Source organism: Lycorma delicatula, chromosome 6, assembly GCF_047948215.1.
Source record: "Lycorma delicatula isolate Av1 chromosome 6, ASM4794821v1, whole genome shotgun sequence".
In the NCBI taxonomy this organism is placed as follows: Eukaryota; Metazoa; Arthropoda; class Insecta; order Hemiptera; family Fulgoridae; genus Lycorma; species Lycorma delicatula.
In genome coordinates, this window is record NC_134460.1 from 4,749,962 (window position 1) to 4,894,140 (window position 144,179).

The 144,179-nt window shown below is 31.4% G+C and overlaps 1 protein-coding gene across 1 annotated transcript; it reads left to right on the top strand.

Moving 5' to 3' along the window:
• Positions 1 to 19,524: 19,524 nt before the first annotated feature.
• LOC142326540 (protein dachsous-like) lies at positions 19,525 to 120,672 on the top strand. Its single transcript, XM_075369117.1, has 2 exons — positions 19,525 to 19,831; positions 118,889 to 120,672. Exon 2 carries the CDS (start codon positions 118,924 to 118,926, stop codon positions 120,670 to 120,672), a length of 1,749 nt encoding a protein of 582 aa, XP_075225232.1. The 5' UTR covers positions 19,525 to 19,831; positions 118,889 to 118,923.
• The last annotated feature ends 23,507 nt before the right edge of the window (positions 120,673 to 144,179 follow it).

A 144,179-nucleotide genomic window follows, 5' to 3' on the forward strand; every position in this document is an offset into this window, starting at 1 on the left:
CGGAGGCTAAACAGGAAAAAGAAAAGCTTAAAAATATATAAAACCCTTAAACCTCCGATTTACATCGCTTACTATGATTTAATGGTTGCATGTTGCTTAGGTTTTTTTGTCTCACAAATGGTGTGTTTACAATCGGTTCCGATTAAGGAACCGCAAGGGTAAATTGCATTGCAAAAAGCACGCAAAGACTTTTCAAATGTACAACATAAATAAACTACATATACGTAAAAAGTCTATACAAATACTCTTGCGTTAATCGGGACCGCAAAGGTTCAAGAGGTCATAGTAAACTAAAAAGAATCCTCAACATTATTAAACGATAAATACATATAGACAAAATACTGCAGTAGCATAACAAGTTCAAATATATGTCAAAAAAGATAAAGATAGCAATCCAAGAGACGTCCCCGCCTAGGGAGTGGATCCGTTTCAATATGCAAATGAAACTTTCGCAGAAGGATTTGTAATAAATTCAGAATTTATAAAGCTATTAGGTATTGGTCCGTCATCATTTGTTCGCGTCATATCGACTAAGTAAATTTCCCGACTACCTAATCGCTATCTGTTTACGTTACGGAAATTTATTAAAACTATTGTTTCTAATAAACTAATGTCCAGGTAATACCGGTAACAAATTTTGTTGGTTTTTGCCGAAAGAACAGCGTCAGCTGCAATCCGTTGGATAGTTAATCATCCACTCTAAAATGATTCCTTCAGGCCCTTATTTCTTATACGTTATTATAATCGATTACAACATAAGGCCATACACCGCAACTCCATAACGCCATTTTCTTCTGTCAAACACATCATCGTCTATTAGGCCTCTCCTATCTACGGCCTCCCCAATTCCATTCTCGCCTGGGACGTCCCTTCTTCCTTCGTCTAGCTGGAATCCATTTCCAAGGTATTCTACTTTCCTTCGTTCGTCTCGCACCACCGTACTAGATGAGTTGTCGTTTTTCCATTTTGTCGGCTAATATACTTGTTCTGTCCGTCCTCCTCAAGGTATCGTCGTTTCTAATTCGATTCTGGACGGTCAACCGACAACTTATAAATAAACTCCTTTTCACTGCCATCGCTGTACTTTTTAGCGTATACTGGAGTGTGCGTGATGATGTTCCGTAACTGGATGTACTTTCAACAAAGGAACTGAATGTCAACTTCCGTGTTTTATTACATTCAATCGTGCCAGAAAACCGGCTGCAAAATTTTTGTAATCGATTTACCTTTACCGATGTTTTCCGAGATATCATTACCTGAATTCCCAACAAATGACCAAATCGTATCCAAATATTTATATTCTTGAATAGGCATTATCGACCCTTTCTCTGTACTTATTTCCTTCCTCTCGACTCCAATGGATTTTCTTTTCTCGATATTTCTTCTACATACTCTTTCAAAAGAAGCTTACGACAGGACAGGGAGACAAGCGACACGCTTGTCTCCCTCCTATTTACTGAATTAGTTTGCCTTTTTTATTTTCTGTTTTTACGGTTACTTGATCTCGGAACAAATTGTATGTAAGTCGTATTTCTCTATATTTCATTCCAGTTTTCATTACGATTTAAAAATTTTAGTCGTTCTACTTAATTAAATGGTTTTTCCAGATCTACAAATGCCGTATAGGTGAGTTTTTTCATTTGTCTTCTACTATTATTTTGACGAGCAGAATTACCGACCTTGATAAGGAGGTAATTATATACCATCCGATCTGGTGGTATATATTAGTGGGAGTTCCCCCGCTAATTTGCTCCTATTTTTCTTTTTGAGAGAGAAGGATACTTTTTCTAAACGACAGTAATTCTGGTAGTATATTATCTAGTCCTCTTCGGCTTTATTTTTTTTTCACTTCCGTTAAAAGCTTTTTGTGAGCTCTGATCTCAAAATACTTTCTCGTGATATCGTTTAAAACCAATTTGATTTCAATTTTTTTAATACCGCGGACTAAACTCTTTCAAATAATTTGGTCTTAATTAAATAAAATAAGAAAAATTAAACTTTTACGAGTATTTTATATCTTTAAAAAATTACTGGAAACGTAAATAATAATATTTGTAACAATTTTTTTTGTTCTATTAATGTCGTTTTAATGGAGAAACGTGTGGGTTATGTACCGGACGGTAAAATAAAACCACTTTTATTTGTCTTAAAGTTTGTGTAAGCAAAACTAAAATGTAATTTTATTGCATTTTTTAGAGTAAAAATTTGTGAAAATACTAGTAATTATAGAAAAATGTTGCCATTACTTTAGCGATTACGACATTACGAGTTGTTTCAAGTATCTAGTGTGTGATAAAAAAGCTACCGGTATCATTCAAAACCTGTTTTTTTCTGTCTTCTTTCCATAAGATTCGAATTATCCTTCCGTACTTTACTTACGTTGCAAAAATGAGTGAAAGTAAAAAGGAATTGTTAAAGAATTAAACATTTTAATATCGTATAATAACATAGTATTACGCACGGTTTGAAAGAGAGATTATATCGTTACAGTTTGAAAAGGTTTCCGATTGCGTTTGAAAACTTCTTCGCTCAGTTTAAACTTCGGTATATTTGTTGTACGATTTTATAAAAATTAGTAAATAATGCCATAACTATTTTTAAGAAATAACAAGTTTAATTTTAATTGTACCGTCGAGAGCGATGCAAAATATAAAATAAACGTTAAACGATAAAGAATAACGCATTTTTCAGTTCGTTTTCACATTTTGTCTTTTTGAAGTCGTTACCAAATTAAAAGCAACTACCAAACACAAACAAACACGTAATAACAATTTATTTGGTGTTAACGTAATTTTTATTATTACTCGTATTTGTCTTTCTACGTGTTGGGAAGAAAAAATAATAATTGGAGCGTTTTAACAATCCGTTTTTTTATTTTAAGAAATTTAAGGTGGTACAAACTTAGAGACCTAGAGAGAAGCACAAACTGTACGACAAAGCTTCGTCCCCAAAGCAAGAAAACGTTTTTGTAAAGAACATTTGAAATGCGATTATTTTTTTATTTTTGGTAAACGAGGGGTCAAGGAATCGATAACCTTACAAAAAAGTAGTCTTAAAACTCTTTATATCAATATGTTTATACTTTTGTTTGAAGTTATAACGCAATTAGGAAAAAACCGTTTGAAAATTTGTTAGTCGAGTGCTTCCGGATCACAAAAACAAAGGACCACGGCATCGTTTTGGAGATAGTAAATGAGCAGCAGGAAAAACATCTACCGGGGGCAAACGTTCTGATGAACGGGTTGAAGGCTCAGTTACTGGCCGAGCGGAGACCTCAGATATTGGTATATGATCTACTGAGAGCAACAAGGGAAGAGAATCCCGAAATCCTCAAGGCCATACATAGTCAAAATCCTGATTTGGATATGACCCATTGAGAACTTCCTCAAGGGGACCAGGGTGGTCCGACAGTTGGGGCGGAACGAAGCTCCAAAACGTCACCGGGTAATTAGGCCTTGCCTAAGATCCGGAAGGTCTTGGTGGCTGGTGGTCGGTTATTTTTGGGGTGGACCTCATGTAGCGTTGTCGACCATGTGATCGGAAGACTTTGATCTTTTCTCTCCGCGGGTCCAAGACGTTTTTAAGGGTAATTGAGACCTTGCCTAAGATGCGGAAGGTCTTGGTGGCTGGTGGTCGGTTATTTTTGGGGTGGACCTCATGTAGCGTTGTCGACCATGTGATCGGAAGACTTGGATCTTTTCTCTCCGCGGGTCCAAGACGTTTTTAAGGGTAATTGAGACCTTGCCTAAGATCCGGAAGGTCTTGGTGGCTGGTGGTCGGTTATTTTTGGGGTGGACTTCATGTAGCGTTGTCGACCATGTGATCGGAAGACTTGGATCTTTTCTCTCCGCGGGTCCAAGACGTTTTTAAGGGTAATTGAGACCTTGCCTAAGATCCGGAAGGTCTTGGTGGCTGGTGGTCGGTTATTTTTGGGGTGGACTTCATGTAGCGTTGTCGACCATGTGATCGGAAGACTTGGATCTTTTCTCTCCGCGGGTCCAGGACGTTTTTAAGGGTTAGATACCTTTTAGCCGACGAAGGTCGAGGACGAGGTTTAACCGGTACTTCCTTAATAGTATCCCGCTTAATTTTGTTGGCCTCCTTCTGATCTGCCGGCGGGGGATTAACCCGCATAGACCCTGGAGCAGCCGTTACTGCGGCGAAGAAGACAGACCTTTTAGCCTTCTCCTCCATTTCAAAGAGGTTCAAAGAGAATCACGCCAAGGATCTTTCCTGTTGCCGGTTTAAAGTCCCTGACTCCTTCCACAACCTGGTCCACCTTTCCCGATAGTCGAGTCACAACCGTATCGAGGGTTCGATTTGCGCTCTGAAGGTTTTAACATATAAGTGCCAGCTCCGCCACCGTGAAGCTACATTCTGAAAGCTACGAGTCCGCTAACTGGCGGAACTAGATCAAAATGCGCGGCTTTTTTTACAAGAAATTTTAACCCAAGCAGTCCTCATCTCTTCAATCCGCTCCAAATTTCCAGATCCAGAGCAAAACTTCTCCGAAGAGAACCTCACCTCAGGGGCCGCAGGCTTAGGACCGAATACCTCATTTTTATCCTCTAACAACCTCTACTTCGCGAGGGGACTCCCTTCGGTTTTGTTTCGCTCGCCACAATTGTGTTCTCCGTGTGCGGTTCCTACATCCGTTTTCTCCACACACCTCGATACAGAGGCTTTTGCAGGATTAATATGCAAATCCACCTTTTTAAGAGGGGTAGGGGTACTTCCCACGTGACGACCGCAGTATCTCTACCAGTGGCTCGCGACCTCGGCGCAGACCTGTCGATTGACCTTCTCGTTTTGAAGGGGTAAACAGTAACTAGATCTTAAGTTAGTCCCACCAAATCGTTCAGGCCATCCCCTCCGGTTTACTCCATCACGGTCTCCCATTAAGAAATATACCGACTGCACCCCCAGGTACTACGATGGAGCCTGAATGAACTCTAACACCTAACACAAGCCTAAAGTGAGGTCAGCATTAACTCCGAGCAAGGTTTTCTGTTCTTACACAACCTCGCTCGATGTTCAGATTCAAAAACCTCCTAAAACGCGATGATCACCGGCGATTTCAAAGCTAAATCGCTTCTCGAACTCGCCAGAGGATCAAGAAGATAACTGACCTCACCGACATGCAAAAATTGGACACCAGATGACAAAGAAAACTTCCTCGTTTAGCCGACAGCGGCACTACGTCGCTGTCTAGCTATCAACTCTACAGCAACGCAGGTTGACTAACAGTCATTGATCGTTGTACAGCCCCGACGACGGCTACGTAGGAACACTGTTCTTGCAGAAAACTACATAAATAGCTACCGGTAGCTGAAAAGCAAGTTTACGGCACGGGGCCGGAGGCCGAGAACCAAAAATGATGCGTTATAAGTTTCATCTTTTTAATTTAGATGTATTCAGACCGTTTCTCTTTAAGTTTTTTTTTCTGAAACTAGTAAAGACTAAGCAAAATAACTACTCTCTACAATATTTATTACAAGTCTCATTTTAATCCTTCCGTAGAAACCAAGTAATTGTCAGACATGAAAATAAAAATAAAAGCCGGCAAAAGTTTGCGTAGTTTTTCCGGCTTTACCCTTGGCAAATTTTTATTTTATGTGGTAGGCTATATGACATTTCGCCATAGAGTTTTATGACTTAATTATGCGGTATTTAGAGTATAATTGCAAAAATAAAGTAAATTTTTCGTAAAAAAACTTTGTTCTATTTTACACCGCTTGATCAAATGACATTTTATCTTAAAAATTGTACATTGTTCAAGATGTAATTGAAAAATTAAAATTCTTAGTAAAAAGTTTTGGGTCCAGGTTGACCGTCTTGATCAAATGACTTTTTATCACCGTAATACTCTGTGTTTAGAGTGTAATTCGTAAAACAAAAATATCATGGTAAGTTTAATTCTTAAGTCTGGTCCCACGGGACGTTTTAAAAAAAAATGTTCCCTGTTGTCTACATTAATAATAAATATAGTTGGAGTTTAATTCTTGAAAATTATAGTAAAAAAGGTTTCTATCCTAATATGATATCCCAACATTTAGCACCCTTGCTTTTGGCCGCTTAAAATTTTATTTATTGTAGTAATTATTGACTAAAAAAGTTATAAAAATTATAAATTAGAAAAGAGTAAAAAATTATATAAATTCGGGGTCAGAAATCAGACCAAAGCTGATTTACACACACACACACACACACACACACACACACACACACACACAACGACGTAAGCTAATTATCGAGCCGTTTTCGAACAATTTATGCCGTGTCATTTCGAATGTATTAATTGAAAAGCAGTTTAATTCACGTACGTACATATTCAATATAATATAATTAAATGTAAATATCAATAATTTTATCGCGGCCGATTTTATTATACGTTTAATAATAGATTTCAGTAATATAAATACGTTCTGGATATTGCCGCATAATGCGGTAAACATTAATTACATTTTTATAATTTTTAATCCTGAAGAAATAAATTGAGAAAATTATTTCGTAGAATTACTTCATCGCTTTACAGTTTATTTTATATTAATGCCTAAACGATTTTACACTTGCAAATGATGTCGATTAACGTAATAATTTATTTGACAGAAAGGAGGTTAACGTTAAAGAAGAGAAGCTTAGTATGTCAGAAATTTCAGATTATTTTCTAAATGAATTAATTCACGACGTAAGTCGGAAGCTTCTGCGTCGGAGTATGAAAATATTTTGCGTGAAAATTCGTACGACCGGAATTCGACCCGGTGCCTCTGAATGAAAGGGTGAGAGGCTACCACTTCGCCACAGGGATCCGAATATTTGATAATATTCAAAGAATATACAAACTAAGTTAGAATATTGTAAATTAGATAAGGCGTACATGATGCTATCACTAGACATAAAAAACGCGTTCGGGGCTATTGGTTGGGGTCATATTAATGACGCAATTGCGGCTAGGGGCCTCAGCCCGTACCTGCGTAGGCAAATTGAATGTTACTTGTCCAACAGAGGATGTCTGGTGGAAGCACAGGAAGAAACAGTACATTTTCAAATGCACGGTGGAGTTCCGCAGGGCTCTGTTCTGGGACCGTTGTTGTGGCTGGTGATTATAGATGAACTCCTTCAGAAGGAGTTTCCTGTCGGCGTCCAGGTCCTGGCTTATGCAGATGACCTTGCAGTCCTCGTAGAGGGAAGGACGGTCTTGGAGGTGCGGGAGAGGGTGTATGCGGCCATCGACACTATACAGGAGTGGTTGAGGTCCAGGGGTCTGCAACTGTCTTCGGAAAAATGCCGGTGTATTGCCTTTACGGGAAGAAGAGTGCTAGAACCGTTCAATATTTCCCATCAACGGTCATGCTATAGAAGAAGCGAATAACATAAAGTACTTAGGAGTTATCCTCCAGAAAAACGGTAGATACACCGAGCACATAGTCAATGTATGCAACAAGGCAGAGAGGATGATAAAAAGTCTAAACATCATTATGTCATCGCAGAATGCCCCTCGGGCCTCAAAGCGCCGTTTACTGGCGACCACCGTCGTGTCTTCGCTTATGTATGCCGTTCCGGCCTGGTGGCGCTCTATCGCCATCAGGCGCAACGAAGAGAGACTGGCGAGGACGCACAGGTGTGTGCTCCTAAGTGTTGTGTCCGCATACAGGACAGTATCGTATGCCGCCCTGTGCGTGTTATCGGGTACACCTCCTATTGACCTAATCGCAAAAAAGAGGGTGGAGAGGGCACAAGGCAAGCCAGAACAAGAGGTCAGGGATGCAGTTTATAATATCTGGCAGGAAAGATGGTCGCAGGAAGCTGTGGGTCGATGGACGAGAACCCTCATCCCCGACATCAAGCCGTGGTTGTCGAGAAGATTTGGTGAGGTTGATCATCACCTATCGCAGATTTTTACAGGACACGGTTCCTTCAATAAATACCTGCACAAAATAGGCAAGAGAGAAGAGCCGATTTGCAACTACTGCAACGAGATAGATGATGCTGAGCACACCTTTTTTGAGTGCAATAGGTGGGACACACTTAGACATAGTAAGGCACTCACAGGTATAACTCCAGAGACAACAATAGACTACATGCTAAGAAGCGAGTCAAACCGGAATAATTTTGCTAGTTTTGTTAGACAAGTCGTTCTACAGAAATACTCCGATGAGAGAAGACAAGGTGTTGGCTAGAATAGGACCGGGTGGACAGCCTTGCCGGTGAGGTCCAGCATGCTGCGGTGTGTTGGCACTGATGAGCCACCAAGGACTCCACGGGTAACAGTCAGGCAACAGCACACTGAAGGGACCCGGTACCGCGTCCCGGCGAACTGGGTCTGGCGTGGTGTAATAATGTGGTGTATTAGTATTGCCCTTTTGGGTCCCCAAGGGGGCAATATTGATAAAGAACTCTCAAAAAGAGCTAACCGGTAGCCGCCTTGCCGGTATATAGCCGGTAGGTGGGGAGGCTTATTTGAGTTTAAAGACACTCCCCTGGGCGGCGTAATACCAACAAGTCGGTCCGGCCCAGGGGAGCTGAGAGAAAGAAAAAAAAAAAAAAAAAGATAAGGCGTACATTAAAGGTTTCGGGATTAATGATTTTGTGTTAAAAGAAAGTGTAAGAGGTAAAAATAATTTAAAAAAAATCATAATGGATATTTATTTACTGATAATTAAGGAAATAAGAGCTGTCCTTAATATATATTTTTTTAGAAAATAATTGAAAATATAAAACAGTATGAAACTGCATATTTAACTAATCGAACGGTTATTTAAAAAAGAGACCTTTATGAGCTTTACACTAATTTAGGGTAGATCAAATTGCAGATTTTTAAATCGTTTTGAATAATTTTTTAATTTTACGCATTTTACTTTAATCGGGTAAGGTTTACTTAATACTTTGACTTCTTTTTTAGTCGCTGACGTAATAGAGTTCTAAAAAAAAAGATTTATTTAAGAAGGAAAAAATTCTATAGAACAGAACCACAAAACTACAAAAAACCATTTAGTTTATATATACGAGTATATATATTTTTGTACAAAATAAAAAATAAATAAATAAACAAGAAATTTGATTTATATGCATTTAATAAACGATATATTTTTCAGGTTTTATTTTTATTACTTAATAAAAAAACTGTAAAAGTTTTTTTTACAGTTTTTTTGAAATTATAAAATTTATGAGCTATTTTGATATGTATTTAAGTTATAATCAGAGAATAATTACGGTATAATATAATTATAATAGAAATAGTGTTTGTGTGTGTATATATATATATATGTGTGTGTGTATATATATATATATATATATATATATATATATATATATGTGTGTGTGAACACTAGCTTCGTCTGACGCGGCTTTGCCAGCGCTACATGTTTCTGAAAATAGTTTTTCAGTAATAATGTGTGGATAACTCTCAGTTATCACTATTCACAACTTACCTGATAAATGGATTTGTTTGGATGAATAACAACTTGTCAATAAAAATAAAAATTTTCATTAACATGATAAAATAAAAGAACGCCCTGGCGTAGATTCACGTTGTCTACGATCATAAATTCTAGTAGCCTAGACGTATTTCATCATATCTGTGAGCTCACCGACCTTAGCGTTTTGAAAATAATACCAAATTGAATGTCAAATTTATTTCAATTATGCATATGACTTATCCTGACGGAATTCCTAATTCAGAGTATAAAAATCTAGAGTTCTACTTCTTTTGCGCGAGGATGATTTCTCGCGGCTAGCCGCCAGGTTAGACAACGACATTAAATTTATTAAAACATATAATACCTTTCTGAAGCGGCCGATACTGATATCGAAATTTATATTTCTCAAACCGTCAAATTTTTTTTAAATGTGTGACTAACTAGGCGTCGTTCCCTTTCATTTTATTATCAAACCGATTTGGTTTTACGTATATTATGATAATAATAAAAATTGATCTTTTACAGACGATGAAATTTGATTTAGTAAAAGTAATTTTAGGTTATTCAATTATACTCTTTTTTAACTATCATTTAAATAGAAGTAAGATCGGTGAGGTTTTAACCGAGGTAAACATTTCGGCAAACATGCGATAAAGCTAAAGTTAAAAGTTTGTAATTATCGGTTCAGTAGTTTTCGCGGTTATCGGGAACAAATGTAAACGACGTCTGTTTATGTAGCATAGATATACGGGTATTTATATATGTTGTGTGTATATTACCTAAGAATATCATAGGTCTCTTTAATTATGTCTTATAATGAAAAGTTATGATACTCTGCAAAAATGAAAAAATTATATTTTTAATTTTATTAAGCATTATATTAAGTACTTTATTAAGGAATACAGCAATTAAAACGTTTTTTTTTTCAAATAACGAAAATAGGGAGCTTAAAATAATTAAAGGGAAAAAATATTTAAGTAAACAATCTAAAGTTATCAGAGAATTTATTATCAATAATAATAATAATAAATAATATAAACAGATGGTATAATAAAAAACATTTTAAAGTAATCGACTTAAAAAAGTGTTAATAGAAAGTAAAAATAATCGTGGTTGGATCTTTAACAATTGTTAAATTAAAAATTGTTCGTCAATGACAAATAATCAACTACCAATAAATTTGACGTCAATTTAAAAAATTCTAACTTTAAAAATGGATTTAGTAAACGTTTTAAAATTTGTAATGCCTTTTATCAGTCTTTTTTATTTTTAATGATTTTAAAACAAGAAGAGATTTCTCATTTAATATATACTCGTGTATATATATATATATTTTTTTTAAATTTATTTAAAATATAAAAGGTTAAAAAAAAATTTTTTTGTAAACAAAAGATACTGTTTAGTATTGATATATCGGCGTCTTCATTAAAATAAGAAAAAGAATGAAAATAAATGACGGGATGTATCCGCTAGTGACGTAAGATAAAGCTTTCTTAAATGTGAGAATAAGTATTCGTTTTTACCGTAAAATTTTAAACGAATTTTCATTCGAAAATTCTTTGAATTACAGCACGATAGACCATATCGATTTATCATTACGATGTAATAATTCATTATTAAACAGGTACGGCAGTAAAAATTGAAAAAATCTTTACATTTTTTATTCAGAAAATGTAACTTTTGGTTTAGCAAATCTTCCGGTTGTATTAACCGGAATAATTTATTACCGGATCACAGAAGCGTATAAGTCGAAATACTTCCGTATATTAAAAAAAAATATTAATATTTTATATATTTTCGTATGGATATAACGGAAGTCTTCAGATATCCCGAGCATCTTTCTGGATTCGGAGCGCGTAGGCAGTCGCGTCCCGTGTTCGTGACGTTTGAGTGAGGTGTAGTCTTGTACAGACTCAGGCCGACCCACCGAGTTGATCTAGTGGGAAACCCGTCTTCGCAAATCAGCCGATTTCGAAATCGAGAGTTCCAACGTTCAAACCCTAGTATCCGTATAAAAGTAAAAGTACGGATTTGAATACTAAATCGCGGATATCGGTGTACTTTGGTGGTCGGGTTTCATCAACCACACAGCTCGAACGGTCGACCTGAGACTGTACAAGACTACACTTCACTTACATTCATATATATCATCCTCATTCATCCTCTGAAGTAATATCTGACAGTGATTCCCGGAGGCTAAACAGTAAAAAAAACAAAAAGACTCAGATCGACCGTACCTGTGGAGAGGTGCGGTTAATTAAAACCCAACCGCTGAAGAATACAGGTATTCACGATCTAATATTTAGACCTGAATAACGGCAACAACCTTTATCGGGATTCGAACCTGAGGACTTGACTTTGAAATCGGCTGATTTACGACAACGAGTTGCTGCTATTAGACCGACCGGCGGGTGAAGAATAAGAGAACAAAATGACCAAACGAGAATACTACTCTATAATGAAATGCTGGAAATTAATTTGTAACACGAAATTGCTCGACTAATTTTTTTGAATTTTTATATCATTATTACGCTAAAATAATCCCACACTAAGCGATTATAACAAAAATAAATAAGAATGAAGTATTTGGTAGACAGGAAAAATTTTTTATTTAAAATATTTCCATTTTTTATTTGAAAGGATTTTTCATGAGGATAACTACTGAGATTGCTTCTTAAAGTTAAAACGCGAATAAAAAATCGCGTAATATGATCGATTAACAAAAAAAAATCTTGAACTAATAAAAGGAGTTGAATATAGAAACCTTCTCTTTATAAAAATCGATTAATAAGAAACCAGAAAAATATTTCGTTAATATATCGTTAATTTCACTTATTTTTAAAGTATTTGAATTTTCGTTTTTAATCAATGTCGAGATTGTAACGCGGTTTTATTTCGTTCAAACATTGTCTTGATTTATTTTTACTTAACTTGAAACGAAATCACAGTTTTTAATCGTATGAAGAAAAGGTAACCGACAGTAAAGAGTTGCCGTTTTGCTTTAGAATGAGATAAAAAAAAATCAAACAGCATTTTTGTACTTGATTTTTCTAATTATTGTTTAATATGACAAAGTATGTTTTTTTGGGAGGGAGGGAAAGCTGGCGTTATTTATAATAATCGTCCGACTAAACGGTTATTAAGATAACGTAAACATATAAATTTATGGCGTATGATTTTTTAAAAAATATAATTAACGTAAGAGGTAAGCAGTTAAAATCGATTTAAACGATAAGGCCAAGAAATAATAAATTTTCAGGTAAACTATATTAAAAATTAAAAAAAATGAAACTGGTAATTGCTTATTAGGATTTATACGTTTTTAATATAAAAGAAAATTACTGCATTTTTTTTTCAAGAAAAAATAAACTTATTACGAAGTATGATTTCGACACGCTTCTTCTGTTAAAAGCTTTACTATGAAGAGGTTTTAATTTAAGTACAAATTCCCGGTCTACTATAACTTCTGTCTATATCATTACCGTTACATTTATATTTGTTTTTAAACTTAATTAAAAATGAAATATATTTATCCGGATAAAATATAATACATAAAAACGGGTGTACTTAAAATACAGTTCAAAAAATAAAGTTTAATCAACGTTGTAGAAACGTCGTTACAGATTTATTTCTTGTATACTTGTTAAATAATTTTTATAATTTATGTAATATCGACAGAAGTGGAATCGTCACAGTTAGCTTGAACACTTTTAGTACAACTAACATACTATTATTACAATATTACAAAACCTTTATTAATATTATTTCTAATTATTTCAATATTATTGAAAACATCGTATCTAGATAAGCTAAAATGAAATTGTCTTATGTTAAAACGTAATATTGTTAGATTTTTACACCGTATTAACGCAGTGAAAATTGTCGTTACCGGATAACACAGACGTTTTTAATATTTTTTACTGACGTATGATATTGTTATTTGATTACGTACGATATAAAGGTTGCTTGGGATTTCTCCTGCCACCACCCCATTCGGTCGTCCTAAAACATAAGACCAAGTGTCTGTGCCTCAAACTAATGCAACACTCCTGTTTCTGTGTTGAGGACTCCTGGTGATTGTTCGTTCCGTGCGATGGTGCTGCAGAGGAGTAGAAGACTGTTAAAGCGGCTAAACCCTCAGGGAAATGTAAGGGTCAGCCGACTGACAAACGGAAGAAAGCGATAATATACCGCACCAATACCCGCTACCTTGTGAAGCTGCGGAACAGAGCGTTGTTCGCAACGCATTTTGAAGTTTCTACTAGTTTTGACCGTGTGGAAAATCTTATTAAGACCGGTACAAATATTTCTTCGGTTAAGTATACCAAACTACGCGCTAAAAGAGACGGCTACAGCTCATTTCAAATTATTGTGGCAGAGGCTGGTTACGAGTGTCTTGTTGTTCTGGATGTTTGGCCCAACAGATCATGGATTTTCCTTTTTACGGCAAAATAATGAAGAAACAAATATTTGAGAATGCCGGTGGAAAGCCTACCGGTGATTCGTTACCGACGGAGAAGGGGATTATTCACAACCGATAATGGATACTAAGTATTTAAGTATTTGTATCAGAATATTAGAGACGTGAAGACAAAATCGGTCGTATCTTTTCATCGGTGGCTAGTGTTGCTTATGATGTGATTGCAGGCGCTTAAACATCTTTTTGGGAGTACTCCTTGGAATTCTAAGCGACTACTTCCCGATAGTCGGGAAGTAGTCTCCTGTTAATAGAGCTGGACAAAGTCCGTGGAGATGGTTCTTTGCCGGTGGTGAAGAGTGGCTTGCCGAGCTCAGGCGCATTGATCTCGAACGTACTGCTGAGTGTGTACGGGTTAAAATTAAAATGATTGATGGCGTCAACGTTTCGATAGGAAATCATTATTACTTCAGCCCGAGTTCCCGTCCCGAAATCTTGGCCGATTACATTGTGTCATCGGATGATATGCTCCGGCCCGAGAAGTACAGGATAATCATGTCGGGTGACTTTAATATTCCCGGTGTTGTCTGGCACAATCGGTCCTTTGGAGGAAGAGTACACTTGTACGCCAGAAAGAAGGCAGCATCCCTCTTATAGTTTATAGATTTCTGAGGTTTAACACGGTATAATCGGCACGTTCCAAGGAGTAGCAAGTCGATTTTGGAAAAAGTTTCGTGACAGTTTCGTGACTTTCACGAAAAAGAATGTCCTGCGTGGCATTGCTAAGCTGAAAGCAGGATCCACTGCTGCAGACGGAATCCCACCTTTCATAATAAAGGGTATTGCTGAGTCGATTCCGCTTGTTTTAACACGGATATATTTAATTTTAGTTTATCTCGGCATTTTTTTCTGAGTGTTGGAATGCATTGGTGTCTCCAATTCCAAAAAAGGGTTATCCCCATGAAATATCCAATTCCAGACTTGTGTCGGTTATCAACGTAGTTGCTAAGGTGTTTGAGAGAATTGTTCGTGGATATTTATATGCGACACCGAGCAAGTTCATCGGTTGCCGGCAGCACGACTTTATGGCGAAAATATCGACTGCCATTAATCTTAACGATACGCTCTCATTTGTGGAGACGGTGGTTAAGAGCAGAGGGCAGGTTGAAATTGTACACTTTAACCTTAGGAAAGCGTTCGATACAGTCCCTCGTGATGTATTGCTGCGTAGGGTGGAGTATTACGGTATCAAGGGACAGTCGCCGAAACGGTTGCAGTTATACTTGTACAACAGAGTTTTTTAAGCGAAAGTAGCCGGTGAGGTGTCAGAGCGATTTCGTGTTTCGTCTGACGTCCCGCAGAGATCAAATCTTGGCCCCGTGTTGATCATTTTGTTTACGAATGGGATCGGAAAAGGTGTCAAGTAGAAGATCATTAAGTTTGCTGACGATGTTAAGTTGTGCGGCAGAGTCGATTCTTACGATGAGTTCTCGGGTTTTCAGAACGATGTTCATCGAATTTTTCAACGGGATACTATAAATAATACGTCTTTGAATGCGGGTAAAATCGTTGTTACTTGCTATTCTGGGAATACCTTTACGATTAAATATCGCTATTTCATTGATGGTACACTATAAAACGCGTTGAAAACGTGTTTAATTTACGTGTCACGTTTGATACTACGCTGCTTTTCACTAAACGTGTTGGTAATGCGGTATCAAGAACGAGGAGAAATTTGGGCATCTTTTTCGGGCGAATCAGTATTTCAGCATTTCAACACCGTTATGCGGCTGTACTGGGCCGCTGTCAGGCCTGTCTTAGAGCGCTGTTCAGCGGTTTGGAACTCCGGCAGAGGTAGTACTAGCCAGCAAATTGAGGCTGTGCAGAAGCGGTTTCTCTTCAACCTGTGTCAGCGTGGCCTGTATGTCAGGCAGCCGTCATGCCAGGAGGACTGCGCACAGTTAAGGATTGCCTTGTTAGAGGCTAGGACAAATATTTATAACCTACTGTTTATATATAAAAAATTGCAGTCTCATAGATGAGGATGCGAGCATAGGATATAGGGTTCCTTATACTTACTGTAGAAGGCATAAGCTGTCTATTTAATGCCAGAATGGAGCTTTATCGCCTGTATCTAGGTGTGTCGGCAGACTTAATGTTGTGAATGAAGCTGCTCGAATTGACGGGTTCAATGTGGATTTAGCTGCGATCAGAAAAAATTGCATAGTTTATCGACTAAGTTTTCATCGTGATCTATTGTAACTGGAATTATACGTTTAAATTATGTTTTCGCTTATTTGTATGCTTTTGAGCTCGTTACTGCGGGTTCTTCGTTTTTATTTTATTTTTCTTCTGCGGACCGTGTTTTCGGAGACGGATATTATTCTTGCTTTTTAACGATCGGTTAGCAGTCGTTGTGACGTTTGAGCATTACTTTCGATGTATGATCTTAATTCGTTTCCGTTTGAAGTTTCTTGTTTTTAGTGTACGCGTGATTATATTTATAGCTTATCGCACTTATTTTATAGATAAGTTTTTATTATGCGTTTGACTTTCTGATTAGTGTTTGTCTGACAATGTAGCTGATTTGCAGCTATTTAGTGTCCTTTTTCCCAGTTAGAGTAGCGCAGCACACAAAGGTTTCTTGTTAATCCCTTCTGTTGCGCTCTCTTCTTACACTTACTTTTCCCGCTTCCCTGCTTAGATTAGGTTCTCCATGGACGTTGGGGATGGATATAAGGGGTGTGTGGAAGCCGTACAAAAAAAACATTATTATTATTAGTTAATTTAATAGTATTTTGAATTATATGCTAAAATAAATTATTTCTGTAACGTAAATTACAATCTAAAAAAAAATCCATTCTCTAGAAAAACGTTAGATTTTAAAATTATGAAATCTTTCATCCGCTAATTTAATATAAATTAGTTTAAAAACAAAATAAAATTATATTTAAGAAAAAACTAAACAAACATACTTTTTAACATTTTTCTTTAAATTTGAATTTTGTAAGAAGTCTGCGCAGAATTAAAAAAAAAAGCTCTCAACAATTTAGTTACTAATAATTTGTCCCCTATTTCAAAAAAATTAAAATTTTAAAAATTAAAAATATATTGCATTTTAGATTTAATTATTTTTTTTATATTTGTATTAAAACGTTTTTATTTTTTATTCTATTAAGGCATAAACTTTTCTTTTATAAAAAAAAACCGCTGAAATGGACCAGGCCTGGTCCATTTCAAACAGCATTCTATGTTCCATCTGAAATAATTGGGTTTATGTAGAGCGTAATTATAAAAATACGTTGTTCGTGTTTTAAACGTGAACTTCAGAATAGCTACAAAAAAATCTATAAAATAATTATATGAGAAATCCAAATAAAAATTTATAAAATAAAATAAATTTTTACTTTTTTTATACATTTTTCATTGAATTTTTGATAGTATGAAAATTTCCTCATGATTATTTTTAAAAAAAATACAAAAACGATTAAAAAATAAACGATCTAATTTCCCACAGAATAAAATTATTTCTACATTACGATTAGGTGTTTTGTTTAAGCGACGAAAAGTAAATATATTTAAATGAAAAGCGTGCGTTAATTTAATTTTCACGGTTTTTATCTTTAATTAAAATAACGTATTAATAATATCGAATATCGATCAAGGTAATACTTATCGTACAAATAGATACGATCGTACTGTAAGATTAAATTTTATTTTTATTTAAAACACGGATAGATCTACAAAAAGATAAAAATTCGCTTCCCGCATGAAAACGTTAAGGTGAAATTTAAACTCGAGGTGTGAGTTTTAATAAAAATAAGTTTAGTAGGCGGTAATAATTTTCTAAGAGATTTTCTAAGGTAAAAATGTTCTAAGACTGTCAGGAATGAGAGAATATATATAATTTTTTACGATAAATTTTCCGATCGATTTTCTTGAATCTTAACGTGAAAATATTTTAAATACCTGAGTAAAATCAAGTTATATTATCACACGATAAAATACTAATGTTAAGCGATGATGAAAAGTTAAACAATGAAAAGATTTACCTTCAAATCTTCTATGTAGAAAATGGTAACGTTTTCTTTAAAAACATTTTCTTCCTAAATTATCTGAAATAAAGTAAGAAAGTGCAATGAAATTACAAAAAAAATATATATATATATATATATATATATATAATAATAATTGGAAAATAATAAATTTATCGAAGTCGATCCATTTATTTAACTTAAGGGTTGTATTACAGCAGCCTCCCTGGCGCGAGTGGTAATGTCTCGGCCTTTTATTCGGAGGTCCTGGGTTTGAATCCCGGTCGGGCAAGTCACATACACACGCTATTGTGTTATTCATCTCGACCTCTGAAGCGATACCTAACGGTTGTCACGGAGGTTTAAAAGAAAATAAAAGGGTTGTATTACGCATAATAAATACGGATGGAATCGAGAATTTCCTTCTTTCTTTGGAAGATGATAAAGTAAAATATAACAGAAAAAAAATATTACGTAAGCAAAAATTCACGACATCTATAGAAAATTTAAGTTTAAATAGCTTCACAACCGAACGATTTATTTTTTACCGGCATATTTTTTGCGGATTTTTCACTGTCGTGTAATAAAAAGTCGTTAACAGTCTACTGCTAGACTAACAATTCAGCGTAATTTTTTTGCGTATGAGTATTTTAATTAAGCTAAATTAAAATAAATTACGAAAAGTACCGTTCAGCGAATCCGATGTTAATAATTTATAAATTATTATACATAACCGGTCACGATTTGTCTCCTGGATTTTTTTTTAGTAGTTAATTTAATATATCCAAAATACAATAATGATGTATACTTTAAAGATCACATTCTGTAACGTTTTACAGACGCGACGCGTTTGTAAGTTATAAATACTTAAAATTTACTTCATCTATTATAAGGAGATAAATAAATTAAATGGATGTTTATATATATACATATATATGCTGGTAAGAACATTTTCCGTTAAACAGAATCGTCATTTAATAAGAGATATGCGTAAACAATAAATTTAATTGTAATCCTTTTTTAAAACGAATGATTTTTTTTAATATATTAAAATAATTTAGAATTATTATTCGCCGTAAATGTATAAAATTTATTGAATTGTATTGCTATAATTGAAAATGTTTTTGATAATCGATTGTTAGAACGGTTAAATTATTTAAATTTATTTAGTCGCGCAGTTTTATCCGTGACAAAAAAAATGCTAGCGTTATTACTTTGGTAATTGTAAAAAAAAGTAGTTAAGATGAAACTATTTAGCGATATTTAAATAGTATGACAGCGGTAATAAGGTAGGTAGGTAGTAAGCCGGCATCGATCGTCTGCGTTCGCATCGCGTTATGCGTATCGTAGGAAAAGAAGTTCGGCTGATACAGCGAGCGGGTCGACGTTACGTTACAAGCTGTGGAATTTACAATAGTTGGACTGTTGAAGGTGGGAAAAGATACGTGCGGTGGCACGGATCGTCCGGTGCTGTTCCTGGCGGTGGAACTCGTAACTTTACACCTTTGCGGGAAGTAGGATTCTACGCAAGGCGGCGGTCGGGCCGGTCCATCCGGTACGATTCCGTAATCCCTGTCGGGTTACCGAGAAACCTGTCCTGGAGCCAGGACGGCTCTCCTGCTTAAGCAGTCAGTGTTGGGTTGTAGGTTGGATTCCGAGTGTTTCTCTGTACTTCCTCGCAACGATAATGTCGGTGTTTGATTTTTTCTCATTATTTCTGTAACGTTAATTATTTAATAGTTAATTATGTTTCTGTCGGTCGCTTTGTTTGATATTCTATTACGGTGGCGATAAGCAGTGCGCGTGTGATTTAAAAAAGTGCATGAAGAATCGTCTCATGTCAGCGACTTCTCTTCTATACTACCTTACAGGTCTCTTGCGGTGTTTGCTCTTCTGACGACGCACACTGGAGAAGAGCAGCCACTGGACTCCACCGTATTAAGGATTATATTTACACTAAGGTATATTTTATTCCGAAATATTTACGATTTTTTTTCGCGTCGATTACTGAACGGTACGATTCGAGCGATGTAAAATACCAGTGTTTTTCTCTCGTAGCCTAAAATTTTTATTTCTTTTAAAGATTACGCAGATTGCTTACGCAGAATTTTTAAGATACTATAAAACTAACGGAAATAAAAGTTTCAAAAAAACTTACGACATTTATTTTATATTAATGCAAAAAATAAATTAATAAAGATATCTAAAAAATAGTAAGGAATGAATTAATTTAATATACATTTTCTGCTTACGATCATCGTTGGATTTTTTAAAATAATTTTTTACATAAAATAGAATAATGCGATTCCTTTAAATTCTATGAAAGCGATTAAAAGCCAAACGGGAATGTCATTTATTATTATTATTTTTTTTTTTTAGTTAGTTTTTTCTAATGCAATGGAAAATTTAATTCTGTTTATTTACATTTATCTTTAAGTTCTCTCTTAGTTGTGTTAAAAATTAACAATTTTTATTGTTTCATCAACGATGAATTTTTCCCATATTGCATTAAGAAATTTTATATATATATATATATATATAACTTATAACAACAGTAATGTCTGCAGCTTTAAATTTGATTTATTTTTAGGCTTTCTTTTGTTCATAATTTTTTGCAATATTTATCGATTTATAAACTAAAACCGTATGTAAGTGAAATTTGTAATCGTCTAGATAATTAAAAGAAAAACATAAAAATTCTAACCTAAAAACATGTTAATCTTTAGTCGATTGTATTATGTTAGGCCGTAAAAGTAGGCTATGTGATATAGAATTTAGCAAAAAATAAGGTTTAATTAGTAGTTTTTTTAATATTTATTATTGAAAAATCCGGTATAAATAACTTGGGTGATGAAGTAATGGTCTTAATCGAAGTTCTTTACGTTAAAAAGAGTAAAACAACAGTTATTTTGGAAGTAATAATAATTTAAAACGCAATCTTTTTATTTGAAACGTCATCTATTAAAATCTTTCTGCAATATAAATTCGTGGAATTTTTTTATTACTGTATTAATATTATCGAGACAAAAATGGCAAATAACTAGTTACACGGTATAAAAAACATTTTATTAAGTATAATTCTATTAAAATTTAACGATTCGTTTATGAAATTTAGAAAAAATATTTTAATTCGACAAGTTCAAGTAGATTTACCGGTAATATATTTTGAAAATTTGTATTTCAAAATAAATTAATATACGTATAATTAATAATGCGGTTTATTTTTTATCTTGTAAAATTTATTATTTAAAAAAACAAATAAATAAATTTGTCGCTTTTATATTATTCGTGTTAATGGATTTTTTCTTTTATCGAGAACAAATTATGTTCATTTTCGAAAAGATTTTTTGAAATGTAAATCGGTGACGTTTATACTAGTCGCTTAAAGTTTTCCGTTCGCATCCTCATGGATTAATCGAATACACCTAAACGTTTAAGTACGTGAAATTCATACTTTTCTTTTAACGGGTAAAAGTTAAAGGTTAAAAAAAATGTTAATTCTAATTTAGGTAATGAATAAAAAGTTTATATCAATGAGTGGTACAAAAACAATTTTAATGATTGTTTTACGCGTGATTTTCAGACTTTTTTTTTAATATTATTCATTTTAGATAATTATATTCATTAATTACACTGATAAAGAAAAAAAGATTTTTAATGCTTCTCTAAGCGTGATACCTTTTTTTGAACTGCTTTTTTGCGTACAGATCTGTAAATACAATTTCTCTATCGCACTTAGTTTTTAAAATAAATTACGCTTCAAAAAAAAAATTAAGAGAAAATATAGTTAAAATCTGTAAAATTTATAATTTTGCACGGTCGTCTCTGTGTCAGAATGATTTCGCTGATGCTTTTCTTTTATAACACATCCCGAATTAATGTTCAACAGTAATCGGCTAGCATGTTAGTATCCCATTTCACTTTATACCGGCTTTCCATCACCGAAATGTCTTATTGGAACCGTTCACCGTGTTTGTCACTGACGTCTCCGAGGTTGTCCGGGAAAATATCCAGATATGAGTGGTGGAAATGTATTTTCAAAGACATATTACACCCGATAGCTCTGTATAAAGTAAGAAGTTGATAGGTAATTGTCGGATTTTTGTTTGCCGGGAAAACTTTTGCAAACGTTTTTAAATGAAGCCCAAGCTGCACTTTCTACAATATTTAACATCCAGTTAAATACATCATCTTTGACCGACTCTGTTATTTGAGGACCGAAAAATATTCATTCTTTAATTTTTCCTTCACTTAAACTCGGAAATTTCTGTCTGAATTTCTGTCATTTTTCATTACTCCTAGCTTGATTTAGAGAGGGAGTAAAAATATTTTTTGGGTTCAACTAAGGGCTCACGAATAATATTTTTCCAATTTGGAGTTAAGTTTTCTCGTTTCTTCCACTATTTCGTAACATAATGTTTATCCCCAGCTCGGCTGTTCCATTCGCAAAGAAAACACATGTACTTAGTATAACCTAACTGCATGCCTAACATAATAGCTATACATTAAAATCACCAGATATGACCCAACTATGTTTTTTTTATAATTTATTTTTTCAAGAATGTCTTTTATCACATCGTATGTCTCTTTCAAAGTAATACCATAAACGGTTGGTATCGAAGAATATTTGTTACCGTTGTGTGGTAGAACCACTTTTAAACTATACTTGGACGAATCTATGAAAAGGCGCCAGTCCTCAGGTTCATGAACGTTTGCTAACTTTAACATAAGCTCTTCAATATTTATGCAATAAACCAAATTATTTTCATATAGTAGTGAGAACGTTCTTTTTTCGGCTTCGAAAACCCGCAGTTTTTGTATTTTTTTAAAGTAAATTCCAACGTTGCAGTCTTGATTCTAACAGTTCAGCTTGATGTTTAACGTTCAGCTTGATAAATTTAAATCCCTAACCGAGTCATTTAATTCACCTTGTGAAATAAGATGTGGCTTATCGGATGATAATTCAAATTCAAAATCTTCAGTAATGCCTGATTCTTCATCGCTGCTTTCAAAACATACATTCACAGGCGTCTCAGGACTGGAATAACTTCACTGTGAAGTACAGGCCTGATTGTAGATTGCAATAAAGTATATTTTACAGTATGTTTTGATTTTTTAGAAATTCCAGACGCACTTGTTAAAAATCGGTTACACGATCCTTTGGTTCACGCCAAACCATAGGTACACCAAACGGCAAAGCCTTGCGTGTACCTTTCAGCCATCCTCTTAAATATACAGAAAAATTAGTGCATACTATATGAGGAGCCCATCTCATATCCTGACCACCAATTTTACACTGAAAGTACAAACGATACCTTTTTTAATTAAAGGTGTAATGTTTTTCTGTTTGATTTTACGGTAAACTCACCAGATACATAACAAAAGGCATCCGCATCATTTACAGAATTTCGAGGCATCATGACACTGCACTGTTAACAAACTTAAGACAGCAATAAGACTGAACAAAATTGATTCATTCCTATATCCAGTACTTAATACAAACAACACAGCAGTGTTTTCAGCTACGTTTTTTGACCCGCACAAACATGATTAATCTGGTCCATGAAGGCTAACTCTTCAGTAGTAGATATGATGTGATAATATGCGAGTATGATATGATTTAATTCTCTGTCTAGTATCGTTTATTTATAGCTTACAAATTACGTTAACAATGTTAAATAATAAAAAATGAGCTAACAAAATACAATATGGAGCTTAAAATGCTAACTATACGTTGAAAAATGAAAAAAGATTCTTTAATTAATATTTTTAAATATTTAAAAAACGGTGGGCGATAGAAACTTCTGCGTTTATTCGTTTTCAGCATCAAATAAAAGATTAAAATCAGGTATCGCATGTTAAGAAACAAATATTATGTTTATCAGTGTTATTACTCGTAAAATGTAATATTTCCAATTACGTAATATATTTTTTTAATCTCAATAATTTTTTTATTTATATGCTATTTTTTACATTCATTTTAATTAATCATTCCATTTAATAAAAATATTTAAGCGTATCGGGAATAACAATAATAACATTTACTCTTTTAGCTGAACAAAATCAATGTGCTTTAAAATGAAAATTGCCACGTTTTCATTTTTTTTATTTATTCATTTTCAACAGGTAATGTTGAGTTAGGTTAGATTTTATCTTATCCGATCGATCTATTGAATGGAATTTAATTTATATTTAAAAAATTACAATAAAGTACAAGTGTGTTTATAAAATCTGTTAGTTTATCGTCATTAATATTATTTTCTTCAGGATCGGTTATATAAACCGCTAATAAATATAAATTTATTTATGATAAATTTACCTCCCAAGTTGTACTTCAATGTGAAACCAAGAATTAAAAGTTAATTAAATTGTTTTATACTTTTTTAAATAAAAATTTAATTTGACTGAAAAGGTTTCAAGTATATGACCGTATTTTCAAGTGAAATAATAAAACACATTTCAATTAAATAAATTATTCTATCCTGTTATATTTGTGTCTCCAGCCCTATATAACCGTATAAAACCGTTTATATACATGTGTGTGTGTATATATATATATATATCCTAATGTGTTTTGTTGTTTAGCTTGCTAATGGAGTTGTAATCTCAGAAATCCATGCTTAAATAATTAAACGTTTTTGTAAAACAAATAAAAAAAAAGATTGATTGTCTTTCAAAATATAATATCTTCATATCTTCTATCCTGTTATATATCTTTCCCAAAATATTATAGCCCAAATTAAATGCTTTATACACGGATAACTATATTATGTAATTTAATGCTTTTTTTCGGAAAGTATTCTTTACTCTGTAAAAATTAGGTGTATCGATTTTAAATAATTTTGATGTAATCTTTTTAACAGAAGATATTATTAACAGATGAAATTTTATTATATATATCTTCATAAATAATTTTATTTGGTTTTTTTTAAAGTTTCTTCGACGAATTACTCTAATTTATAAAAAAATTAATATTTTTATTTAAAGTCGGATGAACAATTAAAGTTATTAGCGACCTATCAGTGTAATGTAACTGTACCGGTAAACGTAAAGTCTTGATTGAACAAACTCAGGTCGACCGTTTCTGAGACGTACGGTCGATCGAAACCCGACTACCAAAGCGCATCTGTATCCACGATCTAATATTCAAATCCAAATAAAAGCGACTATCTTTAGTAAAATTTGAACCTGACAACTCTCGACTTCGAAATAAGCCGATGACGAGATTACGAGCTACATCGACTCTACGGTTTGAAAATGAATTTAGTTACGATAAAAGATTTAAAAGGTAAATTTTAAGCAAGATCCAATATTTATAAGTAAGAAGAGTTTCTGGAAATTTTGTGATCCAGTAAAATTTAAATTCATAAAAACGGTTGACTTAAAAAAAATAAGGAATTCATGGTGTTAAGAAACTTCCTCGTGTACCCTTTTTATCGGGTGTAAATATTATATAACATCGTGTTCGGTAATATATATTATTTCTTTTTAGTTATTTTAAAGAAGGTATATTTCATCAAAATTAAATATCCAACAATATTTATGTGTAAATCGTTAAAACGTGTATTTTTTTAACGTTTATTTATTATAGGAATAACTTTTGGAACTGAAGTTATTAAAATATGTTCAGAAATACAAAATGAAAATACTGTATTACAATAAATCTATTAAAATCTTATAAATACCGTTTAAGGAACTTGATTATGAAATTTAATAATTTTCTGAAGAATGTAAAAAATAATTATGCCATTTTTTTTTAATTTTTGAAAAATTACAAAGAATAGGTAAAAAACGTATAAGATTATTTATAACAATTTTTTTTTTTAATTATATGAACGGTTTTTGAAAAATACTGACTGCCTCTAATTCACTGCTTTATGCTTATGCTGGATTATATTGTTTTATTTCCCGCAAACATTGTTTCGGTTTCACTAAAATATTTCACCGAAATTAAAATATCTTTTACGTTATTTTTATGTTTTAAATTCGCATCGTCATTTTATCATAAATTTATTTAGCATTTTATATCGCTTGTCAAATTAAGGCTGTAAAATTAAGTTACAGTATTTTTTGTATTAGAAAGACGTAGTAATAAAATTTGTATTTTATTTTAATTTCAATGTCTTATAAAAAGCAAAAAATATTTTAATTTGTATTATGAAAAAATTAATTTAAAAAAATAGGCCTAAATGTAATAATAAAAAATATATACCGGAATATCGTTACGTGTTCAGTTTTAAGACCTTTTATGTTAGAAAAAAATCACGCGATATGTTGTATTCTATAAAAGAGTAGTTTATTAAGTATTTTTTTCAAAAGGTGTTTCAGTTAAAAAAATAAAGATATAAATATTTCAAAATAGGTAAGTTTATTACCCTAGGTGTTTAAAGAGTTATTTTATAATTTATTTTCCAGGAACGGCATAATTCAAGATTTTTCTGCTTCTCTTACTTATTTTTCAGTTCAGTATTTCGATATCATCTTCAACGTTCCGATTTCGAGATCTCAGGACTGTAAATATTTTGGTTTTCATCTTGATCGACGACTTACTTGGGCGAAACATATAAAATTTAAGCGGAAACAGTCGGATCTCAAGTTTAAAAGCACGTACTGGCTGATAGGTCATAGTTCTCGGCTTTCGGTAGAAAGTAAATTATTGATTTATAAATCGGTTTTGAAGCTTATTTGGACTTACGGGCTTCAATTGTGGGGTACAGCGTGCAACCCCACTATTGACATACTTGAACGCTATTGCGAAAAATGCTAAACATACCCTGGAACATAAGCAACCGCCTCATATATAACGATCTTAGGTTGCAAGCCGTTCGGCAGGAAATCTCTCTGGTCAGTCTACGGTATCAAAATCGTTTGGATCGGTACCCGAATTATTTGAATAACGCGATCGGCGATCTTTTTTTGAGATTGCTGAGGAACAATGTTCTTGGTTTGCCTTACCGATTTACGGTCTGGCTGTACAGAGTACTCTTCCATTACATTATTAAGTCACCAGCCGCTGGGTCTGTGGCTACTTAATGATAGTTCAAATAGATCTATTTACTTATCGTTCAATTATCTTACTGAACAGACTGTAAAGTTGCTGTGTCGTTATAATAAAAAAAACCAAGTATTTTGATAGAAACGAACAAAATTATTTTTTATTATTTTTTACTTATATTGTGTTAAATAATTTATCTAATCGTAATGTTTTAAGCTGTTCTGATGTCAGATTTTATACTAATGTTTCATATTTAATATTAAAGCTGCCCGAATAAGGTAATGCTTTTATACATTTAGGATATAGGATTAATGAAAATAATGCGATCTAACGATTCATTTTCGTATTTTTTAAAAATATTTATTTTAATAATAAAAACATTAACTTAAAAAAAAATTGCTAACATGTACAGGAACCAAACAGCAACAATAACAATTGAAGAACATAAGAAAGAAGCCCTAATAAGAAAGGGAGTCCGACAAGGATGTTCCCTATCTCCGTTACTTTTTAATCTTTACATGGAACTAGCAGTTAATGATGTTAAAGAACAATTTAGATTCGGAGTAACAGTACAAGGTGAAAAGATAAAGATGCTACGATTTGCCGATGATATAGTAATTCTAGCCGAGACTAAAAAGGATTTAGAAGAAACAATGAACGGCATAGACGAACTCCTACGCAAGAACTATCGCGTGAAAATAAACAAGAACAAAACAAAAGTAATGAAATGTAGTAGAAATAACAAAGATGGACCGCTGAATGTGAAAATAGGAGGAGAAAAGATTACGGAGGTTGAAGAATTTTGTTATTTGGGAAGTAAAATTACTAAAGATGGACGAAGCAGGAGCGATATAAAATGCCGAATAGCACAAGCTAAACGAGCCTTCAGTAAGAAATATAATTTGTTTACATCAAAAATGAATTTAAATGTCAGGAAAAGATTTTTGAAAGTGTACGTTTGGAGTGTCGCTTTATATGGAAGTGAAACTTGGACGATCGGAGTATCTGAGAAGAAAAGATTAGAAACTTTTGAAATGCGGTGCTATAGGAGAATGTTAAAAATCAGACGGGTGGATAAAGCGACAAATGAAGAGGTATTGCGGCAAATAGATGAAGAAAGAAGCGTTTGGAAAAATATAGTTAAAAGAAGAGACAGACTTATAGGCCACATACTAAGGCATCCTGGAATAGTCGCTTTAATATTGGAAGGACAGGTAGAAGGGAAAAATTGTGTAGGCAGGCCACGTTTAGAGTATGTAAAACAAATTGTTGGGGATGTAGGATGTAGGGGGTATACTGAAATGAAACGACTAGCACTAGATAGGGAATCTTGGAGAGCTGCATCAAACCAGTCAAATGACTGAAGACAAAAAAAAAAAAAAAACTTAAAAAAATATTAACCTTATTAATTAAAAACTATTTTTAAGTTTACTGAAAAAAGTAAATAAATAAAAGTAATAGACATTACGAAGAAGAATTTTTAAACTAGAATGTGATGAATCGTCAATTATTTCTTAATGAATATTTAAAAAATCTTTGTCTGTACAAAATATAAAAATCGATGGAAATAAATGTGAAAAATATGCCAAACTTCCAGTATTTTTATATAGTTTACCATATAAAAATTTCGTTTACCCTTACTGCTCGATCGTGGAAGCGTACGTACGTTATTCTTTTTATCTAATCGGTTTGTTATAAATTCCTTTTACGTTAAGAACCTATTTTTTCGTTACTCAAAAACTGTATTTTTTTTGTTAAAATATTATATTAAAAAATAATTGGATTCTTTACATCGGCATAAAAATTAATATTTTTGTAAGATCAATACTAAAACGATGATCTAAGTATGAAAATAAAACGTTAATAATTATATGAATATTTGTACATTTATTTAACGATGCGATGAATTAGCCTCTCGAACCACCGAGAGGCCAAATTCGCACGTTGAAACTTTTAAAAATTTCAAATTACAGAATATATTTGTTTTATTTAGGCCGACGAAATTGAAAGAGTTTGGTTTCTTATGCCTAAATTTAATATTTTATTTAGGCGTGCCAAACCTTTTAATAATCTAGAAATAACTAAAAGAGAAACCGTCCTCTTAAAAACGGTCAAAAATATTTAAAGAAAAAAAAGATAGTTTTAGACGATCTCAAAATTGTGCGCTCACTGAGAATACCTTTTGATAACAAAGTTTATTACCGTACAATAGTCTCATGCTGTTTGTCTAAACCCGATTGTGATATTTATATATATTTAACTCGGTATATCAGCTTTAAATCCCTCGGATCAATATTTTTAAAGTTATAGCCACACAGTCACAATGTAGATTTAATCTTAAATATATATATATATTATTTTTACGTATGGGAAGACATCAATAAATGTTCCGAAAGACATTGAATAAACTTGATATTCGGCAGTACACCGATCGACTTTGTTCTTTTAATAAAAAACATTGAGAAAATATATTATTTAAATAAAACTACTTTGATAGCTAAAATAAAACTTTATTTTCGTGAAATATTTTAATAATTGTTGCAAATCTCTATTCCAACACCTTGGAAGTTTTCATCCAAGATTTTTGGAATACTGTATCGTCTGCAGTTATCTAACGATACGTTTTGATAGTTTACGGTGAAATATTTTTTTGTAAAAATCTGTTTCGATTATAAAATATTTATACTACGCTTAAAATATATAAACTATTATTATAATATAAGTATTTAAGTCACAGCAAATCGCATAATTTGGTAAGTAGCGCGTTGCTTTTGTTCGCTTATTCGTGGGATCTGTTATTGAACCGACCGGATGCGGGTAAAAACGTTTCTGAAAATTTCAGGTACGGTAAAAATGTTTTGAAAATTATAATTTATTTTAATTTTTATAAAAATAATGTATACAAAGTTTTATCAAAATCGCACGAACGATTTCGTTTTGAAATTCCGGCTTTCAAACTAAAAAAAAAAAATTAAGGTCTATCTTAATCATAAAAAAGAAGTACGTTAAGAAATTTTGCAGATCTGCAAGGCGGAATCGAACATCTCCATGTTTTCGACCTTTCATCCGGAAGTCCCGAGTTCGAATTCCGGTCGGGCGTGTCATTTTTCAAACAAAATTTTCGTTTCGTGTTTACACGCACAAGCTTCGAAGCTTTTACGGTGAATTAATCATCCGAAAGAAGAAAAAATCGGTTTAGTTTGGCTTATTTAAGGATTAATTTCGAAACGAATAACTTATCGAGAACGCTTTTAATTCTATACTTGCAATATTATTTTTGTTAGTCGTATTATCCGATGAAATTTTAGAGTTTTAATTTTAATATCTATTAGCCCGATCGCATCCTGAGTGTTCGGCCAAAATTTTGAAAATTATAAAATTCCCGGCGTTTTTCTTTTTATAAGCGTACGTGAAAATCAGTTCTCGATGAATTTTGATGATTCATTTCAAACAGTCTAGTTTTTTGGTTGAGATAACATCCAGAAACGAGTTGAAACGACCTAGAGAATCAATAAATAATATAAAACTATCATAAAAATCGAATATTTCCATTTTAACGGAAACCACAATTTTAAATTAATTAGGGAAAAAAATCGCTTACCATAGCGTCGCTCCACTAGCGTCGCCTCACATCAGTTGATTTTGAAGTCGAGAGTTCTAAGGTTCAAATCCTAGTAAAGCCGGTCGTTATTTTTATACGGATTTGAATACTCTATATCGTGGATATCGGTGTTCTTTGGGGGTCGGGTTTCAATTAACCACGCATCTCAGGAACGGTCAACCTGAGATCGTACAAGACTTCATATTTATCATTCTCTGAAGAAATACCTTACGGCCTTTCCAGAGGCTAAACAGAAAAAGAGACCGTGGTATTGCTAATTAGAAGCGATTTATTTATTAAGATAAGTCTTTTTTACTTTTTATTTAAATAAAAGTTTAAACTGACAAAATTACTAAGCAATGTAATAAATAAAATCATCGGGGACCACAATATACGAAAGTAATTGAATTCATTGTTTTAGCTTAAAAGCGATTTTTGAAAAACGGTTTTAAAATAAAAGAAACATTTTAGAATTATTAACTGAGAGTCTAAATTAATAATAATATATTGTATATATTCTTATTTGGCGTTTTGAAACCTGGATTCAGTTCCAGGCTAAGAGTAAATTAAAAGGAAAAAGAAAATTTATTATTTTATCTGTAAAAAGATATTTTTTTGATGAAATTTTACGTTTTAAAAGATTACGATTTTTACTAAATCTGCAATTTGTTTTTTAACTTTTTATTTTTAATGTTCGTTAACATATTAGGACGAAAGGACTAATTACAGTACCGCATTAATAAAATAGTTAAAATACTACCTGAAAAATCCAAGAAATTTAGTTAGTTTTATAAAGACTTAAAATTTATTTATTTTACGATCGAAGATATTTTATTGCAGACATTTTCAAAAAAAAAAAATTGATTTCAAATTTAAACGATTAATTTGTTATTCGATCTGTCCCGTAATTTTTGTACACGATTAAAGTTTTTAATTGTTTAATTCTTTTCCATTTTGCTTCCTTTTTTAAATATTATATTATAGTCACTAGTTTTGGTAAAAAGTATAAAGGTAAATTATCCTAAAATAATGGTTCTTACCTTTTAAAATTGGTACTTTTAAATGTTTGTCGTCTCTGACGGAGCCGCACTAGAAATTATTAGTTGTATTGGGGCGCAGCATCGTTACTTTTTCTGATTTTATATAAACAAAAAAAGTTACCTTATTAGCTTATAAAAAAATTTTTAAATAGGTTTTTTTTTGCTGATAATATCACTCCCGTAAGCTTGAAAACTTACGCGTGAGATATGGAAATGGAATTTTGTAACGTATGAAGAATGCCATGCCTCACCGGAATTCGAACCCAGGACATCCGAATGAAAGGCCGAGACGCTACCGCGGAGGTAGGCGAATATTTCTTAAACGCATTAATACTTTTTTCTTAAATTATTTAGTTATAAAGTAAAAAGAAATTTCTCTGAATGATCCTTTCGTAAATTTTCCTGATAATTTATTTACTCGATGTATTTTTTAAATTAAAAATTACATCATTTTGGATAGTTTGTATTCTTCATCGTCGCTTATTATTAAATCGTTATACCGTAACGCTTAAAATATTAATCGTGAAATTTAGATTAAAAATTAATAGATTTCTTTTCATCCCGGAATGCCTTAACTAGATAGTTATTTTTTTATCTTTATAACCTTTTCCTATATCATTTATATGAATTTTATTAAAGTTCTAACTTTCTTTTTCTACAGGCTTACTTTGAAATATTCGTTTTTCTTACCGGGGGCGTTTTTTGTACGCTTATTCATATTTTAAATGGAAATAACATTTTAATTTTCTTAATTTACAAAAAAAAAAAACTTAAAAATGAGGAAACAATACTTGTTCAATTCTTCTTTAAATTTCAATATTTTGCTATCGTTGGTAAATTATGAACAAAGTAGTTTTTAATTTTAAATTTAATAAGTAAAAATTTCTTTTTTAATAAGTATTTATTTTTTTATTAAATCTTTTCTTAAAGCGTATTCTAAATTATTTGTACATCAGCAGGGTATTTTTCTTTACTAAATATTCCTTTCAGGATTAGATATTCTTATTAAAAATAACAAGAATTTTGCTTTACGACCCTACACTTATTTTTTATCGATAATTATTTCCTTTAATAACGTTATATATGCTTACGTGTACCTGATGCGAAAGACGTTAAAAATAAGTGAAATAGTTACATTATTTAATTAAATTATAACATCCATGAAAGTAAAAAAGCATTTCTATGTATACGCTATTATTTATTTTTATGAAAACGAATTAAAATTATTGTTTATCGATCGGTAACAGAAATCAATGTCATATCTATTCTGTTTATACGGAAATTGGAATTTTTTAAATAATTTATTGATATATATATATATATATATATATATATATATATATATATATATACATACATATACATGTTTGAAGCCAAGCGATCGACCGAAAAGATGTTTTTATAGTAGTAATAAATTTTTCATTCTGGAAGTACATAGAGTGAAATTACGTCATAAATATTTCTTATGAAAGTATGTTTTACATTTAAAAAATAATATAAACGTCTAACGAATTAAAACTTGAAATAACTATTGTACTTTACTGTACCTGTAATAATAACGCCTAACGCAATAGTGCTGTAAAAAATAAATCGTAATTTATTGTGCGTATTATTCGTGTTAAATAATTCGCAGTTAACTCGCTGATAATTTATTTAAAAATGTAATAATAAATTATCGTATTTTATTTTATATCGTTCTGTATGATATATCTTCAGTATTTTTTAAAAGTTATCTGTCGATAAGAATATCCGATTCAAAGTACCGCTTAATTACTAGAAGACGATTAAAAATCCAGCTATGAATTCTTCGGATTTCGTTTCTAATATTTGTCAAGGTGAACATCTAACTAAATAAATAGCATATTTCTAGAGCTTATCGTTAAATACTTAAGGGAATAAACATTTGACCGTTTTTTACTTTTACTATGCCTTCAGTTTTATTATCTGTTTTTTACTGTTTTTTTGTGCGGTCGATTCTGAATTTCTTTCGTTCAGAGTAAACTGAATTTAAATATTTCACGGTTTAAACAATAATAACCGTACTAAATAGCGGATTCATATAACTAGCGTAAACAAAAAATTAAAAAAACCTTACGCATTAATATTTTTTAGGCGTCGATTCTTAGCGGCTTTAAATTTTTTTAGTATGCTTTTCACGGGACAAAATAAAAATCTCATCAAAACAAAAATATATCGGCAAATCATGACTAAATTCGGCAAAAGAGTTAAAACGCTTATACGTACCGTAAAACTATCTTTAGGCTTCTTTTATGAAAATAACTTTTCATTAAAAGGAATCATTTGAAAAATTATTATAACTTTGGAAACATCTTAAAATGTTTTACGGATAACTACAGATGGTAATAGTTTCTGAAAATTGCTTATAAAAAATAATAAAATTTAAAAAAATCATCGTATTTCGTCAAACTATACTGCATAGATATTTATAAATTGAAATATTTCATGTTTTTAAAAAGACGGGTAATTTTTCAATCGGACCCGATATGTGTACGCGTATATATAATGGTTGGTCACAACTTTTCACTGGACACACCGGTTTTGATGATAGACATTTAACTTTTGGTGCAAGATAGGTTTATACCCGCATAAATTTAAATAAATATTTTTTTCTAGCGTTTATTTTTAATGATTATTGAAAATATAAAATTTATTTCGTGTAAAGAAGAATTTGATACAAATTATTTTCTGTAAAATTCGGCGTTATCCTAAATTTGATTGAATCTGCATCGTCAAAATTCTTCATTTCGTTTCGCCATTTACTTTGTCGGTTCTTTGATTTGTTCCGCCGTTTCTTTGTTCGATTAGTTATTATTGTTTATGCGATCGATTAGACTTTTTGGTGTTTTCTTTGCTTTTTACTTCTGGACTTTATTAATGTTTTGCGACTCATTTTTGTACGTACATATTTATGTTTATCGTATAAGATATCTACACATATACAATTCTTTGAGGGATTTCTAAGAAACCCTACTCTGAACGGGGGGGATTCAACTTTACTTACGGTTCTGGAAAATTGGAACCGATTATATATCAAACACTACGCCAAAACATTACAAAAAGAAAATTAAAAAAAATCCGTAAAAGTATATCGGAACAGGTTTATGTAAAACAGTGGTGAAATGGTTTGCGGATGCAATCTTGAGATTAAATTCTTATTTAATTTGTTATTTTAATATAATTTTCTGTATTTTATTTATATTTTTTTATGTTTTCTCTTCTACGTTAACTTTACTAATTTAATTTAAAATGTTTTAATAAATTTTATTTTGCTTTGTTCAACGCGTGAATTGTTTCGTATATCATCAGAAATACTCATAAATACTTTAAAAAAACAACATTGAATTTTTATACTATTTCTGAAAAAAGTATAATTTAGGTAAACAGATCATTTAAGTGCTAAATAATATATAAATATTTATTCGAATATGTAATCTTAACAAATGACGTTCAAAATTTTGTAATCGGATGTAATTTTTTAATAATTATATAAATCTATCCGAATATTGGCAAATTAAAAAATAATAATTTACGTATAGCGTTAACTTTTCCTTTTTAATTATTACGTTAGAATTATTTGTATCGGTATAGTGATAACATTTTTTTTTAAAAGTCGTGTCCATTATTCATCGATTAATTGGAATAAATAACAGATACACGTTGTAGTGGAACAAATATATTTTTTTTTTTACTGAATATTTTGAACTTTATCTTTGTTGACGTAAACGTAGAGGAAATGGCATGTTTCATTTACAATCAAGTATTTTTTAATTTTTACTTCTTTCGTTAAATCGGTAGACGCAAATTAAGTTATTTATTTCAAACGAAATAAAATTTTAAATTAATTAATTAATCAGATGGACCGACATTAAAATTCAGTTTGAAAGGAAATTTTAATTAATTTTTTTTTAAACGTCTGTTTATTTATTATAAGTTTAAAGTTAAAAAAAAGTATTATTTTTTTAAGTGTTGTTTTAATGATGGCATCGTGTAAATTCCCGTAGTTTTGAATAATTTTGAATAAAAAGCCGCACGATCGCATACTTATGTTAGGATTCAGTCTGTAATTTCTCATTACTACTTTTTTTACGCTATGAAATTAAAAACTTTTGTACGATCTAAAATTTTTATTTATAGCGCTTTTCATAATATTTGTTATCATTTTGTAAACGGGTAAATAATTTTGAAATTTTCCGTTAATATTTATCAAATCCTTCAGTATTTGAAATTTTATATTAAACGGTCTTAAAATAAAAAAAATTGTAAACTATATTGTTCAGCCCTACCCGTTATTCGCTACCGTTGAGAATGTTTTGTTTTTAAGTACAATAACCTTAAGGGTTCCTAACTACCCGGCACGGATCGCTCTCAGAAAACGTCTTTCTCGACTTAAAGAATAACAAGAATCTAATGCCTGGTTTAGTTCGGCAAATTATTTCGGGATGAATTTTTCGGTTACTTTTTCACTTAGCGTATATTGTACGACTGCAAAACGAAACCTGCAGGTTTAAAAAGTTAGTGAATTCAAACCTACGAGTGACATCGCTTTAAAATTACCTCTCCATACCTACATTCTGTGGAGGAAGCGGTGAAAAGCGATAAATTCTATTGAGAATCAACAGATAATGAACGGTCTGGTAATTAAAGGGAATCGATCTCTTCCCTGGTACGGTTCAAAATTATATATCGTATCGTTTATGTAGTCAAAGTAATAGAGAAACTTGCTTTAATTTTTAAACGGATGCCTGATAAGATTCATAGCTTTATTTATCGGAATAAGTAAACAGATTTACCGTAAAATAGCTAAGATCTGTTGTAAAAAACTAAAAGAATTACAATTTTTTCAAATTTCAAGTCATAAAAATAGAATATAATGCTGTCGAGTTATCAGAAAAGTAACAATTTATAAAATATAAATAATTATTTTAGATTTCTAAATCTGATTTATTAAAAAACAAAGAAAAATGAATTTCTTATAAAGAAATATTTTAAATTGTAACCGTATATTTAAGTATTTGAACATTAAAATGGATTTAGAGAATCCAAGAAATTGTGTTTATTTTTATCCACTTATTTTATTTTTTTAGAAAATTGTAGTACTTTAATTTTTTTTTTTAATATTGCACTTATAAAACTGTTTAATTTGGAGACATAAATTTACTGTTCGGTTATTTATTTGTATAATAAATTTATTTAGAAATTATAATTTTCACGTCAGGTTGTAAGCCGAATAAAAGAATCAACTTTACCGATCGAGACAGGTATCAGAATAGCGCTGTGAGTAAGCGTTTAACATTCCACGAACTTCGACCGACATAAAACTATCCGTACTAACAGCTTAATAGTGTTCTCCTAGATACCGTTTGTCATAAGATGTCCTCACAAATCAACAGTGTATCACACGGACTATCGTTTCTCTGATATGGAGAGTAGATGTTCAAATTATTAGAAATTAATTATCAAAAATGTTGAAGGCTGTCAAATTATTTAATAGCTTTTTGTGCGGATCGGCTTATTACGGAAACGATGCCGTGTATTGTAACTTAATGATGAAACTACCGCTGGAAAACATAAACTCATATAATTGTAAATAGGCCTATCTAAGTATTTAATAGAATTCGAACGACGGTCTTGTATAATCCCTTTTTCTTTTAAAGCAAGAGTTTATCGTAAGTTAAAATACGCAAGCAGTAGAATGCCAAACGTTCAACTTATCATAATATCTCGTAAAATTTTCACGAAAACGTTGAAGGAACATATAAACAAAATAAATTTCGAATTATAGTAAAAGAATTATACTGTTAATTAAAATAAAGCAAAAATTAAGTAAATAGGTCTAGATACCTTTATATAATGTAGTGTAGGAACTAGATTGTTAATAATTAACGGTAGATGTTGCAAATGAAGGTTCGATATGGAAAGAATTGTGAAATACAAATCGTCCATCTCAAAAAAAAAAATAAATTGAATATTATCTACTCTGAAAAATGCGACTAAATAAATTACATTTACGAATCACCAATATGTAAAGAACAACTGTATATAATTGCGGAACAGAAAATAATACATTTTTTATTTATATTATATATATATATATAGAGCGTTTCATTTTAATCGTTCTAGGCGATTTTCTCATAAAATACGAATAATACAAAAAATTACATAAACAAAACTTACCCAGATTCGAGGGGAACACCTCAATATGAACTTGTATTTGATCTTGGATTTGACCTTATTTCAAGGTAACGCGATTTATTTTAATGGAATGGCCATTTTTGATCCCACCAATGAAACTTGCATAAAATGTTACTTTGAAATATGTAGTCGCACTTTTAATGTCGGACCTTTTTTGAAGGTCATACGGCTAACCATCAGAGATAGTGTTATAGTATAGTTTAAAGTCATTTGTATGCTCTTTTCCATAGTTTGCGAGATAAATGGCCTGGTAAATAAATATTACGGGATTACAGCATTACCTTAAAAACGTGTAATTCGTATAACTGTATCCCCCGTATCTCTGATGGCTATCCGTATGGCCTTCAAAAAAGGTCAAAGATCATATGTGCGATTACATATTTCAATGTAAAATGTTCTGCTCTTTTTATCGGTGCGGTCAAAAGTAAGTCATTCTATTTGGAAAAAAATCGCATTAACCTTGAAATAACGGTCAAGTTCAAGGTCAAATCCAAGGTCACCATGAGGTGTCTCCCTTTCCAATCTGAGTAACTTTTGTTTAGGTTATTTTTTTGTATTGTCTGTATTTAAAAGGAAACCGCCTGGGGCGATGAAAATGAAACAGTATATATATATATTATATCAGTGATTCCCAAACTGTGCGCCGCGGCGCCCCGGGGGCCGCAGCCTCTTCACAGGGGCGCCGCGAAATATTTTAAAAGCTTCATAATTAATTGAACCGAGATATTTATATCTATTAATTTAATGTTAATAAAGTAAAAAAATAATGAAGATACACGAGTTCTCTCTTAGTTACGAGTAGCCGTACTTTTACTTAGGGTAGGGCGCCAAGGAAAAATTTTAATCGACAAAGGGCGTCCCGTTACGAAAAAGTTTGGGAATAAATTTATTATATAAATTTGTTTCTTGAATATCTTTGAAACAAATTTCAATTAAAATTAAAAAAATTATTTTAAACTCGTATTGAAGACGTTATCCCTCTCCGATAACAGGTTACCTGAAACATTTACGGAAATTGTAGCAGCCAAAGCAAGGAATGGCACAAAGTGTAGACGGCTATTGTTAGAAATTTACAAATGACAGAGACAGATGGAAATATAAATTTACCGGTACTTCTAAAGAAAATGACAGAAATGCAAAGAAGAGTGGTTTTAGGGGGTGCGTAAATTAAATTTAAGTTCGGATGAGGAAGCTAAATAAATTATTTAAAAACAAAAATTTTATTAGTACGATTTCAGAGCAATAAATGGGCAGCCTACTCTTAAGCGATCAGCTATCTAGGGAGGTCAAAAGACACATATGACATATATTCCCGTGTGTAACGCTCAAGAGGTGGAAACATTGTTAATTTGTATGTTCATTTGTCGTTCTCGGGAATATTACGTTCTTTAGGTTCCGAAGAAATGAATTAGGAGTGCAGGATATTAATTATATATCAAACGAGAGTAACAGACTAAATTAAACGGCTTGATAATTATGCCCGGGACGCGCAAAAATTTAGAAGGCGATAAGTTAATAATTTTCGAAAACCCGATATGTTTGCATTACCTGTATGTGATATATGATTTTTGTAGAAATTAATATTAAATAATATTAAAAATGAAGTGTCTTTTTACTCTCTTGTAAGAAGTAAAGGAAGTATTTTGATCGTGAAAAATTTCGATTTTCAGATTTCAACGAAAATATCCATTTTGACCATCCCTGAATCCATTTTGACTAGTTTCGGCGTGACGCCTGTACGTACGTAACGTATGTATCTCGCATAATTAAAAAACGATTAGCCGTAGGATGTTGAAATTTTGGATTTTGGACTGTTACAATATCTAGTTGTGCACCTAAATCCAAAAAGATTTGGGCTTATTACTGCAGTTAAGCCTTCATTGAGAGCTTTTCAACGATATATCATAAGTGGTACTTATTTTCATAGGTTCCAGAATTATAGAAATACAAATTTTATTTAACGATATATTTGGATCTTACAAGGGCACATCTTACAGGGTTCGAATCTGACTTCATCTCCTATTTTTTAACTTTAAAAAAAATATATTATTATTATTTAATAGTAACAATTAAAAAAGGGAAAAATATCAAAAGTTATTAATGAAATAAAATTTTATGTACTTTACATTTAAAAACAATGTGTATATGCAATTTAATAGGCATTCAAGAAAGTCATGTGTTGTCCACATCAGATTTTTTCCTTATATTCTTGAAGCCCTGGCAGACGACGACCTCGCGGTCATGCCAAAGGTCTGATAATAATACTCATGTGATTGTAATGCTAATATTAACACAATTAATAATTATTTGTAATAATAACTAATTTGTAAATAAATAATATCTGTATGTGAAGTTTTGTGCATTAATTTTATATTTCTGCGGATTTTTAGGCTTTTTTGGAAGCTTTCTATTTTAATTAGATCTGTATGAATTAATTAAAAGGTAATTTATAATCAATTTTTTTATTAAATTACCGTTTATAATAAATATTACGTCGGTTAACTTACTATTTTAGATGAGTACGTATTTGTTTTATACTTTTAACTGGAACCGGAACTGCGACTTGTTCGTTACTTGAACAATGGTAAACATTTGGCTGCTGGAGTCCCACTTGTTTAGGCCTATTGTATTGCCGAGGGAAGAGAAAATAGGTATATAAGGATATGTATTGTTTGATTTAGCGGTATGTTAAAACCGACTTTAGAATAGTGACAACGCTCTCAGAATGCAATAATTATAATATATTCAGAAAAGAAAAATATAAAGTTGAATTTAAGAAAGGAAAAAGCAAACAAATTTTGAAAGCATATTTACTTATGAAACCGATGATATATTTATTGCGTTTCAAAATAGGATATTTAGAATACACAAAAAAAAATTAACTGAAAAATTTATTACTAATATTATAATATTTTATTTATTTATTATTTTCTAAAAAAAATTGTCATTGTTTTAATGTTAAATTTTATGTATTTTTAGACGGTTATGAAATATTTGCACACATTGTTTTGAGCTTTTATTATTATTATTATTTTGTTACTCGTAATTTCTATTTTTAGCATGGTATAATACAACGGAATGAAATCTGTCTGGCTGCTATGCTGTGTCTTAACTCCATTCGGTAATTTTAGACATTTTTTTGATCGCTGAATTCCCAAATCCATTAAATCGAGCGAGTCAAAAATGATTTCACCCTTTAAAATCGTATAAAAATGTATTTATTTAACGTACAGATTCGCTTGCGGTCTCGTTTCGTAGCAAAACACATAAAGCTTTGACTCGTATGGTTCATTAGTACCGAATTTGGCCACCAGTGTCGTTAAAAATAGATACATTCACCGGTGCGGAACGTGCTCGCTGTGCGTTTTGGTTTCACGATTTGCAGTCGGCGACTGCAGTTCAACGTAATTTTCGTAGAGAGTACGGTAGGGAGCCGCCTCGTAGTCGGCGTACATTTTACTCTTGGCACCAAACCTTCATCGAGACAGGTCGTTCTGTTAAACGTACGTAATCACAACGACGCCCACGCGTCCCTGAAGATGCTGTGGAACAACTCAGAGAAAGCTCTGCACGTAGTCCGAAGAAATCAACTCCAGGTGCGTCACGTAAGACTGGCGTTTCACAAACGACTGTTTGGCGCGTATTACGTAAACGATTGCACAAACGATGCCGTACAAACTAACTGCTCGGATGCAGTTTTACGTGGAAATGACGTATAGAATTGCAAACGACGATACATATTTAGATAATGTAATTTATAGGGACGAGTCAAAGGAACGTTTCAGATCGGTGCAAGGTGTATACCCGTAACTGCCGGATATGGGGTAGCGAAAACCCTCGTGAAATTTTACACCGAATTCGTGACAGCCCTAAGGTCAATGGATTTTTGTGCCGTAACCAAACAAAGACTGTACGGCCCGTTCTTCTCCGAGGAGGCGACCGTAAACGGTATCGTTTATCCGGACGCGCTTCAAAATTTTCTATTTCCTCAGTTAGACAATGAAAAAGATGCGCCATTACTATCAACAAGACGGGGCACAGCCTCACTACCACCTAGAAGACCTTCTATCAAGATCTTATTGATACTCGATTACCAGTTCGGTGGTAATGTTCAATAGCACGGCCTCCTCGAATCCCAGATTTGACCCGCTAGATTTTTTCGTGGGGTTTGATTAACGATCGGGTTTATGTACCGCCTTTGTCTGCCGATCTTGTAGAGCTTAAAATTAACACCGCAGTTGCAGAGATAACGCCCGACTCGCTGACTACTGTCTGGAATGAAATCGACTTCGGGTGGGATGTATGTCGCATTACAAACGAAAGCCATATCGAACCGAAGTGAATGTTTAGTGACAAACTAGATGTGTTTTTCTACGAAACGAGACCTCAATTCAATCTGTAAGTTACGTCTATAAATTTTTATATCCTTTTTAAGTTATGAAATCTTTAAATTATCCGGGTATCAAATAACGGTATATCGATTTAAAAATTATAAAATTGAGTCGATTAAAGCATTTAAAAAAGAAAATTTCAAAAATACATATACTACTTTGACCTTTACCTTACTTCCTTTATAAATTTATCGCATCGTTAAAGGAGATGCACAACGGTTTTCTTTGGAGCCTAGAAGCTCTTGCGTTTGATTTTACGAGAGATAAAATCGCAATTACTTTTTTTATAGTATTAAACTAATGTAGTTAAATAAACAATAAAATAAGCGGTACAAATATAGGACGGTAAACGGTTATTTAAATAAATTGAAAAAACAAGTTACGGGACAAAAATGTTATTCAAAATATAAATTTAAATAGCCCCTGATTATTAAAAAAAAAATCATCAAACGGTGAGAAAATATCTACATGTAAAAAGTAACAAATAAATATCAGTTTTTGAAAAAATATTTTATGACCTTAAAGGTGATTTTGAATGGGAAACACAATTAATTATTTATTTATAATATGCTTTTATTAAAGTGGCTGCTGATGATGATCGATTAACGATCGAAATCGGAATCTAGGTTTAAATTTTATCTAAAATGTTTGCAAACGTGTTCTGTGTGTAATATGTTTTCCAATTTATTTAAAGCCGGTACGTTTTTGAAAAAAAGAAAAAAGAATAAAAAATTTGCATTAAAAATTAAAAAAAATAATATATTCAGTTTTTCTTTAAATATTGATTTTGTAGATTAGTAAAACCGTAATCTATGGATAGAATTTTTTTTTAATTTGTCACCGAGTTCAGAAAGATGAAATTTGATAATGGTAAATATAAAAAAAAATTCTAATCTTCTATTTCAGTGTTCTGAAAAAAGTTACTACGGTACTGAAAGTGGAATCTCTCAAATAAAATATGAACAATCGAAATTAGCGCCTTGAAATACAATATTTAAAAAAAATAAAACCGTATAAGGAGTAAACTTAAACCGAAAACCTTATCTTTTCTTTAATTCTGTTACAGAAAAGATTATTTAAAGATATTCTATCGAGTTAAATAAATTTCATTTGTTAAAAGGGTCTTGTGTTATATGCCAGTCTGATAATTAAAAATTTGTTTCTTTCAGATTTTATTTAAATGCCTTCAATCCTAATAAAGTATTGTAGAAATTTACTTTACAAAAAAAGTAGCAGTTAAAAGTTTGAAATATATATTCATAATTTTTAAAGACTTTTTTCCAGTTGTCGGTAATGTATATATTTTTTTAAATTTATTAAAAGCGGTCTGGTAATGTAGAATAATTGAAATCTCAATTTTATAATTAGAGAGCAATGTCATTGCAACTTACATAAAGTAATTTATAAACATAACCTTTATTTTTAGCTCATCAAATTTCACGCCTCCTTTCGTTAAAAATGATAATCGTAATCAAATTAGAAAAAAAAAGTTTGTAAAAGCCGATTTAAATCGGTATAAATAACTCGTTTAACAATAGAAAATAGCGCGTTAATTTATGCCGGTATCTTTCTGGCCTAATGTATGTTAACTACCTGAGGTTTAAGAGAGGTTTCCCTGAGAATAATGATGTTCACTATACAGCCGGTCCCGATCGCGATAAAACAGACGGAAGGTGTCACTTATAGCGGATTTAAATAATATCCCCGTTTTACATGCTGATATGCACCTGTTTATTTTACTCGATAAAGAAGTTAACGCGAAACCAATTTAGTTCTCGTATCGAGTAAACTGGGGTTAGGATGTTGTTACTCGGATGGGATTTGTGACTCATGTCAGTGTCTTCAACCATCCAATAATGGCGTTTAACTGATACTCACGCGTGCGCGCGCGTGTGTGTGTGTGTGTGTGTGTGCGCGTCTGTTTTAACCTTTGTTCATATATGAGAGAATTAAGTACTTATCATGACGGCATAAATGAAGTAATAACTTTTCTTTTTTTTTAATAAACCAGCGCTAGATACTGGAGTCACAGTAGGTAATGGATCGAAGCGATTTTATTATTTAATAATTTTTTTTTATTTTTATTTTTCATTACAAAAAATACTCAAGATTTTTAATAGCTTTTTGTTTAACGCTTTTGCGATACGTTTGTTGTGATACGTCGTGAAATACTTCATTCGATACTATTATATTAACAGAAACGTTATTGTTAAGAATGAAAATATCTAAATAAATTTAATTAGCGTAAATACGTATATTATTTCATGGTTTTTTCTTTTTTTCCAGGAATTACAGTTTTGTTTGCGTAAAGACTAATCATAAAAATTGTATATTTCAATTGCTTTTTTTTTTAATAAAAATTTCCTTTTTTGGTGTTTAAAAGCAGCATTCAACAAAAAAAATAGTCTCTGATGAAATAACATAGAAAAAATAAGATTTAACTTTCTCGTGTAATGTACTCGTAGATATTATTTCAGGATGTTTTTTGTTAAAAAATTATAACCGTTTAAATTTGTCAGTTCTTCCCCCTTAATTAGTCTGTTACAGCTATTTTACCAGAGATATTTGACGGTATAAATTTTGTAATCTGAAATAAAAATTCCTGATGAGTTTGTACTATATAAAAACACATTTTTTTTACGGTGCGGCAATTTTAAAGTACATAAAATTTTCGGTTATTTTTTTTGTTATTAGAGACCGGTTAACCGACACATTTAATATTGAGGATGTTTAAATTTCAAACAATATGTGAGGTTTCTGATTATAAAATTACATATAAATAGAAAGTAGAGACTAATTATTGGCGATAAAAAATTGATTTAAATGAAAATCTTATATATATATTTGCGATTTAGCTAATGTTATAGGCTATAAAATTTTATTTTTTTCAGTCGGCTACGTACTTGTAAGATCTTATTTTATTACCTCTTTTTTATTGTTTCTTATAAATTAATTTAAGTATATGTTATTTTTCTATTTTAATTGCAGCGAATTATTTCTGTTCTGTCAGATTTTATTAGTATTAAATAAGTTTAAACTACAAACGATTATGTATTATGGAAATTTTAAAAAATATCTAGGTTGCATTTAACAATTTCTTCTGATCCCTTTTCATCCAAAGCAGATTTTTTTTGTTCTCATGTGTGTTGTTTCTTTTAAGCCTATTAAGATAGCTATTAAAGTTATAAGTTTATAAGCGGGCCTGAAGATGAAAAAAGTAAACTCGTTACGATGACCCTTAAAATACATTAAAAAAATTTTAAATAAGAAAAAAAGCGTATTATAAAATTAAATTAATCCTTTCTCTATCGGTTTTATTTTATTTCTTATGGAAATTTTTTTTAATGATATTAAATCAACAGATATTAACTTTTATTTGAGGATGAAATGTGATTACTTCTGAAGCCTTTCATTTGTGGGTTTTCAAAAACTGTAGCGGAAACAATAAGTTTTACAGCTTATTGTTAGATTTTCTCTCTCTCTCTCTCTCTCTCTCTCTCTCTGTATATATATATATATACTTGTTTATTTTTTTTTCTGTAAAAAATATTTTTTTGGAATCATCTTACTGAAACTTAATTAAGATTTTTTAATGTTACTTTGTTAAGTTTTCATTAATGAAGTTATTTTATTTTATTCTAAAATATTTTTTATAATACATATTTCAAAACGAGTAAATGAAATTATTCGATCTATTATGAATTTCTACGAGTTGTAACCCGTAGTTTTGCGAACAATAATCGTGCATACTATTTTAAAAAGAATTATGTTACGTTAAGTTACAAAAATTCGCAAAAATGTTTATTTTATTTACAAGATTTTCTGTCGGCAATTACAGCTGAAATCTTTTAAAAAAATTGGTTCTTAATTTTTTTTTTTATTCAGGTCGGGCTTGATAATTTGTCATAATCCAGCCTTCTTACTTTTTTAAATTTCTTTCATTTTTCACTTAACTATTCCCTTTTCGATAGATGCTTTTCCTTCTCCGTTTCTCTTGAACTTTATATACACCCGTTAATTTTCTGTAAGATTGTCTGTCGAAAAATTAAATTTTATCGGAATTATTTAATAATTTTAGACGTTTATAATTTTCTTTAAATCGACTTATTCTGGTTTTCTTTTCTTCAAAAAAAGATAATTTATCCGTTCTATAAAAATGACCGTAAAATTGTTACCTTCTTTCTCACCTTGTACGGGGCATTTTTTCAAAATGTTTGTATATACAGTTTCATTTTCTTAATTCATAAATAATATCTTCGAGTTTTGGGCCGTGGATTTTTCTTACAATTTTTTTTCAACTTTTATTATTTATTTTCCAGAGAAATTCTGTAGCCATTCTGCACTATAAAAATTTCCAGTAAAACTTCGTTTTTCACCCGAACATTCGTTTTTTACGTCGGAATGGAGACGGTATTTGCGTTTCGGGGTAAGAAATTGTGTGTGTGTGTGTGTTTTACCATTTTCCTCAAAAACTACCGGACCACTTCGATGGGGTGTTTTGCATTACATAGGTATCTCTTCGTAGCAGGTTGTTAGACATGTTTTACGGTTATAGGCCACCAGGAGGCGCTGAAGTTTATCCCAGCGGGTCGGTCTAGTAATTTGCGTCATCGGAAATCAGCTGATTTCGAAGTCGAGAGTTGTAAGGTTCAAATCGTAGTAAAGGCAGTTACATTTTTACGGATTTGAATACTAGAGCTTGGTTACCGGTGTTATTCGGCGGTTGGGTTTCAGTTAATCGCATTCAAGACTAAACTTCATTTGCATTCCTACATGTCATCGTCATTTATCCTCTGAAGTAATACCTTACGGTGGTTTCGGAGGCTTAACAGAAAAAGAAAACGGGGGCGCTGCAGTAGATGTGTTTCTCTAAACCGGCTGGGCCGATTTTGATGCGGTTTTATTGCATTACGTAGGTATCACCTTTGATCAGGTTCTTCGATTAGTTTTACGGTTTTAGGCTACCAGGGGGCGCTACAGTAGATATGTTTCTTCAAAACGACTTCTTGGGGTTTTTAAAATTTGTAATTTTATCACATAACGTCTTAATATCGTGTTTTTGGATAAGGATTTTTATCGTAAATATTTGTCGTAAGATAAGCACTTCCGTTTTTTGTGTTCAGGTTTTTATTTCTTTTGTTAAAATATTCGGGATAATTATTTTCCCTAAATATGTAAATATTTGGACGCTTTTGAATATTCTTCTTTATCTATTTATAACAGTCGAAGGTTTTTTGTCATCATTACTTGCTTCCCTTAAGCGATGAGCATCTTCTTTATGCCTGATGAAAGGCCTAAATTCCTTTCAAAAGTAAATAAAGTTTCTGTTTTGTTTTCTTTTCCTTTGTTCATTAATATTATGTGATTTACGGACTTTTGTATATTTTATGAAGCGAATCTATTCAATTAACTTACGGTTCATTCCTGGAACCGCTTGTAAATAAACGAATTACAAAAAAAGTCATTACTTCGTATCGGATTATTACGGTATAATAATTAATGAACGATCTCAATTTGTTACTCCAAGTTTTTTTGGAAAAAAAAATTCAATTCAATTTACTGAAAAAATACGCCGTTTCCAAGTTCCACAGGGAGCCTTCTTTCACTTACGGTATTAATCATTATATCGTTTCTCTAAATTTATTTTCTCATTTGTATCGATACGAAAGTTTATAATTCTCTTCATCTAAACGGCGAAGGCTTTGTGTTTTACGAGCGGCGGTGTTTTTTGGAAAAATTCCAGTTTTTTTAGAAGAAAAATAAATGTAAATAAGATAATCCGTAAAAAAACGAATTGAAATCGTAATAGAAAGCAAATAACTTTTCAGTTCTTTTAAATTTAAATTTGTTTGAAATTGACGGTAGTAAGGTTGTAACTTAGTGACGGCTTCTAAAAGTAGATTTTGTAATATACTATTTTTTTTACTTTTTCCTATTTTCTTTTAATCGGTTTTAAAATAATAATATTTTTTTTTAAGTTAAAATTTAACGATTAATTAAAATCTGTTTCTTTTTTAATTTTCTATTTGTCTTTAAAAATGATTTAAATACGATCTTTTTTATTCTTCAAATAATTAATTTTCATTAAGCATTTTAATCGTGTTTCATATTAAAAAATATATCAAATAGAAATAAATCGAAATAATTTCCTAAGTTAACATTGTCGCGATAAAATAATAAAAGTTAATGAAAATTTCAAAAATGTTCGATGTAGGCTCATCTCAGTTTTCATAATTTTTTTGCAGTCGATTTCGTACGTTCATTATCAGAAATTAATAAAGTAAACTTATCGTTAAAATTTTACTAAAATATTTTTTAAGCCGGTACCGTGAACGGGATTCAAACCTGGAATCCTATGTTAAAGGATAAAGAAATTTACAACCCGATTTGTTTTTGAAATTGTATTTAAAAAAAAAATTTTAAATTATTAAAAGTTAGATTTTTAATATCTTCACTGTGTATCTTACTATTTCAACAGAAAACAAAAAAAAAAAACTAAAATAAAATTTTGAAATATATATTCCACTATTTAATCAAATAAATATATATATATTAGAGGTTGTTTAAATGTAACTCTTGAATTTTATATATTTTTTTAAAGTTTTTACGAATTGATATTTATTTAACTCGGTAGCATTTTTTTAAATTTAATATATTTAAAAGTTGATAAACATATGCGTAAATCAAGTTTATTGACCTTAACCGGAATATAGCACCCCTGTTGTGAAGGTCTCTTCTTTTTGAAGAGTAATATAGTGTCTCTTGGGTGTTGTCATACCTTTTTCTAATAGGGTTGACATCAGTCACCACCCCTTAAATCACTATCTGCCACCTGAATTTATTTCTAGGGGTTTTATTCAAATCTCATACACACACAGAGATAGAGAGAGAGAGAGAATGAGAGAGAGGAGAGCGAGCGAGAGAGAGAGAGAGAGTGAGAGAGAGAGAGTGGGAGAAAGAATGAGAGAAAGTGAGAGAGAGAGAGAGATAAAATTCGATGTTTTCTGATTAAATGAACTGACATTCCTTATATTTTTCCCTTTTATTATACTTTCAATTTGTTTTTTTTTTTACTTGGTTCGATTAAATCTATTTGATTTTTACTTGTAATTAATTTCATTAAAATATAATTAAATATAAATTAATGCTAATTAAAAAGAAAAAAATTGGGTATATTAAAAATATTTTATTTTAATAATTTTTGAATAAATATTATTAATATTTCTGAGTTCAAGTTATATATTTCTCATTTCAGTATGATAAAAGTAATTCTGTTCATAAAAAACAAAGTTCTAAGAAATTTAGCTGATTTTATTAAAACACAGGACCTGTTAAGTAAAAGGATTATCCGACCCTTTTTTCTAATAACGGTATCATCATCCGATTTCACTCTTCCTCCTTACTAAGTGAATATTTCTAAGTTACACCGATCTTCGTTTCCATCTATGGTATTTTAACAAGGTTAAAATAGCATATCTCTAAAATATATAACTAAAATTAAAAGCATTTTTAAGTAATAAGTACGGAACGAGTATCTATATACAGTAAATACAGTATTTTTTCTCACAATTATTCGAGATAACGTACTCTTTTTTAAATAATTGTTCAAATAAAATAATTATAAACCGACCCGAAAATCACGATAAATAATTTGACGTTAAAGAATTTTCGCAAAAAAGTTAAATAATTTAATCGGAATATTTAACTTAAAGAAAAATACGTATTTCTGTATTTTAATAATCTTTAACTAAAGTTTGATAGTAGTTTTATTTCTCCCTAGACGCAGGTTTCTTTCTTTTATTACTTTTTTGTTTCATAAGCGTCACGTTTCTTACAGGCCTGTTCACCTTTAAATCAAAATAAAATTTTAAAAACTTTTGATAAAATTAGCTGTAAAAAGATTTATTAAACCGATTTAAATACTTATAAAGTTTAAAAAATTATTTTTTAAAGTCGACAGGAAGTTAAAAAAAAGTTTTCTTTTGCCGCAGTGTTTAATTTACAGTAGGTTCCGATTTACAAGAACCATAAGTAAATTTGAATAAAACAAATGATATGCAGAGAAAAAAGGAAGAAAAATTATTTTTTTAAATTATAATAGGAGGGTTATTATAAATTATTATTTGTTTTTGATCCGGGACTCGTTTCAAAAATGTTTGATATAAAGACAGATTGAAGAAATATTTTTTTACTCTACATAGCGTCCTTTTAAGTAATTTAGATTTTAACAACTTTAATTATGAAAATTTTATTACTTTTTTTTATAGATAGTTACTTTAGATTCAAGGTTCTACTATTGTAATTTTTTTTTTTGATACGCAGCAGAAGTCTTTATAAATAAATTTAAAATTACATCCATTTTTTAAAAGTAAAAACCGATTGGTTTTTTTTTATTTAAGGTTTACGATTTGCAAAACTTCGGCATTTTTCTAGAAAAAAATAAATAAATTAATTAATTTTTGTACTTAAAATTTTTTAGTCGACCATCATTAAAGGAATTATTTTTTAAAAGTATTCGCTTTTATTAAAAATGAAATATATGTATTTGTAAACGAGGAATAATTTAAAAATAGTTTAAAATAGTTAACAGCAACCATTTTCCAGGTAAATCCCTCGACTATTATCATACTAACTTGTTTAACTGTGCATTAGTGTTATTATTATTACAATAATGGTAAGAAAACATTGGCGTATGCTTGGAAACAATGACACCATATAGTGCGTCTCTTAAGATACCTTATTGTCTACTTTTGTATCGCTTCTTTCTTATTTACATAAAAGTAATAAACTTTAGTTTGTTGTAACTTCTTTTGAAACAAAAAGGAATTACATAATGTATCTTAAATAAATGAATACGTAAATAAATACCGATACAGTTGGTAAATCGTTAGAAGTGTCTATTAGACGACTTATATTGTCCGTAGTTTCTTATATTTTACTCGAGTTTACAGCCGACGATATCCTGTTTTATTTCTTTGTCTCTGTATAGAAATAAAGAAGTTTAAAAAAAAATTCGTTGAAATATCTTAAAATATATGTATATATATATATCTTTTAAGTTTGTTTAGTCGTATAGAAGAATTGCGTACGTAATATTTTTTTCTTTATTCAAATAAAATTATTATTTTGCGTTATTATTTTCGCTGTCAACACTAATTGTTCCTCGTAGTTTTACTGCGTAACCTGTGTTTAAATAAAATCTTATACGTACGGCCGTATTTATTCTTACCGATAAATAGTTAAAACGATCGGTAAATTTTGTAAATAAAGATAATATTAAAACTCAATATTTTGTAAACGCTAGTAGCACATGCGCTTATGTACTTGAGCGTGCGTTTTTATTTCTACTTCTCGGTACTTTTATAAAATACATTTTAAAAATTTAGGATCGGTATTAAAAACAATAAAATAGCGATGCCAGAATTTTCAGATCGTTTTTAGGATAACTAAGGATTTTGACAAAATAATCTTTCGTTTCCTCTTAAGTTATTTCGCGTAAATTTTTCATTAAATGAAAAATATTACTAATATGTCTTGTACGATTATTTGTTGATATTACATTTCAAAAAAACACGAACCTAATAAAATTATTATAATCGCAGTATATTTGTTGTAGATTTTTTACTTCGATTTGTTTCGGCAGATATCTGACACAAAAAAGAACGATTCGTCTAGAATTTAAAAACAGCGATTGTAAAATATTGTACGGAAATCTACGTTAAAAAATTTATTAAACATTTTTTGACGTTATTTTTTCACCGGATTTAACATTTTATTTATTGTAGCTTACATTTTTTTACGATAATGTTAATGAAAATATTTTTTCGTACCGTTATGAATGTAGAAATTTACGTTGAACTTTATTCAGTATATCTTTTTATTACGAAAAGCGTTAAATCTTTGGATACCGGTGATCTATGGTGGTTGGGTTTCAACTAACCACACGTCTCAGGAACGCCTTTCTTTCTTTTTCCTGTTTAGCCTCCGGTAACTACCGTTTAGACAATTATTCAGAGGATGAATGAGGATGATATGTATGAGTGTAAATGAAGTGTAGTCTTGTACATTCTCAGTACAACATTCCTGAGATGTGTGGTTAATTGAAACTCAACCACCAAAGAACACGATCTAGTATTCAAATCTGTGTAAAAATAACTGGCTTTACTAGGACTTGAACGCTGTAACTCTCGACTTCCAAATCAGCTGATTTGGGAAGACGCGTTAACCACTAGACCAACCCGGTGGGTTAGGAACGGTCGGCCTGAGTTTGTTCAACATTACGCATTTACCGATACAGTTACAGTAAATTGATAGTACCGCTAATGACTAATTATTGATGCGACTATAATTTTTTTTTTCTGAACTCCTATATTTACAATCAGCTTCTATATTGCAGCTACAAGTAAGTCGTACAGCAGACTATCACTTGAAAGAGGATCATCCAATGGTAATCCTCAACGAGTACAAAAACAATTAATATGAATAACGTCTTCACACCATTAATCAAGTCGGGTACGTAAGTAGAACAAAATAAATAAAACATTAATTTTAAGTAGAACAATAAATAAAACGGTAGCTTTAAAATAACCGTAATAAATAATAAACGTAAGCATCTTAACCGTCCATCAACCAGATAAAGCACATGGGGTCTTTTCAGCCTTCTAACGTCGTCACCGTTTAGTAAATTCAGACTAATCGATTAACATGCTTCTTCGACCTGGACACGTATCTCGAAACTAGACGATCGACTCGGAATTATGGAATAGCTATGTAATCGTGGATCTCGCTCAGTATTTCTTGCGAACCACGGCGCTTGGGTTATGTTTTTAGTATTTTATTACGGAACTCCTGAACGATCTCCACATAGCTGTTACCGGTTACACCCCAGAGTTCTATTCCGTAAATCTATAACGGCTTCAAGAGAGCCTTGTAAAGCAGAATCTTTTCGGATAAATAAAGTTGTGATCCCTTACCCGATATCCGGTACATTTTTTTAAACTTAATGTCAAGCGATTTTCTTTGCTCCCTTACATGATCTCTCTAAGTTAAACGGCGATCAAGGTAAAAAGCCCAGATACCTAACCTTACTGGCACCAGGTATTCTGACACCGTTTAAATGAACGTCAAGGTAATCTTTTCTTTTAATCGTGGTCGTTACGCGGCTGGAATTTGTCGAATTTATTCACCGTTTACGCAGCCAAACGGTGCCGGCATCCAGTGCAGATTGTAATTTCTTCGTGGCTATAATCGGGTTAACGTCAACCGCCAAGATTGCCGTTTCATCTGCACGTGACGCAACTGTGACGCTGTCCGGATTAGGTTATGACAGCAGTATAGACCAGGAATAGAACCCGTCCCAGGACTGAGCTCTATGGAACTCCTGAGTTATTGTCGAAAAACTTAGACATCTCCTGATTGTAGTTAACCCTTGAGAAGCGACCGTTCAGATAGCCGTGTAGGATTAAATAATATGATTGTACTAGGCACGATTTTAATTTTAAAAATCAGGTAAGCAAACTTTGTCAAACGCTTATTATACGTTCTAAAAGGCCGCTGAACAATACTTTTTCTGTTCTAGAGGCTTGACGATAACAATAGTAATTCTACGGGCTTGTTCTGCTGTCGAATGACCACCTCTGAAGCCGAATTGACGGTCGGGTATCACTCCTTCACTTTCTAACGCTGGCCGTAATCTGCGCAGGAATACTTTTTCAAACATTTTGGATAAAATAGGTTGTAGTAGTCTTACAGCCCTGTACGAAGATATTTCCCGCGAAGATTTGCCGGGTTTCAAGTTCATCGTTATCTGCAATATTTTCCGTTTTGATGGGTAGAGAGTTGTCCTAATGTCGCATTAAATAGTTCCTGTATGTATGAAATAGCTCTCAAATATATCATCTTCCCGTGCGTAATGCAGTCAGACCCTGGAGCCTTTCGTATGATCTCAATCCCTTTCACTTCTTGTGTTATCTCTACCTTCGAGAACAGCCTTAAAAAGATACACAAAAGGAATCGGGCTATTTAGGAACCCGCTAATTTCCTCCTCGATATCTACTTGCATCTCATTCGGCTGAAACACCTTGCCTGAGTTCTTAGCGAACAACTCGGCCTTTTGGCTGTCGTTACAGGCCCACCTAATAGCCATCTGTAACGGTGGGAATGAGGTCGGCGGTCGCTTGAATTTTTTCGTCGCCTTCCACAAAGAACGATCATCTCTCTTCAGGGAGATAAACTTTGAACATATTCTTTAAACGATTCGTTCCTGTATATACGTATTAGTACTTTCAATCTACGGGCTGTTCTGTTCATTGCCGCCCTGTTTAGGCCTTCCGAGCCGTTGCAATCTCCTTCTAAACTTTGTCCTTGTTCTAATTAATTCCAAAATCTTCCTAGAGTAGTCCGCACTTTGTTGTATTCCATTTACCTCCGGGAGTAGAGCGCCATGCCGCTCCTCCATGAAAGCGGTTAAGCTCCTTGTAGCTAGATTCACATCATCAGCGCTATAAAGATAGCTTCTCCCCGATCCAACTACGATACGATTCACATTTCGTTCTATTTCTGTTCTAAGGAACAGCGATCTGTTCCTTCACACAATGATTGTACTGATTGTCGAAAGTACAGGCGAGTGATCCGACGTGGATTCGTAGTTGTTTTTCACACCGATATAAAACGGCGATATTCCCGAACGACATAAAAATTCAGCGAGTCAGGAATCCGAGTTGGATCTGAAGGCCAATAGATCGGTCGAAGGCCAGAGATAACGACTAGTCGCATCCTTTTTATAGACACCTGTAGGGCCCTTCCACGTGTAGTTGTAAGCTTAGATCCCCGGAATACATTCTTCGCGTTCCAGTCACCTGCCGCAATGAATCGGCACAAGTGAGCTACAGCATTGACAAAACATGTCTCTGATTACCGACTGGACAGTAGATTAAGAGGTCCTAACCGGTTCAAGATCTCAATCGAGGATGCCTGATTGGAGGGAGCTGACTGTGCCGTAGCTCATTTCTTACCGTAGTCGCAGTACCTCCATCACGATGGTCGATTGTGTATACTGAACAGCCTTTAATGTTCAGGTAGTTTCTTAGTAAAATAAGTTCCTGATATAAGGATGACGTCTAGCAGTTCGCAGAAGATCAGCGTCTCCATCTGCTCCCTTCGGTTTTTTACACCACTGATATTTCATATTGCTATTTTCAGGTAATCTCCGATCAACAAATTTCATAAATTACCTTTGTCAGCAGGTTGACAGTCTATTGAACAAAGAACACAATATTATACGCTAGCTTCTCAAATTCTTCAAGCGTAATTGAATTCTTATGATCGTTTCCAGCACGACTTCGGTGAGGAATCTGGGATGAAGATCGAAATGATTGTCGGGGGTATTGTAGTTACTGTTATTCGTATTTCTAACGGTCCTCTGTCCTAAAGATAGGAAATCACCGTAGATTAGGTTGTACGATCTGTCTCTCGGACCTTGGGATGTTAGACGAGTGTAACTCTCCTCTTTTTTCTTTCTAGAATTTCTTTATAGACCGTACAACCTTTATAATCTGCAGGATGTTCGTCATGATGTAAAGCACAAATTGTCGGAGTTGTTCTATGTGTCTTCTGGCAATCGGCGGTCCCGTGTTCTGCTGCACACTTCAAACAGCGATATGATCTCGTGCGATTATTTTTAGTGAGACTACTGACACCTCATTCACTGTACCGATCCTGGAGTTCTCTTTGGGATTTAAAATCTAACACAGTAGTTAGTTGCGTACATTATTCCAAACACATCCTTATTATTACCCTAGATTTCAGGTTCACGAAAAAAGTTGCCATCGGCTCCTTTGTTGTTACCTTTGTTACGGAGCTGTTGCTCCTGGCGTGTTTAACGAAAAAAAAAAATATATATATATATATATCGGCTTAAAAAACAGGTTTATTATGTTTCTGTTATGATTTTCGACAAATTATCGAACCGTTTAAAAACTCTCCTAACCAATTTATTTAAAATGCAATTAATACGTTTTCTTTTAAAGGAAAAATATTACTCTTTCGATGAATTTTTAAATAAAATTTATTATAATCAAAACCTTTTTGCATATCGTTCGATGTCTACAAAAGTATGCGCTCAAATAATTTTCAATTATGTCTTCCGAATTATAAATTACTTTAATATAATAGACTTTAATTTCATCTGTTTTATTTTATAATTGTGTATTTTTGTGATGCTGCTGTGATCAAAGTTTTCCTTTGATTTCTTGATCTAACCGGGAAAAAACGCTCAGGTAGTTCTTTTTATTATTTATGAAGTAGCATAACTATTCGTTCCAGACGAAATTTATAAAATGAATTATTATATAACGATCAAAATAACATATTTATAACGTAATAATAATACTTCTGCAAATTTTGAGGAATTTTTATATAGCTATTCTTGAATTACTAAACCTCAAATTGACCAAAACGTAAATACGTAGAAATTCTTGGGGGTTTTCTATTATTTTTTTTTACCTTGTACGGCTGAGGGTACCTTATTATTCTCAAGACTGGAAGAAAAACCATTGCACAGAAAATATTTCCATCTGGAATAATAATGTAAATTAAAAGAAGAAAGTAAAAAAAAAAAAAAAAAAAAAAAAACGTATTCTTATATATAATATTTAATTCGTTGTTTTGAGAACTTAATTCTTTATATTTTATATGTGTATGTATATCATTTAAAATATTACACACGTGTGTACGTTAATATTTAATACATACATAAATCATTTATCGGTAATTTACATATTTTAAGTTGTTTTTCCTACATAAAACAAAGTGATAAAAAAATATGTATTTAAATTTGTTTGAAAATCCATGTATTTATACACGAAATAAGTTATATAAAATCATTAAATTAATATTGCGATTATTTAACTGTGTATAATTAGTTAATTATTAATATTCTACGTAAGATTATTCCATTTATTTTTTTCTTTTTACCGGTCGCTTCATTTATCGCCAGTACGGATAAATAAATCTTTATCGTGTACATTTGCTTTTATTACATATATAATAAAGTGTTCATATCATTAATCTAATTAATAAAATTTTTTTATCGTAATCACGAATCGATCCAACGATTGCAATAAAGTATTAAAATTTCGTTAATGATTACTATTTATTCCTTTTTAATTAATTTTATAAATATTTTTTAATTATATTAATCGTAAAATAAATTTATTCGTTAACAATATTTTGCGAAATATATATATATATTTTTTTAATTGATGTTTTTTAGTAATCTAGCCCGTTTAATTTTCAGATAAAATAGATAATAATAATAAGAACGACAGAAATAATTTAATTTTTTTTCCGATAGAAAAAAATCGAAACGTAATTAATTTTATTAAACTCATTCGACTATGACACATTATTGTGGAATAATGATATCTTATTTCAAGGCCGTGTTTTCAGATTCCATAAAAATCACTGCAGGTGTGCCTCAAGGTAGTAATATTATACCTATTCTTTTTAACGTCTACTCTACGTTTGACTTTCCGGTATCTCGTTTTATGACGATATTTTTGTTACGTTTTTACATATTATACAACTATACATTCGTCCGTAAAAGACATATATTTGAAGAATTTGTGTTCATCTTATAATATAATATAAATCTGCTGGAAGTGTTACTAATAAAAGTTAAGTACGAAAGTTTGTCTGGCAGATTTGTCTTATTTTTGATTTATAACTTTAAAAAAGATCTTCCTGTTTTTATTTATTTAAAAAAAAAAGTTTTTTATTCGCTTATTTAAATCGTTAGTGTATTTGAAGTTAATTGTTATTAAATTATTTTAAACATTTTTGGGTCGTAATTTGAGTAAAGTACGACTCAAATTAGGTGTATATCGGGTATTTTATTTTTATTATTTTTTTAATCTGTTAATTAAAAAAAAATTAAGAAAATTAGCTCTGCAAAGGTTTATTTCATTGCTATTATTTCTACATTTAACAATTCTGTATTTTGTAATCTGTAATCTTTTTCTCTGTTTACTTAGGTCCTGTGTTATTTTCGAATCGTTTCTGTCGACTGTTTATTGATAAATTTCATAGAGAAATAAAATATTAAAACAAAATTTCGATTCTAAGAAAAATTAATATTATTAAAAACGCACGCTTTTTTTTTAAATTAAAAATGAAATTTCTCTGTAATTTTTTTAGATTATTTAAAGGTTTCTAGTATTTGAGATCCATTTATTTTAGTATTTTATTACTTTAAAAGTACTTCGCAGTATTGAAAAATGATAACATAAACGACGTGCAAAAACACACTATGAGAATAACCCTCTACTAAATGTAAAAAAACCGTTCAGTTACTCGTATTAAAGCAAAATAATTAACAACAGATTATTAAACCGTATTTCTTGCCGGTTTAAAAGGTAGAAATTTAAAAAAGCCTACTTTATTTTGAAGATTGTTTTATTTACTTATTTGTTGAAATTTCTTCTTTTATTTTGAATTTTTGTTAGTTTTAATTAGATTTAAAATACGTGTAAATTTACCTAAATTTACATCTTGAAACGTAATACGAACGATCGATATAAGTTCTTACTATCGAGCTTAATAATGAAATATGTATTATTATTCTTTTATTTGTAATCTTTCGACCAATTTTCTTGAAGTTTCACGTTAAAATACTTTAAATATAAAGGACACATCCGTGCTGAATATTAAATTAGTTACAATACTAAAAAAAAAAAAATCTTTAAATTGACTGTAACTTTTCGTTTAAACGATTTTATGAAAATTTTTATCCGGAATGAAATTACAATGTAATCATCCGACAAACTTCCTCCACAAAACTAAAAATAAACGTTGAATTTCGATTTATTTTCTCGCGATAAAAAGTTACACAAAAAGTAATACTTGTTAGTTACATATTTATAACGTCATCTTTATTTTAAAAAGATAACTAAAGATAAGAGTAATATAATAGAATAAATATAATCTTCTATCGAAAAATTTGATGGAAGATTATATTTTCGGTTACTTCCAATAATGGAGTATTTATTAGTTTTCTTGCATCGTAGCTCTAGCGCTATGCTGCAAAAAGGGTAGTATGATATAATCAGTCAAAAAATGGGGTTTCGACGTTTCGTGAACCAGGAACCTCCAAAAAGCAAAAAGAAAAGTGGGGAGGAGTAATGTTTGTACGTACTTACGCGTGTTTAAAGCTAAATAACTCTCGATATAGGACAGCTAGATATTGTCTGCAAAATTTTGGGATCAATATTTTCAGGGGGTGGAGAGGTTTTGGGGGTCAAATATAACCCCTTTTTTATATTAAGCACAGCTTCTTTTGTTCTTCTTTTATTATTACTATTTAAAACAAAATTTGCTTCTAAGTTCCCCGTTCCCCAAAAATCAAAAAAAGCCATCTTTTTATTTATTGCCGACTTGTGAAGTTAAAAATTTTAAATTAAATTTTATCGGTACTTTTTTATAATTATTTTAAAGTATCCAGCGCAGTATTTAAAATTTATTTTATTACGTAATTTTTATTCAAATCTTTTTTCAAATGTGTCGGAAGAAAAAACACGTACTTTTAATTCATAATTTGAAAAATGGTAATAATATTATTAGTTTACTCACGTATTTGCTTACGCGACTTGTTTTTTAACGGTAAACGTTTTATAAAATTATTCATTCGGTGCGGTGACGAAGTCGACTCGTCTCTTTTGAAAATGATATTTGCTATTTCGGTTACTTATCGTATTCACGATTTTGAGCGTGAAAATATTTCTGCTATTTTGTACTTATTTATTCTCTCTACTTGTTACTAGCGAAGTTAATATTTAACATTTTATAAAACTAACCGGGTAGTCTAAGCGAAATAGTAAATAAGTGCAATATTTATTTAGTCGACCTATGCGCTCGTGGAATTGCGTTTCTACTACTGCGATTTATCAATTTTGATTCAAAAAAATTAATTCCATTTACAGAGTACTAAATTTAGTCAAACGCATCAAGGAGGATACTCGAATCGAAAAATTTAATGTAAATTAACTAAATTAATTTAATAATTATATAGTGTTTTATTTACACATTACCGCAAGAAATTTTCAAAAATCTTAGATTACAAAAATTGGACATTTTTTTAAAAACGATTAACTTTCGAAAGAAAAGAATTCCTAGCGATAAATAACCCTGCTTAAATAACTTCGCTAGACCGAATTGAAACGAAACCTTTTTTAAATACGTATACTACGTAAATCGTAAGGTTATAAATAATAAATCTCTTGAATCCAAGAGAAACTCATATATATTTCTATATTATTCTATATTATTATATTTGTCTATAACTTAGGTACGTAATTTTTGCCAACAATTTCACTCGAGCCGTTTAAAATACATTTATACATTTTAATTAAAAAATAACAGATTATTGAGTATCGCCGTTACAAAATATAAACTGTATTTATTAGAACACAATGAAAATAAATGAATTATTATTTTTTTTATAATAATTTCTTAATTCTTTTTTAATCGTCAAACGAACAATTTATACTCTCGTTTATGTAGATCACATGTATGAGAATCTAACAAAAATTGCAACAGCAGATCTCTTACGATCGATTCCAAGGTTTTGATTATTATTATTTATATATTTATAAATCTGAATTTATAGTAATATTTTACGGGTCGCTACGAATTTATTTTATTTTATACCGATTTATACTTCGACTTCCAAACGAATCGGCACCAAAACATATATTTAGATGGGTTATTTCTTGTCCTCTAAATCCTAAGCGGTAGCCTTGTTTTCGATAGAGTAAATATCAAAGGAGACGTGTAATTTACTAAAACCGCACCGAGGAAATTTTACTGTAAAATGATTTGAAGAAAAGTGTTTCTTCCGATGTAAAAAAATTAAATTTAAACGTATTAACTTATTACGATGTCAAATAAAAAAAATAGATCTGAAAGCGAAATTAAATTAATACCTGTTATACATTAAAGTAATAAAATCGGTCGGAATATTAATTCTATTACATTTTCAAGTATGTAAATTTTCAGAAACGTATTACTGAACTCTTCTTCGCGTAGGATACATGAACAGGGTTGTCGGTGTGCGGGATTTTTCCTGAAAAATAGGACTTTCTAGCGGTTGCGGGATCGGTTTGGGAGTTCAAATTTTTGTCTGGATTTTTGCATTTCTAGAATTAAATCTAAATAATAATTACTTTCAAATGCTTTTTATTATTCGCAGTTCAGTTTTCAAATCGTTTAATATGATTTTATTATAACGTTATTGATCTTTCTAAGTATTCCTTAAAGGACCTCGAGCGATGTATTTGGATCTCTGTAATTTTAGCCCTTGTGGTGAAAAATTCGTGCGAAATTTTCCCGTCGTTTGGGTAACACATTTCTGAATTCATACGGTTCGAGGCCCCTTAACTTTGAATAATTTAATTACGGTTTTTGTTGAAAAGTCGTTATGAACAAAATAATTTTATCCTTGCGATTTGATTTTTGAGATTTTGAATTGAAATTATTAATTTGTTATTTACGTTCTACGTATTTTGTTAGTACGGTTGATACTCTCGATTCAGAATTCTATATTTTATTATTTCATTGTTCTGTTATTAATCGATGAATCCCTCGATGAAAAAATATTTAAACTATTCATTTTTAAGTATTTTCTATTTGGATTATGAATTTATCGTAAACATACGATAAACTATTTCGCATCAAAACAAACACGTAACGTTTGTTATAGCGTATGTTAATCGATCTTAAATACGCAAGTATAACGTAATTCGTGTAATTAACTTTTATAATTATTATATTTATTATTAATATGTCGTTTATTGATTATTTTGTCGTTTTGTTGTCGGCTAAGTTATGTACCTAAGACTTGCCGATACGGTAGTTTATTTGGATGTAACTTAACTTGTGCGGTGTTGAATAAGTAATATAGTTTATAAATTATACGATTTTACATCGATTATAATTATGTAACGGGGATAATATGCTGTATTTTATATCTTGAAAAATGTATGTCGATATATTACGATATCGATGTAAGCGTACGTTAACTTTAGTTGGAAAGAAGTTACAAAGGAAGATCGTGCGATCACCCCTGTCTAAATATACAATGTAGCGAATAATACGTAACGTACTCGTACGTTGCATGTGATTGTCGTCAAAGAAAGAGTGTCGGACTGAAGTAATACTGAGCCCGCCATGTTAAGTGTTAACTGGGATAGGCTGCATTTGTTATTTACGGCGGGAATGGCCCCCCGCTCGCCCGTGGAGCGTGCCCCAGCGGGGAGGCCCCCGCATATTCCTTTACAAGGAATCACGTGTAATGGATACTTCCATTAACTTCTGTGTGATCCACTCTAGCCGGTCGATGTCGTTATCATTAGTTATTGCACTTGTCTGATTCTTTTTTCTTTTTTCTTACTCTTTCTATCTCGTCCTCTCTTCTCAACCTCATCTCTTTAGATACATCCCTTTTATACTTTGTATATATATATATATATATATATATATATATATATATATATATATATATACAAACACACACGCACGCGTATGTTCACATAGTGTAGGATATAAACGTGTTCGACCTTATTGGTCAGAGTGATATGTACTTACTTTCAAATTCCACTTAAAAAAATTTTTCTATCTGTTGCAGGGTATATTTTTTAACGTGATGAAGATTAATGACCTAAAAAAAAGTTGTTTTTTTCCATCATGAATCAAAAGCGATATAGGAGTAGGTAATAAATAAATAAATTCAAATTTTCCGGCTTAATCGTTTTTAATTCTTATGAAATCGATCTAAAATAGATCCATCATTAGTTTTTTTTTTGTATATTTATAAAAAGTATATCGTCAGTTTTATGATACTGGATTGTAATAAACGCTAAAAAAAAATAATTTATTAAAAAAAAATTTAATTCACTACACGAAAATTTATCCACGGTTTAAGTCAAAGTTATAAGTGTAAGATATAATAATTAAGGATCTTTGAGTAGCCGTTTCCCTTGATTTATTGAATGACAACATTAATATTTCTGTGATATATCCGATGTTCGTTATGTTGTTAATTAAAACCGAATAACAAATAGTGATCGAACAGTAAAACCGCTAGCGGTAAAATACGCCTAAACCATGATCATCTGCCTTCTAGATAAAAAGGCAAGCTAATACTAACGTAATTTAATAGTTTTTGTAATCAATAATTATTTTGTATAAATAATATTGAAACATTTAATTAACTTTCTTTTTAAATTAAGTGCACACACACACACACATATATATATATATATATATATATATATCTATATCACTGTATGCACTGAATTTTAGTACATCATTTAGGGTTTCGTCCACCTGGCTGGTGTAATTGTTCTGAGTCGAAGGTTCTGAGATTCAAATCCTAGTAAAGTTTAGTCGCTTTTAAACTGCTTTGAATACTAGACAGCGGATACCGGTGTACTTTGGTGGGCTCAGGAACTGCCGGTCTAAGTCTGTACAAGACTGCATCTCATTTATGTCAAACATACGTCCCTATTCTAATCGGATCGGATGGAGGGGGGGGGGTTGCTTATCGTTCATTAGTTGAATAGATTGTGACGTACAAATAGGAACATAAAATAAATAAATTTTGGTTTTATCGTACTTAAACGTAGACAATAGGAATAGTTGATAAAAAAATAGCGCCCTTTGAAATTTAGTACTATTGGTATAGATGAGTTGATAAAAAAAAAAATTAATCGATACTTGAATCTTTTGGGGACTGACTAAAGCAGATGATCTTATTTTACGCATCACGGTTTAATTAATTTGTCGAGTATACGTTGAGGATGCGTTGATATTCTTTTTCAGTAAGACGGTAATGTGTTTGAAAATTTTATTGTATATATACATATATATATATATAAGCCTGATGGATTTAAACCCTTCTATTATATACTCCGCTCGACCGAAAATAATTTATCTTTTTTAATATTTTTATTTTCATTAAATAATGTTTGACAATACAAATATTTAATTTCTACATAAGCAGATCCACAAAGACCGACCCTTTAAAGAAATAGAAACAGATCTAAAAACATTAAACATTTCTAAGGATCTGGGTAATGGCAGAGATAAATTCAGAAAAGCGATTTGAGAATCTAAGTACCCAGAGAGTAAGAAAAACAAAGGGTATAAACCTGAATAGATGGAGGGAAGAAAGGCAACAATAACAGAGCAAAAGAATGAGAAAACCTTTTGGGGAAAGAAGAAGTCAAAACTATGCAAACGTGATCCGTAGTGGCCGAAACTAAAAGAAAAAAGAAATGTTTGTAGTCTGTAATTTGATGTATTTATTAATTGCTTTTTTTGCCTCAAACTTTCTGTTTTAGTAATCTTCTGTTTGTAAAAGGAAAAACTACAGATTTTTCTGTATTTTTTGTTTAGCAAATACAACGAGTACACTCATACTAAAAGCTCAAAAAGATTTCATTACAGATACCTAATTTTTTTTTTACTTGGTTACTTGGATGTTTCATTTCTTTTTAAACCTATTCTGGATTATGTTTTACTTGGATGTTCACTTATGCGGTTATTATAATTTCATATATTTATTAATTATAAGGACCTTTAACCACCTGCGGTTTGTTTTTACGTATAATAGGTATATTTTATGACTACGTAGATAAAAATGTTAGAATTGTCTCTCGTCATTCGTCTACGCAAATGAAATAGGACAGATCCTTTTCTTCCTATCCGTAGAACAGATGCCCCTACCGTTACCGTCAGGATTTATTAATACTAGCAGCCACGGTAATGTTTCGCTGCAGTGCTAGGTTTGAGTATACTTATAGATTAAACGAACACGATTGAAAGTTTGATAAAATATTAACAGAATGAACATTATGGAACTTCATAAAATTTCCTACCCCTTTTTCCCTTCTATTCTTTCTCCTTTTTCCTCTTTTCCCCGTTTTCCTTTTCCCATTTTCAATTTTCCATACCCCATCCCCTCTCTCGTATTTTCTCCTTTTTCCTTTCCATTTCCTTTTCCCCGTTTTTCCCTTTTTACTTTTTCCATTTTCCCCTTCTTCCCTTTTGCCTTTTTCGATTTTTCCCTTTTCCGATTCCGATTTTTTCCTTTCTCCCTTTTTCCCCGAGCGTAAATCGGTCCAGTAGTTTTTTAATCTATAGCGGACACACATATCGGAAACATTGAAATGGAATCGTAAAATATTTATAATACAGCTTGTGTTGCTTTTCCGTTCAACAGATAGCGCTGTATTTTACAGCGCTATCTGTTGAACGGAAATGTCTTTCTTTTTCCTGTTTAGCCTCCGGTAACTACCGTTTAGATAATTCTTCAGAGGATGAATGAGGATGATATGTATGAGTGTAAATGAAGTGTAGTCTTGTACATTCTCAGTTCGACCGTTCCTGAGATGTGTGGTTAATTGAAACCCAACCGCCGAAGAACACCGGTATCCACGATCTAGTATTCAAATGTTTAACCCAAGATGTCTCACCTGTCACAGGTGAGACATCTTAGGTATATACAAACGTGCGCGTATTTGACTGCAACGTTGTGTCAAAATTTCATCAAAGCAATCGGTGTAGAACTTTCGGAGATTTAAGATTTTGAAAAAAACGAACGTTTACATTTTTATTTGTACGGATATTACATACTAAATCGAATAAAATATTTATTTATTTATTTTCTACGGTTCGTATTATAAATTTTATAGTTTAATCTCGTTTGATAACATTATACGCTTGAAAAGATTAATGATCAAAGACTTTTTTTAAATAACCGAGAAATATCGTTTTTTGAAAGTGATCTTTTAACTTTTTATTTTGTTTTTTCACGTAAATTCAAATTTGATAAAAAAGCCTTAAAATGCTATGTACGGAAATTTAAAAATTAAAATCTAAGTTTTTTAATGTGTTATATTTAAAAAATCTATATTGAAATTTATATCGTAAGTAAAGTAGTCATGAGACATAATATTCACGATCGGCTATGCGTTACTCGTAAATATTTGCATAAATACACTGCTAACTCGTGTACTTTAAGTAGAGTTTAGTTTTATCGCCGTTTAGTGAAAGTATTATTTGAAACGGTGTGTGTTAACAGAAGTTGATGTAAGAGTCAGTCGCTAGCGAGTCAGTCGGTTACAATCTAATAGTTATACAGCTGAAGTATTACAAGTTACAGTTGTCTTGAGAACACGAGGAAATAACTTGAATATTCTTCTGAAGAATAAACTGGTCGTCTTTTGTATAGTAAAGTATAGCAGACAATTTTAACCATAAAACCACATTATGCTCATATCTGTTTATTTTTTCTCCTCTTGTTTCTTTTCCCTCCCCCCCCCCCCCGGCGTTTAAATCATAAAATGTTCCCATCATAATTTTATTTATTATTTTTTTTAGTCTTCTTTGAAGCATTTTTTGAAGTAAGGTATTTTTATTGCAATTAGTGTTAATTGTATTTTATATTCTTTTTCAATGCGTTTCCTTATTTATTTATTTCTTTTTTGTATTAATTTTTTGAAAAAAATAAACATTTAATTACTCGTTTCATCATTCATTATATAACGACAAATAAATGTGCGTTTAGAGTACATAAAGTAGTTTAAAGTTTTGATAGCGTATTCATTTAACGTTCGAGAAAAAAATCGTTTTAAAAATACAACGGGAAAATCTAAATAAATCTGCCCGTTTATTTATTTATTGCTTTTGTAGAAAAAATCATATGAAATGAAGAGATCGAGGTAAACTTTATCGTCTTAAGTGTAACGATTGTAAGCTACGATACGATTTACATGTCTCTACTGAAAATTATAAAAACAATTCTAAGAAATAATAAACGTCTCGTAGCAGAATTACTAAAAAAAAAAGAGGAGTGAAGCGGTTTCCTTTTGCTTTGTTTATTAATTGTAATATATTTTATACATTAGCATCTTAATCCGATGAAAATTTAAACGCAAATGCTGCATAATGAACATCATTACATTCAGAGAAAGTATTCTTTGATTAGCGACTTATACCTCACTTGCTTTAAATGGATCACGGCTATAACAAAAAGTGGGAAACGTGAAGTGCACCCGCGCGCGCGCGCGCACACACACACACACACACACTAAATAGATAAATATGAAAATTCTTTCTTTTCAGATAATTTCAAAACGGCAATCTTACTAAATCATTAATATATGTAAAGATTATATATTTTATTAATTAAAATTTGTTTTAACGATTTGAAATATAATTAATTCTTGATAAATAATTTTTGAGTCTGATTTTCTTTATCTTATGAAAGACTGAAATTACATTCGTTATATTTTCTAATAGAATAGTCGATGAGATATTATGCATTTAAAATTCTTCTGTATTTGGTAATAGGTTCCAAACCTACTCCAGATTTCACGCGAATTAATTTATTATGCGATTATTCATTTAGGTTACAGACTGTTTTTCAATCAAGTTTGTCGTATATAATTTTAATAATAAATCTGAATTTGTCGTAAAAAATAATTTATTGAAATTCTGGTTTATTATTCAAAACAAAAATAATTTAAAAACAGTGAGTTAACGGGTATATCTTTCCTTTCTACTTTCTGACAAAGTTCTGATAGCTTTGTCGTTTTCTTATCCTGCGCTGTTGTCATTTTGGTTAATTTTATGATTTTTATGAACGTTTTTGATTTGATCTGCGCGTTCTGTGTAAAGATCACAAAATATCTCCGTGATTGGTGTTAAAATGTTTTTTCGATTTATTTTATTAACATAGCATTCTTAGTTATTTCAAATAACATATTTTACGTGCTACAATGAAGGTAGAACATTTTATTTTTTCAACGTTTGACGATGAAATATCGAACGAAGACCCAGTTAAAAAAATTATAAAAACTATAATTTTTTTATCGCATGGAAAATAAAATAAGTTGCGTAATTAACGTACTTATAATAATAATATTTACCTGACGTTACAAAAGTACGTTCGAACAGTCGTTGTATAGTCTTCAGTTTACGAACTATTTATTTATTTATTTTGCATGTAATGTTTTATTTTTCTAATACGTACGTTGCAATCTGTTTAAATAGTGTAGTATAAGCGATCCCCTCACGGCCGAATGAGATGAGGATGACGTGTAAATGAGGTGTAGTCTTGTACAAACTCAGGCCGACAGACGTGCGGTTAATTGAATCCTGACCGCTAAAGTACACCGGTACCCGCTGTCTAGTATTCAAATTCGGTATAAAAGTCACTAGCTTTTAGTAGGATTCGAATCTCAGACCCTTTAACTTTGGAAATCAGCTGTTAAACAAACGATTTGCGACGACGAGTTAACCGCTAGACCAGGGCGATTAGATATCTATTATTATCTGTAATAATCTTCTGTAATTATTTGTTCGATAATTTGTTTTTTTATTTGTAATTTTCCTAATTAAACAGTTTTATTTTAAATTTCACAAAAATTAATAGCGAATCGATCGATTAATTAATTAAGACTCTTAAAATTAAAGGAGTAACATTCCTTTTAAATAGTTTTTTAAACCGATAACTTGTTTGCGAACTTATCTAGATTTATTTAATTCTGTGATCGGTTTAAAAGTTCGACTACCCGATTCGATTGTCCCAATTTAATATCGATTAAATATTTTCATCGATATATTATGCGCATTAACCGATTAAAATATTTTATATTACACGTTCACAATTCGCAAAGATATTACGAAGAATAAATTCACGGGTGCTTAAGAGTAATGAGAAACGTAGAGTTAACAGGCCTTGTTTATTATGATAACGGAAGTAAAATTAATATTCCTGCTTTTACGATAGAAAATAACTTATATTTTAAATAAAATGACCTTTTGATTTTTATTTATGGACGCTTAAAGTAAATAAATAGTAAGCGTAATTCGATACGCGTATTATTCATTGTGCAATGAAAGATTCATGATCTGTAAAATTATTACTGTCTTTTTTATACTCGGGTAACAACATGCACCCGACTTCACATACCCTTTCCATTTTTTTTGGAAAAGAAATTAATTTTGTAGCGAGGGAGCATCACCGAGATTCGAATTCAGAACATTCTGGACGATAAGCTAAGACGCTACCATTTCGTCACGGAAGTAGGCATTTTAGAATTAGAAAACGTTTTATAGGGTTCAAAATACCGTTAATAACGTTTCTAAATTTTCTTCTTCGTCTTTTTTAATAGAATTATTTTACGTAAAGTACCGTAGGATTTTTAACTTAGCAATTCGCTATAGGTTTTGTTCGTTATTTTTTTTATTCAGAAGTAGTACTGTATCGATACAGTAAAACGAATCGTTAGCGAAGGCCCGCTTTTAGATTGTAGTCTGACCGATAACCTCTTTCAATTTAATCGCTGAATAAGTAAATTCTTCGAATAAATTATTCGCTACTGTAAATTCTAACACCGGTTATTTCAACGTCCGATAAAATATTTTTTTCGAGAGAGAGAGTTTAGTACCGAAATTATTGCTGCGCTTACTGCGATCAAAATGTTATTTCTTCGTAGTTTGGTGTGCATGAATGTACTACGTGGCGTTTTTCTTTAACGGACGCGTGTACAGCATAATTTATAATGTTTATAATTCAGGTATTAGAGTGAAATCGCACAACGAGAAATAAAAAAGGACCTGACGACAACGGCGGGGGAAGGCACAAGCTGCCAACAACATTTCTTTGACGGTACGGTGGTACTGAATCGATCGTCATCACGGGTTATTCCTACTTTTACGTCATCATAAGAAACACCTTCTGCTCGTAATTGTTACTTTTTATTATTTTAAATAATCTTAAATCCAGAAAGTCTTTACGTTCTATATTTACTTTACCCGTATAAGTTATTTTTTCTTTTCATTTTTTTTAACTGCGATTGTTTTACTCGGTAGTTATTCTGAGAAAACCCTTTTTAATTTTAATTGAAACTATAATTAATTTTAACGATTTGAATGAACACTCGTTGTCGGAATTAAATTAAGGCGTCGACAGGTGTGCTGGTCCTAGACTAAATAAGATCAAATGGTGAATTTAATTTGTAGGAGTCGATACAGTTTTACAATAAAAATTTATTTTGTTCAGTCAGATCGTTTGTTTTCAAATCTATTCAGGGTTATGTGATATTTTCAATATTTTTACAGCCAAATATTTTATTAGCGATACAATTTAACACGGTTTTGCGGGTTTAAGAAAAAAATTTTACGTGGTTTAAGAAAGAGCGGGAAAATGTCTTATATTAATACGATTTAAGACCGTTGATATTATTCAACGGTAATACATTTTTTCACTTAGGCTTAAAATCGAAAGATTTGAAATCCTTTCGTTTTTGGAATAAATAAGGAAATAAATATACTATTTGTATAAATGCTACGTGTAAAATGAGACGACTGGCTATTAATATTTTTTTAATTAATCCAGCATTAAATACTTATGTAACCTCGTCTGAATATTTTACAGAGATTAAAATCAGGCTGAACTGATTTCCTGAAGTGAATGTTTTTGAATTATTATTATCAAATTAATGTAAATCTTTAATATTCTTTCTTAGTTTAAAGTAGTATTATCGTTAGATATAATTAAACAATTTTTTCTTCGCGTTACATCTAAATTTTTATAATTAATTTTTTTTTTAGTTTAGACTAACGATTCCAAAACTGGTCGATATAAATCTGCCATACTTAGAGACGCTAGAAAATAAGAGGGATATAGTTGCTACTGTGATCGGTATAAACGTTCTTTAAGATCGTGCAATCCGTAAATAAAATCGTAAATGCAAATAACAATTAATGTTGTAAACGAAATTATTACATTTCAATTTTTAAACAAACAATAAACTATTTTTTAAGTATATTATTTTACTTATTTTTTTTTTTTTAAGGTACAATTATTAATTTATATATTCAGTACTTATGTGGATTTCCCTATTTTTTTTTTCTTTGGAAGATGATGGATTGTATTTTTGTTTAGAAATAAATACATTTATTTAACGTTTCAATAAATATATTTCATTACTTTCCTGTATCGGCAATATAGATATTATTCAGAGTTTCTAGAATAAATTTGTGAATTGCGTTACACAGGCGCCGTAGTTTGTACGGAACAATGAAATTCACGGATACTTTGGGTTACCGTGTGTTTGTGAGTCGATCGATTCGCAATTGAATACAAAATAAGACTTAACGACCGCGTAAACTATCCAACCGTTAACCTATTAGACAACGAAGAAGTTGAAAGGCGATTAAAGCGGGTAGATGTGGCGGAACTAGGAAATTAATAGTGATACTCAGGATGAAGTTGTACATCATCAAAGGATTTACGTTTACGTTTCTGATGTTATTTGTTGCTACGTTACTTTCCTTTTTCTTTTTACGTTGGGGTTTTAATCGTAGTACTGGACATTATAGTAATTTGTAGTTCATTACTCGCTGGACTTTATCGACGCTTATGCTACCTTCGTTTCACCATCTATGTCTACAAAGCGTTTCAAGGGAAAGTCTTTTATAACTTGATTATTGTCGTGAAATTTAATTACGGTTTCTAATCTACGAAACCGATCGTAAATACGATCTGAGGTAAAGGAAATTTATTACGACTTGTTTTTTATGAAGGAGGTGATGATAAAATATTTGTTTCAAAAGACGGTATAATTTGGAAAAAGTTAAGCAAACTACTGATTTACATATTTGTCCGTATATAAATCAACCGGTTCTAAAATTTTAGTCATTTTCTCTGTAGTTTGATAAAAATCAAATTCTCCTGAGGTAAAGGAACCGTTTTCAGCGGTTTTTGTTCTATAATTATGTCGATATTTGTCGCTTAATGTTTAATACATTTTAGTACTCTCGATTTAACCGTGTCTTATCCCTTTTCTACGTTAGAAAATTGTTGACGTTTGACGGTCGATGAGTTCATCGAAAGATAAAAAAAAAAAACAATAATTTTTTTATTCGTAGTATCGAATCGGGAAGTAGTTATTTTTTGTGCGAGATGCCTATACTGTAGATGTTTTTATATCTTCGGCCGTGTTTTAAAAATTAAAAAAATGTTATCTGCTACGATTCCGATCGCTGAAAACGTTCTGTAAGAACGTGGAATCCATTCGGTGAATACTTTGCGATAGCGTGCACACACTGCGCCGCTGTTGGCCGCATCGTCAGTATTTCAGTCTCAGGGTGACAAGGAGCAGCTCTCGGCCACGGCCCGTGAGTGCGGAGGTTGGCAGGTCAATACGAATTCCAAGGTTGGACCGTATCTCTCTCTCGTTCTCACTCGCACGGTCACTCTCTCTCTCTCTCCGGATGAAGGAAGGAAAGGTGGAGCGCGAGGGCCGCGGGCTAGCCGGGCGCACGCACGCACCAGATCGCCGGCTCGCTCGCCTGCTGCACGCCTCGATCTCATTACTACCGGCTGCGGCCGGGTAGTGGTGCTAGCTTCGGCCGGGCCTTTCACAGCCGCATCGAACCCCGACAACACTACCGCGTTCACCGCACACACTACACCACCGCGAACATCACAATGCCACCACTAACTGCCGATCGTAACCGGTGAACGTCCCTCTCATCGCATTCCACTACACCGCTATCTCGTCTCTTTTCGAAGATTCTTATTTCGTATTTATATTTTTTTACCGTAAAATATTTACGGTTCGATCATTTCACACCGAAGAGGAATCGTTTTAACGGCTATTACCGCATAGTTTTTGTCGGTTTTATTCTCGTTTCTATTTAGGGTTTCGATATCATCGCTCTTAGTGCGATGATCTTTTTGAAATCGGATGAATGATCTGCAACTTCTGTCAAAACTTCTCCGGTATCTACATTTATTTTTTTAAAACCAGACGAGTAATGTTCATCAAACGAAAATAAAAAAAAAATAATAGCGAAATAATGGCGACGAAAAATGTAGTTCATTTTTACCGTTAAAAAAATAATTTTTTAAATATTTAATTATTTTACTAACCTTAATGCGGTATCGAATTAATTAATAACTAACGATTTAAATAGTACGTTTTTTTCTTAAATATTTTCTGTTTCAGGTTATTTCACGTAAAAAAAAATATGAAATTCTATAGAAATAAAGAGTTTCTCTGAACGGTATCGAAAAAATATATAAAATTACGCCGAAAGACCGTTTACAAAACTATTATTCAAATTATAAAAAATTGCCGTTTCAAACGTCGAACGATCATCATCAGTAAACATCGAGGAAAATATTTGTATAAGAAACAATATTTTTTTATTCTTAATTAAAGATATTTTTAAACGGTATTATGCAGCTTCTAATTAATGATTATCATTATCGCTGTTTATCTTTTATTTATTACTTTTACAAATATTTTTTTTTAGTATCTATCGATGGATTGTTTAAAAATCGAAACGGCCAATCTAATCTAGTTTTTAGTTTTAAAGTAGAATTTTCAAGCGTAATGTATTTTTCAATTTACCTTCGCTGTATTTACGTTTAAAAAACCTATCCTTTTATAAGATTATTTTTATTTTTTATTTAATCTCCAGGAATATTTTCACGTCGATGTTATAATTCTCCGTTATAGCTTCCACTATTTCTAATTAAAAAACGTATATCATTTCAAAAAAATATAGTGTATTACACCGGAAGTTGATTTTTAAAAAAAAAATACTTATCCGTATTAATTTGACCAAACCTATCGGATACTGGCGCGAGTTATTAATAAACTCGAGTATTGTAACTTTTGAGTATTATCCACTTAATACGGAACTCCTATCGGTAATTTAAAATGTAAATAATACAACGTTTTGTCTAATCGTAATAATTTATTGCGTATTTTTATCCGATTTTTTTAATTTTTCGTAAACATAGTAGCCTCTAGTAGTTTGAGCGGCCCCGAAAAAATACTTTGTTTGTGGGCGGCGAATGTCGGAGGCGGGGTAGGCGATCGAAGTTTAAAAATATCGATTTTTTTTAACATTTTTTACAATTTTTTTTAATCTTGTTTTTTTTGCCGGTCTTATCGTTATCGTTCAGAAAGCATCATCTTGTCCTTACATAATACCGGAACAAAAACAAAATTTCTTACCGATACAGGAAAGTATAACTAAATGTTTATTAGTATATATAAAACAGTTTATGTTGAACGGATTTCATTAAACGTTTACTAGATTATTTTTTGAATTTTTTTAAGAATATAAGTTTACATTAAAGAGAAAATTACGTTCGGATTATGTTAGTATTCGCTTAACCGATTTTTGATATTTCCCTGTGTGCTCCTTCCTGTTCATTTCTCGGTTACTAAATTTGAAAAAAGCAGTTTTTTCCAAAGACATTGCATTTTGTTTTTTTTAAAAAGATAGTAGTTTAAAAGTTAAATCGAGGCGATTGTAATACACGATCGTTCTCAATAAGTTTACTATTTTTCTAGGGTGATATGAACAAGGCTAAAAATATTATTGATAGTTAAAAGTGTATAACAATTATTTTAATTTACGTTTATCGTTTTGTTTTTAAATCCATAACCATCAGTGCAGTGGAACAACCATTCAAATTAATAAATAAGCATATCTGTAATTAATTATTTATTTATTGTATTTGAAAATTGATACAAACACACACACACACACACACACACACATTCACAACTATTCTCGCAAATACAGATTTGTTACTGTGTATGTGTGGGGAGAACGCGCGCTTGTGTGTGTAGTTTAGCTTGCTATATATTCTATTCATATGTCAGATATATCGTGATGTGAAATGTAGGTTAACCTTTTTTCTTTTTTTTTTTTAAGGTTGAGAATTGAAACCATACCCGCTGTAAAGAAACGGTTATATAGTTAATATAAAATCTATAAATAAATGCTTCACTTAATTTAAGCGTTTAATTATTTTAAAATATCGTTGTTATTATTATTATTATTTGCGATTTTCTTTCCTATAACTTATATTTTATTCGTAATATTACGGTTGCACGTTATAATGTATTGGATTTATTTTCATTGAAATTTTTTATAAAATAATATTTAAATAAATTAATTTTATTTTAATTATAAAAGTTAACATTAAAAATATATTACAAGAATTTAAAAAAAAAAAGATAAATAAAACTTTATTTTTTCAGTTCATAATTTATACTTTAATTGATGTCATCTTACATCGATTAAAATACGAATATAAAATACTAACCGGTTACAATACGGTTCGAAAACGCTTCTTTAGCGGGTGTAAAATTAAACTTAAGTAGAATTAAACCGGGCTATAATTTTTGGGGCGAAATTAAGGCGGTATGATTAGAAATTTCGTATGAAATCTGATCTGAAACGAAACATATCGATTACTGAAAATATTGTTTAATACCTAATTAAAATTTACCAAATTTTGATACGTTCTGTTTTTAATGAACGTCACAATTCTTACGTTTGTATTCAGTTTCTGTGACTTTAATCGTACCGTTTTACTGGAAATCAAATTCTCTGAAAGTTATGTTTAAAACGGATTTAGCAACGTTATTTTACGCCAAACGAAATAGTGTGAATTTTTAAGCCCGATCTTTTGTATTTTACGCCACGTTTCTCGAAAGTACTAAAATATAGACGTTTAACGCGCGATCTTGGTTCTTGATATGTGGTGCGGCTATTTCATCGCGTCACAGAGGTGCCGGATTCATCAGATACGTGTATAAATATTTATACGATTAAACAACGTTCTATTTTTATATTTAGTTCGTCGTTTTAGATTATTATTTAATTTTAGACGCGATACGCAAATAATAATTTAGGTTGAACGTTAGGATTACTTTATATCGACATAGAGATTACATTTTTTTCGACTTGAAAACGAAGAAAAAACGGATTTAAATATAAAAAATCCGATTAGATAAGACGAAGTAACACGTGCGCTTAATTATAACGAAGTATCAAAAAATGGATTTCTGGGACCTACTTTTTTGTATTTAATTTTACAGATCACGTTTCATACAAAACCAATAAATTTACCCCTTAATCTGGTTCCTAAGAATTACAATCTGGATTCATTTTACTGAAGGGGCAGTAATCAGGGCGGAATCTTTTGCCGGCCGGCGCTCGTTAACGAGGAGTTTCCAAACCTATATTTATACCAACTTAAACTTCTTTTCATAAAAACGTTAAATTCTTTATTTTTAGCAGTAGAACGTATCCTGAAATTAAGTTACATTCTTCCTGGACTATATATATATATATATATATATATATATATACATATATTTATTGTTAGTAACAGTTAATCGTGTTGTTCGATATCTCCGCTCGAAAGGTCAAGACACTGTTACTCTACTATGAAGATCGATGAAGTGATTTTTAATTCTGACGTTATAAGCTTTTTTTTTTTACTTAAAGTACGAATATTCTTTTTTTTTTAAAGAAATTCTTCTTGGAAAAAATCAAACAAACGCAAAAGAAGAAATATTTATACTTTAATAAAAAAAAATAAGAATAGGAATGCAGATAAATTACATAAAAAAGACTACGACCGAGCATCAGCTAAGGTTTTCTTTTCTGGTATTTAGGAATACGCATGTTTTTCTTATACTAAAAAGTTTCATATAAGGTGTAGACTGAATATTTGAAATACATTGTAGCACTAAATCTTTTTCGTTGCGCTTTAATAAACTAACAAAGATATAAGACTGAACGATTAAAGATATGACTGTAATGCAGCGTGCGATTTTTCATGTCCGTCAAATTTACTACGTTATCTCCGGACCAACTTTATGTACATAATAAATAAATAAAAAAAATAAAATTAACCGTTAAATTCGGTGCGTAATTTTTATTTGTGTAATTTTTTTAATGAATATATAGGATATTTATATTATTTAAAAATTGTCGTAAAAAATTACTTAAAAATTTTTGAAAAGAAAAGTAAAAATTTTTTTTGTAATAATATTTTACTTCACTCCAGGAAATCTATGCGGTTTGAATTTTTTTCCGCAGACGTTTAATTATTCTCGCGCTGAAACTTTCTATAAAGTTATATCTAATTTATTAACAAAAAAATATATCTATGTATTTTAGATTTTTAATTTATTAATCGATAATATCGGTTATATAATCAAGTAAACTTTATATATTTTTCCGTATAAGGGAAGAAAACAGAAAAATTCTTAGTAATATCCAAAAATATATATTACTAGTAAAATAATGTTTATATAAGAATGATTTTACAAATTTGTTAAGCGTTCTCAGTATGTCTGAATTCATTGTTTAATTACATTAAAACGTCTTATTTTGTTTGTTGTGAATTCGGCAGAATCTTTGTCTTCTAGTTCGATATCCATTTAAACTGATTTGAAAGAATATCTTTTATGAAAAAGCACTTTTTATCGTATCAAAAACCTTTTAACTGATCTCTCTTACTATAAAATATAACATTCTTTATAATAATTTTTGAGCATCGACTATTATACAGACCGTCTCATAAGTTTCCATACGTAGAAAAATGAACACTTTTTTAAAAAAAATCATTTTTGTTTATATAATATGGTCTACAAAATTACCGTTGTTTTCAAAACACATTGAGCACGTACGAGGACAGCTGGAGTTATGCTTGTAATGGCGTCAGTGATACGTTCCTTGGGACGATTTATGTTTTGTGTCTTTTCGTAAAACAAATGTTTTTCTTTTCTACGTATGGAAACTTATGGGACACTCTGTATGTAGACGTACTTTTTATTTCTTTGATTATTACTTTTAATATCTATAGGTTTTGTAAAATTAAACTCGACTTTACTTTATTTGAGTTGAGATATTTATTTATTGAACCAATAATTTTAACTTTTGAATATGGGAAATTTTACTTAAGAATTTGATCAGACGGTTGTTTGTTAGTGTGACTGAAAAACGGTGACAAGATATTTTTTAATATTTATTTTACGCACATCTCTCTCTCTCTCTCTCTCTCTGTGTGTGTGTGTGTGTGATTCCTTAAGTTCTATGTTCAGGTGACATTACATAGATTTTCTCAGTATTAAATTCTCTATGTAATTAGATTTGTGTACTGGGAATTTAACCAGAACGTCAAACATACTTCTACGTTATACCTTTAAAGACTGTATTTAGCGACATATTTTTTTTTTTGTGTTTTACAATACTTTTCTTAGAAATTATTGGAAATAGAGTTCTGACACCTGTTTCATTTAATTTAATTATTTATTCAAACCGTAAGTAAATAGAATTACAATGAGCGCTTGATGGGGGGTTTCACCAAACGTATCCCGTCAATAAAACATACGTAAACAAGACGATAGTTCAAATGCGATGTAAATATAAGATATTATATAAACGATATTGTATAAGTCGTTTATTATAATTTTGTAACCGCGGTGTAGTTTCAGTTCGTACTGTTGTTTTGTTAATTTATTAGTGGTTAATGGCATTTAAAATTTATTTTTAAAAAAGTTTTTTTTCAAATAAATATTAGTTTTTTTTTTTTGAAGTGTTTGAACAGTTTTATACAAAATTACGTGCGTTTTATTTATACTCGCTTTTACTCTAAAACTAATCGTCTAGTTGCATTTAACATAAACGAGCGGCGTCGTATGTACATTTATTAGCGTTAGAATAGAATTTTACGTATTCTAGCTCCTTATTTGGTAATTTAGTATATTCCTCCGTCGAACAAAACTAAAACAAACGATTTATAAAATAATAACATCGTTCGACGTAAGAAATATTTTACAAGCATATCTAGTTCAAATTTCATCGAATAACAGATATATGACATTTTAACGTTTACCGATTTCATTTTCTTACATACTGCGAGCGGGCATCCTGTGATTTTTTTTTATTTTGTACTTAAAGGAAGGAAGTAGAAGAAAATAAAAAAGGATAGATAATAATCATTGTCATAAACATCTGGTCGATAAGTAATGGTTTAAATAGGGTTGAATAACAGCGTAAGGTATATAAGGATTACAGATTTAATGTTTTAAAGCTATAAGGCGTTAGAACGGCTTCGACTCTCCATCACTCGCTTCTATTTCAATACGCTCTAACGGTACAGCCTCACAAATTAGCTTACCTTCCCTGTATATACTGTGGCTATACTATACCATTGCACTTCTATCGTCTCTCCTTGGGAGGCCAACCTTTCTTCCACGTATTTAACCTCTTAGTCTACAAGTTACATGTTACATTGAATCATTTTACAAGTTATGTACTTAAGATCGATAAGTTAAATAGGGATATGTAATATATATATATATTTTATGATATGTTATTTATATTTTTAGTAACAGGGTTATTGATTTTTAACTACTATGCCGTTATATATTTTATTACATACTGTTGAATTTTATAACATTTTTGAGTTATATATTAAATGACGAATACCTGCAGGGATAAATTTTAATTTTTTGTTTGAATTTTAACCTACCGCTACTGCAATTAATGATGTTAAAGAACAATTTAGATTCGGAGTAACAGTGCAAGGTGAAAAGATAAAGATGCTACGATTTGCCGATGATATAGTAATTCTAGCCGAGAATAAAAAAGATTGAGAAGAAACAGTGAGTTCTTCTAAGAACTCGAGGACTTGAGTTGCGAGTCCTTCGCAAGAACTACCGCCTGCAAATAAGAACGAAACGAAAGTAATGAAATGAAATAGAAATAAAATAGCTGGTCCGCTGAGTATAAAAATATGACGAGAAAAGACTTTGGAGGTAGAAGAATTTTGTTATTTGGGAAGGAGAATTTCAAAGATGGACGAAGCAGAAGCGACATAAAATACCGAATAGCACAAGAGAAACGAGCGTTCAGTCAGAAATGTAATTTTTTACATCAAAAATTAATTTAAATGTCAGAAAATATTTTTAAAGTATGTGTTTGGATCGTAGCTTTATATGGAAGTAAAACTCGGACCGTCGGAGTACCCGAGAAGAAAAGTTTAGAAGCTTTTGAAATGTGATGCTACAGGAGAATGTCAAAAACGAGACGGTTGGATAAACTGACAAATGAAGAGGTGTCGGGGCAAATTGATGAAGACAGAAGCATGTGGAAAAATGTAGTCAGAGACGGTCTTATAAGCCACATATTAAGGCATTCTGGAATAGTCGCTTTGATATTGCAGGGACAGGTAGATGGGAAAAATTGTGCAGGTAGGCAACGCTTGGAATATAAAAACAAATTGTTAAGGATGTAGGATATAGGGGACATACCGAAATGAAACGACTGGCACTAGGTAGGGAATCTTTGAGAGCTGCATCACACCACTCAAATGACTGACGACAAACAAAAAATTGTAAATAATTTTGTTTTAATGATCCTTTTATGAAATTCTATTTTAAAAAGCTTCTTCAACTCGTTCTACGTATACCAAAATCGAGATTTTAGCGTATCTTTTTCCATTTTCATGTTTATCATATCTTGCTCGTCGTCCGGTATCTCCTTTAGTGTTATATCTATCTAAATTACTCCTGGCCTACTCTTCGTATTATTCTAATTCTCTTTTCTCCAGTGTTTTTCGACGCATCTTCTTTTCGCTCCTACAAATCTTATATTCAAGCTTTCCCTTATTTACAAAAAAAAAAAATTATATTTCTACAGACATAAATTTACGTAGACAGCGTTTTGGTTTTATTTAAAATACAAAAAAGTCAATTTTCGTTAAGTTCCTTCGCAAAGTCTCTGCCTCTTCAGCACAGACTTTATATGAAAAAAATTAATTAAAAATATAATTAACATTTTTAAATAATCGACAATTGTTTTCTAAATCTATAATTTAGCGCTTTAATTATTGTTTTTTATTATTATTATATAAAATCGATACAAAAATACTTAGTACAGTAAAAAAAAATATAAGAAATTTTAAGAAAATAAACTTAAATATACACAGACGTATAATCTATGTCCCTATTAGTTATAACATCCAAAAGGCAGTAAAATTGCTGAGATGAAAAACAACTACCGAAAATGTAATAAATCCTTTCAAGAATAATAGAAATTTCACGCTAGGTTAAAAAAAGTGAAGTAATTTCACCGCACCAAGTATACAATAATTATACGATAATATTCCGAGCCCGCTGCAGTAAAATAATTAATATATATAAGCGACATCTTCAGGGAATAGCTGTCTGCTTAACATCATTAATCTCAAAGAAAGCGATTAAGATTAATGAATTAGCGACTCTTGTTTCTTAAGTGTTACTTAGCGTCCGATTCTACTGTACTTAAGGTTATATTATTGTTATAAGGATATTGAACTTTGAAGTTTAGGGGTTAATTTAACCTTTTATAGCTGGCGTGCGCGCGTTTGTGTGTGTTTGAACGCGATAAATTATAAACGTTTGCCGTAAACTGACAACGTGTAGGTATAATTTCACCGAACTGTGATTAGCGATTCTCTTTTTTTGTTTTCTGTTTGTCGAAGAGTATTAATTCATTATAAACTCTTAACTTGTCGTTGCCTTATTACAATATTTATTTCTGTTTATTTAGTACGTTTTTTTTAACTAAAAATTCTAACAGATTTTAGGGCGGGAAGTTTACGTTCAAGGAAAACTGGCGCAAAGTATAAATTATAAATAAAAATATTTTTGTTCTTCGACCAAACATCTTAATATTTCACAGGCTGAGGAGGGCGGGCCAGTATGTTAGACTCATGAATATGCATTAAGGGAGGTAGCATAGCTCGCTTGCATGCGGCGGGCAAGCGCAGCCTCGGTATTCGAATCCCTCTGCGTACCGGTAAGGTATATTCGTTTAGCTTTGGATGATATTCCTTGTTCTCTAGCTTAACTAATTTTTGCTATTACTTTCGTTTAGTTATTCGGAAAGATTTTTTTTTCTCTCTTAACCTGCCGCTAACGTATTTAGTAACGCGTTTTACTACTTATCGTTTAATAGATGTCCGTTACAGACTAATTAATAAATTTAAAACGTTTTTGTGAAAGGTAAACAGCGTTTCTTAAAATTTTATCGATATACTTAATCAAAATTTTTCATAAAAACTGTAATATATACAGATTTCTTAGATAATTCAATAGATCGGTCGGTTTGTTTTATCGGTAAGATTGAACGTAATATTAGAATGTTAGTTGTCAATTTTAAAGACGTACACTCAAAAAATAAAAATGCGCAACTTTTCACTTTTAGATTTCAGAAACGGTAAGTAAGCGTGATTTCGCCCGGTAAGCGCTTAGTCATCACGAACGGAGTCCACAAGTCGATTAACAACGGTAATTCCTTCTCGACAAAGCTTTATCCGAAGAATCGATATGAAAAATAAGTCATCGAAGATAAAAGAATGAAGAGAAGGAAAGGATAATCTATTTAAACCGAAATTTCACGAGGATATCGATAACCTTACACGGATGAAGATTCTAGGGCTGTTTATAGATAGTGGACGCAATCGTTCGGTAGACCGGAATCATTTTTATTTACGTGCGAGTAACATATTACTATCAGCAATTTTCCGTTAATTAACTTAAACGTTTAGGGCTTCTAAAGGATCAACTTAACTTACCCCTTCCTGGTAATCGTCTTTGTAGTATATAGAAGTATTAACTGAATTATAAAACGTTCGGACTGCCGATATAGGAAAGTTTTGTCGTTAATTTGTTTTTAAAATAAAATCTTTTGTAATATTAATTACCTCAGAACGAATTTTATACGTTTAAGAAAGAATTTTATTATACAATCTTATAAAAATAAGAATAAAATTGATTGTTTCCACATAAAATCCGTTATTTTTTTCGTTTAAGCAAGAATAAGCGATAATATAATTTTGGTTAGATAACTATAAGGTTAATAAACTATTAAGACTAAAATTATAATGTTCTTATGCTAGGTTCCGTAACTAAAACGTTTTAAAGACTCGGCGTAAGTTACAAATCATTTTTGAAGTTAGTTTATCTATTCAAAAATAATAAACAACATATGTTTCCTAAGCGAAAAGTTAAGGTAGTACAGTAGTACACCGTTTACAATCTTCATCGAGCAAAATTTACTATTACATATCACGCTAAGTTCACCGAAATTCATATGGTGTTCGGTTGTAAAAGTGACTTTCTTCACTATTTACGACACGGTTACACAATGACCGTCATTATCGTGAGCAATTTTGATTATTTTTTATATTTCAAGTACGTCGTAGTAAATAATTTAATTCGATAAATTAAAGTCTCCATATCATATGATAATAATTGTACGATAGATAACAGAAAAAACGTTATTCACCGGAAGGATTGTAAATAACTAAATTTGAAAAACCGGATAAAACTTTCGTCTTGTGGTTTTCATTTACCGGTAGCGCGCATAGAATTCCCATTAATGATAGGTAGAATTTTTATTACTCGTAAAGCAAAATTTCTGGGTGATTTAATGACAAATTACCATCGGGATAATTAAATTGATTTCGTTTCTAACAAAATCAAGCTGTTTTCTTTTGAGGCGTCTTTATAAAACGCTAAATTTGTCATCGTTATTAAATATTTATTACGCCTACATAAATTCTCAAATATAATTCAAATAGAAGCGGTACGTTAACATCGTTAACCCGTAATGCTGTAATTTTATCGTTATTTTAATTAGAAAGAATTGTTTTTTTTCGACTTTAAATCTAATAACCTGCTAATTTAAAAGTTTCGAGTATTAACATCGAGCCTTTTGATTCGTTAAGTTAAATATATTTAACTCCCAAGATACCGAACGGGATGGTCTAATGGTGAACGCGTCTTCGTAAATTAGCTGATTTCGAATTGAGAGTTCCAACGTTCAAATCCTAGTAAAGGCAGCTTTTATGCGGATTTGAATACTAGATCGCGGTTACCGGTGTTCTGTGGTCTTGGGTTTCATTTAGCACACACCTCGGTCGACCTGAGACTGTACAAGACTACACTTAATTTACATTCACACATGTCGTCCTCATCATTCTCTGAAGTAATACCTTATGGTGCTTTCGGAGGCTAAACAGAAAAAGAAAACAATAAAACAGAAAAGAAATAGAATAATTGTGTTTTCATTACCAGTTGCTGTAGGACCGCATCGAATAGTTAACTTCTGGCTGGTTCCTTAGCTCTGCAATATTTCTCTATTCTTTCTCTGCGCCGCTTCCTTCTTTCTTCCGACCGTTAAGGTTAGCGCATTCTTTTTTTCCTTCGAGATCCCTTTGAATTCTAAGATTTTTCCCCTAACCACCCTTAAATACGTCTTAAATCCGTCATGTTTATTTCTGATACCCTTAGGTCCTCTTTAATTTGCTTGAACCGTTTAACTTTTGTCTTGTCACCTTTACGGTCGTGAAAGATTCTCTTTGTAAGAATATTTTTTCCCGTCACCAACGGACCGGATACCACAATGACGCATAAAACAGTCCGCGGAAGTGTCTTTTCACTCTAACGAGCCTCCCCGCTTACCGGCATGACAGGTTAGCTCCCCCGAACTGATCTCAATTTATTGCCTGCCTCTAACTCCCGGACTGAGAATACCAGGCCCGACTATGTCGTTCCTGTTACCCGTATGCCGCTGCCCCGTCGTAGGGAAAGTATATCACCAACATCTTGATCTTCCACGGATCGTATGACTTGTTTTACTAGGTCGGCATACAAGTGCCAGCGAATCGAACGACAACTGTACCGCTCTCGGCCGGTGCGGAAGGATGTATTGGAGCAGCGACCGCATCTCCCAGTAGAAACTATACGGGTCTCCACCACCTTGCCGGTAGACCCGTCCCGGGTAACCAGGTATAAGATCACCCGTTCGACACGTTTTCCGATCGGGCTCATATCAGGTGCGAGAATAAAGACCGGCAAAACCGATTCACATCCAGTGCCCCTCAGCGCACTCAAAATCGGTACAAGAAACGCTTCCTCTTCGGTCTTAGCATCACAGAATACGGTGAGACGTCTTGGAGATGGCGCGGATTCCTCTCGGCCTAAAAAGCGGGAACAGTCTTCTTTGATGTTTCCCGCACGCGCTCCAGGTTCAGCTCACGATTCCCGGCGGACGAAAGATCAATAAATCGGCACTTACCCATCATGCCGACTCATTTTTCAGTCACCTGATCCGTTAAACTGCGGTCAAAACCCGCTCACCATCTGTAGCAACTCTTTGTCAGACTGGGACCGGGATAAGATGTTTTTTTAACACATGTTCCCTCGGGAGGGGGTTTGAGTAGCCGCTTCAACACGTGGCAAAGCAGGAGCACCCCTCCTCGAAGAAGCCTCCAATAGGGACGTCCAGGCCACGCGGGAGAGCCTCCTCTCCATCACTAACATCTGCTGCAAGACATATACTTGATCTCCGTTTGGTGTTTGGGCACCTCTGTACGAGGACACATACCTTCTCTAACGCGTCAAATAGTTCACGTAAAGCCACCGCAACACCAGAACCCGCCAGCATTTGAGCCTGCTCTTCACACGGTGCTGGAAGATTATTATTAGATCTTCTTCCAAAGAAACACCAGATCTCCTGCCTGACCCAGCCTCAGCACCCTCATCTATTCGAAGTTTCCTTTTTGAGCCAGGTACGGTGGAGATCGAGATTTCCGACGTTTTTTGCGTGTTCTCGGCTCCATTATAGAGCCTCCTCCACATTTTCCACACAAGGGCCCAAAGCCGAGTCAGACAACTCGCTATCCGACGAGCAAACATTTCCCGTAGGATCACAAGACAATACAGCCTCCTCAATATGAGGTCGGTCCTCTGCCATCTCTCCGCGCTTCGGCCGCCGTCCTCATCCAGCTTTGGTCTTCACGCTCGAAGAAAAGACAGACTTATCCTCCCCGAACGAACCGGGTGGAGAGCACTACCTAATCGCCACTCCTCGCCTAGTACTTGGTAAGTAATCGCGAGAAGCCTATCGCACAACTTTCTCCATTTTTAACACAGACTCATCACGATACGCCTGTAACGTCTCCGACTTACTATCGGAACCCGAGATCGTCAATTAAATATAACGTAAATAACCTCTAAGAATTAACGTAAAACTCGAAGAAAAACGGTGTTTTGACGGTGTTTCGTGCTTACCAAAACAAACAATCCCTTGCAACGCTAGATTAGGATTGAAAAAACGGAAAATAGTAAAACTAAGAAAAACGAAACGCAAAAACACTAAAAACAGCAACAAAAGAAAATTGTAACAAAAAAACAAGAAATCGCAGCCGCGGTACAGAATCTTCAGCTAACACATCCGCATCCTACCGAATTTACTTTATATCTTTCCTAATCCTATTTGAATCCATTCTTGTCAGATGACCGTAGAATGCCGGTTTCCGCTTACATATTGCTTCCTTGATTCTGTCCAACTCCCGGTAAATTTCCAGATAATTTCTAACCCTTTGTTAGTTTTTTGGGTCTTTGGATATTCCTTAGTTTCTGTCTTTCAGCGAGTTACACTTTGTCCATTTCCCCTCGGTTCAGAGCTACGCATTCTGCCGTATATAATGCTCTTGGTCGGATTACCGTGTTCGTATAATGCCTGGTCTTGCCCGTCCTTGAGATCCGTTTCTTACGGTACACGTCCTTCGTTAGGTCATAGCATTTTAGAATCTTATCGATCCTGATGATGCTTGTTTTCTAGTCCGTTCCGTTTGGTCGGATAACTTTATCCGAGTATCTAAATACGCTCGTAAATAATTTTTAATACTAAAAAAGTAATTTTTTATTGTTATTTATAGTACGATATACTGCGTGTTTTATCAGTTAGTTACCGTGAATTAAAGGTTTTTTCTTTTACCTACTTTTTAACCGTTATACTTATTTAACCTAACTACTTTCTGAAATTAAGGTTAACTTTACAGTTTTTTTTAAATTATATTATAATATAAATAAAACTTAGTTTCATATGTAATTTCACAAAAATGAAAATTTACATCTACAGTAGGCATTTGTTAACTTTTCTTATGGAGATTATGTATTAATAACAAACACATAATGCTTGCACTTTACATAAAAGTTTACAACTTAAAGTTATTATTTAATACTCGTACTCGGTATATAGGTTTACGTATAAAACCGGTTGTAGTTTTTTAAATCCATCTCATCGAAAATTATGACTTGTTTGCATGCATAAAATACACGTCTTCTAATTTTTTTTTTTTTTTTTTTTTTGTATTTTTTAGAATATATTTATTTTTCTCTTTTTTTTTTCTTATAGAGTTAATTAAAAAAAATTCATTTAATAAACGAAATGAAAGAACCTACGTTGTTGAATTTACCCCTACTCTGTGTTTTGGTATATTACACGTGTAATAAGCGTTTTATATTCACGTTTATCCGTAATAGATTTTTAAATGAATAAATTATTAATAAACCCTTATTTTAGTCGTAGATTTTCTACTTATAATTTTTTTGTAGATAGAAATTATTCTGCCTTAAAAATTATCCTTAGTTTAAAGCATTTTATAATTATAATTTTTTTCCTTTGAAATTGATAAAAATTATTCGTTTTTCTTTTCTTTAAAATCTTTCTCGAAAAATCATTTTCTCGCTCTATACTTTTAATTAAACTGTTAGATGAAGGTACGAAGTAAACGCCATCTCGATAACGATAAAACATCTTTTGATTGAAACGGTAAAGAGATATTGAAAGCTTTTAATTCAAAAATTATAAAGTGAAATGTTCAAAAGAAAGACGCAGATCGAGGTGTGAAAACAAAGCCGTATTGATTTAACGGAGAAAGTGATGTTGAAAGATTCCTGACGGTAGAGGCATAAAATTTAGAAAATGTCGTTGCAGATGGCCATGAATGAATATACGATTGAAAACTATAAAAATATATATAAAATAACTCGTTTTACAAATGTACGTGTCTTTTAAAAATAAACTTATTTTTATTTATTTATTTTGCTTAATATCGCCACATAAGCTTGAAGCTTGTGCGTGGGATATGGAAATGTAGCGTATGAAAAATGCCGTGTCTGACCGGGATTCGAACCCAGGACCTCCGGATGAAAGGCTGAGACGCTACCACGGAGGCCGGAAAATTATATATATATATATGTATCCTTCATCTTTTACACACACACACACACACACACACACATATATATATACATGCGAGATACATTCATACGCACAGACGTCACGCCGAAACTAGTTAAAATGGATTCAGGGATAGTCAAAATGGATATTTCCGTTGAAATCTGGAAATCGAAATTTTTCGCGATCTAAATAATTCCTTTAGTTTGAACAAGGAAGTAAAAATAAACAAATAAAATTCTTTAGTCTGTTATTATTTACATTAATTTACAATTTTTTCAGCAAAATTTACAATTTATAACAACGCTGTAGGTCTTTCACATAAGTTATTATTTTTTTAATGATAATTATAGTAAAAATTTATTTTAATTTATATATATATATATATATATGTGTGTGTGTATTTTAATTCAGGCTTGATAAGTAGAAATTTTTAATTTCATTTAAATCTGTTTTACATTGACATAGCTATATTGTTCAGTAAATTAATTATTAAAAATAAGTTAAATATTTTTAAAAATAAGATATTTAATCGTAATATTTAATAAAAAAAGGGATTATTGCTAATCTTTTTTCTTTTGGAATCGACAAGTTCATAATAATTAATCCGCGGATTTTTTTTCGCATTTGTAACTTCCTAGGTTTAATTTCATATTTTTTTAACTATGATAATTTAATGTTGAAGGGAAGATATTTTATAGCAATATGTAAAAATTTCTCCCTCTTCCTAAGAACTAAGCATTCATTAACCCGCAATCCTCTGGATATCTTTATTCCCGATGTAACCGATCAAACGATTTGTTTAAATCAACTTAAATAATATTGGAAAAATATGTTTTTTTACCAGAAATAAAAAAAATATTACCCCTGAAGGATTCTTAAAGTAATAAACTCATCTGACCCTGAAAATGTTTGGTATCCCAGTTTAATTAAACCGTCTACCCAGATCCCCCCCCCCCCTTCAACCAAACTATAGATGTAATTTCTTATAAAGAAAAATAAACTGAAATGCAATAAATATATAACCGGTGAAATAGATGAATAAAGTTTCGCTAAAAGAAAACTATCTTTAAGGAAAATTTATCGCGTTAAAAAACCTCAAAACATATAAACAATAAACTCGAACGAACGTTAACTTATATTTCAGATAGTATTTTAGGAAAGACGATCGGTACAAACCTCAAGATATTTAAGTTTAAAATATTGACCGAACAGGGATCTTCTTTTATAATTTGAGAACAAGGTACATAAATCACGATGAGCTAATTAAATGTGAGACAACCACGTGTCTTGAGGTACTGTAGAACGAACTGAACGGTAAGGAAAAGCAACGGATTCTATCTTATATACGTTATACACGAAGTTCAACTTCTTGACTGTTATTAGCTGTGGTATTTTTCAACGGGGATGTTAAAGAAATGACCCTCAGGCAGCGCTAAGTGGCGCGCAAAGGACTTTTTTATAGACCGCAAGTTATTTGTGGTCGAGTTTAAATAAAAAATTACAAAATAAAAGTTTTACGCACATCCATTTAATTATATATTGTACTACAGAATATGTACACAGTTTAATTACGTTATGAAAACACATCCTACTTAACGATTAACAAAAAACTACTTATCATTGAGCGTTAAGATTTTAAATAATAAAACGCATTGCTCTTTGATTCAAAATTGAAATGATAATATTACTTGTTTCAGTGGTATTAACCGTTACAATTTTTTTTAGTATACTATTATTTAAAAATCAATTAATTTGATAATGTGGCATTTTTCTCTATTAAAGAAATAAAAAAAAAGTAATATAATTAAGTTATTAATTTGTATTAAAAAATTCTAATGTGGACATCTCATGACTTCCTTGTACGACTATTAAATTAAATATACACATTTTTAAAAAATGAAAAGTAAATAAAATTTTATTTCATTAATAACTTCTCATATTTATTTTTTATTATTATTATTGTATTCTAAATTATCTTAATTTTTTTTTTTACATTCAGAGGTCGATAATTATTAATAAATCAAACGTGAACTTTATTTATACGATTAACATTATTACAATCGGTATACTTAACTGTAAATAATTAACTTTTAACATCGTTTTGCACGTTTGTTATTGGTGAATTAAATAGGACGATGAAGTGCATCGAACGAGTACTGCGATAGAACTTTAGTCGACGAGAATCTGTTCAGAAGTGAATAATTATTTTGTACACTTGGTACAGGATGCAGCTGCATTGCATTCCATCGTACGGTAGATTTCTAAATATTAAGCGATATGAAGCACACGTGGCTCGTGGAATGCAATGCGTCAGGAGTTTTCCCAAATTGATATATCACCTGCGACCATATTATTTTTCCTGACGGTCGACAAATTGTTTATTTTGTTAAAATTCTAGCGTATAAATAAAAGTTAATAATAATTAAACTATTCCGTTTATCGAAGTCCTGTATAGCGGTTTCAAAAGTTAATTTCGATCTTACGGTGTAAAATATTTAATTTTTGTTACCGGATTATTAGGTGAATAATCTAAAACGAAAAAGAAACAATCGTACAGGAAAAAGAAAGATAACACTAAGAAATGCATCTCAAAAATATCAACAAAAAGATGAGTATGAAGTGGAAGAAAATGTTAAAACCGAAAAAAGAATAAAAACATTAAGAGAATATGATAAATATAAAGAAAAGAAAATTTTAAAATTAAACTAAGAATAAAAACTTTAAGAGAAGATTAATGTAAAGAGAGAGAAAATTTGAAAACTAGAGAACGTGTACATAAATTTAGATCGGAAGAATTATATCAAACCAATAACGATTAAACGATCGGCAACAAAAAATAAATTTAAAAAAAGGAGATGAAGTCTGATTCCAACCGATGACCAAAAAAAATGTTGGAATAACTGCGCCTAAATGCACCTTCCAGTTTTCAGAACTTATGCCGCTGTAACATTAATGTTTTTCAATAAATACCTTGTTAGTGAGATAAATTATATTTTTATTATACGTATGTACTTTAGATACGTTTCGATTATTTTAATGTTGTATTATTAGTAACTTACATCGCATTTTTGGGATCAGTTACGATGTACATGTACAATATGTATATTTTAAGAAGTATTGTGTTAAATTATTTTATTTAGATTCACATTAAGTTATATCTTTAACCGAACCGAATTAATTAACAATAGTATTATAAAGACAAAATATATATTATAAAACAGCTGTTGAACTTAACTAGATTAACATATTTACACGCCTTACGTAAGTAAGAAGAAAAAAGTTACATTGTTTATCGTTAACAAGGAGGACATGAAACCGAACATAACCGCCCGTCAAAAATCCCGAGGATTTTTCCTTTATAATACTGTAATGAAATATTACAAGCGATAACATAAAATAATATTAATATTCTTTGTTTGTAATCTCGACAAGTTTAACAATATAATTATAAATAAGTATTATACAACGTAAGATAATCTAACATGCTGTGTGATAACGTGATTATTGAAGAAAAGTTACGGCTAATAACATGAAATAAATAATTTTAAATGTATATTATACAATATAATAGACAAAAAAATGAATTATACATATCGCTTATAGTTAAATTATTGAATCGATAGTTTCAAACTACGTTTACACCGGTTGTACGTAATACAATAATAAATAGTAATGAATAAAAAAACAATCGCACAGCTCGGTTATATAATAAGTTGCTTATCGGCAATATTTCCTTTGTAACAAGTAAGCGCATTTATCTAGTAAATCGGGTAATCTATACCGTTTATTGTACCTGACTGATATAGACATTAGGATTTCTTTAAAGGTGTTGATTTAAGACGCTCAGGTGTATTCATTGGCAAGCACCTCACTCCGATGAAGATTTAGTGTAAATAACGCGTAAATATTTCCTTATAGATAAAATTTCATTTGGCTATAACTGTGGAACAGATGCAAATAAGTACCGCTTATGCGTCGTTGAAAAGTTCTCGATGAGGGGTTATTATTGCAGTTAAGTAAAAGTCTAAAATCCAATTTTTTGTATTTTTGAATATTTCCGTTGAAATCTGAAAACCGACATTTTTTGCTGTCGCAATACTGCCTTTACTTCATACAAGAAAGTAAAAGTTTTAATATTAACAAATAAAATATTAAACATACTCGTACATTATTAGGTGTGTAATGCTTGCACCCTACTTAATTTTTTTTAAGTACAGGGAAAACGAGAAGAAAAAATTAAAAAATGTTTAAATGTAAAGTAATCGTTAAACAAACGTTAATATTTATAATAATTACTTTTCATTAGTTCATTTGACCAACTCTCTTATTTGAGGCCGATAAATATTCCTTCGTTAATTTTTTCCTTTACTTACATTCGGAAATTTCCGCCCGATGTACAAAAATTCGGGACTATCCTTCTTCATTGCTTTTACAAAATTTTTCATTAGTTGTAGCTTGATGTGGAGAGGGAGTAAAAATAATTTTTTAGGTTCAACTAAGGGCTCGTGAATAATATTTTTCCCATTCGGAGTTATGTTGTCCGATTTTATTCACTCTCTGGTAACATAATGCTTATCCCTAACTCGACTGTTCCATTCGCAAAGAAAACACATTTTAAAATTTTCCTTCGAGTAAGCTTTATTCTTTTGTAGATAAAACGAAAAATATTCATGCTTGTGGTCCCTTACGTTATATTACTACGATCATCAATTTTTACGTAAGTTACTTCTGTCTGAATTTTTCTGGCTGTTGTTTTTTTCGGGAAGATGTAAATCCTTTTTATACAAAGTTATACGGTTAATTAACTTGTACCTGCACTATAATCGTAAGAAACTTTATATTCCTACGATTTCGTATCAAAAAACGATTTCATTATACTATATTTCTTCTTTCTCTCGTTATATCGTACATATTTTAGAAAAAATCTATTTTCTTATTACGGTTTATCGTACGAAATTCCTTTGAAAGGATTCATTATCGTTGTGTACGAACCGTATCGGTACTACACCGAATTAGATTCAAGAAGTTTTAATTGTTTTCTCGACTCCATTCCGTCTCTCTTTCTTGAACCATTTGGCGATCTTTTAAACAAATGCCTTTAAGGTATATATATATATATATATATATATATATTATTATATTATTATTATTATTATATTTATATATATATAAAAATGAATCAAATCTTATTTAATTCAAAATTGAATTGTACCAATAATATTCGGATAGAAAAAAAATTAATATATATATATATTAATTTTGAATTAAATAAGATTTGATACATTTTTTGCCTAAAAAAATTGGGAGAATGTATTGTGTGTGTGTGTGTGTGTGTGTGTGTGTGTGTGTGTGTGTGTCACAATTTTGTTAGTTCTTGATGAACTGACACAAGATACTACTAATGGTTAAGATTGCTTGGTTATTTTATCAAGATCAATATAGCAATATAAATCCTGAATGGATTTTTTTTTAGTTTAGGAGCCAAATATTTTTCTATTGCATTCTTTATTGAGATCAGCTTTTTTTTTTGTCTTCAGTCATTTGACTGGTTTGATGCAGCTCTCCAAGATTCCCTATCTAGTGCTAGTCGTTTCATTTCAGTATACCCTCTACATCCTACATCCCTAACAATTTGTTTTACATATTCCAAACGTGGCCTGCCTACACAATTTTTCCCTTCTACCTGTCCTTCCAAAATTAAAGCGACTATTCCAGGATGCCTTAGTATGTGGCCTATAAGTCTGTCTCTTCTTTTAACTATATTTTTCCAAATGCTTCTTTCTTCATCTATTTGCCGCAATACCTCCTCATTTGTCACTTTATCCACCCATCTGATTTTTAACATTTTCCTATAGCACCGCATTTCAAAAGCTTCTAACCTTTTCTTCTCAGATACTCCGATCGTCCAAGTTTCACTTCCATATAAAGCGACACTCCAAACATACACTTTCAAAAATCTTTTCCTGACATTTAAATTAATTTTTGATGTAAACAACTTATATTTCTTACTGAAGGCTCGTTTAGCTTGTGCTATTCGGCATTTTATATCGCTCCTGCTTCGTCCATCTTTAGTAATTCTACTTCCCAAATAACAAGATTCTTCTACCTCCGTAATCTTTTCACATTCAGTGGTCCATCTTTGTTATTTCTACTACATTTCATTACTTTTGTTTTGTTCTTGTTTATTTTCACGCGATAGTTCTTGCGTAGGACTTCATCTATGCCGTTCATTGTTTCTTCTAAATCCTTTTTACTCTCGGCTAGAATTACTATATCATCAGCAAATCGTAGCATCTTTATCTTTTCACCTTGTACTGTTACTCCGAATCTAAATTGTTCTTTAACATCATTAACTGCTAGTTCCATGTAAAGATTAAAAAGTAACGGAGATAGGGAACATCCTTGTCGGACTCCCTTTCTTATTATGGCTTCTTTCTTATGTTCTTCAATTGCTACTGTTGCTGTTTGGTTCCTGTTAGCAATTGTTCTTCTAATTGAGATCAGTATCATCGGCATATAAATTTTACTTGTGACATCTTATAGTTATGTAATATAAGCTATATAATATATCGTTTATTTACCGCAGGAACTGGCCGTATAGCAGACATCATTATTCTCAGAGAAAGCAACTTTTACTGGTGCTTGTTGAACCAAGGCTCAAGCAGAGTCCATCACGATCATAAAAATCTCTGAAATCAATTAAAGCAGCAAACTAACGTATCCCTTTTCTACGGTAAAACCGATGAATTGTATAAAAAACTGCATCTTAACGGGAGAGAATAACGATTAATTTATTGAAACTAATTAAAACGTTTTCCACTTATTGCTTTTTATTTCTCGTCTAGTTGTATACATCAGAAGAGATTTCTGCCTCTTTAGAACGGAATTATTTTATCATAATAAACTAATTAAAACCGTAATTAAATTTTAAGATCGTATAGATGTATATTACTATCTGAAATATGCGTACTACGACAAAAAATATCATCGATAAAATAAATTTGTATCGATGAGAGAGTGAACAATTTATCTCTTAGAATGTAAGATTCAATTATACTTTTAATTAATTTATTATTTAAAAGAAAATTAAGTCGCTAAATATCAAAGATCTACGCGAAAACATTTAACGAGAGACACAAAAAGGGAGAAAAAATCATTAAGCGGAATGTTTTTTAATTAATTATATAAATAAAGAAAATAAAAGAAATTATATTAGCGCTTCTTGGTTGGTGAAATTTAAAAAGTAAATTATTATTATTATTTATAAAATAGGTTTCATTTTCTGCGTACGACTTCCACGTATTTGTAAAAATAAATTAAATGTTAGCCTGAACGTGTTGTTTATTTAAATTTATTTTTTACGTAGACGTTTTCTACTGCAGTAGAATTTACAACGTAATACATACCTTTTTACGTATTTTTACTTTCCCGTCTATGTAGCTGCTATAGCTGTAGAAGGGAGAGTACAGTGATCGGTCAAAATCGGGCATATCCGGTTTTCACGGAATCTTCACGAATTGACCCCTAAGGACCCCAGAAAACCGAAAAATGGCATCGAAATTTCCGCGACAAAATGCGCGTATGTCTCCAAAACTGCTTCACCGGTTTTCACTGAACTCGGCTAGGAGAATCAATTCAAAAGGTCAGAAGGTGGGGGATAGAGAGGGAAAAAGGTAATCGTCTCCAGAGTTTGCATAATTAGAGTTATATATTTTTTTAAAAATAATTTTGTGAATATCAATAAACAACTTTTGTAAAATAGGTTTTTTTCTAAATTTCACCTCCACCGCTCAAAATCGTTTCAATTTTGAATTGTTACAGAAGGCAGTACAAGGTGTGATTTTCGTTGTAGTTTTTTGTAAATATTTTTGTGAAAAATTATTAAAAAAAAACATCTTTTGTGTAAAGACGTTTTACTAAATTGCACCCCGCTCCAAAAAGTAGTAATAATTTTGAAACATTGTAGAACGCAGTACAGCGGGTCTTCTTCGTTGCAGTTTTTTCTATTAGCATCTCGTTGGATCCACAAATTCGTCCCCCATCAAAGCGAGGTCTTAACCCAGCCAGCCTCCCCTTACACACCCCTTCTCCAACTTAGCGAACGAACTACTGATGTCGCATGTTATGTTGTGGCATCACTGGTAACCGGTAGAATTAAATAAATAAATAATATTTAAAGCGTAAAAATGTATTTTAATTGGCCGCTACTACCGCCACACCCGCGCAAACGAAATAAATATGCGCGCGCGCTTTAGTTAGAATCATCGAATTAAATAAACAAAAAATATTGTATTTAAATAAAACGGTAAATATTTTTAATTAATTTTCTTGTGTATGTGTGTGTAAGCCGCGTGACGGAAAAATCCTACGACTGTGTTGTCAGCTTTTTATAACACAATATATACATAAAATTTATAAATACGTATGTTTTTTATTTTTTTTTTTTTTAAAGTAAAAACGTACGATAATATAATTTTTTTAAAGAAGATTTGTTAGATTACGACTACGATAGAATAATCCATTAAGGTTTCATACTCTTTTGTCTAAAGAGTTGAATTATAAACCATAAAATAGGGTTATAACACATAAAATGATTTAATTCCTCTTTCATTTTTTTCTTTATTGTACCGATTACATCCAGTTACATTAGAAATGTAAATAAGTAATTTTAAATGTTTAAGCTTCAAGTAACTAACTACATCTGATACCGAACGATAATCCGGCTTAACTTTTATATATGTAATGTAGAAAAAAAGGAAACTGTGAAAGTACACGTAGATTTCTTAAATCATTATTTTATAGAAACCCTCGTCTTCTCGTGAGGTAAATTTTTACAGCTTTTGCTATTTATCTGATCGGTATGTTAACCGCTTTTCTGTAGTATTACTAAGGGAGCAGTTATATCTTTCCATTAACAATTAATTAACTATTTTTATTACATAACGTATACGTTATATTACCCTGCAAGGCTTGGTTGTCATAAAACCGCTGCGTTTACCATTTATTCTTTACAACTCTTAACTTATTATTATTATTATTTTTTTATTCTTATTATTTAACTTTGATGCATTTTATCAAACAGATATTAAAGTAAATAATTAATTGGCTTATACATACCTTAGACGTATTTGATCTTTAATCGATTTAACTGTGTAATTTTAGAATGGATATTAACATATAAACTGCATTAAACGGTAAAGCTAAATAAACTGCTGTTTGTTATGTCATACTATCTTTTCCGGATTTTTTTTTAATGATTATTCACGTAAAACAGTTAGTTTTAAAAAAAATTGGTTTTTCTGAAAGCGATGATGTTCAGTATGATGGTGAAGATGTTTCTTGTAGTTGTAGGTCTGAATATTATCCGTATTTCGATAGGTGTGACCTAATGATACTTAAAAATATATACGGCTTAGCGAAAAACTTCACTCGTTACTTTTCTTTAATAACCCTGACATGTTTTTTGTTCTTTAGAATCCCTTTAAAATATTTTTGTAAATTTCTCTTGTAATATCCAGTTTTGTTATCTAATACGAAAAGAATAAAAACATAGACATTTTAGTAATCTTGTGTTTCATTTAGAATTAACTTTTCATATATATATATATATCTATATATATATACATATATATATTATATATATTAATTTGGAAATTTATCGTGTAATAAATATTAGGAAACAAGTATTACGATATAAATAATTTATCGATAAAGGAATATAAGCAGTAAAACAGCATATGTGATTTTATAAAAACATATTAATAGATTTAAATAGTTAATAGTTTAAATATTAATAGTTTAAATTCAATATTGGTGGAGAACTGGCGTGTCTGCCTTTTATACTGAAGATTCTTGCGTTGAAATCCAGGACATTCTTCGCATATTTCGTACGTTAAAAGATTCATTTAGCGTTAAGAAAATGAGATATCGGCCTTTTGTTTCTAGAATAAGTAAGTAATAAGGTATTTCATATCAGAAGTGAATTTTATATGACGTAGAACAAGCGTTTGATCGCCCGTTTTTCTTTTTAAATTAAAATCCTATCTACCACAACCGTATTATTTAATCCTACACAGTTATCTGGATGGTCGCTTCTCAAAGGTTAAATACAATCAAGAGACGTCTAAATTTTTCGACAATGACTCAGGAGTTCCACAAGGCTCAGTCCTGGGACCGGTTCTATTCCTGGTCTACACGCCGTCCTACCTAATCCAGACAGTGTCATAGTTACATCGTATGCAGATGACACGGTAATCTTGGCGTTTGACGGTAGTCCGAATATAGTCTCGGGGTAATTACAATCTGTACCGGATACCGTCATCATTTGACTACGAAAATGGAGAATAAAGGTAAATCGACAAAATTCAGCCGCGTAACGTTCACGTGAGATGAAAAGATCGCTCTGAAGTTCATTTAAACGGTGTTAGAGTACCTCATGCGAATAAGATAAGGTACTTGAGCCTACGTTGAGGTACCTTGATCGCCGTTTAAGTTGGAGTGATCACGTAAGGGAGAAAAGAAGATTGCTTGACGTTAAATTTAAAAGGATGTACTGGATATCGGGTAAAGGTTCGCAACTTTCTTTATCCACCAAGATTCTGCTTTATGATGCTTTCTGGAAGCCGGTATGGACTTACGGAATTGAACTCTGTGACACAACCGATAACAACAGTGTGGAGATCTTTCAAAGGTTCCGGAATAAAATACTACGGAACATAACCCAAACGCCGTGTTTGGCGAGGAATTCTGAGATCCACGATTACATACGAATTTCATACGTTCGAGAAGTTTCGAGATATGCGTCCAGGTTGGAGAAGTATGTTAATTATACGAGTTTACTTGACAACAGTGAGAACGTCACTTCTTTTAGTATTTTATTGTCGATGATAATCGATAATTCGTATCGGTTTAGCACATTTGAAAGCCGTAACCTTCGATTTCTGTACTGATATTCTTAAAACACATCAAGTAATATTTCAGAAAATGTAAATGTCGTTGTTTGCAATTTATCTTCCGTTTCTTGAATTATTATTTTTTCATCTTTAACTATTATTTTTGTCGATGTTATATCATATATAGTTGCATTACAAATTTAAAACATTTTTTTTAATCTCGGAAGACATCTCTACACAAATACTAAGTGGTGTCTGTGAAATAAAACAACCCTGATTTACTCCATTATAGCTGGAAATAAGTCTTCTTCATATTGCATAACAATGGTATAAACCTTTTACATCGTTGATAAGGTGAAACTTTTTAATGCCTTTTTTTATTGTGTCTGTATAATGTTTATTGTTTTATTTTAGTTCTTTGTTTTTATTTAATTTTATTTATTTTTCAAAATAAAATAATAAACTGTTTTCAACAATTTTGAAAAAGTAAAAGCGCATGTTTTACTTATAAATAAAAATTGTAGAATATATAAAAACCCCGATTACCGTTTTGGAAAGATTCAGCTTTTTAATTGTGGATTTTTTTTTTAGTAATATTAATTAACAATAGAAATTGTTTAATCTTTTGTTTGCCTTCTTCTTTAGATTAGACCCTTTTAGATCTCGTTGCATTTATTTTCTTCCTTTCGTACTCTTTCCGCTGTTTCCAGTCCTTTTTCATGCTTTCCGAGAACGCTTGTTTTTTCTCTTCTGTAAATTTTCTGGAGTTGTTCTTTGGTTTTCCTTTTTACGTAGTTTGAAATCCTCAATTCTTTTTTGAAACTATTCTATCTGTTATTAATTTATTCCGGTTTTTATTTAACTTTTGTAGATCTACATTTACTTCCCGGTGGCACCCTATTTTTGTTTTTCTATGTTTGTGAAAACTAAATAATCGTTTTGTAAATCTATTTTCACTCTTATTAATACGGCCAAAAAAACCTCAGTCTTCTTTTCCGCATTTCCGTTTCTAAATCGTCTATGTCGTTTATACATTCATACGTAAATCCTTCCTTTGTATTTATAGAAAAAGCCACTTTATTTCTTTACTAAAAATAATTGAAAATAGTGTTTCGTGACTATTACTTAATATATTGGGTTTAGCCTGGTTTAATGGGTAAAGTAAAATTTGATTAAATTCGGTTAATTTATTTTTATACGTAATATTTTATTAACTCAATTTTTTTAAAGTAATTATTTATATTTTTTATCACAAACTATAATAGTTTTACGTTTATAAAATGATAAGTCGATCGTAAAATAAAATGAGACGTGTGTATATATATATATATATATATATATATATATATATATATATATATATATATACACACACATACACAAACATATTCATGTATTCATATATGAATACTAAATTTGATGTAGTTTAATAACCTCAGAATAATATAATTAAAATATAAGTTACGAGTCGGTCTAGGAAAAAAATAACCAGATCTATATATTAAGTTTATTCGATTACTTAACGTACAAACAAAATCCATCGTATAGATAGATGCATAGATATCGTGTGTGTTGTTGTAGTAAATATAGTAGTTGTATAGTAATAATAAAACTAGTAGAAGGCGATTCACATTACAAACCCTACCGACCGACTAAACCACGTTCCAAGGAATAGCCGAAAAATATCTGTTATTTTGTTTATAATGACTGGTAATTTCATAGCATTAAGACGATCAACCCCGAGTCCCATCCTAGAAGAGGATCTGAAGGGGTCTTAAAATGATAAGCTTAAGAATACCTTTTTGGATTTGAATTTGAACACGGTGTCATTCTTTCAGCGTTAATTTCTACAACACTGCCTTTCTTTCCGTCTTCGATGAATATTAAATACATAACTGTCCCTCCTCCGTCGGCCGTCTCTTTCTACATCGTAACTATACCCTCCGGGGCCAGCGTTTCCTTTCCTGAACTCTTGGTGGCTGTACGTTTCGTTATCGTATAAGAAAGGAACTACGCGCGTCGCCTTGCTACTCATTTTCTTTTATTTTTTTGTTTTCTAACCTTACTGCTTGGGTTTAATTTAAAATTTAATCACAATCAAAGAAAAACAAGTAAGCTATTTAAAGTTATTAATTCTTTAAAAATAATTTTATACTTATTCCGGTATCGATTTATCGATTATTTAAAACGGTGTAAAGCTATTTATCAGAAATAATAATAATACGTTTATACGCGTCCTTTGTATAAATAATTTTTGTTTATTACATTTTAATTTAGACATAATCAGAACAAACAAGCATAAATGTGTACTTTGACTTTTAAAGCGATACAGTTTAAAAAAAAAACAGAATTAATGAAGCTCGCTGATAGATATATTAATAAATTAATCTATCGTTCCGATCGGTATATAATAATGCATTATAAGTAGATCACACACAATTCCACAGATAAAAATAGTAATTCTCCAACTTTGCCCGGAAGGATCAGAGAAATAGCGGTAAAAATATCGTTCGATAGTCATCGATATTAATCGTTAAATAAAAAATGTAATTTAAGCCCTTATTAATAAGTTAACATATTAACATACGAAATAATCTTAAGGATACGAATCATATAAACCGACTACAAAATAGTTTCACAGTTCAGAAGGCGTTATTGTGTATTTTTTGAAAACATATATATGTACTCGTACAAGTTGAACGGGCAAAAGTATTTTAAAAAGATTATATTTTATAATATTTATGAATATGTACACTTTACTGACCGTGTTCGTCGGGAATCCCTCATATGTGCTTTTTGTAATACGGATTACTTGTAGTTCCTTACCCGAAACCGATTGTAAATAAAAAAATTATCGAGAGGAAAAAACAATATTATTTAGAAATTCCGACAATTATATTTTTTTAAAAGAAAGGTTTCTTTAAAAGCAAACCTTTTAATTGTATTTAAATAAATTTGCGGGAAGAATTTTTTTAAACGGTTATAAGATTTATTGAAAACGGCAACGGAAACGTAATAAAAGTCCTTTTTTTATGGATTTAAATTACACAAAACGGTTTTGTTATTTGATCCGGTAAAGATCGGTATTGTTATATTTTAAGTGTAAAAGACTATTCTTTTTAACAAAGATTACACGGGATAAATTAATAATTTTAATTTTTTTAACATCGATTTGTATTTATGGACGCTAGATAATGATATGAAAACAAATTTTAACATCTCGAATACTCGTTCTATTAAAAGCTTTCTAACAGATATACGATAGACGAGAATATACGTCGTTAACATATTTACATAACACACTTCATAAAATATACGTATTTATCGTAAAATAAGTTATATTTCAATCATTTATATATATACTCGCCGTGTTATATTTGGTGTAATGAGTTTGAATTTTAATTAATTACTATATTAAATAACATAATTATTTTATGTCACAAAGGTAAATTATTCAGTTTTTCATTTAATCTTCAGTCATCTTTGTTTTAACCAAACAGTTTATTTATTTATTCAAATTTCAGAAGAAAGAATTACTTTTGCGGCTACTTTTTAATTTAGCCCGTCAAAAACGTGAAAATATTTTGTTATTTGCCCGATAACATTATGCGCTCCTCGTTTACTGGCTATTTTGGTCGATTTAATCTTTTGTTGTCAGCGTTGCATTTCAGTCGGGAATGGTTATTTTAAAATTAACAAAAGCAATTTGTTCACTTCGATAAGATAGAAAGTAAACTCGACCGGTACAGATCTTTTTACTGTATATCTATTTCATTGTAAACGTTTTCTCTCTTATTTATTTGTTATAATATACATTTTATTACACGGTATATAGCCGGGTAGTAAAATGTTAGTTTTACTAAGCGATCGAAAAATTCTACAACTCCTAATATATTATTTTCTTCTAAGATAATACCTAACTGTTTATTATCTTTTTGTTTGTCGCATTTAATTATCTTTTTTACTTTTATCTAATTTAAAATTACATTTTTCGAAAATTAATCGATTCACAACATTCGTTACTTTTAATTCGTTTCTTTAATTTTAACTAAAATAATTTTGTATCGTTACCGAACGGTAACCTCCGGAGCCGAGTAGGTAACGTTTCGGCGTTTTGTGCAGAGGTCCCGGATTCGAATCCCGGTCAAGGAGGACATCTTCTCGTAAGCCTTAAATTTCTACCGGACTGATGACCGTAGCTGTTGATGCCCGCTCATTCGTAACAAAAAAAACAACGTTTTGATATTAATTTAATATTAAACTAATTAATGTCGATATATTTTAGAATTTTTAGAATTTCGTCTGATATAGCTTTGCTGTCTCCTACATCGATTAATAATTAAGAAAAAAAATGTAATTTTTTTAAACGAACTCGGTGTTTAATATTAATATTTATTGAAATATTTGTAATACGATCGATGCATTTTGATATTAATTATTTAATCGTTTTTATCTATACTTTTTAAAATGTTATTTAAACGTTTTGACTTTTCTTTTAAAGAAAAAGTTTAATCGTTTTCATATATTTGTAAAATTTATTTTATAGAATTCGAATAAAATTTATTCTATTTAAAATTTAATTTTTTTTTATAATGAATTATTTTGATTTTACTTTTTTTACACGACGATGCCTCGGCTTATAACAGCATTTCAATTGTTCGACTAGCGATCAATTAGCGAACCCCCGTTGCCTGATGAGATGAGGATGATGTGTATGTCATGTAAACGAGGTGTAGTCTTGTACAAACTCAGGCCGACCGTTCCTGAGACTTGCGGTTAATCGAACCCCCGACCGCCAAAGTATACCGGGATCCGCTATCAGGTATTCAAATCTGTAAAAAAGAGACTGACGTTTACTAGGATTTGAACCTCAGAACTTTCAGTTTTGAAAATCAGCCGCTAAACATCTGATTTGCGACGACGAATTAACCCTAGACCGGGCCGGTCTAGTGGTTTCAACAAATATTTTATCGATTTGTTAATAAAATAACGTAATACTTATTATTAAATATAAAGAATTTAATATTAAGTAAATTTTAACGTTCGACAAAAAGATAATTAACTTTTAAATCGGCTCTTTCCTGTATTTTTCCATACGGTATTGTCGATTTTTAAAATAATTAAAACAAATTATCTGTTTTCCTTAAGAAATAGAAAATATCCCGAGCTAATCATGTCTTAATCAAAAAGTAAATAGGTGTAATCTATTTTACGATAAACACCGCTTTACCGTTTGAAAATGATGGATTTGTCTGAATAGAATAACAAAACTGTACGAACGATAGCATCTCATTAATAACACTACGGATTCATATAAGCGATTAAAATAAATGTGAAACTACACGAACGCTAAAAGCGTCGCCAGTTACATTTACTTTTGTTATATAAATTCTGATATAAGTCACACCGAAGCTATTAATGCTTGGGTAGATTTTTGTGTTAAAATATTTTTAACAAACTATTAAATTAAGATCTGGTTTATTTTAAAGGTGTCGCGGGTCAATTTTTTTGATTTTTTATCCCATTTAGCAACCATTTAGTATTATTATTTTTATTATTATGTAGCTATTGTAACAAAAGTGAAATATAGGTTCGTTAAAATAAAAACATTACTTTATCGCTTTTGACTTATTTTTCCCATAACAATAAAACATTTGGTAGGGTTATAAAAATGTTAAATATAGCTTAATTTTTGGCAGTGCTATCTAATACTGTGATGATATACTTTTTCAACGCGATAAAATGTTGTGGTTGCTAATGTTTAGATTATTTTACATACACACGCGTACACTCACGCACACACACAAACACACACACACAATTTCGTTATATAAAGATGGTATACATTAACGGAATCTACTTCTTTTTTTAACATCAGATTTAATTGTAGTCATAAAATTTTTATAATGCCAAATCACGTTTTATTTTGTTTTTTTTATTCTATTAAATATATTTTTAAGTACGGTTTAAATAGCGCTAGAAACTGATATTTGTTTTATATTTGTTAAAACCAGCAAATATAAAAATATTCATTAGTTTTACTTAACAGAAAATAGTGATTTGTGACTCCCGTTTTTTTAATTTTCCATGTTCGTACATCCTTTTCTCCGATTAATGAATGAGCTTTATTTATAATAGTAGGTGAATTATTTATAGGAAAATAAACCGTTAGTTATTCATTTTAGCGATTGTAGATATAAGGTCTTCAATATACAGTTGCCGTTACTGATGAGAGAATTAGCGTGTAAAAATGTCAATTCTACTAAAATTCTGAACGAACTCGGGATAAAGTTTTATATAAATATTCTAGCCGGTCGGGCAGGCCAAGCCCCGACTACCGGGGGTTCGTCTGGACCCCCGGGGCCCAGGTAAGCCCAAGAGAACCTTGGAGACGACCCGAGGCCTCCCAGTGGCCGCGGGGCCTATCCCAGAGCTTGTCGTTCTCGTCTGTCTGGACCTCCGCAGTAATCGTCACCTTCATGAGTGTGAGCTTTATAGAAATCCGAATCGTAGTAATTACGGTAACTAAATGACACGCACCTTTGAGTACCAAAAATTCATAACTTATTTCTGTTACCGCGGTGACAGAAATAAAATGGAGTAAAAGGATTAATTTTTCTTTTCTTTAATGAATATCTTTAATTCACAATTTCACCCCCGAGGGGGCTAAGGCGGCTCGGTCTACGGCTTAAAACCTATCCTGGGATAACACAAATATATCCTGCAACTTTGCAAGCGATCTGCCGGTCGGTTCTGTGCGGTGCGAGAATAAACAAATAAACTTTCGGCTTAATATATTAGATCTACTTTAAACTGATACTCGGATACTGCTTTAACGACTTTTTTAATTATTTTTTATATTATATAAAGTAAAATAAAAAGAAAAAAAATTCGTTCGATTTAAAAAAAAAAATAATAATAAATCGTAACAGTGTTACAGTATTCTTAAATACGTTAGAAGATAGTAATTATGTAATCCAAAGTCAAGCCGCTTAGGATTTACTACAAAAATAACAATTTTATTAAAAAATGGAAGATTTCATTGTAAATTAGAAGAATAGAAGAGTTTTACGACATCGGCTAATTTTTCCAACCGAATAAAAATTGTAATACGACCAAATTAATTCCACAAAAAGTATACATTATTTCTACAATATCGCAAACGATTGGATTTTTCTTACAACTATATACACACTCGTATTTGAATTTTACCTAAACAGATAGCTTTATTGTATACCTTTATTGTATAGTAAAACTTAAATAAAGATATCATGTGTTTTACGGTTTACCGACTTTAAAATTGAAAATACAATCGTTAAGTTTAATCCAACTGTGAACCTATACTTGTGTTGGAGGTTATTCTCTACATGAGTTAACCGATTATTCCTGATATTTTTTTACGATAAAAAATCTTGAATTAAGTTCACGTTTTTTTTTGTAAGATCGTATACCGTAACCGTTGTATGTACATAATGTGAGACGGTATACGCCTGATTTTCAGAGTTATTTTAGTTTATTCCGTTATTTGAATAGAAATTTTAAATACTAAGCGGCATTTCTGGCCAGATTTATTTAAAGAAAGTAAGCTGTAAGTTATTTTCTAATGTTTTTCTGATCGAATTAAAAAAAAAAGAATGCTGCATATAACCCGTCGAATTTTAATATATTAGTTCTACAAATAACGAGTAACTTTGTCTTTATTTACCGTAAGAATCGGCTAATGAATATCGTTACTCTGAGAGAAAAAAATTTGAAGCGTATTACTTATATTAGAAATATTTTACAATCGTTGCGGCAGTAAAAGAAATTACAGCCGATAATGCGAAACGGCTTATTAACGTACCTTATCCAACGCTTAAAGTAAAATTCCGGCCGGTTTAAAAAAAAATAAATGAAAATAAATCGGCTGAATTTTTACGTATAGATTTATTGTGTATATTAAAAAGAAATATGGAACGATTTCCTTTACGATTTAAAAAAAAATTGTGGAGACAAAGGTTTCTTTGTTTTTTATAAATATTTCTAAAAACAAATAAGTATGTAAATTCTGAAATCATTAGACAAACGAGTAAAAAGATTTGTTAAAATAAAATTTTGTAAACGGTATATTTTTTGGAAAACTGAGATTTGTTATTAGACGATTTCATAAAGCGTCGGATATTCGAGACACTAAATATTGAAATATTTTTACGAATATCATTGTTTATAAATTATTTGAATACCCTTTGTTTCAATCGATTACAGCTAAGATTAAAGCGCGTTGATAAATGCCGACGTATAATTAGGTTATGTTCGCCTATTTATAGAAAAATTAGAAAATTTATGAAAATCGGCGAATGCGGTAAAATTTTCTTTATAATTGTTGCCCGCCGGCTGGTAGCGATTAACGCGTCGTCGCAAATCGGTCGTTTAACAGCTGGTTTTCGAAGTAAGGTTCTGAAGTTTAAATCCCGGTAAAAGTTAATCGCTTTTATGCGGATTTGAGCGCTAGACGGTGGACACCAGTGTACTTTGCCGGTCGGGGTTCGCTTACCCACTCCTCCCGGCAGCGGTCGTCTGTTCAGGTCTATTGCTCATTTGCACGTCATACACAATACCCTTACCTCATCGGGCCGTTGGGGTTACTTACTGTACACTACTGAACAAATTGTAACGTACATATTAGGGGGTAGTTGTTATAAAAAATTATTGTTTTCCATAAATCGTACTTTTTAAGCGCGTTAAGGTAAGAGTTTTTTAATATTTAGGTTTAACCGTAATTATTATCGTTTTGAAAGTTAAAAAAAATTAATTAATCGAAATTAATTTTTCTAGTTGCTGTTATTTTATTAAAATGATGATTTTTTTTATAGTTGTCAAAGTAGTGACTGTGTATCGTATGTTTTTACAACGATAACATTGCTATCGTTACTGTAGTATTTCATTTCTAATTTGAATATTTACGCGATGTAACAACAAAAATGATATTTACAAATTGTTAAAGGTTTATTGTGATTGTACATCATTAACAATTTGTTATCGGTTAACGTCGGCAGAGGAACTGGGTGTAAAGAATTCGACAATCACTCTGTGTAAGCCGGTCTGGGTATAAATGTTCAAACGAAAAACGATTCGTTAATTTTGCCGGTTTAAAGAAGTGATCGGCTACTTAATCAATCTTTTTATAAAAAAAAAGCGAAACCTTTGTTAATTGTCCGTGTCTATATTCTTTAAAAGTAAGCGGTAATTTTTTGTTGGCGTCAAATTATGATCTTTGCGACTAAGGGATGCAGGATATTAGTCGTGGGTATCATCAGATCACGAAGCAAACACAGACACTTCTCGGCAATCAATGCGGTACCTAAACCATTTAACCGTTTATCTTTCTGTATGTTTCTTCCTTTCTTTATATATATATATATATATATATCTTTCTTTCTCATTCAGCCTAACTGCCCTCGTAAAAAATCTTGTTGTACAGGTCTACGTTATAATAGCTGTTGCCTGTTCGTCAGGTCAATCTTTTTCCCATATTTTTCATCCTAACTGAAAGAAAAACCCGCTTTACCTTAGTTTGTACCTTTTGCGCTTCGTTGAACTACGTTTTTTCTTTTATAAAAGAAGATTCTCTTTCAACGAAGCCACAGAGATGTTTACGAGGCATCTGTTTTTAATACTTCAATAATAATTTACCTAATGTTAGCTACTTCATCATAAATACTGATAACGTATCGGATCTTAGAACAAATCTTAAAAGGAGTAACCCCATAAGGAATTTTTACTCACGGTACTTGCATACGTGTATATATATATATATATATATATATATATATATATATATATATATATACCTGTAAAAATGTTTCTTTTGTTATAGGTTTGAGTTTACCGGATGGTATATTTAGCTTATTATAAGACGTAATTAGATTAATTTATGAAAGTCATACTTAAACAATTTGGCATAATTTATATCGCTAATAAATATTTAATATACTGAATTCTCTTTTGGGCTCCTTACTAATTCAAAACGAATTTTCAAGATATAAAATCAGATAATTTTTTGGCGTCATTAATTATGAATCGTGTAGACAAACGTTTAGAAAATGAATAGGTTAACTTATCTACGGGTTTGTATTTATGAATGTACAATCTTTGTTAAAAACTTCTTAAAAATAAAACCGTATCCTCCTTTACCGATTCGGATAACGAATTTTGTTCGTGTAGCTCGACAAAATACTTCGCTTTAAATGAAGGGCGGGCGTTATTATGCTACTATTGCCACGCGTAAATAATTTCCGAATCGTTTTAAAAAAAATCTTCCCGACAATTTATTAAAAATAATAATTAAACGATTTTCTGTTATTGTAAAAATAAAAATCTGATGTGGACACACCTGACTTCCTTGTACGCCTATTAAATTACATATACGCATTTTTTTCTTTAAAGGAAAAGTACATAACATTTTATTTCATTAATAAATTCTGATATTTTTTCTTATTTTTTTTACTATTATTGAATTATTATTTGTTGTAAATTTTTTTTACAACGACAGCTTAATAATTATTAATAAATCAATATATTTAAATTAGAAAAAAAGAAAAAAAAGGAGATGAAGTCGGATTCAAACCGATGTGCCTTCCCCTTGTATGAACCAAATATTTCATTAATTAAAATTTTATTTGGCTATGACTCTGGAACCGATGAAAATAAGTACCGCTTATCTTGAAAAGCTCTCGACGATTCATTACTGCGATTTAAGAAAAAGTCTAAAATGAAATGTTTTGAATTTGGGCTTTTTTGGACACTTTTGGTCCAGTCGATTGCAATCAAAAGGGAAGGTGCACGACTAGATATTACCGCAGTCCTAAATCCAAAATTTCAACATCTTACGGCTAATTTTTTTTTGAGTTATGCGAGATGTATGTACATACAAACGTCACGCGGAAACTACTCAAAATGGATATTTCCATTGAAATCTGAAAACTGAAATTTTTCGCTATTATAATGTATAATACAGCACTTGGTGCTGTACGATCTCTTGCGGATTTTCAAGTCCCCGAATGCGAACATCGTGACGTGAAATTTACCGTTCAAATGAAATGTTTCCTCTCAAAAAATTAATCGCTTGAAGGACCTATCATTTTCTATATCGACTAAGAGCGTACCGCAGAAATTTTATTTTTCCTTTTGTCACTTGAGCTAAAGAACTAGCTACCGGTTTTACTGAATTTTTCGGGCTTTACTGAAAGATTCTTGAATTAGTCGTATATTTTCCTCTGAAGTGCGTAATTAAGGTCTCTGTCTCGCTTAATTGTAGAACACAAAACGCCTGGTGTTGCATTAACCCCGTGTTTCGGAATATGGCGGCCGGTTATATGATATTCTAGAAGACGCACTTTCATTCGGTGCAAATTTCATTCACTGACCACGCGTGATTGCAGAGGTGTACGGTTTTAGAATCGGGTCATTTTTTTATACACGCTGTAAGAACTATATATTATAATTCCGTGAACTCAACATTTTTTTATTTCATAATACGAGCGATATTTAAGATTAAAATATAAATAACTCGATTTTTCTGTAATATTGCTCGGTTTTTATCCTTTTTTATAAAATTTTTTTATTACTGTTTGATTTTGTTTTTTTAAAATTTCAGATAAAAACTTTTTAAAACTTTTTTCATTCGAAAATTAGCTTATATTTAGTCTAATAATAAAATACAGAAAGCCAACATTGTTTTACAGTTTTTAAGTGATGAAACACACACACACACACACACACAAACAAACACTAGAAAATTAAATTGGTTTTCATTATCAATTTTTTTTAAATGACCAATGTGTGCTTAAATTATGTTTAAACAATAAAACACATTTATAAATAGATAATCATGAAATGTAGTTACGCTATAAAATATCTCAGTCGAGCAAGCCTATATATATATTGTTTTATTTGCAATTTTACGATATAGTAGTCCTTTCCCACTCTTAAGATGCTAAGAGCCGAGTTCGGCCGCGACGAATACAGATACAAGCGCCGTACGCCGTATACATATACAATACTCTCGTAGTATCCGGGCAAGTCGAGCCAGACATTCCACGATGCAGACGGCTAGCTATTAACGTTTCTTATGAAATGCAATCATCTTTTGAAACAATTAACTTTAAGGTTGGTTATTAATAGTGAATCAATTTTGTTGATGCATTACAAAACAACGTAAACTTCATAAACGAATTAACGGATTCTACTACTATATATACATTAAATGATTGACTGAAACCGTTTTACTTTTTGTAGTATCGGTATTTTTATTATTATTAATTCTATTATTATAGTTTTTAATGACGTGTGATCTAAGGTAATTTTTCTATTAGATTTAGTCTACGTTTTACCAGTATATATAAAAATAAGTCCGATAAACAAATCGAGCTCGTTTTAATGAAATTGTATATCTTGTATTACGTTAATTTAATATTTGGTAACTTAAAACTTAGTAGTTGTCTGGTGTGTAGATATCTTCGTACATATAAAGAATAAATTGCTCTGTTTCTAATATTAATGAAAAGAAAAACATGACAAAGTAAAATTCGTATATGAAAAGTAACTGCTCTACTTTATAAAACTTTCCGAGAATAATTTGCGAGTGAATATCCTTTCACTCGCAATGTTCCTTGGAACATCGTTATACTTGATACTGCATCTGAACGGCTAACAGAAGCTTAACCTACAATAATTTTTTCGGTGACCGGTTGAAAACGTGTTACAAAAAGCCGGTAATTAATCGTATAACTTTCCTGACTGCATCGGTCAAATTATGCGATTCGTTTAATATTTTTTATTAACTATAAAATTACGTGTTTGGTTATATAATAAATCTTATAATTTTAATTGCCGAATCCAAGATGATCAACGAAATAGAACGATAACCAAAATTTTCAATTTTTGTATATCGGCATCGCGATTTTAAAATATATGTTTTCGAGTTTTTGAAAATGCGGAGGTCCCATGCATTACAGGTTTTTTTAGCGATTAAAATATTTACTAAAATTAATTTTAAATAAATTAAAAAAGAATTGTCAATTTTTCATTTTAATTTGGGAACTTTCGCATCACGAGAGGTGTATAAGTTACTTAATTCGATGACGGTTTACTTTACAGCGACTGTTTTCTTTAACAAAGTACTTTTTGAGCATTAAAATTTTGAAATTGTGAAAAATTTGTATTCACTTTGTAGAAGCGTTAGAATAAAATTATTATTATTTTATATTATTATATAAAAAAATATATTTTTGTTACGGTTTTTCATCGGAGTATGTCCGGGTTCTCGTATAGGAAATTCAATTTTAAAGCGTTAATTAAATTTTCATTATTAAAAGAAAACGACTTAGAGAACATTTGTTTTTGTTCTTTCTTTACGTTTTATATGAAATATGTAAAGCGAATCGTCAAAGATTACGTAAAATAATAATTGTTTTTTGGAGGAAACAATTTAAAATATTGTCATATACCCTCGATAAGTTTAGCCTTTAAGAATATTCTACTTAAATTGAGCAACGGCGCCGTTGAAATTCCTATCTACACCTTAATTTTAAAATATTATCGTCTAATTTTTACGTATTTTATGCTGGACGGTGACTATTTTTTTAACCGGTCTCTCCGAATCGTTTGTTATTAAATCGTTGTAATATAAAATATTGAACCTAACCGTATTAGATTAAACGACGGTTGTAAAACAAGATTTAATTTTGAAATTTATTCCAGGAATTTCTCTTTTTATTCATCGGCCTGCACTATCTATCTTTATACGATTCTATATACGATTGTATCAAATAGGCTGCAATACAACGATCATCTCGATCTTTGTATACGACGTAAAATTCCTGTTATAAACGTATACTGTTTACCGATAACCCGTTCTGTTTGAGATTAAGTTATATTTTATATCGTATTTGTTTTTATAGTCGGTTTGAAGATTTTTTTAGGAAAGTTACAGTTAGGTCATGAACATTACGACCTATTAAAAAGTAGTTACGTTATTTTATTTAAATTGTAAACGATCTGTATAAAAATCATTTATAACCGAGCACGTGCAAAGGTTAAAAAAAATCAAATATGAACGGAGTTATAGTATTGTCAATATTTCGGAAACAAAGTACGATTTTTGTTGAAATAAAACGAAAATATTCTGAAAACCGTTGCCTCCTCTTCACACATATTCCATCGATATTACTGAAGTACTCTGATTTAAACCGCTAACAATTTCACGGAATAAAATATACGTGTAACGACTGTGGAAATAATTTTATCTTATTATTTCTGTTATTTTCAAAACGATCAGTTACATATTAAACTTTTTTTTATTTTTAAATAAACCGTTTACCGATACTAATACTTATTAAAAATTTATAAAACTAGATTTTATCAATTTTTTAATATAATTATGTACTTTATTATCGCTTCAGCTGTTAACATATTATTGTCTGAAAAAAATCACACGATTTAAAGATACGTAAGGAAGTGTACTTATATATATTATTTTAATTCGCTTGTACGATAATTACGATAAACGTAATATTTAAAATAATAATATTATAGTATTAGTAGGTCCCGGATTCGATTCTCGGTTAAAAAAAGTTTAACTTTGTCATTTTTAAATTCAGATTTTATACTTCTTTCATTACTTACGTGTGTTTTCTCAACTAAACGGATAAGTAAATCTGTCGCTTTACAGTAATTCTTTCTCTTTATCGATTATATGGCTGCGATATATATGAAGCAAACGGTCAGAAGTTTTATCTCTAAGAACGATAATACTCGGTATACAACTAGTATCGCAGATTTGGTCGCCTGTAACGGTTAGATTATGAAACTCGTAAACAAAATGTTACGTTCTGCGGTAAATTCTTTCCTCCTTAAATAAATAAATAAAATTTGAAACGCGTTAAACTAAAATTACAATAAGTAATCTTATCGATTAGCAATTTTAGTTTTGTTTCGATATCGAGTAGATATTGCAACAAGACTAAAATTTCTTAAACGCTTTAAAATATACTCGTATACGATTTTAACTTCTCATCGTCGTGAAATAACGATCGTATAATAAAAGGTACTTTAAAAATGGAAACTTGTAATTTTATCGATCAACCGTTTTGCAAATATTCATTACGTTTAAGATTATGCAAGGAGGATATTACTTATTCTTTTATTCAAAAAAAGGATTCCAAAAAATTAGTTTATGATTACTGGAAACGTAGGAAAAATTGTTAAAAATAAGAAAATTAGCAGAAGTTTTCCGATTTCTGTAAATTAATACAATAATAAAAAGAAATCGCATTAATTATTTATCCGGTCCTTGTAGTAAACATCTTACAGTAAATTACTACTGTAAGGTGTCCTTTAATCGATCCCTAAAATGAGCACGATTAATAAGAGTCGATAAGGAGCTGCATAATTAGCTCCGAAAAGATTTTCTGAAAGAACAATTTCTATTTAATTTGAAAATTTATCGCTTATCATTATAAATATTTATTTTTTTAAATACTTCCAACTTTAGTTATTTAAAATTAGTGTATTTATTATAATAGTGTGTTTACTTAATTTTTTCTGCTTTTTTAAGCAAAACGAATAACCGTTAATTTTTGAAAACTATACGTTTATATTACGAGTTCTCTTTTAGGTAGATTTCACAAGAAAGCTACCTATTGCAATGCGTACCGTGATTTGACTTTCGGAAAATTTCGACATATCTTCGCGTTTCACATCCCTCAAACCTCAAAACCACAGTCAGCTCAAAAGTTTATATATATATATACATTTTACTTTCTTGTGGACACGATAACTGCCGTAATTTTGTGCCTATCACTTTCAAATTTTTCCCTAAAAACAACTCGATCCAAAATCTCGATAGAGTTCGTTAACGGCAAAAATTAGACCATCAGAATTGAAATGGAGTGGCTTTTTCGAAAAAAAAAACAAAATATCGATATAACTTTCTTATTAAGTAAAATATAGAATTCGTTTAAAGTTCCTACGATTTTTTGGATAAGGACTTAAAACGTTTTTCAGTAACGTTTTTTGATATCACCAATCACGGACCCATGGGGTGGAAAAAATGGGGGTTTGAAGACAAAAAAAATCATACCTTCTTATTAGGCGCAGTATAGTATAAAATCGGTTTAAAGTCAGTGTCGAGTCGGTTTAAAGTAGTGGTTAGTCCTCCAAACATTATCTAAAACTTTTGTTTGAAACAATTTTTGATATAACCAACCTTTACGGCAAAGGATGACCAAATGATTGTTGAAATTGTAAGATGGGGCTTGTCGTATTCTAAACATGTGAAACGTTTTTCACATGCAACCATTATCGTATTGAATAAATTTGAAGGTTTTTTTTAAATTTAAGGTGGACATTTTTTTTATCTCTTCCTTAGCACCGGTGAAATCTTTTTTTCAACTTTTTTTAAATTTAATTACATCGATCTATTAATAACTATTAACCTCTGATTGTAAAAAAAAGTTTTACTACCGATAATAATTCAACACAACAATAATAAAAACAAACTATTAAAAAAATCATAAGTTATTAATTAAATAAAATTTGATGTACATTTCGTTTAAAAAAAAAAGAAAAGGAAATGAAGTCGGATTCGAACCTATTAAGAGCCATTCCTTTGTAAGAGCCATTAATGTTTCATTAATTATATTTTTATTTGGCTATAACTGTGGAACCGATGAAAATAAGTACCGCTTATGATATATCGTTGAAAAGCTTTCGATGACAGTTATTAAGAAAAACTCCAAAATCCAAATGTTTTGGATTTTGGGCTTTTTTGGACATTTCGGTCAAGTCGATTGCAATAAAAAGGGGAGGTGCACAATTCCTGAAACCAAAATTTCAACATTCTAGGCCTTATAGTTATTGAATTTTGCGAGATACATACGCACATACGTACGTACAGACGTCACGCCAAAAATAGTCAAAATGAATTCAGGGATGGTCAAGTGGAAATTTCCGTTGAAATCTGAAAACCGAAATTTTTCGCGATCGCAATACTTCCTTTATTTCGTACAAGGATGTAAAAATCGAGATTTATAAATAAAAATTAATTATTTTAATCGGTCTCAAATTATTTTTATCGGTAACTAGTCCCTGCTGTAACAATGTTGAATTCACTGCTGTAACAATTCGGGATTTCGCAGATCTTGAAGAGTAACAGGCCAATCCACCGGGTCGGTCTAGTGGTTAACTAGTCATCGAAAATCAGCTGATTTCGAAGTTCCAAGAGTTCTAAGGTTCAAATCCTAGCAAAGGCAAGAATAACATTTTTACGGATTTGAATAATGGATAGTGGATACCAGTGTTCTTTGGTGGTTGGGATTCAATTAACCGCACTTCTCAGAAATGGTCGACCTGAGACTGTGTAAGACTACACTTCATTTATATTCATACATATCATCCTCTGAAGTAATACCTTGTGGTAGTTCCGGACGCAACAAAAAAAAAAATAATAACCCAGAAGTAAAAGGTTGCATATATATATGTATATCATAAAATATATATATATATATTTGTTGTATATATTGTAATGTCGACATATTGCAAAATAGAATTATAAAACAGTGTTCCGGTCAAAAGTAATACAAAATATTATTATTTTTGCTATTTAAAAATTAAAGAGATAAACATTTCATTTAATCGAACGTAATAATATTAAAAATGCTTATCTTATAAAAAAAAAAAAATTATAAAAAAATATGAATACACTTGTACGCTTATAATAAATTATAATATGAAAACAAGTTTAAATTTAATATTACATTATATTATAGTATAATACGAATAGGATAGGGCAGCTTACACTTTAATATCAATACATCACTTTATATTTTGAAAATAATTTTGTGATATTTAATAATTAAAGGTGCGATGTTTAATATAAACGAGGTCATGGTTTTAAATGGACTTTTATTCAAAATCAGTAAAAGATCTTTAATAATTAAAAATTAATTATTGTTTTTATTTTTACGTAAAATATCTATTTTTCAAACCGAATGAATTATCCAATTTTAAGGGGTTGTAAATGGGTAAAACCCCCCCGAATTAATAAATAGTTTATTTCATTTTATTTTTAGACAATCAAATGTTTTAGGTAGATTTCATAAGAAATCTCTTTTCCATTTTTACCTTCTTCCCTTTTACCTTTTCCGATTTTTCCCTTTCTCACTTCTTCCCCGCGCGTAAATCAGTGCAGTAGTTTTTTAGGCTATAGCGGACTCGCATATCGGAATCATTAAAATGGAATCGTAAATTATTATAAATATCTCTTTATAAATAGTAGGTATATAAAAACACGCGCGTATTCGAATGCAGCGTTGTGTAAAAATTTCGAAGAAATCGGCGAAGAACTTTCTGAGATTTAAGATTTTGAACAAACGAACATTTACATTTTTATTTATCTACCTATATATATTTCACTTTCTTGTGGATACGATAACTGCCGTAATTTTCCGCCAATCACTTTCAAATCGATACGTAAAACATAAAGACCTAAAATCTCGGTAGATTTCGTTAAAGGGTAAAATCAGACTGTGGCGTGGCATTTTCGAAAAAACAAAATATCGCTATAACTTTCTTATTAAGTAAAATATCGAATTAGTTTAAAGTTTCTGCTATTCTTTGGATAAGGGCCTAAAACTTATATCGGTAATGTTTTTTGATATCACCAACCGTTGGCCCAGGGGAGGAAAAAATTGGGTTTTGAAGACAAAAATACCTTCCTTAATAGGAACATTATCGAATCGATTTAAAGTCAGTATCGAGTCGGTTTAAAAAGGTCGTTAGTTCTCTAACATTACCTAAAACCTTTGTCTGAAACAATTTTTTGATATGACTAACCCTTTCGGCAAGGGGTGACCAAAATATTGCTGAAATTGTAAGATGGGGCTTGTCGCATGCTAAACATGTGATACTTTTATCGCATGTAACCGTTGTCGTATGGAGTAAATTTGAAGTTTCTCTTAATTTTAAGATGGAAATCTTTTTTTCCCGTACTTAGCACCGGTGAAATCTAAATCCGCCTTCCGGCGTGCCGAAAGGGATTTTTTTATTCGCTATTTGATATTTTGTAATTTGTTAAGTTCTTATTATATATAATTAAATAATCGAAAAAAAAAAATACTAATTTTATTATTTACTATTAGAAATCTTTTCGTTTCTTTTTGCGATAAGATTACCTATTTTGAATATCAGTATATAACGTATTACGTAAGTAAACCTTAAATGAAAAAATATCTATATCTATACACATTTCCATTGCATTCTTACGATTAAAGTTCAAGAAATATTTAACGCTAGATTGTCGGTTGTACACATATATAAGCTTATTCTCTTCAAGCTAATTACATTTCATTATGTCCGTTTGATAATAACATAATAACATTATAAAAGTTACGATACGTCACGGGTAGAAATTCATTGTTTTCCCATCTTCCTTGTGTATTCAGTGGTAATAATTTTATTATTCTATTAATAGTATTATTATTTTTATTTACGATCGTCGGAATGTACGAAATTAATTTAGAAACATATGAGATTATTGTTGCCGTTGTTGTTCTTCTTGTTCATAGTCATTTAATATTTTATGTCTTTTGCCGCATAGTAAAACAATAAAGGTATTGCATTCGTAAAATAGAACCTCTTCGTTTCTCACGGTATTTGTTTTGGATTATAATTATATTTGCATATATATCAGCATTACGTATCTATTTTCGTTTTATACTTAGAATTTTTTACACGCGTTCGATAATTTCGGAGCGTAGAAAATGTACGGTTTAAAATATTATTAAATTAAGGTCGATTTATTATTTTATCTCTTTATTGTTAAATATTAAGTCTGTCGTATTAATTTTTTCTGATAGTTTTTTGTGTTTTTTTCAGAGGAGGGTGGAGCATTGGGATGAGGGAGTCGGCTGATGACAGCTCAGGGTGAGTGGGTGGCCGCAATGTGGCTAGCACTGTGGGGAGTGCTGGTGGTGGCTGCCGCGGAGCACGTGCGCGACCTGGAGATATCGGAAGGCGCACCTGTCGGCACGCGTGTGGGTTTCATCGGCGACGGCAGCGGCGGTGACAGCGGTCCGCCTTATCTGATAGTGCCGGTACCGGGTAGTGCTGTAGATAACGAGCTTATTATAGAACAGACGACCGGTGAAATACGTACCCGAGTACCGTTGGACCGTGAAACACGCGCATCGTATTCGCTCGTCGCCATCCCCACCAGCGGCGAAAACATTCGTGTGATTGTGAGAGTACTGGACGAGAACGACAACGCTCCGACCTTTCCCAGTCCCGTCATGAACATAGAGTTCCCTGAAAATACGCCGCGCGATGTGAAAAGAACTTTAAACCCGGCCAGAGACCTCGATTTAGGTGTCCACAATACGCAAAGGTACAACATAGTTTCGGGTAACGTCAACAACGCTTTTAGACTCTCCTCGCATCGCGAGCGCGACGGGGTGCTCTATCTGGACTTACAGATCAATGGATTTCTCGATCGTGAAACGATCGCCGCTTACAGCCTCGTTATAGAAGCGTTGGACGGGGGAAGTCCGCCGTTACGAGGCTGTATGACCGTTAATATTACCATTCAAGATGTGAACGATAATCAACCGATATTCAATCAAAGTCGATATTTCGCTACCGTTCCCGAAAACACGACGGTCGGGACCAGCGTTCTGCAAGTGTTCGCGACCGATACCGACGCGGGTGAAAACGGGCAGATAGAATATTCGATTAACAGAAGGCAGAGCGACAGAGACGGTATGTTTCGTATAGATGCTAGCACGGGTTTGATAGCCGTCAATAAACCTCTCGATTTTGAGACTAAAGAAGTGCACGAATTGGTCGTAGTAGCTAAGGACCGCGGGGCTCAGCCTCTCGAGACTACTGCGTTCGTCAGTATTCGCGTAACGGACGTAAACGATAATCAGCCTACCATTAATGTGATTTTTCTCAGCGACGATGCGACGCCTAAGATATCGGAGACCGCCCAACCCGGTGAATTTGTGGCTAGAATTTCGGTTAACGACCCCGATTCCAAAACCGAATACTCGAACGTTAACGTTACGCTCGAGGGCGGTGAAGGTCATTTCGGACTCGCGACTCAAGATAATATCATCTATTTGGTTATCGTGAGCCTACCGATAGATCGAGAAGCCAGGCCCAACTACACTTTAAGTGTGATCGCAACGGATCAAGGGACGCCGCCGTTACACGCATCACGAACGTTCCATCTGAGAGTGACTGATGTTAACGATAACGCCCCGGAATTCTCAAGTCCTGTTTATTACGCGAACGTGTTGGAAGTAGCAGATCCTGGTACGTCGGTGTTCCAAGTGACAGCGGTAGACAGAGATGAAGGACCCAATTCGGAACTGACTTATTCCATACGCGAGACGTCGGATTCGCATTCCGGTTGGTTTCAAATAGATCCTCGGTCGGGGCTGATTACGACCAAAGCGCATATCGACTGTGAAACCGATCCTGTACCTCAGTTGAGTGTCATCGCGACGGACAGCGGAACTCCACCGCTTTCTTCTACAGCCACCGTACTAGTCACCATTCACGACGTGAACGATAACGAACCTATCTTCGATCAGAGTTTCTACAACGTCACCATTGCGGAGAACGAGCCGAAAGGACGCTGCATTCTTAAGGTAGGTTAAATTTATTCGATAAACTTTCTTTTACGATAAAATAATCCTCATAATGTTTTCGAATAGAAACGATCGATAAAATCGGTTGCGTAGTCGATGGTAACGAGTAAATAAAATATATTATATCACTTATTATGTTTTTTTTGTTTTATTTTATTTTATTTTACGAACGCATGTTTTGTTGTACGTAGTAACTATTAGAAAGTACGATCTTATCTGAGCAATGAGTTGTTAAATAACCCGACTTTTTAATTTAAACACGCTTTGTTTCTTTATAACGAAATATACGAGTAAAAATTGTACGAATCGCCGGTTTTAATTATTAAACGTTTTTAATCGATCTTATCGCAAACTTATTTTTAATTCTCACAGTAATCTTTCCTGTTAATATTGTTTAAAAAAATAAAAATAAAACGTTTTATTTAAGGGAAAACTTTCCACGGTCTCGTAACTTTTCACTTTGTTTATAGTAAATTTAGCTTTAGTTTTTTTATTAACTTTCGTTCACTATCGTATTTTCCCATTCTATCCTTATTTTGTCGTCGTAAATCTTTTTTCTTTCTTTATCTAATTGCGATTACATTATTTGATTATTTACCCCTTCTATTGCTGATGTTTTTATTAAATATCTGTATAAATATTTTTTATACTGATTTGCAATTATAACGGTATATATTTGTTGTTTTCATTTTCAATGCGCTTATTACCCATTACGGAACGGAAACGATATATGCGTTTGGGGTAACAGGTTGTGTATATGTCTGTTAACGTTTTCCTTAAAAACTACTGGACCGATTTCGATGCGGTTTATGCGGTTTACATAAGTGGCACTTCAGAACAGGTTCGTAGATTAGTTTTACGGTTATAGGTTACCAGGGGGCGCTGCAGTGGATGTGTTTCTCTGAAACGGTCGGGCCGATTTTGATGCGGTTTTTAGCATTACATTGGTATCATCTCGTCGCATTACGTAAGAATCACCTCAGAGCAGGTTGTTAGATTAGTTTTACGGTTTTAAGCCGCCAGGAAGCGTAGATATGTCTCTTCAAAACGGTGTTCTAAAAATTTTTAATAATATAACTTGTTCTTTGTTCAAAGTAGAATAAGATTTATTTTTTAATAAATATCTATATTTTCACCGGCGATCGTATTTTATCTATTACTTAAGCATATAAAATCGATATTTTGTTCTGCTTTAAGCGACCTCACCGTTGCTGTACGTTGATAAAATCGTCTTAATTAAAGAAAAAAGAAATCTTCATAAATTTTCTTGTTTCTGGAACTTTCTGATCTTGGATCGATGCTTAGTTTTCGAAAGAAAACTAATTTTTTAATTTTATTTTGAACGATAATATGTTACTTTATTATTTTTACAGAAAAAAAACCCCTCAGTTCTTTAAATTAAGTTTTGGAGAGCCGTAACTTTATAGATACAGCATATAAAAAAAAGTGAGTCGATTTTGGTCGTGTTTAAAGTAAAGGTTAATAGTTTTTTGCACGACATGTTTAGGGAGTCATGCACGTATATATAAAGTCTCTCTCTCTCTCTCTCCTTATAGTTTTTTCTTTTTAATTTCCTATCTCGTTAGTTACAACACACCGTATATCAAAAGTTTAAAAGAAGGAAACGGAGAAAATTAGTGGCGCGTGAAATTGTTCTGGATAAAACATAAACATTAAACGAAAAAATAAAAGCGAAATAGTAATAAAGATGAAGTTTAGTGAATCGAACGTCGGAATGAATCGACAACGGTAAATTTTGTAAAAGAATCGAAAAGAACGATCTTTCGTTTATTTGTGGAGAAGTCGTTCGAAGTGAGGTTTCACGAGATAAAGTCGGTGCGTTCAATTACAAGGAAAAAGCTATTAACGGCAGCAGTTCGGCCTACCGGTAACCAGTCTGCCGGTACAGGACCTCACTATCTTCTAATTGTGATCTAACCGAGTCGCAATTAATATTATTACATACGGCCGATAAGAAAAATACTTCATTTAGATAGACTTAACTAGTAATGGGTCCATCGCTACCCTTAGCATTTTATCTTTGTAAAATGAATTAAATCGCGCCAGTTTCGTGTTTTAAGATAAATTTACAACTAAACATTGATGTAATTATTTTTCGCTATACATTCATATATATATATATATATAAGAGAACTAAAGAGACTAGGTGATGTCTGATTTTCAGTTATGATAATAATGTAATTATAGTTTTGTATTACAATATTACTGATTACTTTTATTTTAAATTATTATAAAGAAACTATATATTGTATTGTGATATATAACGATGAAATATTCTTAATTATTAGTATTATAATAACACTATACATTCTTATATCCTATAAATTTTTTATATATTTTTATTTTTTGCTATAAAATATAAATATTTTTATCGATTGCTACCGGAAAAGATATTGGAAATTTAAAAAAATGTATTTATCAATATCGTATCGCTTGAATTCCCTCTTCAGTAACCGATCGTGTCTGCTAGGGAATCTTGTAACAAATTATTAGCTTTCAGTAACTATCGGATTTCCGTAAAACTTTTATCGTACTTATTTTTTTTTAAACCGTTACAAATTTTATCGACAAATTTATTTTTATAGCAAATATAAAACAAAAATTTTATTACAAAGTATTTATAAACGGGTTCTTTATTCTGTAATCAAATATTATCCTAAATATAATATTTTCAAATTTTTATGAAACGAGTAACTGATTTTCTAATCCCAGATTCCATTTTTTCCTAATAAATTCCTGTTTAGATTCAAGAAACTGAATTCTAGATTTTGAACGCTAATCGTCGCGATATTATTTTGTCTTGAAGCAGATCCCTTTATACGATATTTAAATTTCTAAGTTTCTAGTAGCTTCCGTATAATGTATAACATAATTTTTGGATACCGGACAAAGTATATTCCTCCGATATATTTTGTATTTAAAAATGTCAATATAGTTATACGGGTAGTCGAATGAAAAATAGATTACGAAACTTTTTTAATTACGCGTATTAAAATTCAAATAAAAACTTTCGGTAATTTACGGTACGCCATTTCTTCATAAAAGATTAAAACGGTTATGTTGTTCGGTTACGTTTGAGGGTTTTTTTTGCGTTTAGGTTGAGATAACTTAAATCGCCCGAATCAAACAACGCAGGGCGGGAACACAATTCAAAAAGTGAAAATTCAATTACAAGAAATGTTTTTAGCGTGAAATCAATTTAATTATCGATATTATTAATATTTTTTTTTAACGTGGCGTGCTCCAACTAAGGCGTACAAGAGTTGAGGTTTTGAATTATTTTTTTTAATTTTTATTCTTTTAAATTATTTTGCGTACAGAATTTTAACGCTAAGATATTTGAAATAAAAATCTTTAATCGGTTTTTAAAAAATTTAGTTTATATTTGCGGAATAAAAAAAATGTTATAATTTAAACCTCATTAACTTAATAAGTATTCTTTTATATTAATATTATACTATTTTATTATATTCCACCGTTTATTTATTGTCTTGAAATACTATGAAATGAAGTTTTTACTTATTTCAATTAAATATAAATTTTTATCGTTCAATTTTTATTATTGAAGAATAAGACCGCGTAAAAAAATTATCTGACTTTCTTCGGCCTTTCTTTAATTCATATGATATTGAAATAAATATTCTGGAGAAATCTATATCTTATTTAAAGAAACATAAAAACCCCTTTTTTACGTTTTATTAAACGATTAATTTAAACAAAGATTGCTTCTTTATTTATTTAATAATTGAATGTAAAAAAATATTTTTATACGAGGTTAAAAATCTAAGGACGTTTCATATTATATTACGCACAAGTGATTTCTCAAACAGAAAAATTCTAAAGAAGGTCATTCGCAAGAGAAAAAGAAAAAATTAACGGTGAATGTTTATTTTTTAACCGTTCGGAAAACGTATCAAAACTATCATTATTTGTGTTCGGTTAATGATTTAATAGGCTTTGAGATTACACGAAACATTTCTGCTGAATTGATCGTCATAATTTGTATCCTTTCATTGTGAAGAGTATATTTTTTATTTAATTTTTAAGTAATAAAAAAATAGTTTATTTTTCATTACAATAAAAATTGTATAGAATTAAGATCGGTTTATAGTCTAGTAGTAAAATTTACAATTGCAGAAAATCATAAAACAACAAAAAGATAATGAAAAAAACCTACGTAATACAACTGTACATATATATATATATATATATACCCACCCGTATTTAAGAGCATAAAGGAGAATGTGCGGTTAGCTTATGTAGTGAATAGGTAACTAACTTAAGAGAGATGGTCTGAAGAAGGGGGGTTGGGGTGGGTTGAAAGAAGTAAAGAGGGGGAGGGCCACAGCACAGTAGATTGTACGTCGGTAACTAATGTTAATCAGATCAGAGAGCAGTGGCTTGTCAGACTACTGGCTATTTATGAACATTCCTTGTTCGTCAGGCTGCCTTTGCATTACTAATCTAATCTAGCGTCTGATATCGGCTGGTAGATTATCTTTGATAATAACCGGACATCTTATTTCGGCCAGCGTATAAAGTAATGTAAAAACTGAATTAAAGAGGTGTGATTCACGCGCTACTGCTCTTCACCGTATTAGAAATTACGATCTTTCCGGTTTTATTTAGTGAAGTAACGACAATCAAATATTAAATAATAATGTTTTACGATTTATTATCGTATAAATTCTCTATTATTCTCGTATTAAAATTATTATCTACTCGCTTTCAAATAAATTTAACGGTTCTTCCAAAGATCTTTCAGATCTAATTATACATCAGCACCCTCTTCTTTAGCGGGATGTCCGGTAACAGTATTGTTAATCGCAACCCTATAAAAAATAATTTAGATTTTATAATTATATTATCGAATAATTCCAAACGGGCTAAAACTCATATCCCCGATGTTACATATAAAGCAGAATCTGTCTGTACGAGCGGTATCCTCAATTTTTTAAAAAAAAATAAACATTCTTGAAATATAAAACGTCGTTTTCTTGTATTTATTTATATGCCCTATTTCCAATACGTTCGTGAAAATCAGTTCGGCTGATTATTACCGATTACAAAAAAATTCCATCCGCTACAAATCGGTATAAAATTTAAACATGCGCGTAGAGGAAAGTGAATTTTAGGTTTGTACGTAAAATTTTAATCGTTTATTATGTCGCGGTAGTAAAAATATTGGGCTTTTTAATCTCGCATTGTTTAAACATGTATCGAGATCTTAGATTTTACTTATTAAACGTAAATTTTTCTGGGTTTTTTTGGTTAGTATCTTCGTTTCTACGAGTTCATTTACAAAGCTTAATCGTGTACAATCAAATCGCAAGTACGTATTATGCTTGACCTCTATGTGAGCCATTAATTTTAAAACTTTGTTTTTAATTTGAAAACGTTGTTTTTAATTTTTTTTTTTTGTATAATATTGCCACGTTTGTCGTGTTCGATGAATTTTTGTTTTATCAAATTTAATTATATTGCACGTGATTATTATTACAATATAAAATAAACGTTTTTAGAGATTGTAAATTTTGGGGAGCAAATTGTTAAGCTTTATTCTTTTAATATTTAATTTTATAGATCTTACCTTAATAGGTCTGTGGAATACAAATGTTTTCCTTAAAAAAGTACAGTACTTAATTACCTAAAAACCTACTTAAGTTACAATATATAAGACACGCATAGAAATTGGTTTATAGGTCGATTCGATTGTAATGTCACATTTTTCATTTATCTAAATATAAAAAAGAGCACATCCAGAGTGTTTCATAATCAACGACCGGCAGAAACTACTAAAGATAAATCGGATGAGAATTTTTATTTACGTTCTTACGGTGTAAGTGCATTTTAAGAAAGAATTTTTTGAAATTCCGTGTTTAAAGGGTTAAAATGGATTTTTGAAATCCGATTATTTTTTAATTTGTCTGTAATAAGTGAAGATATCAAACTATTTTTAGTATTTGTAATCCGTGTAAATATCTAAAAACCGAGTTCTAGATTTTTGGAAATAGACCTTGTTAGGGGACGAAGAACGGTAAATACATTTGAAATACGATCTCAAATTTTCCCTGTTTCAGACTATACTAAACGAAATATTCACTAGATTTGGACTTGCTAATAGTATTCACATAAATATTTGAAAACTGTTTACGGGTTTTTTTTAATTTCGACTTTTTAAGGGGTACGACGGTATACGGCGTGGTGGCTCAACCGACACAGCCGCTGCCATTGTTACTGTCCGTGCGACGCGACTGGCGGGACCTGCCTCCGGTTACTGGACTAAAAAACATAAAATAAAAAAAAGTTCACCGCGATGGGAAACGCAAGTAACCTTATAGTGCTGACGAACTCGCGACGGGGATGCTAGTTAAAGATAACTTTTTATTTAGATCACGGATTTTACAGCGGAATTTATTTATCCCAGATTAATTTTTGCGCCTCTTTTATTATGACTGTTTTTAAGTAAAAAAAAGATAAATTAATTTTTTCTTTTATTTCTTTGCTTGTTATTTGTTTTATGTGTTTCTTTTCGGATTAACATAGTTTTAAGATAAGAATTACGTTATGTTATATTAAAAAGACATTGCTAATACAATTTTTTTTTTTTTTTAATTTCTAATAATTCCTCAGAGGTTTTGTCTTGCACCTATTTTATGAGACTTTTGCGACTCGATTCTATTTACAATTAATATTGCTTTTAATTCTTCAAATTATATTCTTTATACAAACTGCGTACTGTAAATATACGTAGTGAAACGTATACCAAATATATATTTCATATTTCTTAGACCTCTTATGAGATTTTGAATTAAAATAAAATAAAATCGTTATCGATCATCGCATTATACAATGAGCTATCCAAAAAAACAAAGAAATTCCATATCTTAAATGTAATATAATAACAATAATAACTTATGTTTTTTATCCTTCATTCTTTGCAATTTTTCTTAAAACTTATATAACAGATGGTGATTTATTACTAGTAGATATAAGAGATTTGGTATTATCATTTTCATTCAGTGCATTTCTATTTAATTATTATTATTATTTTTTAATTTAACTTTTGTTTTGTTTATTATATTTATTTTGAAAGCGGATAAAACCTTACGTTAATTCGGTCTGATTTAACAAAATAATAATAATAAACGAAGAAGAAATTTATCGTTAATAAGATACATTTTTTCCTTTTATTTTGTTTAGTAAATTATTACTTTTGTTCAAGACGCAATAAATATTGTATTTGTAATACAAATCATTTAATATTTTATCTCGTTAAATAGATTTGGTAATATAAAATCATTATTTATTACTTTTTTTACGTAAAAATTATTATTCTTTAACTTAATACGATTATTCGTAACCGAAATTCTTCGCTTTTTTATCGATGTATTTAGCTTACGCGTTCGTTCAGTGTTTAGTTTATTTTTAAATTAGTTTAGTTTCAGTGTCACGGTTAATGTGCTTACTGAACGATCCATCGGCAGCCGACCGGGTGAGTAGCTGTGAGTGGTTGCCTGGGGGCTATTCTGCGGGATTGTTCGAGTGCGGCGATGAATTTTGATGTCGCAAGGTAGCATTTAGGCGCATGAACAGTAGTAATAGCTCTTCTCTAATGTAAATGATGATGATGACGTAGAGATGATGATATAATGATGATGATGATGACGAGACGTAAAAGGCGCGACTAGAAATTACTGTTGCGTGTTCACAGATGATACGTTCCCCCTTACTCTTGCTAATGACGCCAGAAATCTAAATTACCCGAAAAAGAAAAACGAAGCCGATTCTTTAAGGCGAGAATTATCCGACAATGCGCCGCGTCTCCGTCTTCTATCTACTTGGCGCAGCCTAATTGTTCCAGCCCGTGTCATTCATTATTTTAATTAGGGAACAAACAATGGGTCCGTTTCTTTGTATGCATAGTTCTTCCCGTTCTCTCGATAACTGTCATTAATATTAACAGTGTTTTATATTTTCGGGTTAAACTAAAACCTATCGCATTACCATAAGCGTTCTCGACTTATGTAATGAGCCAAAACTCCTCCCTTTTGGTAAAACCCCGTACGATATTCGCCCCCTTATTTACCACTCCTCGCTTTTTATAACTTCATCTTTCTTTTCTCCCCTCCCCCCTGAATTTTTTCCTTTCTATATATAAACAACTTTTTCTATAGGTGTGCTGTTCGAAGACAATCTGTTTAAACTGTGAAAGACGTATTCAGGTCAACGCTTATTATTTTCATCGCTTTATTTTAATCGATGAACAATGAACGCCTGGAATTTATAAACATTTTTTTCAATATAACTTATTTTAAATTTATAAGCGATTGTTAAATTTTAATCGTAATTGAAAATATTTCGAAAGAATTATTACGCTATTAAATACATATTTTATTACTTTATTAGATTAATAAAATATTACGCACGAACACTGCTGCTAATTTAGTCGGTTTTAATTAAACGTAAAATTTCTGATTCTAAATCTACGTTTTATTTTCTTTATTTCGCTAAGTTGTTAGAATTAAAAATTTAACCGATAATAATTGATATGACAATAGTAATATTTTATATCTATAATATATATTTATAAATATCATTATATTTATTGAATATAATGAATTATTGAATATAAATTTATCAAATATTTACTAAACTCGTTATTTACATATTAGTTTAAAGAAGAATGAACCGCTTTAAGAAGAAAAGTCGATTATGAAAAATTCACAAATCGGTAGTCATCCAAAAACATTTTTCTAATTTTCACTTTAAACCGAGTTAAATTTTCACGAAACACATCTACACTTCATTATCGTTTACCGAGTCAGGGCTTTCAACGAATCTACTGATTAAAGATAAGATTATTCGGTTTGAATGTTTAATAAGTTACGCCTGTTGCTTTGCACGTACGGAACCCTGATGATATATTATGTCATCAGTATAGTATATCCAATGATATGTTATATTACAATCTTATACGTTAAAAAAAACCGGGCTGAAAATCTATTTCCAGTCCGTCTTCGGCGTTCTACTGAACAAATCGGGCTAATTTTTTTTTTTTTTTACCCTGCTCGGTATGTCCCACAGATAGCGTTATCGGACCCCGAACTTGAGTCTCCTCTAAGAATTTTTCAAAAAATCCTCATTTATTAATTATTTGAGGAAATTTCCAAGGTTATTACTCGCAGGAAAATCACTTTGAAGGTTTATCTATGCTTGATGACATATCTGCGGGCCATTTCAAAAATAATAAAATAAAAAAATTATCTGCTCGATCCGTCCAATAGTACTTCTGGAGGATTTTTAAATCTGTTTTGCGAACGCATTTTATCTGTGGCAGGAAAGGAAAGAGAAAAACATTTGTTTTTCTCTTTCTTCCCTTCTCTAAGGGGTTGCAAGTGAGAGGTGTTGTAAATCGATAAGGTTTTTAGCAGATTATTTTTTTAAATACGTACATTATCTTGTAATAATAACGCTGTGGTGCAGCAAGGGACACCAGTAATAATAATAATAATATATTTTTAAATGATGAATCTGAATTTGCAAATTTTACTAATTATAAGAGGTAAACTCAATATAATTTTAAACATTATGGAAAATGTAGTAACGTTCTAAATTTTATAACTAAATATTACGTTATATGAACCAAACCTTAATATGAATTAAATATACAGTACGGTATTCGAGTTTTTTAGATATTTACATGAAGGTTATACACACCAAAAATCAGGTTGATATCTTCATTTTTTACAGAAAAAAAATTAATAGTAAATGTCATTGTTACTCCGTTTTAACCTTTAAACTCGGAATTTAAAAAAAAATCCTTTCTTAGTGTGGACTTACACTGTGAGACGAACGCGTATACAAATTTTGAACAATGCATCTTCCGTAGTTTTTGCTGAACATTAATTATGAATCGCTCACGACATGTCGTTCCCTGTTATTTCAGCCACAATATTTTTTTAATAGTTACATATTTATTTATTTATAAATAAAAATTATTTAATCGAGAATATTGTTTTCATATTTTCATTAAATTCTGTCAAAACGGTAAATAAAAAAAATATATTAAAAATATAGAAGGAATATACGGTAAACAACAAATTGTTGTCTAACGTTTAAATAAATAAAAAACAAAAAATAAAAAAAATTGAACAATCTTTGTCAGACCAGTCCATCTTATTAATGAATTGAAGTAAGTAAAAGCACAATAACGATTAAAAAAAATTACAATCTCTAATCTAGAATCCCCGTCGCGGCTTCGCCCGGGCTGTATGGTTATTTGCGTTTCCCGTCGCAGTCAGGGGTTATTTATTTAACCGATTGTAGCTCGCTTCGCTCGGCCCTTCTCGTCTAGCCAGAGGGTTCTGCCCGTTGGACCCCGCTGGTGTTCATTAAACTCACGCTTGTAAGACTAATAATGATTATTAAAAATTGAAGCCTGTTCGATCTATAAAATATATCGGTGTATTCTAATTTCTTCAGAGCAACAATTCCGGTCAGTACAGTACCCGAAACGTTGACCGACCTAAGAATGCGAATTTCAAAACGGTCTGCCTTATCTTAAAAATATTACTTATAATCGGTTACCCGTACTTCGTACGGATAAAAATATATTTTGCCCGGTTCTTAACGTTAACTGATAAACATCACTACGATGTGATCGGAATTCGTTTCTCATTTTTTTTTAAAACGTTTAATTATTTTAACGTTAAGTAACCAGGATCAAATGCAGCCGATCGCGAAGTACATACAATAATAGTGGTTGTGTCGGTCGAGCCGCTGCGCCGTATATCGTCGCACTCTTTAAAAGATCGAAAATGAAATAAATCCCGAAAATCGTTTTTAGATATTTATCTGAAGGTAATTTCAAGCCCCAATATCTCGTTTAGTATAGTCGAAAACGGGGAAAATCTGTAAGCATTGTTCAATTTTTTACCTTTCTTCACGTGTTTCAAGACTGAATTTCGAAAAATGTAGGAATTGATTTTTAAATACCTACATGAAGATTTCGTAACTAAAAATCAAATTCATATCTTCATCAGTTTCCGAGAAATTAAAAAAAATGGTAAATTTCATCGTTACTCTATTTAAATTCTTTAAATTTTGAATTTAAAAAGAGTTCTTTCTTGTGAAACCGTAAGAGAACGTGTAAACAAATTTTCATCAATTTATTTAGTAGTTTTTGCTGGGCGTCAATGAATCAGTCAGTCGGTCGGGACAAGTGCTTTATAAGTACGGATATAGATAGATATATCCATGTAATATTGCAATTATTAAATGGAAAAGTAAATTAGTTATTTGCCTTAAGTCTAGAATAAAACTTTTTTTCAATTTAAATAAGACTGTTTTGAAGAGTAATACATTTCAAATACCGTATATGCAAAAATTGGTTTCAAAAATAATTTATAAATCTGGAGTTAGTTTTTGTTTTTGGTAAGTGGAAGTAAGGAGTTTTAATCAAAGAATAAAGTCTAAATATTAACTCCTATATTTTTATTTTTATAAAGTTGAATTTTTATTAAATTAAAAAAAAGATATACATACATATATATATATATATATATATATATATATATATATATATATATATATATATATAATATACATACAGGGCGTTTCATAATGTTCTTAGGAGTTACAAAAATTCAGTACAAAAAAAGTATTTCACTTACCTAAATGAAAGTTGTACGAGGTGATGCAAGGACTCAAACAGTTGTTGTTAAAATCTATAAATGTTCAATATGTGCTTCCCTGATGACACGGCACACATCAACACGAAAGTCTTGCTCTTGCCAAACTCGTTCTAACATGTCATTTTCGAGTTGATCGCATCGATTATGCGACCCTTTAGCTCAGCGATATCGTGCGGCATCGGTGGGATAAACACCTTATCTTTCACGTAACCCCAGAGAAAGAAATCGCATGGCGTGAGGTCTGGTGATCTTGGTGGCCATGGCATAATGTGTTGGTCTTCTCCAGACGCACGTCCTATCGAGCGCCGAGGTAATGTTGTGTTAATGTTAATGTTGTAATGTTAATGTTAATGTTGTGTCGAACCTCGTTATGAAAACGGGTAGGAAACCGTCTTGCTGGAAAATGAAGTCGTTGAGTAGCCGAGGCGTAAGCTATAATTGTAACATATCCGGGTATGTCATGCCGGTTACTGTCGTTTCCATAAAAAAGAACGGCCCCTAGACTGCCTCACGAGAGATCGAACAAAAAACGTTTACTTTCGGAGAATCCCGAATGCGTTCCGCATAAGCGTGTGGGTTTTCAGTTCCCCAAACTCGCACGGTATGACGGTTTACTTTGCCGCTAATACGGAAAGTAGCTTCATCGCTGAAAATTATCTTGCTTAGAAAACCTTCATCTAACATCTTTTCCTGTAACCGTAAACAAAAATCGAGCCTACGTGTTTTATCTCTATCAGAAAGACGTTTGATTAATCGAAGACGGTACGGTTTGCATAATAAACGTTTACGTAGAACTCTCCGCGCTGTTGTTTTCGGAATTCCTAATTCTCTGCCTGCAGCCGCATTCGATTTTGACGGGCTGCGAATGAAACTTGCACGCACGCGTTCGACATTGACTTCTGAGGTTGACGGACGACCGGTTGATTTTCACCGGTTTCACTGAATTGATTATACCGTGCACGAATTGAATTGTCACTCGGTGGCTCCTTATGAAATTTCAACCGAAACGCACGTTGCACAGAAATTACTGACTTTGACAAGTGAAATTCTAACACGCAAAATGACTTCTCGCTTCTCGTGGCAGCCATTTTCTCTACTGTCGACGCCTAGCAAGCAAATGGTTTCCTAACTGCCTAGTATAAGTGGAAAAAACTATTTGAAGTACTCTTTCGTACAGTACTTGTTTTATTCTTATGAGTGAAATAGTTTTTTGTTAATGAATTTTCGAAACTCCGAAGAACATTATGAAACTCCCTGATGTTTATCATTAATTTTATGTTATTAATTTAAATAAACTTTAAAAATCCTAAATTTTATGAGCGTTATAAATTATATATTTATATATATGCAATACATTTTTAGTTTGATTTATATACTAACTGCTGACTATTTATTTTTTAATTATTCAAAAATAAACTGATAATCCTGATGTGTGATTATCAAATTGTGAAAACTCTAAAAATAAATGTAATACTCTATAACTAAGCTGTATTTAGTACATAATTATATCTACTTGTTGAAAGAGGAATAAAGAAAAAACTAACATTACAAAGGAATTTGTATATTTTCTAATCGACTCATCGTCTAGCATAAGCTAAGAACGCTTCTTTTGTATTTAACCAAATGATAAAGACGTATTATTCAAAGGCCATTGGAACATTTGTTTCAGCCAGTTTGTACTACCTTATTATTTGACAACCGTGAAATTTTAAAATTTCTTCTAGTCGTCTATTACCTTACCTTATTGTTCCTGTTTGAAGAATGTTCTTGAGTATCGTATTTACATACTTATCCTGCGCATTTCTATTTCCTTTTTCTTTTATTTTCTCGTTTAAGTTTTAAAAGACTGACTAATTTCTTTGAATTTTACTAAACGAGCTCTTTACATATTACTTATTTTAGGCTTTTAATATTTTTATTAATATTCAATTTTATGTTAATTTCTTTGAAGATTGAGGATTACTTATCTATTTATAGCTCTACCGTTTACATTTTGAAAACTAAAATACTATACTAGTGTAACGGTAGGAATAAAAGGCTTCTAATAATTTAATTTCCTTTTTGAAAAAGCCGGTTTTAAAGATTTTTTGAAACATTAATTTTTACGTTCTACAAAATTTTAGAAAAATTAGTTACAATAATTTCGCGGCCTACCTATAACTTTTTCTTCTATTTATATACATGTTTATAATAAAACAATGGAATGGAAAACGTAAAGAAACGTAATGTTATATCGTGTTTAATAATCTGTTCTTAATTCCTTTTTTTATTAATTAGATAATTACTCTTATAAGTAGGTTCAATAAGTATTCACGTTGTTTCTTTACCGATGAAATTAAAAAGCGATAATTCGTTTCGTAATAACGGAAAAGAATCACGAGTTATACATTTTATTTACCGACGGTTTTTCAAACGGTGAAATTTAATATAATTTTATCGCGAATATTTCAACAAAAAAACTTTTGTATTTACTTTTTATTTCAGTTTATCTATCGCTTAATTTACACTTCAATTTTTTAAAATTAACTGATTCTTAGCGAAGTACCGATTTGAGTATTTGTTAAAGATAAAAATCGTAACGGTTGCATCGTAGGCGATCTGTGAAGTCAGAAGTCACTCGTAGTAATTTAATAGGATTTAAGACTACTATCGTATCAGGCTTAGCGACAAATACGTGGACTATTAATTCCCGTCGCCTTCTCTACCGAACCAAATATAGGTTGCGTAACAGCATACCAGTATACCAGCCGATAAATTTCAGGTGATTTTCAATCCTACAAGTACCATTTTCATCGGTGTTCACTACAACGCCTGCTTCAATAACGAACATCATTACTCTCAGAAAAAGTAACTCTGATCAGTGCCTCAGATGTTTACCTACGATACAGATATAGATGTACTGGGATCAGTAGTCTAATATAACTAATTATTCCTCCCCTTCTGTCGGAAAGTGTGCGTTGTATATAACGCTTTGATTCAGTAAGGATTACTTGAATAACTGTCGATAATAGAAAAATGTCGGTCGACCGATTAATTCATAAAATGTGGACTGCTATAAAACGGCAGTGATTATTAGGCTATTAATATCTATTTCCCAACTGTGCGCGTTATAATATGTTAGACTAACGAACAGTAAGCAAAACCCCCGGGGACCGATGGTGAGGAGGATTAGTATGACATGTAAATGAGGTGTAGTCTTGTACAAATTCAGGCTGACCGTTCCTAAGACGTGTGATTAATCGAACCCCGACCGGCAAAGTACACCGTGCGATTAACTTATACTGGAATTTGAACCTGAGAACTCTACTTCGAAAATCAACTGTTAAACAACCGATTTGCGATGACAAAGTAAGCGCTGGACCGACCCGGTGGGCTGTTAATGGGAAATTATTTTTAATGTAACGAATTCAGTTAAAAATTGCATACCTGTGTGATGATATGTATCGTAATATCGTAAGTTGTTACCTGATTTAATATTCTTTTGAACAAGAAGCAGCTTCACAAAAATAACGATAAATTTATCCATCGTAAAACAAATGTGTTACAAAGACAAAAGTTTTATTAACACACATCGGTCACGTTGTAGTGAAGTGAGAATCTGTATAATTTATTAATATTATTACTATTATATATATCCACACTAAAAGTATGTTACGTCATATCAGTTAGTTAAAGACTTTATTTTAAATATGAAAATGAGGTTTGTTAAATTATTTGAACATCGGTACTTGTAGGCTGTTTTATATTTTCTCCCCTTAGGATTAACAAAGAGTAAGTTACATACTAAATAATACTAAGTTATAATAAGTAAGTTATAATACTAAATTTATGCCGGTTTTTATAGCTTATATTTAGCTATAACATATTTTATTTTTTCAACTAAAAATATAATATTTTTTCAGCTATAAAATATTTTATTAAAGAAGTAATGAGTACTACGATAATAATAATATTCGACTTCAATTATCCTTTTTACAAGAATATAAAACCTTAACTTTTATATAAATTCCGGGATACTTGACATCGTTGGATCGTTGTCATCTTCATCAACCGTCATGTTTTTAAGATTATTTATTTTTTCGATTTCGGATTGTTTTTTTTTTTTTGGTCTGTCCTGTTTAGTTATTCGTAAAATTTATTTACCAAATTTAATATAACGCAGCTAATCATATCGGCTAATTAATTTAAAAATAATTAATTATATTGCTAATTACGAATAAATTATTTTTTAATTCCGTTTAAAATATTTTTTGTAAAGAAATGATGTCATACGTAACGCGTATAATTTTATTCATCGTTAGGTGAAAATAACTAAGTAATGAGCACAAATATCTTAAGCTGATGAATGCAGCTAGCGTTTGTTAAGAGTTTTAATACTTCTGTCTGGATTTGCCTCGAGCTAGAAAGTCTGCATTTATTCGATCTCTTTCATCTCGATGAGTGCGTACACGATTGCGAGTGAAGGTTCGTGCGTGTATATATTTTAGTACTGGTTTGCGCACCTACGATCGCAGTAACACTTAGCCGGTCTGATCTCTGTTCGTTGTAATATCTACCTCTTTACGGAGAACTGTTGTGTAACGTTGCTTCTTTCTTATTTTGGATAACTATCTTGCACTTTATGTGAAATAATTCCGATTAACACCTTTGAAAACGACTAGTTTTTTTCTTTTTATCTCTTTTCCCTATCTTCGTGGTGGAGCGGTTACGTCTCTGTCTTTCATCCTGAGGTTTCGGGTTCGAGTCCAGGTCAGGGGTGGAATTTTTCACACGCTAAACGAAAATTCATTATCGTCCACCGGCAGCTGTTATTATGAATCAGCCTGTCGCATAAATAAATAAATATGAATTTTTAATTTATTTACGCGTACGTTCTGTAATTTCAACGCAAAATAATATATAAATTTCACTTAATTAATAGATAAATAATATTATTAACTTTCTATTAATTGAAGTATCCGAAATAGCCGACCTTTCGTAGCGTCTCTTTCGAGCGGATGTCCCGGGTTTGAATCCCGGTCAGGCATGACATCTTTTCAAGAGCTACAGATTTTCAGCGGACTTATTATGACCGTAGCTGTTGATGCCCGCTCTTTCATAAAAAAAAATCCGTAAGACGCAAGACCGGATTAATCTAAAAAACCGTTCGTAATTATAGACTACGGTGTAAGGAAATGTTTTAGAACGGTATTTAGTTTGCAGTCTTAAACGACTGCATTAATTAAGCCAAATCTTCTTATCATGTAGAGGTATACTGTACACTCTACACACTCTATACACTCCACACACTCACAGAGGGTCACACTCATAGACAGAGTGTCTATACACTCTACAGATAACAATTTAAATGACGATAATTATTTTTTTTAATAACATCGAATACAAATTAAAGATAATCGGGAAAATAAAAAATTTTAAAGATTTTTTTTGGAGAATGAAAAAATAATTTTGAAATTTTTTTTATTCCAAAATTTTATTTACAATCGGTTACATTTTTGCAGGAACCTTAAGTAAATTAATTCACGTATGTACACATTAAAAAGTAATCAATCATCAGTGAAATTTCTCAAAAATTATATGCTAGCATTATGCAGAACTTGTAATGAGTGGTAGAACGTAATACGTACACAACGTAATTTTGAATAACTGTTCTAACAGTAGTACAGTAGAAAATATTCACGGTAACGAGAATCATAAAAATAGCATATTGATGAAACACTTAGAAAAGAAAAAAATAAACCGGAAAAGTCAAAATTAAAAATGAAAGTAAAAACGGAAATAGAGAGGAAAGATCGATTAATTCACAACATTCAGCGGTGTAATTACAGTATAGAGCTACTAAAAACATTTAACCTCTTAATTCTTCTAACATCTTCACTGCTGTGTAGGAGGTTTACGGCCAAAGTGGTTAACGTGGTATCATTTAGGCGAAATTCATATTTCAAACTGGAACGTTCTATTTCTGCCTTGACGTACAGTTTTACTGTTTTTAGCAACCCACAGCACCTGAGCTATTCTGTAAACCTCTGTATAATTTCAACATTTGAATCGGTTGCCGTGCCCCGAAGTTGGTCGCCGTATGTCCGTCTCGGTTTCAAAATAGCCGAGTACAAAAGTAGCCGATTAGACGACGATAACTCAGATCTAGCATGAACCTTCCAAGTCAAAAGACGATCCAGGTGAAGACACGGGTATCTTACGCTTCCGAAACGCAGAATTAAAATGGCAGCGGGTCTACCTCATTACGAATGTTACGCGAATCGACTTAGCTTTATTAATTTTTATCTTCCGCGTACTTAGCCGCCTGCTGATTAGATTTAATTTGGATCGTAGATTAGTCGAGGCCACAGCTGGATTGTCAAAAAGATTAATATTTTTTGGGCATATTTTAAGAAAGTTAAAAATAAATCGAACAAGAAAATATTCGAACTCTTTAAAAACATATATACTGAATTTAACTTCGTTCTTAGAAGTCAGAAAAGAGTGTAGAAAAGAATGATTTCTGAAAAGGAAATCCAGTATAAAAAAAGATTTAGTAAAAAATATAAAAATCGGCAGGGTTTCCCGGCCAAAAATTAACAAAAACTACCGATTAAGATTCAGCGCTCGGAAGAAAGAAAGGAACGGTACAGTGAAACGATGAAGAAATATTAGGAAAAGAGAAAACAAAGTTATAACCGAATTTCCAAATAAAAAAAAAATCTGATGTGGACAACACATGGCTTCCTTGCACGCCTATTAAATTACATATACACATTTTTTTTTAAATGAAAATTACATAAAATATTATTTCATTAATAACTTCTAATATTTTCTCTTATTTTTTTTCTATTCTTAATGAATTATTATTTATCGTAAAACCTTTTTAAAATAGCAGGTTAATAATTATTTAAATAGTTACATTTAAATTAAAAAACGGTACCAAAAAAAGGAAGTCCGATTCGAACCGATGTGCCTTCCCCTTGTAAGATCCAAATATTTCACTAATTAAAATTTACTTGGCTATAACTCTGAAATCGCTGAAAATAAGTACCGCTTCTGATATATCGTTGAAAAGCTCTCGACGAGAGCTTGTTACTGCAGTTAAGAAAAAGCCCAAGATCCAAAATGTTTGGATTTTGGGCTCTTTTGGACGCTTTTGGTCCACTAGATTGCATTCAAAAGACGAGATGTTATAACAGTCCTAAATCCAAAATTTCAATATTATACGGCTAATCTTTTTTGAGTTACGGGAGATACATAAGTACGTACGTACAGACGTCACTCCGAAACTAGTCAAAATGGATTCAGGGATGGATATTTCCGTTGAAATCTGAAAACCGATGTTTTTCCCGATAATAATACTTCCTTTACTTCGGACGAGGAAGTAAAAACAAGACTGTTCAATTTAAGGTAAGCCGTATTTTGACGCGAAACTTCTTTAAAATCACACTGAAACATACAGGTACCAGAACAGATATTTGTAGCGTAACGAAAAGGTTTATTATCATCCTGAATTAATAACTTCCTAACTAGTCGCACAGACGTAAACGGGGTGTCATTTTTTAAGTTACACGGTCAGCTCGACGATACTACTTTGATTTTGCGTCACTGTAGACGGGTTACCTGTGAGGGAGCAAAGAGCAAATCGTCTAAAACTGGCGCTCTCGCTCATTTCCATTCTGTGTAGCTCACGACTTAGACGTAATAGTGCGATGATTTGCGTGTTTGTGTATAGAGGTTGTCGAGGTAGATCGATTTAAGTAATAGTAAGTGTATTTTGGACAATATTTACGGGTAAAAAATTAAAGTAAACGTGTAAACCGGTATAAAAATTCAGTATGTCGGCCTCAGCCCGCGCAAAAGCCAGCGGGAAATATAAATTACGCATATCGCTGGAAAACGGAAGTCACGGGTCACGCACGGTTATCCCGATGTTCGGTGCCGAGCGAGCGAGAATGTTTCGGGAGCGTCGCAAAGCCGGCACGGCGCGCTCAGTGAACGACGCCGACGGCGCGAGCATCTCTACCGCTGCTGTACCTGAACTAATGGACATAACGAATGAAGACAGTACCCGTACATCTGTCGAAGACGTCCCCGGGCTGATGGATATCAACGTCGATCGAATTGATGCGATGCAGGACCGTTGGCGAGCAGCGGACAAACGCTTCAAAACGGTATTCGAAAACAATCCGTTCCGTCCTTACCGCTGCTTATAGTCTTATGTCTCTTACTTTTCAAATCGCAGACCAGAGTCGACAACAAAATATCGTCGAATATCAGTCGAAATAAATATCACGTACCGTTTAGCGTCTGTTTTATATTGAGATTAAATTTAGTACGCGGCCAATGTCTTATTATTCGATCCCGTACATCAAAAGTGACTCGCTGACATACAGCCGACCAATTTATCTATAGAGTTGGTCAAATGAAGATACTAGAATTTTCCATCGGACTCTTTCAGTTTTGTTAAAAAAAAAAAAATACGATGGCTGTCCCGTTTAACTGTACAGATAAGTTGGTCGGTCTGTAGCTCAGAGGAACTTCATCCAAGGTCTGTAGCTTTTCGCTCCTCGACACAGCCCCACCCGATTTTTAATTCTTTTAAGGTCATCTGTTATTTGACATGTTCGATGCGATTCTCCTTTCTTTTCTCATCGATTGTTTAACCTCAACGTATTTTATACATTTTAATCTACATATTTAATTATCGGCTTACGTATTTTATTCTTTGTCTTTTCTATTAGTTTTACCCTTTAAAGGTATTTGCGTGCATAAAATAACAAAACCCAGATTCCATTATTAATATCGATGGATCGTCTCTTTCTTTACAAGAGCTTTCCGGTTTTTTCCCTACTATTCGTTTTAAAACCCTCTACATTTTAATTTTTATAACCTCATTTAATTTTCAAAATAATTTATCTGTAATAGCGTCATTTCAAGGATCTCTATTCTTTTCCTTTTTCCGTAATTCACTCTCGTGTGTTTGTGAGGTCTACTTTTTATCTTTATCTTACTTTTCACGTCTTTTCTTAATAAATTTAAATATATATATTAGTTTATTAAACGTATTTTTGAATTTTTATGATGTGTTACTTAAAAATACAAACGCTACCGAATTCATTTGTGGAAATCCTCCGCAAGGATTTTTATATTTACGATAAAATATTTGGATAACGAAAAATAAGTTAAATCGACCAAACTTAATTGTTATTTCAATGAGATTTTTTTAAAGCGACTAGCGATTCGACAATCGATCTTTTGTTTTAATTAAAGTTATATTTTTCCCGCTATTAATTAACTTCTTTTTTTTTATAATAAAAATAAAATGTAATATCGTTAAAAATGAACAATAATTTAATCTTATGATTTAATACCTCAGAATAACCGTATTAAATGTTTCTGGTTTTTAAAATAAAGAGTTACGAGATTAAATAAATGAAATTTTGTTATGTTTTATAGCGTTTGTGAATAATATTTTTATAATCTTACACGGAATATGTAATTTAAATTAACCGTGAAATTACTGGTAATTATACTGAAGACTGTATAATTTTTAATTAGCCTATGTTCCTAATTTATTTAATATCGACGTTAGATAATATTTAAAAACAATAATATTATATATTTCTGTATGTATCGCTGGATGTCAATGTTTTATGTTGCACACGATTAATTTATTAATATTAAATCGATTAAAAATTATTCCTTAGATTTTTTATTTTTTAATAAAATGATTTATAAATTCTGAATTTTCGATTAAGTTTTTGTTTTTTTTTGAGCATCCAAGTTTTATTCCTTACTTAATTTTACCTTTTGTACTACGGTTTGCTGCAGCTTAGACGACTTTATTTCTTTTTATGTACGACTAATGTTTTTATCTCTCTTTGTAATTCTTTAATTATTTAACATTTTATTATAAAAGAAGAGGATTAATTGATTAATTTATTTTTTTTAAATATTAAAGATTATAATTAAATTTTAAAAATTTAAAATTATATTTGTAGACTATATCGAATTATTCGATCGATTACAAAAGTTTCTGACGAATCTAAATCTGCTTTGATGCAGGCAGCGTCTATTATTCTTTTACAATCCCGTAAGAAGAAAGTAAAAAAATAAAACGTTTAAGTGCATTCTCATAGAATCTTTTTCAGCGTATACAAAACGTACTTTTTATTCGTTAGTTGTGACAATTTTTTTAAAAACTTATGTACTGCGTCGATCAAAGGTTTAATAATTTTACTTCGACGAATGGATAAAGGTTATTATGAAATTTGTGAGAAATTTAAGGATTTTATTTATATTTACGGCTATAATTTTGGGTTTGTAAATATCCATTTACTTAAAGTTTTTTAGTAAAGTTTTAGACGCCTAACGTCGTCGCTGTTATCCAGGATGTAACCGCAAGTCGCTTGACACGTTTGTTCGGTCTTATTTTGTATCTAGTACCGAATCTCCTCTCGAACGTTGGCGATCCCAGATAATCACGTATATCAATGTTTTTTGCCGACCACAGCGCATCTGTTATATTTCTCAATAATTTGTTCTGCAATCGCTGTACGACTTCGATGTCACCCTCGCTTGCCAGATTCCGCTGTTGCAATTCTGTTTCAAGACCGCTTAGTACAGCAGTCGCTTGTTAAAAAATAATTGTTGCCAACGCCTCCCACCCCACGACTAACAACGGTATATCTCCCTGAACTTAACGTTAAGCCGAGTCCTTATCTTCCTAACTTGAATCCTCCACGTCAGACGGCGATCCAGATGCAGTCCTAAGTATCTCGCACGCCGTTACCGTGCGGGATGAAAACGCCATAAGTTGAACTCACGGGCAGTTACCTCTCCACATCGCAAATATAACGCGCGTAAGATCAACCCTTCATCTTCCGTCTAGCTAGCCGTTCGTTAGTTACACCCGATACGGTCTGTAGTTTGGCAGAAGCTACGATAGGGTCAGCACCCGCAGCCAGGATTGCATTCTCATCATGTCTGTAGTATATATTCGATTTGTAATTTTTCCAAGACCGGAGGTGAATAGCTACCCAGGGTGTGTTGTGCGTTGTCAAAATTCTTCGTTCCGTTTCGCCGCTTACTGTTCTTATTTTTTTGTTTGGTTTACTGTTTTTTTTTTTTTGTTTTTTTATTAGTTTTTCTTTGTACGATTTATAAGACTATTTTTTAGCGTTCTATTTGCTTTTTATGTTGTGAACTTCATCGATACTCTTTGGAATCATCTTTGCGGGTACTTATTTATGTTTATTATAAATATATATATATATATATATATATATATATATATATATATATATACACATTGTTATATGTGTACACATACAGTTTTTTGAGGGATATCAATGGAAATCCCTACAACGCGTAATTTTCTTTGTATTCAAATTTACTTACGATTCCGGCAAATCGGAAGCGATTGCAAATTAAACAGTACAGTAAAACAAAACTAAAAACTTATTTTTATTAATTCAGCTTTTCAAATTTTCCCGTACTCTATTCGTTCAAGTCTTTCTTTAGTAATAATTTCAGAATATGTATTTTTTTGGTTTTATTAATTTAATCGCTCTGTCTGACCTAACTTAGCAACTTTTAAATATTTTTGCTAACATTAAAGTTATCTTCCCTGATGCTCATTGTTTTTTGTATTAAGTCCATCTCCAAAAAGATGTTTCCTATTTACTTTTAGATTACGTATGTAATTTTTATTTATTTTCTTGTAACTTTTATCGATCCTAATACTATTTCTATCAATCCTCTTCCTCTTTTACGGTACCGTTCGATTGTTTTCCCGTTCTGAATTGTTCTAAT

Coding starts and splice junctions, on each gene's coding strand:
- LOC142326540 (XM_075369117.1), top strand. CDS start 118,924: ATGACAGCTCAGGGTGAGTGGGTGGCCGCAATGTGGCTAGCACTGTGG.